We start from the raw sequence: 144,179 nt of genomic DNA, 5'->3' as shown, positions 1-144,179 counted from the left end.
CTTTTTTGAAGAAGCCAGAAGGAACTTCAGTCCAAGTGGAGAGGAAAGGAAAAGAGAAAAAAAAGGAAGGAAAAGAGAATATTTTGTCATGGTTTATCAGCTGTTCCCTCTTGGCTATCCTATTTATATTTTGTAAGAGATTTTAAAAGATCAGCAACAGTAGTCATCAATACTTAGTTTCAAATCATAATAGACATACTAATTATGTGCACTGAAGAATATTTGATTGTTTATTGTGAATTTAAAACAAAATTTCCCACATTTTCTGTGAAATATGTCCCAGTCTTACACCCCAAGTAGTAATTTTTAACAATTGTTTTTTATTTTTAACATTACATTTGTTGTTTAACTATTTGGAAAATGAGGAAACAATTTTTAAATGCCAGAGAAAACTTTAGGAACATAATTTGCTATTCCAGTCTAAAATGTGTGTAATATATCAAAAGACAGTAAAGTTTCATATGTTCATTTTACATTTTAAGAGCACAGTAAAGTACAATACCTAGCATTACTGAAGTGTCATTAATTGTCCCCCTTTTTAAGGGTAATGAACTATAGTTTTTTAAAGGTATTAGAATAGTAGACAGTTTTAGTTTCTAAAAATAAGATGTTTCCTAACAGATAGTCCCATTATGTTGCTTGAAGAATATATCTGTTCTTACCCCCTAAAGAAACAATAAGTCAGACACAGAGAAAATGACCAATCTTAGAGACCAAAGCCCAGATTCATCCAATTTTTGTTTTCAAATGCAGCATGCCCTTAAGCTCCATTGTGTCTCAAGTATTATTAACGTGAACCAGGGCTCTAAGTGGTGTTACACCAATACAGAGGTAAACAGATTTTAATAAAGGTATTTGATTACATCAGCCTCATGAACTGAATTCAGCTGGTAATAATGGATTTTTGAAATAGCTTGCTGAGAAATTTTAGGAATTTCTCTTGTATAGTTTCTTGAATAATAGTGAATTTTTCCCCAGTTCTGTAAAGAAATGTTGAACTTTAATTGTAGCGGAAAATGTGATGTTATGACTCGTGAAAGGGGGATAAAATGACTAAACAGTTAATTTTCTGAAAGAAATATGTTCAAATTCAGTAAATAAGCTATCAGGCTGACATATTCAACCTTTCAGCTTACTATGCTAATGAATTTTGGGGTCTGAGAGTATTTTATATGAAAAAATGCACTATTCAGAGCAGCAGTTTGCTATCAATATTTGATAATATGAGTAGGTTCTTAAGTACTAAATTTGCTCTAATAGCAAATACGAAATTGTGATTATTGTCATGATTGTTTAAAATGTCTGCTTTTAATGTGTCATTTGATTTTAATCCTTCTTTATTTCAGCTAAGACATGAATATATGATTGCCATATATATTTATACGTACAAGGTTGGTTTAATGACATAAATGTATGGATATGTTTTGGTATCAAATGAAAGCCAGTTAGCTTGGATTTTCAGGTCAAAGTGCTACAGATCACACCTTCTACTGGAAAAAAAGAAAAAAGTTCAACTGTAAAAGCTTCAACTTATGAGATGTATAAGAACCTGATCAAGCACAGTAGTTAATCAAATACCTAAGATTAAACTTACAGACAGCAACACTGCTGAAGTAAGAAAATAAGGGATAAAAAATTATAAATATTTAGCAAAAGGTAAGGTGACTTGTCAGATTTATTTTTTCACTCCAGGCTGGAATAAAAACACAGAAGGCTGTAAGAGTAATGTAATTAAATTTCTAAAACTCAAAACCCCATGGAAAAGTGATAGAATCACTTCTCTCCCTATGGCTTCAAAAGCTGTATTCTAATCCAGATATTTACTTACACTATTTATTGCTTTCTTTAAAAGCTAGTTTTCAGTAGGATGTGAATCACCAGTATTCCAGAATGAAAAAAGATGAGTTTACACTGAAAATTAATGCAATACAACGAAACTGAATCTTCTAAAAATGAAGTGTTGACATGGATGTAATGTGAGTAATATTTTATCATTTCAAAGGCAAGTGGCTATAGCTCACAGTCTATCCTAGGCGACATCATAGCGTTTTGTTTTGGGGAGGACTGAAAAATTCTGTCACTGAACATACCACTGGTTTGGCTCAATAACCTGATTCCCTCAGTGCTGGGATTTGGAAGTTCTTTGCACTGATCTCACTGGAAGGTGAATGTGCACAATCCTTAATTTCATTTTTCATTTCAGATCATGGGAGTTATACTGTGTAAGTCCTTAGGTCAAATCAGATTGGTTTCTTGGCAGCAAGTTCAGCTGATAAGTTCTTATAATAATAACAAGCAAGCAAAATAAGATACATGACTTGTTGCTACAAATATGGATTAGTGTATACACAGGAAAGTTTTGAAATATACACTGAGTTTTAACACTGTAAGTAATGTCTTTACCTCTCTAAGCACAGGATCCAGTCAGTATGGTTAATCTTCGGCTGAATTTCAAGGAGTACCAAAGTCTTTTGATGGAACTGGAAAGAGGGTTGTTCTCTTCGCAGAAACTCCACACAAAGCTTGTATACATTGCATTCAGGACACACTGCTAAAATTGTTTCAAGGATTAATGAAACAGGAGAGAAATCTAATCCAGAATTATGGAGAAGAATCATGACCAAATTCTAAAAAATATATATGATCCTAATGCCTCACTGACATCTTGAAGAGTGTGGGCTAAAACATAAGTGAGACAGCTGTTTTATGAAGATTTTAAGGTGATCTGCAGGTATCAAACCTTAATCAGTTCTGGATATAAAGAGCTTTGCTGACAGAAGACAAAATATTATCAGGCATGTCCAGCCCATGTGGTAAATGATGTGAAGCAATGGATGTAAAACATTTGTACTCCGTGCATACATGCATAAAGGCTGTCTACATAGACCTACATGCTTAGTTCACTCAAGATTGTTTCCAGTCCATATATGACATTCAGCGTTGTGAGGTCTGTTATTCTGCAGTGAGCTACTCTACAGGAACAGCTAGCATAAATAGACTCAAATAGCAAATCCCTGGGAAGGAGAATGAGTGAAATCAACTAATTATGGCAGGCTAAATTATATGGAATTAGACACATAGTAGAGAACAAGACATTATGCTTTGATACTGTTGGCAAAAGAAGATACTTGTACCAGAAAAGAGAACTAGAAGATAAGAAATCACACCAGTACTATTTTCTCAACAATTTTGTTTCAGACATTCAGTTTATTTTACTTGCCAACCCACAATAATCTTGCATATGCACTTGTCTCAAGTTAACTAGGCAGCCACTGAAGACAGAAAGTAATCACTATTTTTCTTTTGCAATGGCTTATTTTGGATGGTTTTAGGGTCTCTGTTGTGCACTGAGCTATCAATACTACTGCCTTTCTCAGTGTGAAAAATAAGACTTAAAGACTAACTGCAGACGCATTGCTACCCCACTAAATGTGAATAGATATCAGACAAAACTGGCAGCAGATCCTTTTAAAGCAGACTTTTCATGTCATTTCAGACACTCAGTGACCACAGCAGCTCTTGCTCAGTATGAGGTCCCCATTCCTTAGTGAATCCTGTTGACAGTTCCTTTGAATGCCTCTTTCCATATGAGACGGCTTTCCTCGCGATGACTGAGGCTAACGGGATGTGTGAGACATCCAGCAACATATTTGTCTTTTAAGGAACAGATGAAGTAAAAGCTGGACTGAGAAAGTAGGAATGTAGAGTTCATACAGGCTGAGCAAGACGCGGGAAATTGACACTACCGAGCACAGTAAACAACTATTTACTCTTTCTAGCTGCCCGTATTTTTTTCTCAAAATAGGTTTTAAAAAACACTAATTTTCTCCCATCTCTAATCAAGGAAGATTCAGTTAAACAACCAATGACTCTTCCTGATTATTGGAGAATGGGACTCCTGTTGCCCTTGGATTATCTTTTTCATTAGACAGAAAATAACTTTCGGGTACAGAGTGAAGTCTGTCAGTAAATTAATCATACTTCTTATCTAGATTCAGGAGTCTGTATTCTTCTTTCCTTTTTTGATTTTGAAGTCCTCATGCAGCAATACTCTCTGGACTTTAATCAAGAAAGACCTTAAGCACATGCAGGTGACCATAAGACTTAAAAATTTTAAGAACATCTTAAATGCTTTAATGCATTGGGGCTTTTATTGCCTTTAGGAATTGTTCAAAAGAGTGCAATCTACAGTCAACAGAGAGCAATTTGTGTGACTTCTTCTGCATCATGTGCATCCATCCAGTGAGTAGACTGACTATTCCACGCTGAATACTGTTTGGCTTGATTCTGGCTTAGTGTCTATACAATAAACCTTGGCCCTACTCTTCTGCTTCAGCAATACTATATGTGCCACCACCGCCTCATGCCACCCCCTCAGCACAGCACTCCAACCTACAGCCTGCCTGTGCTATGCAAGGTGACTGAACTTCCATGGGACATAAGGTGAGAGTAGCTGAGGCTTGCTGAGATAGTATTTTGAGGACTGTCCCAGGAAGAAAGCATAAAACCTGGTCATGTGTGGACCCTTTTAATCTGGACTGAGTGTGTCAGTCATAATGATATCTGATTTTCCTTTTGGAGGAAAGTATTTGGTTCAGTCTAGGTGAGACTGAATAATCATTGTGTGTGCAAAGGGGGAAAAAGGGGTGCCTTTGACCTATTTAAAACTAATGAAAACTGAAAGTTAATCAGATTTTGACCAATTCCTTGGTCAAAATTAGTACTTTGTTGAGAAGAGAGTCTAGGGGAAGTTGTATGTCTGCCAGCTGGTGGACTTTTTCATTAATTTTACTGACAGTTCTGTTTTTGCTTTTTGTTTGTTTTTAACAGAAGTGATTTTTAAATGTTAGAAATCAATCAATATGATTTATACAATATGATTTATAGCTATTTCAGCTTTATCTTTTACTCCTTGCTTGGACAAATCTTCCACCAGAGTTAGTAGATGATTTGGGAGATTCCTGTGCTAGTAACGAAGGACTGAGCCAATGGTGGAAGGGCTTGGGTAAAAAAACCTGTCTTATTCATGGATATTTCCCTTCTAATATTTGAATAACTAGCCAATTCTACCTTCAGACAACTGGTGTAAAATGCAGACTGCTTAGATATGTTCATAAGAGGAACAGAAATTCCAATAAATTGATTAAACAAACCATGCAGTATTAATTTTAATTCATGGCACAATTGCCACAGAATTATACAGATGATAAAACCATAGAGTTATGAGAAATAACTAGGCCTACAGACATCACCCTGCAGTTTTCATACTGGAATAAGTCAGTTCATTACTCTATTGCAAACCTAATTAATTGGTAATCTTCTATGTCACCACGGTCTCTACACAATTAACCGAAACCAATGGTCTTTGTGCAGTGAATAGTTCAGAGATTCACTTATGTGGGAGTTTAGACATCCAGTCGTGAGCCTTTCACCTTCAGGTTAACAGCCCGAATTATGGTACAAACCACTCTTTGGCAACCTCTAGTAGATAATTCAGTGGTCTCAGGTTTTTCATTCCTGCTTTCAGCCAAGGAGGCAAAGAACTGACCTGAGACTCACCCGACACCTTCTGTGTACCAGTCAGTACAAATGAAGTATTGATACATGAGGGAACTCTTCATTAACAATCCTAAGCAAATTATTAGTAGGAAAATAATTTAATCATTGCGAATTGGCAGCAAAAGCAATTGTTTGTTATTCTTTATTATTATTATTCTTTATTATTATTCTTTAGTCTGTTTGGATCCAGATACAGAGACATGCTTGATAGCAAAATTTGAAAGATATATGGTAAACCAACTCTTATATATATATATATAAAAAAAAAAATTTGGGATAAATTTCCTTTAGAACCTTGAAACAGTAAATAAACATTTTAGCAGTCACAAGGTGAAAAATGTTCCCATCAATCCTTCTCTTTATAATATGATAAGAAAAGCCAGTCTGATATATGTGGTTTCACAAATAAATTAACTGCAAAATCTACATTTTATTTGACACTTTGTAATGCACATATTACAAGAGCTGAGATTAAAAAGTTTGGAAAGTTAACTCCCTTGGTGCAATTTAATGTTTTAAAGATTCAGTGGATATACTGAAGAGAAGCAAGTAAGAAGCTTTTCAATCTGTACAAAATCCTAATGTGCCAAACTCTTTCCAGTGAATGAAAAAAACAATTAAATATACTGACTTTGTATTAGGATTTGCAAAATCTCTATTAACGCACTGTAATTTTGCACTATTTTGTAAGAAAAGGAAAAAAAAGGAAAAAGAAAAAAGAAACTGAAAAAGAAACAGAAAAAAAAGTCTAAAAATAGATGCCAAATGGATAGTTTGTAAAATACTATTTTTCTGATATAAGGTGTCATCACATTGTGAATCTCACTGTGTTATTGTAAACTGTGAAAAATTTGATGTTCCGTTGTGACACAGCCTACCAAGGGCCATTTCTAACACAGATTAGTCACCTGAACTTGTTTATATGAAGCATATTCATAAATCTGAGATCACTTTTATACTTATTTTTTGTAGACTATTTTTCCACATTTGCAACACAACTGTTATTTTATATCAAACATTGATTTTGCTTTAAAATATTATTTGAATAGGTGGGTGGGTGTCTTAAATGTGCCAGATATTCAAAACTGTAACAGATAATTCAGAAACTATTCTTTGCCAAACTGTAGTGCTACTACAATCAATGATGTTTTGTTGAAAAACAGACACACTGTCAATAACGATAGTTTCTACTCCATGATAATGATGAAAATGTTACATTTCTTAGGATAAATTCCTGGTAGTTATGAGCTGCATTTCCCTGCTGTCTTTGTGTATGTTGGGAAAACAAAACTGTGTGCCATAGCTGAACATCACAGATATTCAGCCACTCACATAGTGTGCCATGGATTTGACTTCTGAAACACATTGATGAGAATTAAGAGAAATACCCAAGCTGCTTGTCCTGATTGAAACTCACTTTCTGTGGTGAATCACATGAAAATGGGATGGTTGTCAATGTGAGACTCGTATGATCTCAGTAGAGATAGTAAGTTTTGTACATAGAAACATGGGGACTACAATTATTCTCTTAGTGCAAGATCAGGACCAAAGTCCCTTTCTTGTACATTTGAACTTACATAACATTCAGTGGGATCTGATATGAACCTTTTCTTCATGTTCTCAGCTAATGATATTCCGTATACTGACAACTTCATCTTTTATATGTTTTATATAGTACGTATAATGCATAAATTCATGTGTAAGAAATAGCAACCATGGAAAATTTAATTTTAATAAAAATAATGAAAACCATTCTTAACTGTAGGCACATTTTAAGATGCCATGTTAGAAGGAGATCTTGAAAAAAAATGTATTTTTTATTTATTAGTGACTGTATATTTTACCCATGATCTAGACATTTTATAACAGGCAGTCTACCAAAAAATGGTTATTTGTTCCCTTTGAACACTACCATCACCCTGAGGTGCATCCGAAAAATGTAGATGTCAGCCACTGATGTTTTTTGGTATTTTTTTTAATTTGATGTTGTTGTCGAACTTTCTTCTGATTATCTATAGCTATATTCAGAGTTTTCAACATAATTTAACTGCAGTTCGAAGATACCTACTGAATGGAACTACAGGTAACTGTAACTATTTCAAGGACTTTCACCATTTATGTGAAATTAATATTTCAGAACACTGATTCCAAGATGGTTAACAAGCAGCTCATTGACTCTTACTTATTGAGCACTGGAATTCTCCCCAAAGGATAAACACTGAATCATGTAAATAATAGTGCTCTATATAAGCCTAACAAATTACTGTAATAAGTATATTTAAAATAAAAAGAGAACATTCCAAGTGTACTATAGTCTTTGATCATTATTTTATCGGTCTGATGTCATCCTTTTTATTCTTGCAGTAGGTCTCATCAAGAGTCTCGTCTGAAGATTGTTGCTAGTCATAACCATGCCTTCTGGCAGAGATCTTATGAACAGAATTTTTATTCTTTTTAAGCTGTTACACATGAAATTTCTCTAAGTGTTCAGGTCAGACAGAATTCATGTGGACTGTCGTATGAATTTGCTATGTACAGGGGGTAGCACATCTGAAGCAGCATGGTCCTACAATTGATGTTACTTTGTCTTGGTTTTAGCAATATAATTATGTAGCACTCCTTGAGCAATCATTTGACTTTTTGAATTAATAAGATATTATTTCCTGGAAAGGGGGGCGTATTACGTTTATGTAATTTTACCAAAAAGAAATTATCTTAAAAAGTTTTCTGAACATGATCATTTATATGATCATGTCACTGCTTTATCTACTGTACAAATAATCTACATTTGCAGAGATTAACTGTATCTAAAATAGCAAATGATTAACACAATGGTGTCAGTCTTATTTTAAATACATATGCAAAAAATTGAAATTTCCAGCTGCAACGGAAACAAATGTAATAAATAATTCAGTATTCCAAGTAGAAAAGATCATTTGGTCCCAACAATTGCAGTTTATCCAAGACAGATAATTATGTCTGGCTACTGTGCAGCTTGAAAAATAGGCTATGGGTCTTAAAAAAATTTTTTCTATCAGGCAGGCAAATTTACATTCCTCCTGATCTAATAAACCTCTGCTAATTTGGATACATTCTTTAAAACATTATTTAATTTTTGCCATTTACTCAAAGCAAACTTATCACCTTGAACTCATCTTCAACAACTACAGAGACAGACCAGTTTTTCCATAGTATGTGCTGCTGAAGTCCCTTCCACATTTTGTTGACACACACTCCCCCCCTCCTTTTCTCATTCTTACATTCGAATTCCACATAAAAAATTCAGTCTAGGACAGAACACACAATTTTCTGTCTTTCAAACAGAACTTTTTTTCTTAAATTAACCATTTCTTCTTCTTCACAAACTTCCCCTGGATATGCCAACCTCCTGGACACAAAGCCTTGTGTGTTTGGAAAGCCAGGTCTCTGCCCTTGAATGTCAGAAGCAGGTAGCTTAATGATATGTTTCTGAGAGCAAGAACTGAAGTGAAACCTGGAGAAAAAAAGGGTCAGGCATAGAAGGTGTGCAGGTTTCTAACACTGACAGCAATAGGGTGCTATTACAGTTGCTGAAACTACATCTGTGGGTGATAAGGCTGCTGTTGGCACAACTTCCTCATGTCGTGAAACAAGCAATAAGCCCTTAAAGAAATAAGCTTTACACAGGCTGATCCTTCAGCATAAAACACTTCAGTGAACCAAATGTGCTGCCGGTGTGAGTCTGAGAGTAGGCTGGCACCTCTCAAAAAACAAAATACTCCATGTCAATTCTCACACTGATTAAAACAGAAGCCTGCTCAAGAAATATGTCATCTCAACATATGTTTTAATTCTAATAAAGTCTTCAGATAAGATAACAAGAGTTCGGGTGAAAGACCTAGCGGTAGCCTTACATATCTCAGAACAAGTTTCTGCATGTAGTTGTATTAGAGGTGCACTGAAAGAAAAAAAATAGCTTGTATTGAAATGTGAAAAAATACCAGGTTTCATTTTTTCAGTCAAAATTAGTTGTTTGTGATGTTCTAATTGATTCTTTATGAAAGATCAAAATCACTCAAAATTTTTGCCTTAAAAACTTAATATTTTAGTAATTGCTATATAATATTAATTTGATAAATTCCATGCTGATTTTAACTTTTTTTTCTGAAATGTTTCTTTTTTCTAAAGGAGTCTATTTTTCTATGACAGGATTCCTGAATGAGGAAAATGTCATCAACTCCATTCTTCTCTTGGCTTCTGTCATCTGAATTCTCTCATGTGTGAAGAACACATACTCAGAGGGATATAGTTAATCAAAATGGAAGAGTTGCAAAAGGTTTCAAAATAATTTCCATATAGTTACAGACTTGTTGCCATACCACAATCTTGTTATTCCTGCAATAGGAGCAATCATTTAATGGCTGATTGCCATCTTTCTGACACACAACCTCAAGTTATGAGCTTTTTAAGCTGCTCAGTCCTATTACTACAGGTTTGGGCATTTGTTGACATTGTGTCCACCTTATGTCTATTGGTTTCCTCAGCCATGTCATGTCCTGTCCTTCTACAGTGTCTATATGTTTACATTCTTTGTCAGCATTTTGACATTAAAAAAAATCTATTTCTGGCTAGAATGGACAAGCTTTCCAGAAATACTTAAGTGCAGACACACCTCCAAGCGTTCCCAAGAGCAGGATAACACTGCCTGGTGAGTTGGATTAAGCCTGCAGGCCACCCAGTAGCCATATGAGAGCCAGGTCATCAACAGAGTGTGTTCAAAAGTGCAGTTTTCTTTGTTTTCATCATTTTTTAGTCTTTCATGTTGAATGTCTGAAAAATTCTTTTATTTTCTATTTGTTTGATATTGAAAAGCTCTGTAAGCAATGGCACTTAATATGATCATTCAAAACCTCTTAAAATATTACAAAACCAAAACTTTAGTCTTTGTAATGATTTTACATGTCTGATGCATTACATTTTAGTTTGTGTTCAAGATGAATTCATTTTACAGATAAACATCTTGTATAGCAAGGCAGAGCTCGCTTACCTTTTTTTGTAAAGATCAAATATGCATTTGTAAATGAAAATATAGTTTATGAGCTCTATTTTATAAGCAAAAATATGCAGGAATGTGCACCATAATGATAATAATTCTCAGTGCCCCAAGTCCCATTCAAGCAAGAAGATCAAAGAGTCAGTGAAATAGATCTGACCCTTCAGCATCTATAAAAATGTTTTTCCTTGATATTGCAAATTGTAGGCTCAAATGGTTTTGAGACTCCTTCCACACTTATATAAAGCATCTGCACAAGTGTTTACAGAATTACAGCCTTTATTTTCCAAACAAACTGGTTCCTTGCATAAATATTTTATTTAAAAAATATATTTTATTTTTCCATTAAATGTATTGTCTAAATACAAGTGTCATGTTTTCATCTTTGCATTAAAGAGCTGAGGCAGAGTTGATGAATGACATACTACACTTTAGCTAGCTGGTTGGCTGCCCAGCTCAGTACAGTCATGAGCAGAATGAACTAGCTCAGCTGCTGTACAGAGTAGATCTGTAACAATACAACCCTCTGTCTGCACTGGTCCAGCAGCTGAGTAAGCTCACTTTGAGCCATTGCAGCTCTGCAAGGGATCTGCTAAACCTTTCCACTCAGGAAATCTATAGAATCCTCCACGAAAGTTAGTCAGAAAATAGGCCTTAGGCCATTTTCTAAATTTCTTAATCCGTAATGAAAGGTGTGACTAAATTACCTGGGAGCAGCTCCCTGTGGTGGATATTAATGTATACTTCCACAGTTAACCACAACATTAATAAAGATGTTTCAGAGATTCTTCTCCTAAACTCTCAGCACAATCATTTTAAGACAACTATAACTTTTCTTGAGTGAAACATTTAGAGGTTTTGGAAAACCCTTGCTGAAGAGATAGCTGTCTTCTACCCACCAATTATTTTTCTAGTAGTCTTGTGTCTTTTTTCTACGGTTGCTGCCAACATCATATAGAAGATTTAAGACTAGACTGGAAAGGACATGTTGTAGGTCAGGACATCCAGAACTACCAATTATCAGCAAATCTGAGTGTTCTATTCATACTTAAGCTTAAAATTACTTCTGAAGCTGTTTTCCTGCTCTGGACTCTGAGTGTTTCTTAAGTTAAAGCAATCCTTCTCATAAAAGTTCATTTTATCTTGTGAGAGGTCTTCATCTTAAGAGGGAAAATAGTCTTTTCTCTCTCCCTGAAGTTTATGCTCATGATGTGCTTCCACAGTGTTACATCTTGTCTCAATTTTTCGTTTGTTATTTCATTTGCTTTTCACATCATGGATTTGCCATGTCCTGGTATTCTTATCTGTCAAGAAGAAAGTGTCTTTCCTGAATCTGAGTGACTAGACACCTACACAGTACTTGAGAAGCTTGGTAATATCAGTTTCAAAATCTCAAAAATTATTGATACCTTTTCTGTCTTCCACTCCAAAGAGACATTTATTGGTGACGTCTCTGGTCTTATAGTGGTTTCTTATTGTTCTCCCAAGCGCTGATTGCTTAGTTTGAAGGCATTCTCCAATTACCCTCCTTTAGCAGTTTCTCAGTCACCTATTCCCACTAAAGTAGAATTTCCTTCATTCATTTACCAGCTCAACACCCTAATGTTATCTAAAAGCCTTACATAGCTTTTGTTTTCCCAATTTAACATATTAGCATAATATAATTGAAACTGCTTGTGCAGTCCAGAAACATTAATTTCAAGGCATTGTTGATTACATTGTTCTAATACTAGCAGTAATATCTTGATTGTATGATAATACACCCCCTGGACAGAAGAACACATGCTTAATAAGCTTTGTTATCTACTTTGAAGCTAATTACTTCTGTGGGTTTTGATTCACAATACGTTCTGGTTTTAAAATTTCTCAAAACATCCTGCTCCACCATCACTTTTTTAACCTCGCCAACATGTTGCTCTTTCTCACTCTGTTTGCCAAACATAACAATGCCTCTCCACAGTGGTCTTTCAACAAAATTTATCAACTGCCCCATGATCTTAACAAGCATATATTTCTTTTAAGACCTTCTAGTAAAGGAAGCAATGAAGCCTAGTTTATGAATTCAGGTCTTGTAGTTGGATTCTCTAGCATGTAATTAGGCATGATGTCTGATTAAAGCTTTTCTCACAATTAGGACACTCATAATAGTTGTCTGCTATGGATTCCCTCATGTCTCTAGGGGATTGTATTCATAAACCAGATTTTCTTTCACAAGGTGGACTTCAGAGGTCTGCTTGAACTATCTAGTTCCTCATTTTTATGAACATAATAAGAACATATTATCTTTGCAGCTACTAACACTGTGAAATCAGCTCATATGATGATAAGATAGGAAGCGAGAAAGAGAGCACAAAAAGGGAAACTCAGGTAGAGACAAGTAGAGAAGGAGAGGAAATAATCACTTAAACCTCATATCCTTAGGAAATATCTAAAATATCTAATTCTGATTCATATCTCCTTACAGCATACAGCAGTATGTGCCACTTGCACACACTTAGAGAAACACAAATGCAACTTTTCACCTTCCAAGGAGAAATATGAAAGACAAAGGCAGGCTCTGTGCTGAAACCACTGCCGCTTCACTTTTAACCCAATTTCAAACCTCTTCCTCCTTCCTCAGATTGTCTAGATTTTATAAGAATTGCATGAAACTCTTCTCACACAATATTTCTCTTCTTGTCTCACCTACAAACCTGTATTCCACAAATGTCCAGATAAAATGTTTTAAACATGAGAATAATGGCTAAGAGTTTTTGCTAAAGAACAACCATTCCCCAGCTGTTCACTCAAACAGAAGTTGCTCACAAATAAGCATTCAGCCAAACAGTCATTAAAAAAAATTCTTCAGCAGCCTACGATACTGCATGTTTAGGCATCTACTTGTCTCAGTTCTTGTAGGCAGACCACCATGCTAAATAGACTCCTAGTTTAACCCAGTTTCATCTTTTTTATGTCCTCAGACAAAAGTACCATGTTGAGCTTTCCATAACAGCATCTCAAAACTGACCCACAGGCGCCAGAGATTTTCATTCCTGAAGACCAATGGCAGGACCACATTCACCAGGCAACTTCTAAAATCCCTTTCTTAGACAGTGCACAACAGTCTTTTTGCACTCTTCAGGCAATCCCAGTGACATCTCTTTCAGTCAGCCTCAGATATTGCAGCAGGTGGCAGACTGTCTAAAGGCATTGTTTATGGCAAAGTCTCTTGAGTGAGTTAATTGAAATCCTACCTGATCATACCTGCACTGACTCACAGAAGTGCTAAACAACACGCTGTAGGGACATGCAAGTCAACTGCCCACCTTAGAAGCAGCAGTGTGTGGAGAGAGCTATCTCACTACTACTGTCAGCATCATGACATTATGAGTAGAATCACTAGTACATTTTTGGTACCATATTTCTCTGTAAAATATAGATATGTTTCTGTCAACTAATTCCAAAGCTAGCACTAGCCTCTTGGAGCCACAGATGAGTGAAAGATACAGACCCCTTAGTCTTCTCATAAGTGTCAGAAGACTCGTCCTTGCTTGGGTCTGTGGACTCCCACAGCTTTGCCCTCACAGACATTATTTCCTCGCCTGCCCCTAAAGTGACTGAGGAATGCTCAAATCTCTCTTAAATACACCTTTGCTGAAACCATGGGCCAAATCTTCAAAGGTGGATTCAGGCAGTAAGACTCAGATAAACAAAGTCACTTTTTCTATTATGTCCCAGGCTTTCTAATCAGATGTACTATATTACATTGTTAGAGTGATCAAGGTAACTATATTATTAGAGTGAACGCTGCTTCCACTTATGCTTCAGGCCAGCTGCTGCAGCCCCAGTACCTCTCTAGCCCATTTCAGGAGTCCTCTCATGCTGAGAGGCACTTAATATGTGACTATTCTGTTCTGCAGGATAGATTTGACTAGTGTGGACACTGGCTAGTCCCAGAGAATGGTCATGGACATATTTCGCCAGTAAAATGCATTTAAAGGTACGTACAGATTAAAGCATTTGATACTATGTACTTATTTAAATTCTTGAACCAGGTCTTTCTCATGAACTAAAACAGTATCCCATCCCATCATAACCTGCAAAAGGCATTGTCATATTCTCTCTGGATAATAATCATGTTATGCTGAGAGACCCATAAACTCATTTAGGAAAAATCTTTTTCTGTTACAGTTCAATCCATGATCAGTTTGGTAGTGTTCTGACAATTCACCCTCGTGTATTTAATGTGAATTTACCTCTTTTTTAGTGGTAATTTCTCCTGAATGAAAACAAAATTTTACAGCTGCTATTACATAAAATGTGGACCTAATTTATGTCTAAATTTTGTGCTATTTGATGACCTTCCTTCTATTGATTACTATGAAAGTCCTCCTGCAGAGTTCAACTGTGTAAGAGTGAACTCAATCTTCTTCAGTTATTTGTAGAATTGATAGCTCTTGATTAAACAGTTCAGTCATTATATCTATTCAGGCAAAAAGAATAGCTTCCATATAATTGAAATAGAAGGCAAGATTCTGTTCATATTTCAAAATGCAAGCTGTATAGAACAAGAACTGGTAGTCAAGAGAAATAACAAAGCAAGCAGAAGAAATTGTGCTCTTCTGACAAGCATCTGCTGATATTCGTTGAATCTGGGGACACATTTTTTAATGAATAATTTAATGAGGACCGAATATGTTTATAGAAACATAGGAGAAGTTCTAGGTTAGATATTAGAAAAAGGTTCTTCAGCCAGAGGGTGGTTGGGTACTGGAATGGGCTTCCCAGGGAAGTGGTCACAGCACCAAGCCTGACAGAGCTCAAGAAGCTTTTGGATGATACTCTCGGATAAATGGTGTGACTCTTGGGGATGGTCCCGTGCAGGGCTAAGAGTTGGACTCGATGATCCTTGTGGGTCCCTTCCAGCTCAGCGTGTTCTGTGATTCTGTGAGAAAGACACCATGACAGGTCAGAGGCCATACATGAAAGGATATTAATGAGTCAAATGAATGCTTGCATGCAAACCTAACTGAACGGAAGTTCAGAGTCCTTTCAAATTTACCTATTTTACACATATTGCATTTCACTTTTTTAAAGGAAGTTAGGAAATTAATTCATTAGCTAAGTAAACATGTTTCAAAAATGTCATACCTTTGAGATAAAAATCAAAAAATAGAATTATAATAATTTGCCATACATTGTTTTGGTTTGGGTTTTTTTGAGGTTTTGAGTGAGGAATGTGAAACGTAGTAGATCTAAAAGTCACCAGACAAGAAAATGCAGTGCTAGTGTATTTATGACCCCATTACTATTTCCTCATGTTCTAATTTAGACTACAGTACAAAAAAATAAGATTTTCCACCCAAAACTCTTGACTGGCACAACATTCTTCTCTAAAGTTGTAATGGGTTAAGCATTGTCAAAACTCAGTAAAAGAAATTTTCATAATAACACAGGCTCCATATAAATATGAGATTTGATTAGAGCTAGCTAGATGAACACCAGCTCTTATAAAAAAATCAGGTTATGATGAGCTGAATTTATGTCCAGTATCCCAAGCTTTTCTGAATCAACCTCACAGCAGCAAGGTGATACCATCTGATATCTTGCTTAGTGAGAATGAAAGGCATATGTTTTGAAATCTAATGTACTTTTTGTCTTTGCCTCAGATGCCATCTTTCTTCCTGTTTCTGGCAGAAACCTCAGTATGCTGATAAGGTCCTTCTATTTCATTCTTGGGGTGGCAACACTCAACTCCCACACTAGTCATAAAACTTGAGGTGATGCTGACTGTAGGGATATGTTCACTTACCTTTTTTCCTGAATGGACCTTATTCACTGCAACAGGATTATACCTCCAGACAGCATTAAACCCTCATGCAACTGCAAGCAAGACTGATTATCATAATTCAACTTGCTTACTTTTTAATTTCTATTGAATTCATCCAGGAAAATACTCTATTTGGTCCCTCTCTTGTATTTTGCCAAGTTCAGTTTCCAGGAGGAGTTTGCTTCTGAACCCACTGGTAATATCTACAAACAGAATTCTTTATCAAGATATTGTGGCCAAGCAGCCTCTTTTGGTGAATGCCTGGTTTATTTACTGAGGAACTAGTAGCTGCTAGGACTGTGTACAGTTATCACACACTAGATTATTCAGCAACAGCACACGATCCATGAGATTCAAAAAAGAGTCTGCTGGAGAAAAATCTGTTTTGCTTCCAAAATTATATAAAGCTAATTTCAGTGATTTTTTTTTCTAAAATTATGTCAGCATATTCTTTGGCTTTAGTCTTTGTTTTCTAAGTTATTTTGTGTTGATTTTCAATTCATGCTCACCTACTTATTCATTAAGCATATAATCTATTAGTAGAACTGCATCTGCACTTGTATGAGTTCCCTGTTGGACAAAGCACATGAGTCTGGTGGGCATAAATTATAATTTAATAGACACATAGCAAGAAAAAAATCCCTCCCCATCTGTTTCATCCTTTAACTAAATATTTTGGAAGGAAGTAATTCACCTTGGCAAGATTCCACAGTAAATTATGAATGGAATAAATAAGCTTCCATGTATTTCTGTTTGTACTTGCATTGTCTCTCAAGTTAGGACAATTTATATTCATCTCTTTTAAAACAATTAAACACTTTCACAGTAAATGAATAAAACACACATTGTTCTTAAAAACTGACTGTTTTCAGAGATTATGTTATAGAATCAAAAGCATTTTTGTCAGGGAGAAAACTTAAGAACTGAATGTGGTATCTGGAGGCAAACTGATTCTAACTAAAATATCTCTGGCCAATGGAATGCCAGAAACTACCAGGAAGGAGCTTCCCATAATCCAAAGGAGGAATAAAACTGTTTTTCCTCTGAGAATTTTCCTTGAATCTTCCTTGCTCCTAGGTAACTTTTCTCTTACCTCTGATAACTGTGGAGAATATCCTTATACTAACATCTTAGTAGCCACAGCCTGCTGTCATTTTCCCATCCGTTCTGTTTTCTAGATTAAACAAACATAACTGTTTCCCAAAGGCTTTTTCTTTTATTTAAGTGATCTTTCTCCATTTTTAATAGATTCTTCTTTAAATGTGTTGCCCAAGTTCCAGTTTCTCACCAGCCCCTAACAGAGGAAGTAATTTGTTCCTTTATACACTATTCTTGCTAATATATTATAGAATGAGAGATACCTTTTTTCATTATAACATCTCAGCAGCGATTCATGTTTCATTTGTGATCTGCTATGACTCTCACGGCCTTCACTGCAGTATTTTGACAACTCAGTTATTACTCATTTTGTACCTACACCTTTGATTTTGCCTTCCTGAATGTTGAATTATACACTTATGTTTAATGAATTTTGTCTTCTTGATTTTAAATTATTTTTTCAGTTTATAAAGAACCTTTGTGTTCTGATCTTTCTGATTCTTCCAAAGTGCTTTCAAATCATCCAGCTTGGCATTATCTAAAATTTCAGTAAGTTTATTCTTTATTCTGTTATCCAAAACATTATTGAGGATATCTTGGCTCGAAAATTATCAGCATCAGAAAAATGCTGGGGAACACAACCTGAACTGTCCTTCCAGCCTAAAAATCCCATTCCCTGTGTTGTTTCTGTATCACTTGATGTGGTGAAGATTTGACAGTTAAATATGCATTGCTTCACAGTGTGAAATCAATGGACTGCTCCAGAAAATTTAACAGCTAGCACAGACAGAAATTAATGTAATCTGGTCACCTTAGTTGATTGCATTATTATTTGTTTTTATGTTATTAAATTCAGCAGATTTTACTGACAAAAATCAAAACCAGTTAAAACTGAAAAACTACATCATGATTTTTCTTTAAAGTTATTTGGCTGATAATATGGTGTGCTGGACTGGGCTGCTGTGCATCATATACATTCATCAAGGGATCTATCCTATGAGGTGATCAATATTCTGGCCTTGATTCAACCCAGAAGATGAGGACATGAATTTAGTAACTCTGTGTGTTGGGAGGAGTGAAACAGAATTGTCACCCATCACTTGTCAGTTTGCAACAGGAAATGAAGATGAGGAAGCTCATGAGTCTAAACTCAAAGCCTAGGTAGTTTTCAAAAGTGTTCAGGTAGCAGAAGTGGGAATAAGGTTGAATGGCTGCAACATACATAGAATTCTGTCTACTAACATCCCATCATGTGGCAAGGGAACACTCCTACTTACCACATCCTTCCTCAAATATGTGAGGTTATGATGCACGCTGTAGCTAGAGAGTAGACACCTCTTCCTGCAGCACCACAGTTCATCACCAGCCCCTGCTACTTGCACAGAATAAAGTACCAGTTCAGACTGGAAAAAAAGAAATTTCAGTGTCATAGCAGCCAAGCAGGAAATGGAGCAGAATTTCATTGCTCTTCTGGAAGAACTATAAGCAGAAGGAAGCAACACTGGGAAATTGGGTTTTATTGAGTAAAAGATGAGACTGAAAATGATTGAAAGGTATAGAAGCCAGAGAGGTTCAGAGAAGCATCTTCCAGGGAATTGCAAAGCAACTAAGACCTTTCCTAGAAATTACAATTCAAAATCCACAAAATTTACTATATTCAACTTCTCAGTTCAGCTAGGAAAAAAAAAAAAAAAGAAATTAATTTAAAGAAAGGAATACTTCAAGAGATAAAAAAGACCAAAAAGAATACTTTTCCTGATTGGTATTGTGCTGTCCAAATAGGACTCTTGCATTTTTATTAATCTATTTCCATATATTTTCAAGGAATAAATAATAGAGGGCCAGTGCCTGTTATGATATTCCATGCATTTGTTCTGCACACAAGATTTCTAGGGATATTTAAACATTAACTGTTACTGAAATCAAAGATCTTAAAAAAAAAATCTAAATCATAAGCAATGTAAAACATCTGGGTAGCGCTAAGCAACCCTGAAGAGATTACTTTTTCTGAAATTTTTACTACTTTCTTATGTTATTCCACAGTAAAAAACTAACTATTCTAACACATCCTCAATTATATTAACTGATGTGAATTTGACTGCCTCTCATCTCAACAGCCAGCAAAAGATTGGCTGAAAATATGCGTACACAAACTGATTTGTCTTGGAAGAAAAGAAAAAATAAAAAGCAGGAAATAATTTCGAAATTTGAACAGTGGCCTCCCAGCTGGAATCAGCAATTAGGAACCAACTAGATTTTTAGTAAAATTGCTTTATATCACCTAACTTTAGTTGTCTTAAGGCTGGGCATATAATTTAACATCTAAGTCTTGTCACCTAAGCTTTCTCCTTTCAAATATCTCCATGGAATGACTGATATGTGTTTTAGATATATAGGACCAGTGTATACTTGAAGATGCCTGTCTCTCTCCACTAAATGGAAATGAAGTTTAGGTGAATGGCTGAAAGTCTAAATATATAAAACCTGGGAAGTTAAATTAGATGAAGCATATCCTACCTTAGAAAGTCCAGCATGAAATAACATCATTTTGATTTGCACAGACTTTTCAGTCTTGAATGATCAAAGAACTGTTGTAGTGTGCAGAGAGGACTAATGAGTGTAAGGGGAAGGGAAGGCATTATGATGTGAGTAAAACAGAGTATACTGGAGAGGAGGATTTTCTGTGGGAATGTTAATTTTCTGGAGCAAGGGGTAGAATCAAGATGCAAACAGCTTTCTGCTTGTTAGTTTTGAAAGGTAGACATGAAATGGCTAGTTATACCTGAGGGCTATTTGGAAACTAGAAGAATCCACAACTGCTGTTATAAAGTTTAATACAAGGCTGAAATCTGAGAAGATATTACAAAATTAAGCATTTAGGTGTGTTTCACCTTGACACTGTATCACATATTCTAAAGAAAATGGGGTTGGGGTTTCCCTTTGTGTCTCAGACAGACAAATGCAGCATGGGATTTGAAAGTCAAGGATTACTATTACTGGATATAGGAAAATAGCTGCAGGAAAATAGCTGCAGGAAGGCAGTGTGCTCACTGAAATACACTCCTTCTGGTGGCTGAAACCAGTTAAGTAGCACTTTCAGGACCTGCACTGAGTTTTAGAGAACTGACTTCTGTCTTTCCTCTATCATCAGTGATAAAGATCACCTGATGTTATTATCCAGTTTCTGTGTTTAAATTCTTGCCAATAACCACTAAGTTTTCAGAACTGACATTCAGATAAATTAACGGTGATGAAAAGGAAACCTAGCTGTCTTGCTGTACCATTTCTGTGAGGCAAAGTCAAGTCTATCCAAGTTTGTTCTTCCTTGTCAATTTTTTTTAATATCTTTGAGATACAAAGATGAATGAGAGCAAATCTATCCATAATTTGTGCATTTCCTCCAGACTTATAAAACTGCAAACAGCTGCAAGTCATACAGAAGAAGGCCATTTTGAAGAGCTATTTAAAAAGTTTGAGTGGCACCATCCTTTGTATGGCATATGAAGCAATAAACATATGAGGCAATAGCAATTGATTTTTGTGTACTTCACTTTTAAATTATGAAGCCCTCTTCCTGCAAAGATGGTTTCTATTTCATTCTCTGTGCTCTAAAGTGTGTGCAAAGCTAAGCTGTCTGCTGGACACTTGACTTTTATTTTTTCTTAAAATAAAGGTAATGTGGAAAGCCTGTATGTGGGAAGGATAATTCTGACTAAATTAAAATAAATAATACTATAATCTCTATCTAATTCTTTTGGTTGAAGGGAAGCAATTATAGCTGCTTCCAACTTGAATGATTTTTGCTTTAGCAGCATTCAAAATTTATTGTTATTTTAAAGGTGCATTTATGAATAAAACATTGTAGTTCTAAAAATAGCCTGGTTTTGCAGCATCATGAATTGAGAAAAAAATAACAATTAATTGGTATGTGTAGAACTTCACCTGATATTTTATGGGCAGAGGCATTACAGCTAATTTAATACCCAAATCATCTTAACTGTAAGGGTAGACTTAAGAATTCCATCAGTAATTTTTAATTGGCCTGATTTAATTCCTAGATTTCAGTTTAAAGTAGAGAGATTTTTCATGGTCCCACTTCATTCAAAATTCTATACTGTTAGTAAGAGTACTTACAAATGGATTGTTGGCAGGGCAAGAGATATTTAAGTTACTGTAAATTAGATATTACAAAACACAGCACCAAGGTTCTTTTGAAAGAATAACTAACTCTAGAAACAAGCAGGATTAGGGTTAATATGGAGTATTTTCTTTTCCCTTCCTGTAAGACATTATGATTTCTCTTTATTTGATCTTGGAGAAGCTTGAGTGCCTTCAGCTTTGATTGACTTTGAGATGAGATATAGACATCCAACGTCACAAGATGAACTCCTTGCTAGCGTATGGAATTAATCTCTCCCTCACTGTGCTACATGTGTGCTTGTGGGTTCAGTAAAAGGTGCATGTTGGAATCAGCTTTACTGAAGGCTCAGGATTTCTGAACTCTGCAGAAAAAAATATGGAATTATTATGAGATACAAAATTCCACTTCATAGGGCTCCCTTGTATGGTCGTGCAGAGACCGTCAGGTCTGCACCAACACCATGAAAACCCATGGCAAGGTCCAAACAGTGAAAAGGAGAGGCTAATTCAAACAGCAAACTTATTTGGTCTTATTTGATATTATTTTCTGGTCACACATATGCAACCTAAGTAGCTGCTTCCTGCTTGCAAAAACAGAGCCTGTAACTAATCCTATCCACATTCAAGCACCTGATAATATTGGATTAACAATGCATATATCACAAGTGAACATATGATCTAAACAACAACCCATGACACAGTTCCTCAGCTTACATATATTACAGTGTTATAAACATGGTGGATAATTCTAAACAGATCTTAACAGAGATTAATTCCTGCACATTGGAGTCTGTACTGAGAGTCAAGCCACACAAAATATTCAGTTTTTCTTTGCAAGTGTTCCTTTTAAGAACTGGCATGAAATTCCAGGGAGACAAAGAGTGAAGTAGCTCCCAGTTCTGAAAACACCAGCACAGCTAATTGGAAAGTTGTGTATTGGAACAATCCAGGGGTTGACCAACAGCAGAAATTAATTTCTGTCTAATGCAGAAGTTTTCTCTTCAGGTGAAGTCACCAAAGAGGCATACACACCTACCAAAGCTGTGCTAAGGCACCTCCTCTGCAGCAGCCAGAGTGGATAGTACAATCAGCAGCAGGAGGGGCACTGGACAGGCTCTGCTCTGACTTAGAGCCAGGGTGAGATTTCACCTCCAAGTTTCCAGGTTTGAGATCCAGGTGTGCTGTTACATATTGTGCCTGGAAACGATGGGCACAGAGGTGAGGTAGAATCCTACTCCTAAAGTTCATATTCTTACATAACCTTTCTGCTAACTAAAAAACAAGTCATGCACAGACTCCTGTTGCCCACTCATCCCACCCCATCAATTAATGTCTCCATTCCCTGACAATAGCACGTCTCTTTGTCCTCAGTAACCCCATTTTGTTCTTTTCTGAAATGGCGTGTGTTTTGATCTGTGTGGGAGGGGTTTCTATCTGATTTTCATACACTCTTTTGTTCTGTGAGATACTTCTGGGAAAGAGAATATCAAGACCCAACATCAGGAAGGAGAAGGAAAAGGAGAAGGAACTGCTAGGCAGCAAAAGAGTTCACCACTCAAATATGAGTTTCTTCCTCACATATACACTCCCACCCCAGTTCATCACAGTGAAGAGATCAAGCATGAAAACATAAACAACAGAAGATGACTCTATTCAGTAAAAAGAATACATCCACACAGAGCTGAGCTAGTACCTGGTACTTAATTCTTACCAGACATTTCCACTGATCTGGTTTTGTTAAATATGACCCAAGTAGAAAAATAAGTCTCTCATTTGGCATCAAACGCAAACTTTGTATTGGTTTTTTTTTTTAGTGAGAACATCAAAATAAGCTTATTTCAGTTATATTCACATGCACCTCCTAACTTTGAATTTTTCAGTTTGACTGCTAAACCAAAATATCAGTTATTCACACAGCCCAAACAGACAGTTCAGTAGTTGTAATTAATAGAAGTTACAGTTCATTTGAACATATCCAAATTCTTCACCCACATTTCCAAAATGCCTGATCTTTCTTTGTGGAATGTGTGTATCATGCAAATCAATATTTAACAGATTCTATACTATGCAAGCATATATACAGGTGTCTCTTGAAAAGTACAAAATTTGAGAGTCACCCAAACCCATCTCAGTCCAAAAATCCTTATATACATCTAATTGCTATTTATCATTACAATAAACTTCTAACACAATGACTAGGAAACATTCCATGGTTCCACAAAGTCAAGGGACTGTGAAAGCAAGAGGCCAGTAAGGGTAAGCACACTCCACTTATTTCAAGCCACAGTTTTACTTACTGCGTTGTTGATTGTCAGTGTCAAACTGTTAAGCAAGGAACCCCTGGCTCCTTTCTTTTTTCATTCTCTGTGATGCTTTAATATAGGAACATTATTGTGGAGCTTCTGCACCCGGACTTCTGCTTTTCCAGGCTCAAATCACAGAATCACAGAATATACTGAACTGGAAGGGACCCATATGAGGATCATCAAGTACAATGGTAAGGTCTCTTCAAGAATTAAATGCCCTGTTACACAGAGGTATTATAGGATGCCCTAATCTCCTTATCTTCCAGTTATGTAGATGCAGATGTGGCATTTTCTCCAAGATATGGTCCCATGTGAAGGAATACAAATGAATAGGAGAAGTTTCACTTAATCATATAAGCAAAAGTTATAGTCAAAAGTAGCTGTCTATATTCACCACTGTGGTGGTGGTTTTGTAAAGGTTTTAAGCTCACTGTTGAATATGCAAGCAGTTAATTCATTTAATTTGGGACTATTTAATGTTTCAAAGTCAAGCAGATGTCTAACTGCAATGTTCACAGAGCAGTAACAATGTCTAAAGTTAATGGTCCCTGACAGTTCATGTTTGAATTCTTATTTTATATAAGTTTTTCTTTCTCATACATGATTTGTAGTTGGTGGTTTCTTACAAAACCAACAATTTATAGATTACAAAGTCAAATTGTTCTATCTTACTTCTTCAATTAATGAGTAGACCAGGTCAAGCAAGTGTTAGGTACCTACAGCAAAGAATTCAATTGGAGTTATCAAGTTCTTTGTCTCCCTGACCGCTTAGCTCACAGTCTAGATATGTTTTGTGGCCCCTTTCTCAGCCCTGATCCCTCAAGTACAAACTGGAAAATGTGAGAAAGTATATCATGGGTTTTCCACTCAGTGGTACAAACTTTCTTTTAATAGAAACCAGGGCCAAGCAGACGTATGAGAGTAGTGCATGTCTGTCTCTGTCAATGGTGAGTGAGGTTGTGGTTTGGATATGCCTCTGCTCTGAGAAGCTGTGAACCTGTCCCAGATCCCACAATATTCATATAATAAAGTGTGAATTATTTTGATGAGAGCAGTGAAGATTCTCTGGCACAGACTCTCTCTTCTCCCCAAACCACATTTCATGCCATCTTGGTTTTTAAAAGGTTCTGTGAAACCTCAGTGTATTGCATAATTGTGTTAATGATAATGCAAAAATTAAACCACATCAATTCCAAATTCAGAATCAAAGCAGCCTAATACTTAATGACTTACAAGCTTTGACATTCCATGGGTCTTCTGGGACACTTATGAAATACCCATCTTCATTTCTGAAACTCAGCTGAATATTTTACCACTATTCTGTATGAACATTTGGTACTATTTGACGATTTCCTCAAAGGATTTCAAAGGATTTCTGGTATGCTGCACATATAATTCTTCCTCCCCCATCCTTGTGTTTCTTAGCTATCGTATAGATAGGCTGCTTACAAGCAATGAAAGGTTTACACTAAAGGACACAGTCATCATAAAAAGCAATGAGTTAAAATTCAGAATTCCTTACTACATAAAATCAAGTGCCTGTAGCCACTAAGTAATTATTACAATGCAAGACATTAAGTCAAACCTTCTAAGAGCTCTTTCTTGTAGCAGCTGCTAAATGATTAATATCACGTTGGTAGATTTCACAGGAAAATCTGTTAAATAAAGGAAGGTTCAGTGTATTTGCAAAGTTTAAATTCCACACAATTTGTTTTAGAGTCAGCATACAGTTTTGCATATTTCATGGTTCCAAGAGGAGTGCAGCATTCATTAAGAAAATACAGATGATCTTCAGATAGCTAACAAGATTCCACAGTCATTTCATTTTTCCCTTTTGTGAAACCCGGAGAGAAAATAACAGTAACAATGAACTCACTGTGGTTGAACCTCAAGGCTCATTTCTGCCAAAACATTATCAAAATCCTGAACTGATGTGAGCAGTCAAATTCCGCCGAGTTTATCATAGCTAAGCTATTTACAAGACTTTGAAACGTGCCCCTCTTCTCTCCAAGAATATTTTTCTCACCTAAAGAAAATCCAGTATTTTTTAAGGGCGAGACTGTAAATTTATTATGAGCCCTGAATAACTAGCAGAATGTAGTTGTACTGCCCCGGTAGCACAGCAGTCTGAATCTTCAGACTCAGGGAATGAGAACTCAATCCTTGGTATCTGACTTGCTTTGGGAGAAAACAACCAAATCAGCAGGTTAGTCACAGAGACTCTCCCTTCCCCTTCCATCAACTGCCTTACACTAATGCAGTGTGGAGAGGAGGGAGGTGTGAAGAGATGAGACCTTCGGCATCAAAGAGTCTAACCCCCTCTGCTGCACTTCTCTGCACAGCAGGACCTAATTATACCTGAAATCTGCATGTAGCATTCTGATATCCTATGGAATTCATGGAAAACAACAGATAACAAACAAGATTTGCTGGTCTGAATCCACTCAGGAATCATTGATTTCTCTCACAGTTTTTTTAGCTAGACCATAAGGATTTCAGGATTTCTTCCCACATGATTTCTGCCTGCTGTAAGAGAATATTTGATGAATGATGCAAGGACAAACACTGAAAAACAAACAACAGACTATTGGAATTTAGATCAGCAAGTTACCTTTACTTTCACCTGATACTCTTAAAAAAATTCTACCTTCTGCCTCCAGTGTCTAACTTCCCCTCTGTTATTCTAATGCATTCACTATTTTTCTCCTGGAGCATCTAAGAATAAGAACAAATATATGCACTGAGAAGTAGAAATACACAGATGCATTTCACATGTGCACAAAGACAGATATATACTGATACCATATTTCTGCCCCAAAAGACTTTCCACGCCTAAAAAAAAATAGAGATGTCTAAAAAACTGAAAAATAACTAAAAAATATACTTGTTGAACCATAGGGTGTTCACCACTGTGCTGGCTTTGGCTGGAATGGAGTTAATTTTCCTCATAGCAGCTAGTATGGGTCTATATTCTGGATTTGGATTGGAAACAGTGTTGATAACACAGGGATGTTTTTGTTATTGCGGAGCAGTGCTTGCAATAAGGTGTTTCACCCCACCCCAGCAGCGAGGAGGCTGTGACTGCACAAGAAGTTGGGAAGGGACACAGCCAGGACAGGTGACCCGAACTGACCACAGGAATATCCAGTATCATAAATCCAAGGGAAGAAGGAAGGGTGGAGGACATTCTAAGTGATGGCCTTTGTCTTTCCAAGACACTGATATGTGTGATGGAGCCCTGCTTCCCTGGGGATGGCTGAACACCTGCCTGTCAATGGGAAGTGGTGAATTAATTCCTTGTTTTGCTTTGCTTTTGCACACAGCTTTTGCTTAAACTGTCTTTATCTCAACTCGTGAGTATTCTCACTTTTACCCTTCCAATTCTCTCCTTCATCCCATCCAGAGGGAAGTGAGTGAGTGGCTATGTGGGGCTGAGTTGGCAGCTGGGATTAAACCATGACAATCACCCTCAAATATATCTATGCTGTATTCACACCATAGGATGCAGTATTAGGCCTACATAGGAGCATTCCACAATTAAGTGAAAATACTAGCTTAAGGCTACTGTTGCTCAAATGCAGTTTGGCCTTACCCTTGCTCTCAGAATTGAGGAGCATTATTTATTGAGGAGCCATTATTTAAGCTCTCAGTGAGGAGCTTGTAATTTACCTCATTTCAGGATCTGCCAGATCTTTTGCAGACAGCCCTGACCTTGTTCTGCTTGTACTCAGAGCTGGCTGAATGCAAGCAAGGTGTGATCCAGAATTCAAATATCTTCGTTAGGCCTCACATTGGTCTGTGCAAGGCTTACTGTATTGCTCCAAGCATGGTGCTTTCTGTTTAACTTAAGCTTTCAGGCTTGTACATTGTTGGCTTAAAGTACAGGTGGAACAACTGCCTGTAAAAGTATGAAAATATATCTGCAAAAGTGTATGTATAAATATTTATAGTCTAACACTGTAAGCCAGGATGTCAGGCTGCAGCCTTTTACTGATATTTTAAAATTCTACTTGGAGCTCAAGCTTGGGGCTATAACTGTCATACGGAACCTTACACATGTAAATGCAGAACTTGTACTACAGACAAGTTCCACCATAAAAACAAAATAAAAATCACTGTCTACTTTGCATGTATTCTGAGTACTCTACAACACCAGACTGATGTCCACTTCTGAATTCATCCATATTTCTTACACTCAGGAGCATTCTTGCAGTGGTTCTGCAGGAGGTATCTCAGGAAGCAGGATAATTATCAAAACATGGCACAGATTTATTTAGTGTCTGCATGGACCTTGCAGCTCTAGACCCCACTGACTTAGGTCAGTGGGTCCCGTGGAGAGATTACTGATCTGGTCAGCCATGTCAGCCTCTATGTTCTACCATAGGCTAATATGTAAATCCTATATTTTTACCAGGTATTTTACTATGATATATCTAGACTGAAGGGCTACTGCAGACTTTCTTGTTATACTTGCTATACCATCTGCTGCAGTATTAATGGAATATTTTATATAAAATATTAATGGAATATTTTATATTTAGCATATATATAGCATATATTTGCAATATTGTTCAAAAAATTATTGGAATTTTATCATATATGTTTACCTTTAAAGCTTTCTACTCAAATGAGAGCAACTATATTAGACTGTCAGGGAAAAACAAACTTACTATAATCTTTAGATCTAAATATTCAAGAATTCTTCATTGGTTATAGTAAATCACATTTCCTAGCTCTTTTGCTTACTCTTGCTCTCTAATATACATGCACAAGACTACTTTGGCTAAAACTTCATTGATGAAATATGCAAGGTTATTATATATCTAAAAGTATGGCTTTTAGGTGATTTTCCTCTTTTTGTCTTTTTGCAGTTTCTTTTTGAATTATTAGTCTGGATGGCTTGAATGTGAAGATAGATGTACAGGTGTTACCCATGAGCCTTCTTAGAACTCCTAAAATCTTTAAAGTTTTCTTTTCTTTGTCTGGTGTATTTTAACTCACTGTGATCTGAGTAATTGATTTTAGTCTGATTGCTAACGTGGGACTCAAACATTAATGTTGCTAAAACTTTAAGACCTCATCATGCTACACTGTCGTCTCCTTATACACTTTGTTTTGATCTAGATGTAAGAAAAATCCTTTCAAAGAATAAAAATGCCATTGTTTGTAGCCATGTCAAGCAGTCATGTTGTTAAAACTTTTTCTTTCCTCATCAAGTCATGACAGGAATTGTGCCTTTGTAAAAAGGGGTTGGCGACTCGGAATAAAACAGAACTGCCAATGGAGATCTGGTTTTTTAAAGTGAACCTGTCATGAATTCTAACTGTGCTGAATGAAATCACCCTCAGCCTCTCTTGCTTATGAGGCACTCCACTTACCTAGAAAAATACTTAACTTTGCTCAACATGTGTGACAGGCTTTTTTATCTATGTCTTTCCACTCAAAATACACAAGTCATCATGTTATTGCAGTAAATATTCTTCTCAAATGAGCCAAAATTCTTTAAAAAATAAAAAAGGAGTTTGATCTTATTAAGTCTGGATAAGGTGGAATATCCCCACTTTCAACCCAGCCTTAGGTCAATAAATAATGCCATAGAAGTGGCCTGGAATAAAGCAAGTAAAGTCAACAAAGTTTTCAAGAGGAATTTTGTGTTAGTGTAATTTCCACTGATCTGGAAAAAAAACCCAAAACATAAGAACTGTATTGAAGTGAAGGACACATTGACCGTGTTCTGGAAAGACAATGATGTCAAAGAACCTGCATATATGTGTCAGTAAATAATAAAGCAAACTATTAAACTCTTCTATAGGAGTCAGTTTTTCTGTGATGTCATATGTACATTTTTATTAGGGCAGTTATCATGTTATTGGCACTAGATTTTAAATCCTGTATGTCTCATATCTTTAATTCTTTTTAATTATAATCAAATAAATATATATGAAGTTAAAATTACCAGTTTGTACAACCATAACACTAAACATCCAGATTAAATAATTAACATTGTGAGTGTGGGATTTTAAGCTTCCAATAAAGGACAAATAATTTACATCTCTAATTCATTCTCCCTCAGTTTTACATGTGCTATATACCACATAATACATGTGCTGTCCTACCTTCACAGGTTTTTTGTATACACATGAATTATCTGATGTAAACAGACTGTATCTTGAAATAATCTGTAGCTTGAAATAATTATGTTTGAGAGGCTGCAATAGTAGTATCTTATTTTTGTCAAGAGCAAAGAAATTGAAAGTGAGCAGTCCTGAAATTGCTCAGAATGATTCATGACAGTGTGAAACTAAATTATATTCTCCTCATCTATAGAAAGAGAAGTAGTGATATTTACAGTATCTGGTTTTGTTTATTAAGTGTTTTGGAGATGAAAGGTGCAGTTTCATGCTGAGTCCTTATGCTGCACCATAAAAGTGTTTTACATTTCCTTTCTGTGGAGCAGTATGTCCCACAAGGACAAAGCTTTGAGTATCAAAGTGCTCTGCAGATACAGCCCTTAATATGATTATTAGGTTAATAACTGTGGGAAGCTTCTATTACAGATGAGAGCACAATCTTTGGTGACACTGTCATCCTGAGTGTCACTGCATATACAGTTTTCCCTAGTATTAATATTACCTTCACGTCTGATTTAATTCTGTTGCTGTGCTTTTGTTTAAAGTTTTAAGAAGCATCAGTACTGGCAGTAGCTGTGCCACCTTCTCGCAAATTATGTAGACTTTGTCTCAGCAGACGGTATTTTTATGACCTGCAGTTCCTATGCTCAGAAAGTCTAGATGAGAAAATATAGTAACCAAGCAAAACTGGGAACATAATCCTCGATTTTCATTCCAAGAGACAGTAACCAAAGTTTTTCAATCCTAATATTAGCCTTAACATTAAGAATTATGGGACTATCTAAATGTCCTGGTTTCAGATACTCAGCAACAGTAGCTGCCCTTAAAGTCTAGCTCTGTCTGGAAAGCCTGTCAGTTTGTGTAGGTGCCTTAGCAAGTATTAGAGAACACAGGCAAAAAAACTTCAATGGAAAAATGTTGTGTGTTACTGTAAAACAAAAGCCTGTATAAGATCTTGAAAAAGCACACCACTTTCTGTTGTTCACTTTTTATAAGGGTTTCATCAAGCATCCTATATCAATTCCGTATAGTATGGTCATTTTAATGCATGAATAATAGATTATATCAGATTGTTTCACTTTCACAAGTATGGATTTAATCAACCAAGAATACCAAAATATATACCTGTCTTCATTTCTAACTTGTCCCTACCTATATGCTTAATCAAATTTCATTTTTTGCTTGTTTTGGCTGGAATGGGGTCAACTTTTTTCGTAGCAGCTAGCATAGGGTACCATAAGGAGTCATGCACAGCATATAAAGCTGGGGGAAGGAGGAAGAAGTAGGAGACCTCCAGAGTGATGGAGTTTTTCTTCCCAAGCAGCTGTTACAAGTGATGGAGCCCTGCTTTCCTGGGGATGTCTGAACAGCTACCTGCCCATGGAAAGTGACAAATGAATTCCCCATTGTGATTTGTTTGAATGTGCAGCTTTTGCTTTCCCTGTCAAACAGGTTTTACCTCATCCCACAAGTTCTCTTGCTTTTACTCTTCTGATTTTTTCCTCCATCCCACTATGAGTGAGTGAGTAAGCAGCTGTGTGGGACTTGGTTGCTGGCTGCAGTTAAATCCCAACACATTTGAACTGATAATTTGAAAATGGGATATATGCCTCAAAATTATTCAATATTATTCTAATATTAAAGATAAGCAACCGAGTTGAGCTCTGATAAACAGCAAAATACTTAAAAGTAGCAAGAGTTCCGCATCTTTTAGCTCATTATCAGTATGTGAATGTTCTGGTTCGTACTGCACGTCATTTGATAAATGCCTTCCCCTAGACATACAAATACAGAAGCACCATCTGACTTTCAGTTCTGCTCTTTGTACTGCTGTAAATCTACAGTAACTTCTCAATAAACAATCTCTCTGGATTTCTATCAGTACAACTAGAGGACAAATATGACTATCCTAACTGAATATTTTATATGGTCTTCTAAAACTTCATTCAGAAAACAAAACTGTGGACAGCTTCTAACCCTTGATCAGCTTGTGATAAGTAGAACAAAGCAAACAAATAATTTCCCAAGTGTAAGAACTTTTAAAGAAACTGTCATTCTGATAAATGCAAAAGTATTTTTTGAGTAAACAAGTGTTTATATTTAAAAACCACAATGTAATTTTAAATAGCTCATTCTATCCCACTCACTGCTCATGGTTAGAGCTAATTGAAGCCATTTTCTCATTCTGTTGATGATTAATGATTGGCATTTTGTTTTTTTAAACATAACATTCTTTTGGTCAATGTAGAAAGGCAGAAGAAATTAGTGGCTTGGTAACTTAGAATTTCAGAGCAGAGAATGATTAAAATGGTGAAAGGCAACGGAGAGGACACACAACAAGCCTTATTTAAACAAATCCCCCACTGAGAGCTAGGAGAGTTTGTGACCACAAGCAGTAAGCAAAATCAATTAATTTTGGTCTAACTTAAGCAAAATTATTGCTTTATATCAGGATTTGATCCACCATGCTTGTTAGTTATAACCATGAAAAATTAATCTCATTTGACAGGAGAACATTGAATGTGGAGATTTCAAGACTCTGAGTTGAAAAATAAAGGGTAAAATACATTCTGTATTTATACATTCAAAATTGCTTGGGGGGGATGTCTTTCATTCTTTCTTTTCTAAAAAAATATGAAACCTTGAATATCCATACAAAGTTTAGCTTTTTTGCCCAGCACTGTACCTCCTTTCATGCTGTCAGCACAAAAATGATGGACCTACCCATGTACTTGCATAGATGTCTTCATAAACTAATCAAAGGATGATGAGTAATACCATTCAAATAGCTACTTCTATAATCTACAATCAAACTGTAAAAAATGCTCAAAAAACGTGTCCAAGAAAAAGAGACAATAAAGAAAAGTACAAGTTAAAAACAGCTAAATATTCAGTGACCTATGTTAAGGTGGAGCTTCAGGGATTATGCTACTTCTAGTTGGCTCTGGAAAATGGCAGTCCTCTAGCCTTTGATTTTGCAGTTATTGAAAGTAGAAGATTTCAGATCAAGACCTGGAATTTCAGCTCCCAAATATCAAGAGGGTTTAGGAATAGCCAGCCATATCACACAGATCTTGGTTTGTATTTTCTGTACATCTTACACTTGCCCTCCAGGATCTCTGGATGATGGAGATTTCGAACAGAGGTCAGCAAAGATACGTTGCCTTAAAGGAATAATCAGTGATGAACATTTGCATTTGTGCTTCAGGATTCTGGAAAAGCACCCTCCTCATTCTCTGCTGCCTTGCGTTGTGTGCAATCATCAAAATTTCATCTGTGTGGAGCGTTATGCAAGTGTTCATAAATGCCAAGCACTGATGGAATATGCCGCTTGTAACTAGGTATGAAAACAGTCAGTGATCAGGAGGTAGCCATATAAAGTTTCAGAGATAATATGTTACAGGCTTTTCCACTGAAGTTCATTAGCTTTTATTTGATCCAAGTCAATTATTTGCTCTGTGCTGCTATTGTATTAACTTTCAAGGTTTTCTACAGGGCAGGCAAAGTCTTTCTGTCCTATGACCCAAAGTGTCGATGAAAGATTGGATATTATCAACTTGCAAATATCAGTGATAGCTGATGGCCTCAGATAAATTAGTGTAGGCCAGATATTGTTATCATAAACAAATTCCCACAGCAATTAGATTTCAATGACAACTGAAAATAACAGAGCCTAATTTTAACTCTCAACCCCAAAAGCAATCTCTGCTTTCCAATGCTGAGACAGTGTAACAGGCTACCACCCAGGATCTCATGTACAAAGCAACTGTACTGTTCCAATGTGAGGCAAAAATATCCCTCATTTCAAGTAAACAGAGCACACTCAAGACCCAAAGCAGGCAGATGCCCCAGGCAGCACACTGCTGAGGAGAATGAGCTGGATATGGCTCACTGTCCATGATAACTATTTCAGACCCCTGAGAAAATCATCTTTCTTTGCTGTTGCCACCTAGGACAGGCTGAAAGGTGAAGGCCACTGCTTGGTGCTCCAATCCCCATAAAAGCTTTGAACCCTGTGCTCTGCCATTGCCATTCCTCTTGTCACAACTGAAATAGCAAGCCGGTTTCCTCAGGATTCCTCCCTTGGCTCCTTGTCCATCTCTGTCTCCTTTCTTCTGTTTCTCTTGTTCCTCTGGCAGGAGTAACCCAAGGTTGGTCAAAACATGAACTGCCTTTTTAGAGCAGCATATTAAATTTTGCTAACACTGCTGAAAATCACTGCCCTACCTCTGAAAGAACATAAGCTCAGAGCCATGACTTATTTCTGTGCAACACAGCACTGAATCCTGCCCTAACCTTAAAGTATGATCTAAAACTCCTGTCTTCAACCAGATCAGCTGGGTTTGAGAATGTGCTAAAATGCTGTCTTGAACTAGGCTAGATTAAACTTCTAGGTCTGTTAAAACAGAAATATTTTAAAGAGCTCTGTCAAAACAGAAATTTTATAAAGAGCACATGAAAAAATAATCCAAAAGAGGGACACTGTGAAATTCCATCAGCCAGAATTAATTTTTTTCCTAGCGCATGTAAAAAGTGAACTGGGTCATTCAGCATTCAGTGACTTTTTTTCTTACATGCTTTACCACACACAGAGATTACTACTCTAGATTTAAATCACAGTCACAGGAGGTTTAGTAATTTAATATTTTAAAATAAAGTGGCACTTCAAATTAAAGGGGCACAAATACTGTTTGAACATGGTAAATACTGATCATATAATTATGTGGTAATTAATTTTCATGTGGTATCTGTGTGATTATGAGATGAATATATGGCTTTTTTGTCTTCTAAACAGCACTGCAGTTACCAATTAATTACTTTTAGATCTGCTTAGTGTAATTACACTGTAATCCACAAAAGTCTGTACATATTCTGTCATTACTTCATGTTTACTAATGACAGTACAGATTTGCCTTAGGTCAGATCTTGTCCTTTCCTCTTCAGCATGCTGACACCTTGGCAAGGGTGCACTTCTACAGAGGAAAAGGAATGCAAGAATTTATGAGGATTTCTTGAGTTCTCCACATCTTATACACAATGTACAATGTACTCCAATTCTACTGGGATTTCTTGCTCTGCAATTTAATGAGATCTCTTAGCTCTTTGTTAGAATTTGAATTTTCTTACTTTGGATGTGGGATGAAGAGAGAGGTTGAATAGTTTTACATTCATGCAAATACATTTTTTTTTCTGAGTTGCTTTATTTAAATATAACAATACTTAACATCCTCTGTGCTTCTTCCAGTCTTCACATATCACCATTTCACTAAAGTATCTCAGTGTCTCATACAAAGAAGCAGTTTCAGTTGAAGAAAAAGAATCCAAATCTCATCAAGCAACTTCTCTGTATCCAAGAAAAAGATCCTCCCACCTGCAGCTGGAAAAGAAGCGAAGGAAGGGCAAGAATGTGCATTTAGTTGTTCTCTGTTCTCACTGATGTTCAAATTTAGCAGGCTGCTGTTTCAGTGTGAGAGATGACAATGATGAGCACTATCCCACATATGATATAAATGGAGAAAAGACACAAAAACCCCGTAGTAGCTATATATAACACTTGTGCCCTATGGTTTGAATAGCTGCTTAGGGTTCAGTCTGTGTGTATTGTTCTTATTGTGCAAAGGCAACTTTCTTTCAGAGGGAGAGAAAATGCTGCAAGGCATTTACATTTACATTTACATTTATATTTACATTTGTTTACTGGATCCTCTACTTCACAGTCATGCTTAGATATGTAACTTAAGCTCCCCCTAATTATCGACATTTCTTCTAGGGCATTGAGTGTTACCATATTTTGGTAATATTGCTTAAACACGACATGAAAAAAAATAGGCTGAAAGATAGTGTAAGTAACCCCTTTATGTCCAAATTAATGGGAAAATTTATTTTTTTATTAAATCAAAGATGTGGGATTTAGGAGGTTCTAGATCAAAATTTTGAGGCTAGAAGATACCCTTCCTGATGAAAACAAATGCCAAGAGAACTGACTTCCAACAAGCTGTGTGAGAGAAATTATTTCCTCTAGAGTCAGGATTCATAAATAATCTTTAAGGCAAACCATTGTAACTTCTCTGCGATGGCAGTTTCAACATCATAAACTGTACATCATTCTAAAACAAATGACAGCTTGCAATGTCCTTGTTACTGGCACTATAATACTAGATTTTTCCTCAGATAATGAATTTTCAATGTATCCAAACTTACAGCATCAGACTTCAGCAAATCCTTGTTATTATGTTTCACTTGCTAAAGTCAACAGTGTTTTAAAAAGCCTTTTAAAATGTTAATTTATGCACTGGAAGTAAGACATGATTCACCATCTGTCACAGAAGGTCACTGCTTATATTTGGATAATTAATAAATTCATAGGTTGCAAATAAGGAAAGGTGAGCCACTGCCTGCAGTAGAAAAAGCTGGCCCAAATCTTTGCCTTGTTTCCGGGCCAAACTCATGAAGTTCATTCTGACTCAGATAAATTACAGAGAGATTGAAAAGATAAGTTAGTTAGTCTGCCTGCAAAACAACCCACCCAGATGGATCACTGTCAGATTGCAGGTCTGGCAGAGACATGCCAAGTAAACAGGATAACGCCTTACCTCAGCCTTTGAAGTTCAACATAAACTTCAGGAGACTCACAGAATTTAAAACCCTCAGAGGCCCATTGTGCATGACTCTTTTCTTTTTTAAGCTTGAAGTCTGAGCTAAAAGGTTCAAAGGTGGCAGCCTTTCTGACCTTTAGCAAAGAATAGACATCATTTGTGTCTCTCCTGACTTTGCCTGATTTCATCATTGTTAAGCACTTCCGCTTCCCTCTGTTTCCAAATTGGTTTGTCTGATGGACATATTTATACCAAAGGGAATTACTTTTCAGCCTAACATTGTCTGAGCAGCACCAGAGGTCTCAGAGATTGCATTAGTGTTTTCTGGGTGCTTTTCTATGGTATTTCTGAAGTTTGAATGAGAGGTAATGTGGAGATAAGAGAAGCTGGAGAAAATGCTCAAACCTTATCGGTTCTCCTTCGTGAGGAAATTGGCAGAGATAAAACTCTGTAGGATAAAGCTGAAGAAGGATTTGAGTGGTCTGCTTTAGCATTTTAGTTTAAATCAAGAGTGTATTTTTTAAGCAAATCTCCAGATTGTACCCACTTACCATACTTCAGTTCACAAAGCAAAGTAGACTCAAAACACAGAAACAGGACATCTTTCAAGTGATATTAAAATGGGAGATGAGCTCCACAAGTGCAGAACCTGTGCTCTAGCTACTAAAGCATGAGCAGTTCACACATAGAAACTACTCCTTGTCTGATGTGAAATCCCCTCATACATCAACAGTTTGGATATCAGGTTCTGGGCACCAGCTCTACAGATCTGATCCCAGTAGGCTTTACAGTCTCCTAACATAGATCAAGGGCAGGTTTATTCTCTGCCCACAGGCCCAGGAGTTCCATTTCTGCTCAGCCTGGAGTCATCAGCACCTGACCCAGCAATATGGCAGGAATACAAGTATCCTGTGTCTGTCCCAGCATGCTGGATGAGCCCAGCTCCCATGATGTAGGTAACTTCTTTCTGAGTTAGACCCTCAGCTGTGTGTAATAGCTGTGTCAGCTGTCCTGATTCTGGCCCTGCCTCCTTCTATTCCTAATCTGACATCCTTTCTAGATCCTGGACCTGGCCCACTACTTGCCACATCTGGATGGACCTTGTAACCAGCACCCAGCCCTGTCCCACCATTCTCAGACCCTGTCAGATAGATCCATCAGTGAAGACATTGCCTGGGTTGGTGTCCCCCTCAACTCCCTGTTCTTTAGGGAGCAGCTGTCCCTCATTACACTCTGACTTTGACAAGACAAAACAGAAGTTTATGTATGCAATCCGTTCTTTCTATATAAATATTTACTTTGTATTTATTCACTGTATGTCAGACAGAGGAACTACTGAGTTTAAAGGCACAAGCTAATGTCAGTCTAAGAAGGACTAAATACACTTAACAGAGCATAACCAAAAAAAAAAAGGGATTTAGATGTATTTTAAATTATTCCTTTTTTCCCTCGTAGAAAAGAAAGTTCACAATTTTCTGGAAGCGGGAATAGATCCTCAGCTTCCAGTAGTCCATTGTTTTGGACTACTTTTTTACTACTACTGTTTTTGTGCTCCAAAGTGAAGGCAAAGCTGGAGTCCATCAGAAAAATAAACTGGTAAAAGCTCTGGCAAATTTCCAGTAGATGGCTATCTGTCAAGAATGGCTCATTAGGTCTATCCTACAATTTCATTACAACTTCAATAAAAACAATTAATTTTTAGAAACATCCAGGTATCACCAAACCAGCATGGAATGTCAAAAAAATTCCATCTGCTCCTTTTCTTGAATTGGTTCTTTTTGCAAAATTTACTGCAATTAAAAGAGACCAAAATCATACTAATAATCTGGTAATAAAATGTAGTTTCTGGGTCAGAATTGGAAATAAGAGAGACTGAATTAGATACCAGGGAGTAATGACCTTGTTGTCTGAGGAAAAAAGAACAAAAGAAAACAGAAAGCAGTCTCCCAGTAGTACTGATGATTCTATATGAAGAACAATGTCTGGTAACATTGTATGGAAAAAGTTAGGTGTATCTTTCTCTTTTATATTAAACTATTACATTATGAAGATTTAAAATTTGACTTTTCTCTCCCAGGACTTACAGGTCTGGAGACCTTTTTTTAAGAAAACTTAAACAGAATCCAGATGAAGGCAATTTGAGATGAATTTATTAGGGATAAGAGTTCATCTTCAGCTTCCTCCGATCATGAACAACAAATCAAATTTGGTTCTTAGGTGCTAATTTCACATGATTGAACATGTTTTAAAAAATAAGGTTCTTTAGTTCCATACTATGCCTGACACTATAGTGAGAATATCACAAGGATATCTTATTAAATATATACCTGAAAACTGTGTTGAATTCAGCATTATTAGTAATGAAAAAAATCAATAAAAATACAAACTGAAAATCTGCAAAACATCAAACACTTTAGCTTAAAAGAGAATGAGTCAGCATATTCCTTGCTGCTGTTCATCATCATTTTGCTTTGTCAGTCTTTAATGGCAATCTGTCAGTGACAATATTTGGCATAGAAAAACATACCTCACGCCTGCATGTAAGTCTGACTGTGCATATGCATATATCCGTGTGTGTGGGCAGGTATCACTTACCCCAAAAGCCACACACACACAGATATATAGGTAATCTGAAGTGATTTGAGAAGACTAAATGGAGAAAGTGTCATTTTCACTTTCTTTATAAGAAAGAAAGAGTGGGAGAGATCCAGTCTCAAAAGAATCTCTCTCACTATGTTTAGTCTTTTTGTGAAAGTCTACCAAAGAATGAAGGAAATTATACTATCATCCACTTATCATTTGCCTTTCTCTCACAGCATGCTTTGCACCATGGACTAGCCCTCAGATTTCTCCTCTTTAGATAGTCAGTTCCTTCCTCTCAGTGCTTTCATAATAATCACCACATTGCCATTAGGATTATTCCAGTCTTAAGGATCAGTATCTAAAAGTGGGCTTTTCCTTTGCATCAAGATTCATCCATTTCTCAGCTTCATTTTCAGAGGAAGAGGCTTATGTGATCTTGTTTCTTTGTGTTCATCTATGTATCTATCCTTCAAAGTATTTGAACACAGAGACCAATTTCTACCAAACTTAAAAAAAGACAAAAGTTCAAAGATGCTCACTTCTGACATGCTCAGAGATCAGGATGAGGACAAGCCAAGTAGAGGAGACGTCTTCCATTTGTGTTTCCACTGCAATGAAATTCACCCCTTATTAGATGTCAAAACAAAGAAACAAATCCATAGGAAATCTTGAATCTGTTCTTATGAGGAAAACTGTCACCAGCAAGAGATAACTAATTTTCCTCACTGTGGAGCAGGGACTGTAACAATTTAACTCTGAGTAGATAACAAGAGACATGAGAGATTATAGCCTCTCTCTTCACAGTAATAAAACCTTTGTTTATATTGGACTGCTTCTGCAACAGGAATCTCAGAGCATAAATTCTACAAAAACCAAGAACCCTTCAGTAAAATTCAAGTTCAGTCTGCTCTAGAGAAAGTGGGATTTCGTTTTATGAAGATACAGAAGATACAAAACAAAAACGTGGCTCACCTCTTACTTCTTTGAGAGTTAACATTTCCTGATTCATACTAATCAAACAGTGCAAAAAACCCTCCATATTTGTGAGTAATTTATTTTAGAAAATAGCAATAAAATTGTATATTGCATTGCACTACAGTTCATTTTTATATATAAGCAAGCTTGGTTTAGCTATGAAGAATACAAGTGCTGTGAGAGTACTGTGGACTGAAAAAGCCTTGACAGAAAGGCAGGGAGAGGTCGGAGGCAGCTGAAGGAAACCAAGATTTGGTTCATTCCTCATACTAGCATGCAATGACAGGTTATAAGAAGGAATGTGACTGGCTTCACATCACATGTCAACTTTCCTGCCTGCTCAGTCATTATTGGTGTCAAATTTTATTGTTCAGACTGACATACAACTGAACATGACTTTAAAGGGTTAGGGCATCATATCCAAGTGCAGTTGCAGTTGGTTTAAACCAAGGAGTTGCAGCACCTCTTATTCCCCAGCCTGTTATCTCCCCAACTCTTACAGCTTCCCAAGCAGCAGTGGTACCAGAGGCGAATGTGGGAACTACATGACTGGAGGCAGAAGATGGGACCTTGACACCCCTACTATGGGCAGTTTAAATTCTGGTGAAAACACTTCCTGAGAGCATGTTCCAACACAGCTAAATGAAAGAGATACAAAGAATATACAACATGCAAGAGCACTCACTATTAGGTACACAAGCAATTATGCTGAGTAGTGTTCATGTCCACTGATTATGCTTGGAAAAATAATTGCTTTCTATCACAGATTTTTTTTCAAGAATGTCTTACTCCTTTCCTGCCATACCAGTACTCCTGGTTACACAACTGAGATCTTTCTCTAAGAAACCCTTGTAATAATTAATAGTTCCTTTACGCTCTATCTGCATAGTCACAAGGTCTGGATAAAAGACTGGTATGCTTTGATTGCCGGTCACACTCATAGGTCCAGTAAAAAAGATTTTTCCTACATTTAAATAGAACTTCCTGTGCTTCAGTTTGTGCCCATCACCTCTGCTTCTGTCACTGAGCACCACTGAGAAGAGTCTGGCTTTGCCTTCTTACACTGTCCCATCAGGTATTTACAAACATTGACCCTGAGCCTTCCCTTCCTCAGGCTGAACAACCCCCACCCTCAGCCTCCTTCCATTGGAAAGATGCTTCAATCTCTTAATCTTCTTTGCTGCCTTTTGCTGCACTCTCTCCCATCTGTCCCTTTTATTGGGGAGGCACACCTGGACACAGCTTTCCAGATGTGTTTCACTGGTGCTAAGCAGATGGGAAGACTTGCCTCCCTCATCCTGCTGGCAGTGTAGGGGCTGTTGGCCTTCCTTGCCACAAGGGCACATTGCTGTCTCATGTTCAAACTGTTGTGCACCAGGATCCCCATCCCTTCCCTGCAGACCTGATTTCCAGCTGATTTGCCTCCAAAGTATACTGGAGCATGGGGTTATTCCTCCTCAGGTGCAGGACTTGGCATATCTCGTCAAAGTATTGGCATGTAACAGAGTATTAGACACAAAAATCATTCATAAGGCTGCATTATATATCTCAGAGTATTATGTACTTGAGAGGGCAGATAATGTCTGACTATGTGCCAGTAATTTTTATACTGTTAAGCAAGTATAAAGTCTCTTCATGTGTCAGAATTTCTCACCTCTTATAGAAAACTCAGAAATCAGAAGAAAAGCAAAATATGATCTGTCCAGTCTGAGCTCTACTGACTCCTTAATGTAAACCTGAAGTGGGAATAGAACAAAAAGAAAAAAAAAAAAGGTGGTACTGTGTGACAAAATCCCAGTATAGTTACACAGGTGAAAAATGTGAGGATAGGTGCAAATTTAATAAAAATTCAGATTCTATTTCTTGATAACTTCAACTTTCAAGACTCCCATTTTAACAGACCTAGAAGAACAGATTATTAAACAATTTTCCTCTTGCACTTTCCCAGACTAAAAGGTAGAATAAGAACCAAAGACCTGATTCACTGAGATCATGAATGTGCTCAACCCACACTAAAGTGAGCTTCTTACTAGATGGAGTCCCAAATGCTTTACATAAAATACCAGCGAGGGAAGCCTAACTCAACTTGCTTTCTATGTGGGAAGACACAGACCCAAGACTGGTGGAAAAATGCAATATGTGGGAATTCATATGTTGGTTTCTTTTTTTGAAAATGAGGATATGGGCTCCCACTGCCCAAGGATATCTGCATGCAGCAGAGCTTTTTTTTTTTTTTTTTGGTGGAGTTTGCTTTTGCTTGTTGGTGTTGGTGTTTTTTGGGTTTGTTTTTTCATTTCAACTCTATTTTCATCCGCAGTGTTTGATTTATATCCACAGCCATAGAGATGTGTAGTGTGCAAAGATAATAGATAATATAGATGGGATAAAACACTTTGAAAGCTTTTCACTTTTACGTTGATGCTTTTACAATGAGCATCATTGGAAACTCAACTCTTGGTGCCTGAGACAGAGAAGCTGCTGAGCAACTGTCATCCTCTCAGGCAGCTGGTGTGAAATGTCTCAGATTTAATCAGCCCTTTAAAGTGATAGGCATGAGAAAGTTGCTCGTAACCATGGGGACCTCTTGCAGAGTGGTGCTTTTGCCATGCAGACCCCCTGCTCCTTCCCTTCTTCCTGCCCCCCATAATACCCAGACACTGACCAGGACACACTACACTTCTTGGCCTTGGAGAATTGTGAAACTAACTGGGACGACTTCATACAGAAAATTTCTAAGTGTTGTCCCAGAAGCCTGAATAAAATTTTTCCATGTCTTCTGATGTCAGGACAAACCTGAAGCTGTAACAGGTTTCCCGTGGGTCTACGGCCTGTCCTTGGATGAGCCAATGTGTACTGAAAACATGAATTTTGAGAAAAGCTTTTCCTGCAGTCCATTCCTACCTATTTCTTCCATGTAGATCTTTTGGTGCCTTTAATAAATTTCATCTGTGGCTTTGCCCTTTCCTTTACTGAAGAAATACTCTGGTTCACTTTCTTTTTATCTTTCTATTTCATGACAACTATAACATATACCTTTCATATCTTTATCTGTCTGTCAAATGTAGCTAAAATTGGCCACAGTTTATATTTTCTTTTTTGTGGGGGAAGCCAAGAGCAGCTGACAACCAAGCATTTTGTGTGTAGAATCTGTATAGAAATATCTAAAAATATATAATACTCCTGGGAACTATAAAGCTTTACATATGCTAGATGATGGAATTAATTAATTCCTTTTTTTAAAAAAGTAACATTAGAAAAAAACCAAATGCTCCAATTTCCATATGAAAATAAAATTTCTTTTACTTAATGCCTGAAATTTTTGAGTGAAGCCACAATGGCAGGTTCATTTTAAAGGAATGTTTTTTCCTTTCTTATATCAAACCATATAAAGCTACTGTTGTCAGAAAACTTTGTCCCTTTAACTTATGAACTGATCCAGCAGTCAAAACTGCAAATTGCAGTCAAACTCCAAAAACAAGAGCTGTAGATCGTGCAAGTGTTGAGCTTTTTAATCCCTGCAGTGTCACACTGTAGTTCAAGTTACTATTCATTAAATAGGAATTGTTAATGTTATTTGTTGACACCCAGAGTTATCTCTATTTGACAGTCATTATCCTGCAGCAAGGCTCTTTAGACTTCTTTGGACCCTTTCTCTGTGATCAAGCTGTACTAATTTTTTTCTGTGAATAGTAGCTCATTTATCATTTAAATTGGGAATGACCACAGAAGCCCAATTTCCCACTAAGAGTTACTAGTTAGGAAGCAAAAGGGATGTAGTGGTTTTGAATTAAGTTCAGACCATCTTATCTTTAGAGGAAAAAAATTGAAATATAAAAAATTTATATTCTCCACCTACGATAGTTTCCCTTACAGTGTTTCAAATGTGGTTGTGTTACTATCACTGACCAAAGATGTTTTTTATAAAGATTGCAAAATTCATCCCTTAAGTAGTAGGAGGAAGACAATATTAAAAAAACATTCCGTGGGATGATAGAGAAGAAAGGAATAAGATGATCTAAGGTAGTCTGTGAGTCAGATTGCCTTTTCAGTAGGGTTCTGTAGCCTTTGCAGTATCACATTATACTGCAAAAATAATATAAGCAAAAGTTTGAATTTCTAATCCTTTGAAAAAGCAACTTCCCGTTCCAAATGAATGTCAAAATATTGAGGGTTTTTTCTCATCAAAAAGTTCAGAAAAACTCTGATTCAAAAATAGCTAAATATTGTGTTATAAGTCAGTTTGACATTAAATTGGATTATCTGTCATCCCACATGGTCTCACAGGAGCTGTACCATCAGCAGCTCATAATCTACTTCATAAGCAGTGCTCAGTGTCAGGACTTCATCTTTCACAATGTACTGACACTCATACTTCACATATTCAGTCAAAAGGCTACTACATGGAATCATGGGAGTTATGATCCATCTGGGGAACATAGATTACCAGAAAGCCTGGAGGCAGGACTCCAAGCACCTAATGGACAGATGTTATGAAATTTCACTGACAGGAGGAGATCTAGATAAATGCTGAATTGAAGCTAGTATTTCAAATTTGGCAAAAAGGAGTGTTTAAGTATTCCTAATGGACTTTTTTTAAAATCATCAACATAAACCCGTGGTTTTGTAGAAAATTTATGTTGTGTAGAAGTTGGTCTCCTTTAGCTAAAAGAAACAAAACAAAATTTTCCTGTCCATCTCTTGGTGTGATGCAAGTTGATGATTTCAGACTATTGCAGGAAAATGTGAGATAGTTATAAAAAATGACAAACTTTTTCACTTTGATTCTTTGATTGTGTAGAGACTTTACACAAGGCACTGCTTCAGAAAGGCAGGATGAGCATTAATAGTTGGACTATTTAAAAAAGTCAGATGGCAGGATGTCAGGCAATGTGGCTGGAGTATTCTGATGTTTGATAACTCTGTAACTGGAACAATCTATTTCAGGCTAAATTACTAACTGATTTAAAGCAGTTAATTCATCTGAGCAACCCATTTATGTGAACTCTACAGAAATATATCAGCAAAAAACTATTACATATCACAGCATAATAAAATTGAGGGCATGTTGAGAACCAAGGGTCACTGAGGTATTGCTTTATGCTTTATCTCCACTTAACAAAAAAGGCAAAGAAAGATAATCTTCTAATCAGTCCAATATGAAAACTGGAGATGAGAGGTCTTTTTATGCTCTTTGTTACATGTCCTGTACTATTGCTTTCTGAACATCAAATTTCTTTCCCAAAAATGAACAGGATATTTTTCTTGCTTGTGATGGGTTTTTTGGTTTTATTTTATCGTTTGTGTTTGAAAATGTAGTTGAGATCGTGAATGAGTCATGTCTCTTTCATTACACTACATTCTTTTATAAGCAATTTCACCCTCTATTGCATCATGTTTCCCATTTGATGTAATAAAGTAATTCATCATTTCTTAATCACGCCCCTTGCCTTTGCTGTTTTGAAAAGGTTGGAACAAGATGCAGATAAGAGAGAATTAAATTATAAGAGTACATTTAATGTCACTTGGTGTGGCTAGAATGAAAATAGGTCTTGTCAAACAAATAAGATTCCCTTTTGGTTGAAATTACAGGTTGGATGATAAAGATAACTGCAGAAGTATAATTGAATAATTAAGTATTGACATATAACATTCCAATTTAAAAATTAGCCATCTGTATGAGCAATGAACTAATCATCCAACTGATAAACCTCCAAGAGTCAGTAGATATCATCGCCTAGTGCTTCTTCAGAAACAGAGTAGAGAAGATTTTCCTGTCTCTGACATATGCAATGCAATGCAAAAGCATCAGCATTTTGTGGTAAAAACTGTTACAAAATTAAAGCTTTGCACCAGAGAGGACATTGTTCCTCTCACTCAGTGATTATTTAGCTCTATATATAAAATAAAAAGCAGTTATCAAGACCCTTTTAAGAATGACTACGGTGTAATAAGAGATTTCATTTGGGATATGGATAATCTGGGTTGAAATCCAATTCTTAAAATGAATTAAAAAAAAAAAAGAGAGAGAAATCTGAACTTAGACTCTCCAAATTCCTAAGAGGTGTGTTTCTCAATATTCTGGAAAGGAATTCTGTTATTTTTAGTTTTCATTACACATTCCTGAATCTGAGAAGCCTCTCTGCAAAATTCTCATCAAAACCAGCACAATCTATGAAGGATTATTAATTCCAATATATCAATATAATCCAGTGCAAAAGACCTTTAAATATACCAGCCAATGTCTACTTTCTATGGAAATTCTGTGTAATCTGACAATATAGCTGACACTAATCAGTATCTTTTTCAGTGGTATGGAAATAACATAAAACTCCCGCTGATAAAATCATATCTATAGATACAAAAATAAGTGGAATGCTAAATAATGATGATGAAACACCATCACACTTGGTAAATTGCTCAGTAAACTGAGTCCATTCAGGCAGGATACATTACACTAAAATATGTGTGAAGCGCCATATATATAGGAGAGACTGTTTTGTGGACATAGAAGCCATGAACAGGGCTTAGGATTCCCACTGTCTGAGTCAACTACTGCAGTAGAGGGTGGATGCAGCCCCTGTTCAGACGGAAGATGACTGGTTCAGGCTGTACGTGTGTTACTGAATAACAATGATTACTAAAGGTGTCTCAAATCTAACAGAAAAATTAAGTCGCATTCAAACTGGAAAAAGTCTTACATTTGTAACAATCTAAACACTGGGGAAAAGGTGAATTCATCTTCCCTCGCTGTCTCTAAGTGGAGATTTGATGGCTTCAAGAGAAATAATGTTTCAGTCCAACAATTTTCAAAGTTAGATAACATTACTTCTGTGTTCACGATCTCAGATTGCAATCCTGTAGCCTTGGAAGAAGTTATTAGCTTTCAACATTTCCAGTAAAATTAAATGTATTAGTTTGTAAAATACAGAGTTTTAGCTTTTTTAATTATATCAGACATTTCAAGTGTATCACGTGTTTCATCAGTTAGTTCTAGTGACAAACATAGCACCTCAAGTTGCTCCACAGAATAGGCACTTTCCCATTACTGATGTGTAATTCTGCCATACTCAATTGTTAGTGTCAACTACTCTGTGGATCAACCTTATGACAAACAAGTGTGTACTTTCACAGGCTCCAGCAGTGAGGAAGCCTGGCTTCCCATGAACTTTAACCTACATCATAGACTTTTTGTGTGAAAAAAGAAATTATAGATCCAACTTGAAAGTCAATCTATTTCCCATAGAGATTGTCCAGTGGCTCCACTGGATGAGCTTCCAGAGGTGATTTTGCTTCAGGTATTACACATGAAAACTACTTTTCCTACATTTATCTATCTATTTTCATTAAACTAGAGAACTAGCCTGCAGTCTAATCAAGCAAATTCAAGTCTGTCATTTCAACCTCAGTTTTAGGTGCCTAGTGATGCTGTTTAAGTGCTTGAGCATAATAATCATTGAATGGAAAGGAGTGGGTGTTTCTGAAGGCCTTCAGAAGTTATTGTCCAGCTTACCTTCATGCCTAACCTATGATCATGAAGATCTCTCTTCAGAGAGATCTATAGACCATCTGCTCCACTGCCTTAACTATACAGGGAATTTAACCAGACGCTTTAAGAGTACTTCTTTGCTAGGAGTGAAGAGATAAATACATTATGAGTCTTCAGTTGAGGAGACTTGACTCTAAATAGTAGTCATCATCAACTGTAGAAAATATACCAGAGAAGAGTAGAACTCCAAAAGCTGTATTAATATGTGTTGTAGGATCCCAAGCACTTTTCCCATAGAAATCAAAATGAACATAAAATATTTTATTGTTAATTAGTTTTATTTTTATGTCTAAAATAAAAGCTTAAGGTAGCTGACAACCAAATTTTTGAAAAAAATTTCTGTAGTAAGGAAAATTGTGTAAGAAGGTTTTCCCAAAGTTTAGTAATTTTTTTAAATTATTATATGAGATTCTTATCAATATGTCTATTTGTCTAGAGAGCAATGCTTTAAAAGTATCAACACCATTCCATCACATTTTTCTAAGCTAACATAACCACTTACCACCTCGGCTGAGCTTTATGAACTCTCCAGCAAGAATCTAACTGATCAGCAAACTGTCAGTGGAATTGCTGGCAGCAAAGTCTGTGCCCTGAGAACATATAGATTTGCTAGACATGTGTTTCTGTGCAATATATAGCTCCATATTTTCATTTAGGATACATAGAGAATTTCTTATCCTTAGGCTACCTGCAATTTGGGATTTTACTTGGATTTGTTTCCCTCCCTCTTCTGTGTGCTTTTTCTTCCTGAATTTTTTGATGGTCTTTCCAGCATGTTAGCCTATGAGGGTTATTTTCTCTGTTATTCTATCTTTGTCTTATTTCTTGCCTTCCTTTAGCTTAATACTCTTGTTCCAAACTGATGCTGTTTTACTTTAGTGCTCACATTGAAATTCAATTGGAGATATCTTTACAGAGATAAAGGTTCTCCTCTCATAAATCTCCCTAGTAAGCTGGATTCACAAGCTCCACAAGAGATTCAGCCTTTGATTAGGGATTTATTTCTCTGAAATCATATAGGGCTAGTAAAGTTCTTAACCATGCATGTTTTTTGAACATTTTTTGATCCACAGTTTTTGTCGCAGAAATCATCAAATTGCTCTCTACTGTGTTCAGGCACCATTTCTAAAAATGATGTTCCACTTATTTGCTTTATTTTTTCTCTCATTAAAATATATAAAAGGTATACCTCAATTTTTAAAAATCTTTATCACAGGGAGCTCTGTATACACACACAACTCTTGCATCCATTGCTTTTATGCATAGATATTTAAATCTATGGTTCAGCTGAAGCTGCGTGATTTTTTTCTTCCTCAGGACTGTAATGTTCAGTTGTTTATCACAGTCTCTTCCTAAGCATGAATATTACACAACTGAATATTGCCACATTCTTACATGACATGTTAAGTAATACATAAGAAGATCTTTTTTTCTGATGGCCCATTGCCTCTTTATTAAGACTTAGATATATTCTGCAACTGTAGCCAGCACATGTTGGCTTCTCAGTCCCCCTTTCAACAGCTTGCTTCTGCAAGCTGATGGTTTCTTTCTCTAACACTTTTCCAGAATTTGTAATTATTGCAAAGTTTACTAGAGGGTAAACAAGCAAGCAGTAGTGTTGTCAATTTTCAGTATCTTTGGTTCTCTAAGTTGTTCACCAAACTTTGAAAACGGCAATGCAGCACATCAGCTCCTCAGCTGGGATAAGCCACTGATGGTCCTTCTCTGAGGTCCTGTTTCCAAACTAGTGCCTGGAAGTCCTGTAACACTTTCATGTTGGGAAGTTAAAAAATATTAGGTTTCTTTTCCAGCTTTACACACTTCCCTGTTTGAAGATGGAGAGTGCAGAGGCAAAGGCAAAAAAATCTCCCTTCTATATCTGCTCTCTTTAGGTTTGCTCAATGATTCCATAAGTGAGCAATGAACCTTTGTTCAGCAAGGACCAGCAAAATTATTAGCCCTGATGACAGAGAAATAGAGCCTGAGATTTAGGTTTTTAAAAAAATCAAAATGTATTGTTTGTTCAGTTTCTCTTTATTCCATTTTTTTATCATAGAATTGTCACATCATGTGTCTTTCCTTGTAAACATTGGGTTTTACCTCCAGCAAACCACAAATCACAAACACAGATTGCTAAAGATGTTTCTATCTTCCTTTTTTCTCCGTAAAATAAACTTTTTGTCTGACATTTTCTCTCCAAGAGAAATGATCCTCTAGTAAGTATGGTATGTATTTATTCTGAGTTAATGTGATGCTATCATGCACCTCTTCCATGACTGATTTTCTCCTTTTTTGACTTGGGGGTTTATATCTTTTTAGGACTTTTGAAGCATTAGGACTTTTACATGAGCACAGATTCTGGTGGTGTACATTACACTGCAATTCTCCTGCACAGTATTTTCTGTTTCCCACTGGTAGGTCCTCAGAGATGAGTAGATAATAGGAAGCCATAAAATGAGCCTGAAATGGAATTCAGGTTGTCAGAACCTGCATCTTTACCCTTACAAACCTGAAGTCTCCAGGAGTATGTTCCTTCTGTCTGAATTGAAAGGTCTAGGTACTTAAATACAATAGGTAGCACCCTTCAGTTAGAATCAGCTCTATGTGTCTTAGTAACCTTTATCAAATTCTATGCCTTTTCAAGTTTCTCAGGGCAGATTAGCAAGGAGTAGTAGACAGTTGAGTCTCTCCTGTAGTGTCATATGCTACTGGATAGCAGGAACAGGACTCCAGCCAGCAGGTCCTTTGTTTTGGCCATTCTGTGCTTCCTTATTGTGAGCCACCTCTATACTTGGGCATCCTTTTAGCTTCTTAAAGCTTTCAGCACACGAACAATGACAAAGGTATTCTGATATGAACTGGTTTAGTCTGGCTACTGACTATGATGTTCTGGGCAGGATTTGCTAAGGAAGAGAATCAAGAGGCAAGTCTCCATAGAAGAGTGCTACTTCTATCGGCTGTAAACAGTGGTTGATCAATTCTATTTTTTATATAAATTCAGTAACCTCTTGTTGGGATTTTTCACGTTTCATTCATTGGTTTGTGGAACAGAAGGAAGTAACCGGAAGAGTTTAAATTAATGAGAAGACACAGGATAAATGAATACTTGTGATAATAGTCATTAAATTAGTAGGATCTGTAAGACTTTTTACACATACTGGAAATTCCTTATTTCTTGCCACACCAAACTTTTCATTTTTGAAGTATTTGTGGATTTCTTTTTCAGAGGTGCAAAAGTCATATACCATGTCCCATTAGAGTAATTTCAGCATTTGTTTATCATCTCTGGGTAGAAGTCTGTTGTAACTCTCCCAAAATCCCATCCTCACCCATACCACTCTAGCTTAACCACAGGATCACAGAGTAGCTGAGGTTAGAAGGGACCTCCAGAGGTCAACTTGTCAAAACCCCCTGTTCAAGCAGGGCCACCTAAAGGTGGTTGCCCAATATCATGTTCAGATGGGTTCTGTGCATCCATCTCTATAATGGAAACTCCACAGTCTTTCTGGGCAACCTTTGCCAGCATTTGGTCATCCTCACAGTGGCAAAAAGTGTTTGCTGATGTTCAGAGGGAGCATCCCGTGTTTCAGATTGCGCCCATTGCTTTTGGTCCTTCACTGGGCACCACTGATAACAGCCTGACTCTATCCTCTTTGCACCCTCCCATCAGATAGTTCTATACATTGACAGGATCCCCTTGAGCATTCCTTCTTCAGACTAAACAGTCCCCACTCTCTCAGGCTTTCCTCATAGGAGAGGTCCTATATGGTCCCATAATCATCTTTGTAGCCCATCAGGAGACTCTCCAGTATGCCCTTTCTCTTTTCTGGTGGGGGAAGCCCAGAACTGGACACAGTACTACAGATGTAGCCCCACCAGTGCTGAGCAGAGCGGAAGGATCACCTCCCTTGACCTGCTGGCAATACTCAGTCTATTGCAGCACGAGATGCCATCAGCCTTCTTTCATGCCCATATTAAATAACAGAAGAAGGGAGTAAAGTCCTTGTGTTTTCTCCATGGAATAAAAAGTGCTAGGTACTTAAATCTTCTTATAAAAAATGAAGCATTAAGGAAAAACAGCTCATCAGTGGTCATTACAAGTTAATTAATCTTCTTTATAGCATCCATAAGTATAGTTAATGCATTAGTATTTCACACATTCAACTCAGAGATGAGAAAATATAAATCATTAATATATCCGCTATTTTCCAGTAACCTCATAAAAAAAAAAAAAGCCTGACATACCTGGCAAAAATTGTGAGGCACTCCATATCTTACAGAGTTGAGAGACCTATGTAAGGTTATTTGCAGCAGGTAGCAGGTTATAGGAGGAATTTTAGGAAATTCAGTCCCCAAAAGACAGATTCTTAACCGTTCATAAGCCACCTCTCATCAAAAGCAGATTAGTTTGCTCCTCCACACAAGGTATGAACTGGAGGAGTATTCTCAGGTATGGTACCACACAGGTGAGAAGAGTACACTTGTACCGTGCTTAAGGGGAACACGTCTCAATCCTACAGCAACACCATATAGCTACCCATCTTTTACTTCATCCAAGGTCTCACTCTGCTTCTGTCTATTACACACCCTTGATTATCTTCCTATTCCTTTCATATTTCCATAACATATCCTAATTGAGAATTCCTCTCTCCTTGGGAATTATCAGCTACTCATTTTCAGTGTCCTTTTATTGGCTTTGTGCAGCTGCTGAATGAGGCTGATGCAGCAATCAAAGACCTGTTTGGCTATAAGCAACATACCTAAGGTCTGGAATTAATAAGAAATGAAGCTTAACTAGGAACTCCTGCATGTCTTTTATATATATACATAGTAACAGAGCTCACAGCAGACTTTTTCACTTGGTCAGCCATCCTGACAGTGGTTGCTATGAATGTTTTGATGGTTTCTTGGCAATTAAAAGGTTTTGTAGAAACTGATGTTTCTGACAGTACATTGTTTCTGTGAGGTGAATTTCACGTTTGACCACGTGCTATTCTGCCATTCTATAAATATACACATACATAGGCACAAATTAAACAGCAGAAGATGCTTATTCGATTCAGGGTATTTCCAGCATGCAGATAATGAAAACACTCCACATGCAGATAATAACCAAAAATGAGTATGGACAGTCTAGTTCAATGTAATTGCAACCCATTTTCACTATAATCACTATTGCTTTACAACAAGGCATCACACAACCTTGCAGCAGATCAGAACCTAAACCATGACTTTGAAGATGATAAGGAAACAAAAAAAAAATATAATTGTTTATAGCATCTGATATAATTTTCACATTATAATATAGCACAATGAGACATTTTGTGGCTTTTCATTCCAGTGCGGGAATTAAAATAGAGAATGCTAGATCCAAGTGATGTGTTTCAAATTTGAAGCACTTACAGATGAAAACCAGCCTATATGGCTTTTGGATAAAATTAGTAACTCCAAAGCTGCAGAATACAATCATTAAAAGGCTGGTTCACTAACAGATTAAATAAAATTTGACTTTACAGGACAGATGCCTTTTATTAGTTCAAATCTCACTTGATTTTATTCACCCCTTTCTATGTAGCCATTTAAAATTTCATGCGCAATTAATATTAATCAGATAAAAGATTTGAATTATTCAATCAAACAAATCTTCCACATTTTTCTGTCTTTTAATAAGTTCTTTATATTGCAAGTGTTACAGCTGAAGAGCACAAAAGTCACTTGGAATTCAAGCTTTGTCTCACTTAAATGTCAGGAAAAACTTATTTTTTAATAATAAATAAATAAATATTACCATTCACAGATATGCAAAAATAAACAATCACTCATTCAGATTATTATGCAAATCAGATTATTTCCTCCCCATTTGTAGTTTAATCATCCAGGAATAACTAGAAATATATAATGGATATTTTGGACATAGAAGACATTTTTCTACTGCAAAATCCAGCAATTTCATCATCCCTTGCAGTCATAGACTGATAATGAAGATAATAAATTTATGTTCCAATACCTAGATGGAAACAAGGAATGGAGGCCAAGGCACATGTAAAATTCTCAGTGATGAAACTGAAATGTGCTCTATACCACCCACAGCCCATTTTGGAAGACGGACTAAGAGGAATGCTGCCAATTTCAGCAGACAGGTATGGAATGACTTCATTTATACCTGGAAATGAGAAATAATATGGGGAAAAAATTGCTTTGAGGAATCATCCAAATGGGGTAGTAAAAGTGATTATCATGTGGTTAACAAATCCCAAATAGGAGTGAAAGTTAACAGCCTACTGATTGGCTTTGGAGATCAGTTAGTGCTGGTTCCAGTTAGCTCTCTGGGGATGACTGGGTAGCTACAGTGAACAGAACAGTAATTTGAAAACACTCTTTAATGAAGCTGTGAAAAGCAATGAGTTAAATGAGATGACACAAAGAGACCTGGAAAGACTAGAAATCTGTGCAAAAGCTGCAAAATGAGCTGCTTCTTCCAAAAAGAAAAGAAAATCATCCTAATACACCTGGGGGAATCCAATTAAAAACAGATACAGAAATACTCAGTCTGGTGGAGAGGTCTAGGTAAGATTAATGATAGAGAAGTCCCAAGGGTGAAATCTAAAAGTGAATGACACAGAGGTTGGCAACGTGATATGGTTGCAAAACTGATTTGTAAAATTCAGGTTTGTATTCCCAAATGCAGCACATTATGGAAGAAGGCATGGCATTTTGATAGCACATACTCATCTCCCAGGATCACTAAAAGAGATCCCTATGAATTTGAAGGAGTTCATAGAAAAGCAAGAGCATTTGAAATTAAATTACAGATTTAATAAGGTATGTTGCTGCGGAAACAGAAAACTGTAAAGACCCATTGTTGGGGTTGACAGGACAGCAGTGGCCATTCTTTCATATTTGAGGAGAGGTAACAACCTAGGAGATTTATGTGCAGAACTTAACACCATTAGGAAACACTTGGCCTGTTCATCCTGGAGAAGAGGAGACTGAGGGGAGACCTCATTGCAGTTACAACTTCCTCATGAGGGGAAAAGGAGGGACAGGTACTTATCTCTTCTTGGTGGTGACCAGTGACAGGACACAAGGGAATGGCATGAAGTTGTGTCAGGGGAGGTTTAGGCTGGATATTAGAAAAAGGTTTTTCACCCAGAGGGTGATTGGGTACTGGAACAGGCTCCCCAGGGAAGTGGTCACAACACCAAGCCTGATAGAGTTCAAGAAGCATTTGGACGATACTCTCAGGCTCATGGTGTGATGCCTGGGGATGATTCTGCAGCAGAGACAGGAATTAGACTTTGATGATTCTAATGGTTCCCTTCCAACTCAGAATATTCTGTAATCTATTATCTGAAATCACTTAAGAATTGGAGTCATCATTTATATGGACTGTAATTCTACAAATATGATCTAATTAATATTTCACGTCATGAAAAATTAATAGCATGGTATATATTGCTATATGAACACAGTGCAGTGACAATTCTCCATATTTTGATAGAAATTAAGAATTTACACCAATTTTGATAACTAATAATTTTGCATTACCAGAAGTGACAGAATATAAGTAATTGAAATGTATAAAGTTGCACTGATCTTTGCAAAAAGTTGAGGATCAAAATCAAATATAGAGAAGGCTAATTCCGCTTTTGCCACTTTACTTAAAATTACAATAGTAATGTGTGTAAAAAGCATTTCACTAATACTCTCTAATAAGTTAAAATAAAGAATCAAGCTTTCCTGAGTGAAACAACTGCTAATAAAAAGCAGCCTAAGTTTTCATCTCCAGGTACTGCATGAAATTCATAGTGTAAATCTTTGATATGAAGTGAATGAATGTGCCATGATGAAATGGAACTTTCATTAAAATCTTGAAACATTTTATAACGGGAAACAACATACAGTTGTAGTTTGCTTCCCTGAGCAATGATTCAATACACAGCAAGTTTTCTTTGAGTTATATCTATTTTCCAATGAAATCACAACTAATATTAAAAGTATCACAGCAAATATTCTCTCGATGAAAGCTTCAGATTGTCCTACTTGTTTCTCAAGTGCTCAATTCAGCTTATAAATAACCTTTGAGACAATAAAGGACATAGATGTATGTGTTTTATGTTATATTTTATTTTCACTTGAGAATCCTTAGATAAGAAGGTTTCAAGATCTAATATAGCAGAAAGATACACAACGTTCCCAGTTTCCAATGCCAAAAATCCAGGCTTCTCTTGTATTCCTTGAACTAACTTTCTGCTAGTTTTCCATATTTTCCTGTACCTGTCAATAAGGAAAAATCAATTCTGCCTCATCATAGTTTAGAAATTGCACAGTGTATAGCCCTTGCAAGGACCTACATAATTCAGAAAAAAACACCTGCTTGCCCAAAACAATCACCTCTGTCAGGAAGCTTACACCACCTGGGAGGAATAACGTGTGAAAATATGCAGGTATATGAACAAGTTATGCAAGCTTAGGCATGGGTTAAATGACAACTAATTACTAAGTCACCTCACAGTTGCTGAAATGCTGACTTCCTTATTACTGTGGCAGCAAACTACTGCACTTTCAGTCAGGAAGATTGTATTTTGAAGGAATCTGAAGAGATAGGGAAGAGACAGGGAAGGGGGCACGGAAAGGTGAAAAATTCTTTATTTTAACTAGCTATATTCTTTTAAGAATTTTGAGCAAAAGAAAACATAGATAAAACAGGACTCTTCCTTCAGTAAACTCTTAACAGAATTTTATTCCTGCCACCATCTGTATCTAGTGATTAAAAGGAAAGTTTCTTCAAATATATCATCTAACACGGCCAACAGCCACATCCCAACCCATAATTCTCTCTCCTAAGCTTGAAAATAGTCAAGCCATTTAAATAAAATACGATAGTCTAGTTCATTATGCAGCTAAAGAATAAAAATAAAATTCAAACACTATCAACGAGGTTCCTAAACAGAGAAAACTGATTTGTTTGTCATTATTTCTATGGAATTCAGAAGGGAAAAAATATTTGTGTGCTTATTTACTCCATCAAAAACTCATTCTCTTAAGTCAAATTGAAAATATCATAGATTCAAATTCTGGATACTTAATTCGATTCTGTAGTGACAGCCCTACAGGTCTGGACTTTTCTATGGATATCCATGTAACTTGCTGAGAGTTAAATGAAAAGTGGCATTAACCAATAATTTAGCAATAGGAAACTACTCATAAACAGATAACAAAACTAGCAAGAACTGTTTCCTTATTGTAAGGAAAAATATTTTGCGTATTGCTCTATCCATATATAAAGGCAGCAAGTAGTGTTAATATTCTTTAAAAAGCAGCATCACTTAACTCAAGGATGGTCCTTATAACTGAGTACTGCAGCATGTTGGCCTCACAACTGACTGTTTTAAGTACCTCCTGGCTGGAGTTGTTGAGGATTCCCAAAACTCACACAGGTATGATTGTCTTTTTCTATAGGGTGAAGCCCATTGTGGAATTCAAAGACAGTTTTGCCTTAAGGGCAAACATACCAAACCTAGGCAGAAACCCATTGTTCTCCCTCAAATGTTCCTTTATCAGTCAAGTTTTTTAATGACACACAATGCTGTCATAGTATAACAGAAGTAACATTTAAAATGGAAGTAACAGCTTCAAAGAAAGAAAAAACACCTGAAGATAATACTGTAGGGTGGTCTGCAACAGAGCTGGAAAAAGAAATTATGAACACATGTAAAATTCACACTTAAAGACACTGCACACTGGGACAGAGCACACACACTGGCTAGCTGGTAGGGTAGATTAACAACTTGGTCCACATAAAAAAAAAAGAAAAACAAAATACAGAGTTCTAGGTGGAAAGGGGCTGACAAAGAAAAGTGTGACCTGTAGAAAGATCTCTGTACTGAGAAAATTCTATCTGGGCAAGGGTTGAATTTCCTTGCCTATAAACTTCCTCTATTCTGAATTATGGTCAGAGTTGAGACAAAAAGAAAACTCAAAGTTTCCTGGTCAAGAAAAAGATCCTATAATTAAAAGTAAGAGCTGAGACTGGATGGATGGAATGGTCCTCAAATATTAGCACCCATGAAGTGTGACAGTGTCTTTGTCCATAAGAATAACGAAAGAGAGAAAGGGAAATCCCAGAGATACAGCCTTGAAGGCTCTGGAAAAGCTCCAACAAACCAAGAAGGATTAGATGATGCAGCAATTCTCATATGGAAATAGTCAAATGGGAGTGGAAACAGTGGCAAAAAGGTCAGAACATGGTAAGGTTTTAACTTGTGAGAAGGCTGATAGCACATCAGGGTCAATGGTTAGGGTTTAGATCTAAGAAAGAGAGAAAAGCTAGAGCTCTGGTAACTGAAACAGGGTTACAAAGGGAAAGCTAAAACAAAGGGGGTGGAGGGGAGGGGTGGGTGGTAAAAGAATTAGTAAATTCCCTGAAAATTTTGTCAGCTTGGTCTTGTCTGGGAATAGGGATATAAAGCACAACATGTTTCTAGGTTAGGATTTGGATTACGATTCCCTTAGTGTTAGGGGAAAGAGCTCCTGTCGGACTGGGAGTGCAAACAGGCCGAAAAAGGGAGGGCAAAGCTGTAAAAAGAATTGTCCCCTGAGAACTTTTTCATCTGGGCCAGGGCACTGGGTCTTGAACAAAGGCTCAGCTAAGGCCAGGAACCATATTAAGAGTTAGAGTATTGGTTGGGAAAGAGACAAAGCCTACAACAGTGCTTAGACAGAGGCTGCAAAGAGGCTGACAAAACAAGGCTGTCAAAAGACTTGTTCCCTCAAGGCTTGCTCATTCCTGCTGTGGTATTGGGCATTGAGCTAAGGTTCAGCAAAGGAGAAGGCCTCAGCCAAGGAAGAGGGGTAGGGTCAGGAAAGAGAGAAAACCTACAGCTGGAACTGGGGTGGGGTTACAAAGGGGCTTCCTGAAAAGGTGTAGGTTTCAGAAGGAATTGTCCCCTTAGAACTTGATGTGGAGGTGGGGCCAAAACCTAAGGTAGGGTTAAGGTTCAAGCCAGAAAAGAAACCAAGCCTTCGGCTGCACTTACAGTGGGTCTACAGAGACACTGCCAATGAGGGATGTATGCTGCACAAAACATTCTCTTTAGAGAAGTTGTTCATCTGGGTCATGGCATCGGTCTTGGCATAGGATTCATCTTAATTTGGATGGTTTATTTTTAAGGTTTGTCTCCTCCCTACCCCTAATCCTAGCACCATCTGAGGCTTTTTCAAAGACAACCCATATTAAAAAATGCTCTGGAACAACATTTTTGCTGGTCCACACCTCCCTTTGGCATCCCTGCTGCATCACTCCAACCACAGCACAAGGCTTTTTCTTTTTTGTAACCACAACCATAAGGTTAGGTCTTGCCTGGATTCTGTTGCAACCGATTGAGCCAGAGTCCAGGTGAATAGATTCCCATAGGACAATCCTTTTTGCAGCCTACCCCTTCCTTGGGCACAGCTGCACTTTGTGGTTTTCTCCCTTTCCAAACCTTTGATCTTGACCAACTTTGTCTTGGCTAAGCTGCACCCCAAGAACCAATGTCACAGCCCAGATGAAAAAGTTTTCCAGGGGACAATTCTGTCTGCAGCCTATATCTTTCTTGTAGCAGTCCCTTTGAAGCTACCCTTCAACAAGATTTCTGTGGATATTTTTTCATGATCCCTAGGAATACCAAGTGATAAGCAGACTGCCCTTGCCCTGGTTCCTGCTCCTACCAAAGGCTCCACATTCCTGAGAAGAAAATTCAAGTATCAGAAGTTCCTTTTCTTAGAGGATTTTTCACTGTCCTAAACACAGCTATCCTACAGTTTCTCTTTTTACTAACTGCAATTTTATTCCTAAGTATAATCCCAAACATAATATAAGTTTAGGGACTTCCCTTCTTCATTTTACCCAGAAAAGGATTTACTTCAGGGGAAAATCTAGCCCACAGGGTGATTTTTTTTTTTGAGAGCCCTTCTTCTGCACCACTCAAGCTGTAGCTCTAGGCTTTTTCTCTCAATCACTAGAGTTGAAAAAGAAAGTAAGTGGTGCAAAAATAATTGTTTCCTTAGGAATTTTTCATCTTCACTGGCATTTTTTTTCTAAGGTTCATTTCAGGCTTTGGGTTAAAGTTATTTTTGACTGAAAGTCCACAGCTGAGTTTGATTCCATCTGGACAGCAGCTGACAAAGAAACCCATGGGTAGACTCTAATATTCTCCTTGGAAGAACACTGAATCTTTGCATGGAGTACTGTTTTTGGTTTATGTATCAGCCAAGCATTTAGGTTAGCGTCAGAAGAGGCAGAGGAGGTTTAGAGACAAAGAGAAATCAGAGATGTAGTTGTAGTGTGCATGTATGTGCATCTCATGTGCGTGTATGAGATGCAGTTGTAGCGCAATGTACCTTCTACTGTTAAGTAAGAGCTGATGCTACAACTGGAGAATTGCATCATATTTGTCTAAGCATTTGTCTGAATGGTGAGGGTTTCCTCTCCTATGGTCCAGGCTAGTCTTAGGATACTCAGTAAATATTAGGTTGTTGAGGAAAATAATTAGTCCAGAACTTCAGGAAGACTAAGTCTGGAAAGGGACTGCCAAAGGGAACTGTGAGTTCCAAAAAAAATATTCTTTTGGACAGTTTTCAGTATGGACAAAGTCTATCTGGTCTTTTGTGACACTTAACTGAGGTGTAGGATTTGGTGTTACGGCTTTTGTTACAGTTGTGAGACAGAGAAATAATAAAATGATACTTTGAAGACATCTTTTACAGTTAAGTAAAGACTTATGTGAAAATTAGTTTCTTAGGAATATTGATTCCTAGCCCTGTCCTTGGTCAAACTGCAGTTGTTGCCTAAGGCTAGAGCTGCACGAAAGAAATTTCAGAACTGGCCTTGCAGGGGGCTGGTAATGGACTGCCAAAAGAAGCTGAAATTCTCCCACAAGGAAATTTTTGTCATGACTGGGCTGGCAAGCTTTTTTTCTGAGGGTCACCTTGCATTAGAGTTTGTGTTGAAAGAAATACAGTAATTTGTTTGAACATGTAAGACGTTTCCACTTTTACTAGCCTTAAGTAACCGTCAGAGTAATAGTGGATTCATGTGCTTGGCATGGTACCATTAGTAAGGAGTCCTTACACTAGCCTTAACAAGGTGCCTTGTAAAGGAATGGCCTTCTTTTTCCCCATTATACAGCAGCAAATACCGTAATCTTGTTAACATTATTTTGACATTGAAAAACCTACATGTTCTTGTTTTGTGTGACATTATTTTATGGAGTCTCTGTTGCATTATATGCATGCTTGCACACAAGTCTGCTCCAGTATTTTCTATAACAACTGAAAAGCCTTAGAACCATCAGTGTTTACAGTGACTTTCAAGGAAATAAATAAATTCTATATAATTATTTCTTCTACATAATTATTTAATTGTATAATTTCATTTATACTCATCACCACAGTATCTGTGTTTATGTTTGCTGTGTGCTGCAGCAAAAGCATCAAAACAACAGTTTTAGGACTGTAAATCTAGACACATGACATGGATTATATTTGAGAGAACATAAATATAACTTTTCTGTTGCTTCTGACTGTTTGGACAATCTTCCATAAACAAACTGCGGATGACTGAACAGCGCTAGTCTGAACATGCCTGTTTAGGAGACTTTTGTAATAAACCCCTCTTTTCTCAGGGAGATGCTTATGCCTTAGGCTCTCTGCAGTAAGAAGCAGAATCTAATTTTCATAACTTGAGGGAGCTCAGATTCTGTTTTTCAGTTTAGCTCATTAAGAGCAAGAGAGATCCAACTCTAAATATAACCAAACAGGGTAGTGCATTCATACTGGGACTTGATTAAAACCTACCTCACTTTCTTGTCTAGGTATGAGCAAACCAATATAAGTGAAATAGGGAGCCTCTCTGAAAGGCTCTGACATAAATAAGGATGGTTATGGCAGCAATGGTTCTGGGAATAGTACTAATAGTATTGCACTGACAGCTCATATTTAGTTTGCTCCTTTGGACTACTTTCTATGAAGCTGACCCAGTTTATACCTATGTTGCTTCTGCTTTTCTGAGCATAGCATCCATTTATCAAGTCAGAATTCAGACCACTGTTTTGCATTCTGCATCAAGCATTACTTTGAAATCCTCTTTCAAATTCTGCATTATCATCTTTAGACTTTTAAAGCCATATTCTGAGTAAATTATAAGATCTTGTATATTAAATGACTGGTTTTAACTTTTCCATTTAACCTATTTTTATTATTATTTAAATCTCATGTTCAGTAATGATTTTATTCAAAGGACAGCATAATGTATATGCACTGTGCTCTGTGTAAAAAATAAATCCTATAAAACTGCACAGTATCACTGGGCATATCACTAATTATTACAATGAAAATATTAAAGAACAAGAAAATGTGATAGTTTTCAGCTAGATGATATTGAAAAGTTCTTCAGGTTGTTTGTCACTTAGAGCATAATACTGAGTCAAAAGTAGGTATGTGGTATATTTTGTTGTTCTACCCGCACAGGAATTCTGAGTATTCTAGTCTGTAAATCTATGCCTGCCCAGCCATGAGCTAATCACAGAGGCAGGAGTATCACAATGGAAAGTCTAAACACATGTTAGCAGCTGGAAAAAAGTATCAGCTCCATTTTCAAGTCCTTACCTGTTGGTATTAATGAGAAGTTTAGATACCTTCGGAGACAAATTACATTTTTAAGGATAAATATGAATTGCAGCAGCTGCTATATTTCATCTTTTATAGGTTACAGAGAGAAACTTTCTATTTACATAGGTGTGGAGACAGGTGAGCAGGAGTCTTAGCTGAGGGTAAACAAAGGTTAACTGATTTTGCTCACCTATTAAGCTCACTCCCTTCTCTCTGGAACACCTAGCAAGTAAGTTTCATCCTCTGTTTTAATTTATGTGGCTCTATGTGCATATGTACATGTGCAGATATGGGTTTGGACTGATGTCCTATCTTTTCAATTGTTTCTCTTTTTCTTTTTTCCACCTGAGTGACAGTAGTTCTGCGTAACATTGTAACACCAGATCATTACAAGAAACCTATTTTGGGGCTGTGTTCATTGCAGTCCGGGATCCAATTGTCCAGGCCTAAGGCAGTATCTGTACAAATGCTCTAAAGAAGTATCACTGGAAACAGCCCAAAAGAGATTTACCCAGGTAGTGAGTGGTCATGTTCATACTACATCAGGGCATAGGCTTGTCAGTGTACTTGCCCTATGGCAACAGGGTTATACTTAGAGCTGGATTGAGACGTTGTTACACTCAAACTCCTGTTATGGGCAAAAGGGAACATAACATATAAATGAAGCTAAGAATGTATTTTTATTTGAATTAAAGTTTTAGTGGTATAACAGCCTGAATTAGACAATTAATTGTCATGGTCCTCAGTGCATCAGTAGGTTTTAACTGCTTTGACCTCCACCCATGTCCAGGAGCTGCAGTTGAGCTCCTTGCCTGAATTATGCTGTAGATGTGTTTGTGCTCAGCTCTATACCTAGCTTGGTTTTGCTTGTTGCTTTGTGTATCTCAAATCATCACTAGACTGCAATCATAATCATCCTCCCTAATTTTCTCAGGTCTGTGTTTTTGTTGGAATGAATTCTGTCCCTCTGCGCATTGTTGTTCCCATATTGTTCTCTACTGTGGAGCAGCCAATAATCCTAACCCTTTACATATTCCCTAAGGTTCTTTCTTAGAGGAGATCAATAGTCACTTGCCCAATCTGATGTCAGGATATGACTGTGACTTACATTGTGCAAGAAACAGTCCACGGACATCCTCTAACCCTCCTTCACTTTCTGTACACTTAAACAGGCACTTAAAACATCCAGAAATCCCTTGAGCAATAGTTTTTGCTGTGAAAAATAGTTGAATAGATATGCCCCCAGCCTGGGCTTTTATAACCCTGATAAGGCATCAACTGCTACAGCACAGGCAGCTGATGAAGAATCAAGGCATAGAGATGCACCTTACCTTTTATAACAGCAGCAAAATTGCATATTTTCTACCCAAGATTTATCCATCCTCCTTCAGACTGGAATGGCTCAGCAATCTGTGCTGCTCTCCATCTGTGCCTCAAGATACAACAAAGAACAGAACTATCATGAAGACTCTGTTAACATGCTGATATGAATTTTTTCAGCGCTTGCATGTTAAGTATATTACTAGGTTTTATAGGATGAAAATAAAGAGCAGGAAGAGAAAAAGTAAATGCTTTAAGGAAGACTAATCTACAATGGTTACTGAGTGAGACATGTTTGAAATCAGCAGTTCAGTAAAACATCTAATATTCACTCCCAGATGCTGCCACCTAGAGTCTAACATTATGACATTGTAAACACAAGAATAATAGAGTAACTTTCAAGCAAAAATATTGTATTTGTCTGGAGGTGGAGGTATTGGTATTCAGGGGAGTATGTGACATGAAGAAGTGAAAGAGCAGACAAGCAGGCGGAAGGCAATCTTAAACTTGAATTTTGTAAGTGTCTTCCTTCTGTACTGGTCAAAATCAGATCTTACACTGAAAGGCAGAACAGGGGAACTTAGCATGAGAAAGCAAATTGGAGCTGCTATTCTGTACATTTATCAGAATATATTTATTTCCATTTCAATTTCCATGTCTGAAAAATAATGGTCAGCAGAATAAAAGATATTCTAGTTGAGCAGCCTTGCCTTCAATTTTGTTGAAAAAGACTGCCAGTTCTCAAATAAAGTCTTAAAGGAAGCATATTTAAGCTTCTCTCTCTCCATCAGTAGAATATTGCAGAAGACAAAATATCCCCATAAGGCAGCCTAACTGGAAATCCAAGGCAGCCTGGAAAATGAGTTATACTGCTATGCTTTAGAAATTGCAAACAGCAGCAACCTAGTTTCTCAGCTAACCTGAAGGACCTGGCAGCATTTGCTACAAGATGCCTAATTCAGTGCCTGGACTCTCACACTGCGTGTAATTTGTTTAGAAATGAGCTATGAAACTAAGTCTCAATTTACTCAACAAGATATGGTTTGATTAAATGTGTCCAGATGCATTTGTAAAGGGATTATAGATTTCAATTAGGAGTAAGTAACAACCATTAGAAGATCATACTTTTTCATGCATACTTTAACAAGCGGAATTGGGGCAAGAAATAAGAGTATGATAGAAAAGTCTCTCACTTCTTTCTTCCCTCCACTGCATAGTTACTGCTTCTTCACACTCAAGTGCTGTTTTCTTTCAAGTTCATCTTATTGCTCTTTCCTTTCTCTTTGTTGGCCTGTTGTCAAATCAATGGTTTCTAGTTCCACTGAGCTCTAAACATGGTTGTGGTCCCAGTAACAGGCTGATCTGCAACTCTTTTGCTTGCTAGTGAATGACAGCAAATAGATCCTTACTATATTTCATTGATCCAGAAGGGTTAAGCCAATTATTGCCATGCTGTTGGTTGGGGTACTGCTTGACTGAACTAACCACCACTCCCTTACCTTGTTTTGTGTCTATGCTGCATGGTGGAGAACAGGCTTGAGAAGACAAGTGTCTGCTCAGTGTCTGATCAGTGAGCCCCACCATCCTCACAGATGGTGGCAGCTGAAAAAGCCAACTCCCAATACCTCCTGCTCAATAGGTTAATAAGCCTCACTTGCACCTACTTTGTCAAACTGCATCTGAAAGAGTCATATTGCAGAACCATGCACAGGAGGATTCTCTGAGCACTAAAGACTGGTTAGACCTCTCTGTGTAAAACTAAAGGGATTATTTACTGCACAGGCTGCGATCTGTTCCCTTCTAATGAATGGACTCATACCTCTGCTGCCTGCAGCAGAGACTATCGTCATAGAGACGTGCCAAAGTGCAACTTGAAGCTGTGCTGCTTAATTTTCTTTCCACCACACAGGATTACCTCCTTCAAAATGGAAATGCTCCCTGGCCTATACTGCTCTCCAGACTATGTCCGGGAAGTCTGAAATGCTGTCACCTGACATGGGCCAAATCATGCTAGAATGAGTGTTAATTGTGCTGGACCTTACTTGGATCTGTGCCCTGGTCCTGAGTAGTTTTGTGTCCTCAGAGAGCAGGAACTCCAAACAGTGATGGAAATAGGTATGAAACTGATTCTGAGTAGGATGCTGGTTCTTTGGTTAGAAATATTATTTTAAGTACCCTAATTCCTCCTGTGAGAAAATAAGAATCCTGAATGAGAGGTGAGAGGTGTACTCACAAAGGTGAAAACAAGATAAATCAGCTTATTCTACCTGTTTCTTTCTAGGGGTGCTATAAATAACCATTACTGAAATTAATAATAATCATTTGTGACACTCAAGAGGGTAAGGTTCTAACACATGTTTTACAGGTATGCTCTCAGAACGTCCATTCAGTCCCATACGATATCTCCCAGGGATTGCAAGGAATGGGACAGGGAAGGTAGCTCTTTATGTTAATAAACTGCCAACAAATCACCTCATACTTTCCTTGTCAGAACTGGCTGAAAATGGGATGTCAGAGAGAGCAGCTTTCCTTTCATCTTTCTCAATTCCTCCTAATCTCTTGAAAAGTAGCTCCTTAAGAGTACTAAATGTAATAAACCATGTGAGCTATATAAGAATGTATATATATATACACACTTATATTCCTGACAAAAACAATATTGCCACTCCCATTTCAGACAGTCACATCCCACTTTGAGGGCTATATATACCCTGAAGCACAACAGATATGTCTGCTTGGTTATGCCACTTACCTGAAGCACTCTTCTCCTCACTGTCTCTTGGTGATCAGCTAGCTGTATAATGTGCATCCTTACAAAGTGTATAAATGCCCACAAGGAAATTTAAAGGACATGGCTCTTCATTCTAAATAACAGGCACACCTAAGAATGGAGAGGAGGCAAACTGAATAAAAAGAAGTTAGAGTGGACAATGATTGATGCACATATCTGGGTAGAGTTACCTTTTCTCCTCATCTATCATTGTGGTGGTTCGTGATGTCTATTATTATATAGACATCTGGCCTGTTAATGTTATGGTCAGTCAATGCACATGCTCAGATTCTATTCCAATCTACAAAGCCATTCTGCATAAGTTTGCACTGTATTGGAAAACTCTGTCTGCACACATCACCAAAGCACTGGCCAAACAGTACAGAAATGACTCACAGGCAATAACTACTTAAAATTTTGCCAAATGGGGCAAGGATTGGAAATTTTGTTGCATCTGCCATAATATTTAGGCCAACTTTCTCTTCTGCTAGGGAAAGCAAACAGTCTTCCAGACCAGATGAATTTAAAAGGAAATCTCACAAATTCTGCCCATTCATTCCATTCACATATTTCTATTCACTAGTTACAGTTCCTCACTATTTTATTTATATCCTTTAGTGTAAGAGTTAGGTTATTGGTTATTGGAAACACTTTGCACCAGTGTTTCCAATAGTTATTACCAACCCATGTCATTGAGTAGACTGCTAAGATCAAACCCCTTTTCTACAAGAACAGCACAAAAATACGGAGTTTCTTATCCTGCACTGATCACCTAGTCTCTTGCTAATCCTTTATTTGATTGAGCCCTAGACTGAGTGCACATTTAATTCTTTTAAATGTAAAGAAAAATATTAGTAAAAAAAAAAAAGTTGGAGTTTACAGTATAGATAGAGAAATGAAAAACCAACTGAGGAAAGGACAAGAGAAAGTGAGAAACACAGGTAACAATTCCAAAGCCTCACAGCGGACTCACATGAGGAACTGACATCAACTGTAGCAGGAAGGAGCTGACTATATCCCAGAGACATCTCTGATTACATCAGCAAATGAGAGAATGAGAGGACAAAGGGCTGATGGGTTGGAATGACCTGAGATAAATTTATCCTGAAAATCAGTTCATACGGGAAATAAATTTTAAAGATATAGGTATGTTTCTGAAAAGCACCCACCTCTGTGCCATTTTTCAGGATCACAAAACACATGATGTTAACGGCACATTAGGCACAATTGTCACAGGTAATAAGCAAAACAAGATTTAGTTAAATATAAAATTATTAGACGAGACAATATCACTGAAAATATTTCCTTCAGAGGGTATTTATTAAGTTTTTAATTTAAATTGCAATACTGTTTATAATAGGTGCTCCATATTCAGTCCTTTTCTCCAGAGTTAAAACTAAGAAACAGGGAAGTTTGATATGATTCAGACAGTGATAGGATTAAAATGTAAAATCCAGAAGGTAGCTGCCTGGGAGAATTAAATGTCAGCAGTCATGAGCAGTGGTAAAGTCTTTTTACAACACAGACAAGTTTTAATGCTTTAAAATGGAATACATTCAAGTGTTAGGTGAGGGGTTTGGAAGGTCTTTGTGGGTTTGGTTTTTTACAATGTTTTTTTGAGAAAATAGAAAGTATTTCTAAGACTGCATCCTGGAGGAAATATTCATTTCCCTGCATCTCAGAGGATCAGAGAAAGGAGTATCAGGACTGTGTTCTCAGAAACTCATTTGCTTCCACTGAGCAATGCCAGTGCTACTGTATTCCATGTGCTAGTTCTTTAGTAACTCAGACGACCCATATTTATTTCAGCACATCATTTTTTAGTGCTGCTCTAGGTAACAGTTTTGAGCTATAATTCCATGTGTGGTTAAAAGCTATTGATGTTATCATATTTTTCATATTTCAGTTGAAATCTACTAAACCAATAGCCACTGTGGTGTGTTTGCTGGATGCACAGCTGAGGTTTTTCAGCAGTTAGCCTTTGCAACTTACCCTTGACTCAATGAAGCTGAAAGACATCTGACTTTCAGTTAATAGTGAGGTAGAGAGCATTTTTCAAGGTATTGGAAGGCAATCTCAGCAAGACTATAGGCATACAAAAGAAAACATTGCTGTGCTTTCTTCAGAGAGACAATTAATACCTTATGTAGTGAGGACATTTCACGGACCTACACTCCTCCACCCTACCCCCAAGGAAAGGGTTTAACTGCCTAAGTGGTTAGAAAGGCAGAGACAAATCCTAGTCTGGGTTTACAAAGCCATTAGCCTCTCGGTAAGTCTACACCTGTAATACTGTGCTTAATGTGGGCCCACGTGTTCCTATTTAAACTAGCTACATAAAGGACTGTTTTCTTAACATGTCCCTATTAAAGCATTTTAATTGTTCTTTACCTCACATGCCAGCTACTTGCAAAGATTACAATATCTTAGCACAGTTATTCTTTTCTTATATTCATACTTGCTTTGATTCTTTATTCAGCAGAGGACTGAAGAACAGGAGAACAATGTTAGTGCCTTCTGGGCTTGCCATAAGGGAAACTGAGATGATAAGTGTAATATTCCCAAGAAGCATTCTGTCAAGAACTGAAATATATAAAAAAGGGTGACCAAATTTCTGCTCTAGGCCAGCTGTGCCTCTTCAACACTCACAGCTTTACTACTGCTGACAATGCAGTACAAACAGGGAACAAACAGCACTTGCATGCGGAGCATCTCTTGTACATCTTGTGTAACTATACACTGCATGATCCATAACAATTCGGTCCCGCTGGGAAGCATGGACAAAACACACCATTTCAGAAATTACAAATTCCGCCTTTTGATCCAAAGGAACTTCTGTTACAGATCTTGCATTTTAAATGATCTGTTTTCTGGAGTTGTAAATCTTTTCATCATAGTAATACAAAATTTTGCCCAACACATGTGGTCTCAGATTTCCCTTCCTATTCCTCTTATACAATATCAGTCCATTTGATTTGGTGGCCATACTAGTCACCTCTGAAGTTACTCTTCTCAGGCAGCTGATTAGCTATGGAGAACACAAGAAAAATTAAAACAGCAAACAAAATCCCGAAAGGGAATAGGTTCACTCTGGGATCTTTTATTTTATTTAAATAAACAATGCAATTTAGATTATAGAATGGGAGAATCCAAGCTTTGGCTCCAATTTCCAGATGTTACTTCAAGCAGCAAAGCAAATGTGTTTAAGTGGATAACTCCTCTGATTTAAGAATTAACTTATAAATTTATAAATGGTGTTCTTTTTCCTCTACTTTCAATCAGTCTTCACTATTGTGAATTTATTTTCTATAAAACAGATCTGTGAGTTTCTGAAATGTCTTGGAATGAAAAGCTGTACTATCAGTGTTATGCTGCAGCTACTCTAATTCATTGGCATTTATTTTACACCATTCTTCTGCACAAAATCCAGGAGTAAAGTAATGGAACTTATTTATAAACCATCCATGATGCTATCGGTTCAACAGTTATAAAACGTGACTTTTATTTCTGTGCATTCTGCTTTCCAATCTTTTAAAAGATTATTGCCTCAGCAACCTGAAAGCTGCATTCTTGTCATGTAACATACACACCTCATAGCCCATTGCAGAATAATCAGAGTTTTATACAAGCATATTTAATTCATTGGTACACATATTTTCCCTCATTGGGTATTTCATACTTCATTTCATAAGGTTTTTTACTACATGGAACTAGAATGCCTGGCTTTAAAAATCTAGATTCCTGATTTCATTAAATAAAATTTGTTGCAAGGAGAGGAAGAAAGGTTTAAAGAAGTCATAGCTGATTTCTGAGATTTGAAATCTGCAGCAAACAGATCTGAGTTTATTATACAGCACTTGAATTGAAATATCAAATTTTGACTATATAATTAGGATTTTGTGAACTCCATTTTTTCTCCATTTTTTAAAACTCCATTCCCTAAGACTTCTCCCACAACATGATTTTTACCTCCACATTATGGTGGGTTGACCTTGGCTGCATACCAGGTGCCCACTGAGCCACTCTATCACTCCCTTCTGCAGCTGGACAGGGGAGAGGAAATATAACAAAAGGCTCAGGGGTCAAGATAAGGACAGGGAGAGATCACTCAGCAGTTACCATCATGGGAAAACCAGATGTGACTTGAGGCAATTAGTTTAATTTATTACCAATCAAATCAGAGTAGGATAATGAGAAATAAAAACAAATCTTAAAACCCTTCCTGACCTCCCCACCCCCCCCGTCCCTTCTTTCTCAACTTGACTTTAGTCCTAAATTCTCTACTTCCTCCCTGTCAGTGGCTCGGGGCAGGGGAAATGTGGGCTGTGGTCAGTTCATCACATGTTGTCTCCGCTGCTCCTTCTTCCTCCAGGGAGGATTCTTCACACTCTTCCCCTGCTCCAGTGTAGGGCCCCTCCCACGAGAGACATGAACTCTGTGAACTTCTCCAATGTAAGTCCTTCCCACAGGCTACAGTTCTTCACAAACTGCCCTAGTGTGGGTCCTTCCCATGGGGTGCAGTCCTTCAGGAACAGACTGTGACAGTGTGGGTCCTCCATGGGGTCACAAGTCCTGCCAGCAAACCTGCTCCAGCGTGGGCTCTTCTTTTCATGGGTCCACAGGTCCTGACAGGAGCCTGCTCCACCTTGGGCTTCCCATGGGGTCACAGCCTCCTTCAGGAGGATCTAATCAGTGTATATAAATATCTGAAGGGAAGGAATGAAGAAAAGGGAGTCAGGCTGTTCTCAGTGGTGCCCACTCTTAGGATAAACTGTAATACAAGGGATTCCATCCAAAGAGAAGAAAAAATCTTTTTATTCTAAGAATGGTCAAACCAGATGACCTCAAGAGGTTTCTTCCAATCTTAACAATCCTGTGACAACACCTGCCACCGAGATGGAGGAAAATGTCTTCAAAAAGCAGCCTTTAAAAAGCAGTCTGGAGTTCCTCTGCTGTTTTTATTTTTACAGTCCAGAACCATGAATTACATGAAATCTGGTATATTACTTAGACCTTAATTCCATGTGTTTCATTTTTTATTCTTGGAATAATATCAACCTCCATAACTCCAATTTCATGGTTTCTGAGTAAACATAAGGAGTGAACCAAAAAGGCTGTAAAACAAAAAGGCAAATAAAGAACTCAAAACATATTTCTTCAATAAAAAACAAAAATATAGATAGAAAGCAAAAACTCATAATTCTGGAGCTAAGCTCAGGTTTTGCTGAACATTAGGGACAACTATTGCTCACTCGATTGCCACGGAAGTTAACTGCCAAGCCTCTGTTTGTGGCTCTTGTTTGCAGCACTCCAGTCACTGCACTCCTGAAATGCCAGTTAAAAAGCAAGCAGGAGCCAGGCACAATCATCTCCCACTCTTGTGCAAGACCTTCCACCAGCAGGTTCGTTCTTGTAAAATGAAACATGACCACAAGCGCCTCATGGCCACAGCTCACTTAGCTCATTAACACCATTACCACCACATGCTCCTTCTGCCCATGCTGACCTCACAGCAAACTCAAGTAAAATCACATGGAGATACTGGTTACAAATTAAATAGACACTTCCCAATTTCACCTGGGGTGACAGTCTCCATGAGTGATGAATAATTAAACTCAACACATATCTTCTTTCTCCAAAATGCATTTAAGCTGTTCTAAGTAGTTTTATTGTGTAGTCTCATGGCTGAGTAATGGACAAACTTGAATCATTTCCTGTGATACTGCTTTGGAGGGAATACCAAACGACCAGCAGAAACATCTACCATCTGTAAGCTAAATCTGAGTGTTCAGTGTCATTGCAGGTTTGATGAAAAGCTCAAGAGCCTGTTAGCACATCTGCAGAAGTCCACATTCCAATTACAAAAGGGAAGATTAATATCACCAACTCCAGTCAGCTGGAAGTTAGCTGACTACTTCAAAACAAGTAATCTTAAGCCCTATATGTATGAAGAGAACAAATGAGCACCTTCAGAAGATAATTCATCTCATCCTAAATCTGGTGTTTTAGACAAGATGAATCACTCTCTGCTGACACTTGAGTCACTTCGCTGACTATAAAACTCAGTGTTTAAACTTAGACAACTTCTCAGATTTTAAGTCAGATAGGATGAAGGTTGCATAAAACATCTATTTTCTGAACTCTGTTATCTATATAGCCATTTTCATTGGGAATATATGTTCAGAGACACCAAGAAAGCAAGTTTCATATGTTAATATGTTGAGCTAAAATAGAACAGTTGTTCTGCTTGAGTATGCCTATAATTTCAGAGGCTTGATGCTGCTCTAAGTTGAAACAAACAAAAAAATAATACAAAATTCACTCTTTGAAGGCTTTCTCCAAAAATACTTTTATTTGAGTCTGTTTAATTAGTTTTCTAGAAAGATGTTAAAATTCACTTTTTCAAATAATTTTATTGTTCAGTTCACAAAAGAAAAGCCAAAGTGGTTATTTAACTTACACATGTAAACAGATTTTGGTAAAAGCAGTCAGGAAATGGATTAGCAAATAGTATGCAAGAACACAAGCAGAAACATTTGGGCTACTGCGACTTGGCAGGTTACCACGCAGGACACATCTCCTGTGGTGATCCTGACCCTGGATAGTTTAGACAACTGAGTTTCATTTCCCCTAGAAAATTCCAGTTGAAAACCAGTTCAGTTGTTTGCCTCATCATTCACATCTTGAGGTAGTTACAGAACCTCGCTATTCTGGTTGTTTGGGGATTTTTTTTGCCAAATTTGTCTCCAACTTAATTATACCTTTTTTTTATATGTCATATTTTTAATTTCTGATTAAAGGCTCAATAATATTTCAGACTTTTAAAAGCAAAGACAGATCCTTTTTGTAAAACAGACCCTCCATTCCCTTGTCCTCATAACATGTACCTACAGGTCTTACAGGATATTTTTCCTTTTTTTTTTTTAAGCTTGGACAGTTAGAATTGTGCATGATTCTGATAACCATTGTCTTTCATTAACCATTTTCTGCAGCATCAACACTCCCATCTTTACCAGAAATATCTTATCTGAAGCATCCTTGCGTCATACTAACACTTTTCACAAATATTACATATTTTTAGGCCACACTGATTCTGTAGTAGACTAATTCAACTAAAGTGTTACGGTGACACAAACACTAATGCTCATTAATTAAGTCAGTCTGTAAATCAGATGAAATAATCTAGATAGACTGACTCCAAAACAGCTTTGCAGATGGATGAGAGAACAACCCAATTACTATTTGTATTTCGAAATAAGGAACATGTGGTCACCTGTGAAGCGATGTGAGAGAAGGCAAACCAGTGATCCAAAGTTTCTATTCTCATTCAGGGCTGAAAGCAGCCCAAGGAGGATGGGAGAGAAACTACAGTCAAAAGCCTCTTCCCCTTTAAAGTGATGGAAACCACATGGATCAAAGGGGCAATTTCAGGGGTGAAGAGATGACAGAGAGGCAGGCAGGCAGGCTTGAAACCTGGTTCCTTCATTTCCATTAAAATTCCCCCTCCTATGTGAAATACAGAATGCTGTATTTGTATGAAGTACTCTTCCATTTTATGGCAATAGACTTTCAGCACCTTTAGTACCTGAATCTACCCTGTGCCCTGAGCTGGCACTTCTGCTGATGTTTCAGTGCCTGCCAAGAATATGCAGAATCTCAGTTCCCTATTTCAGGATGGGATCAATGACAGCTCAACTACAACATAGGCCTAATAAAGATCACATCGAACTATGAAAATATACTACTGTGAAGTTTTCTGGGGACGAAAATGTCTGGTGTTCTTTTTATTTGCATATTTGTCAATACTGCATTTTGAAATTATATTCAAAATAAATCTGTACTTCCTTTCTATCTTTATGGGCTTTTATTTTCTTTCTCTGATCTTAAATGCTACTGAAGTCTTTGCTTGGCATTGGATTTTGACCTTAAAAGTTTCTCTGTTGCATTTGATCACATAAATGCTTGTTTATTTATGCAATAGCATATATTTTATATTGTTTGCAAAATTTTACAAGGACTTCTGGCTCACTACAAACAAAAATTTTATATACTACTTCAATGCTCTGTTCCATGACAGCTCAGTATATCAGAGTAAGATATACTTAATGCTTGCAGTGTCTCAGCATGACATGCTATGTTCTTACTGACAAATTGGTCTTCTATTTAGCATTAATCAAAATATTCAGTGGAATGACAAAATATGGGTATTTACAGTGGCTTTTGTTCTTTTCAATTTGTTCTACAAATACAGATACAAACATCTGATTTTTCACTGGTCATATGACTGAAACCTGCAGGAATACATGCCTCTTCCCCTGAATTATGTTCAAAGATCAGGTCAAACAAATGGTCACTTTAAATTCTGTATACTATGTTTAACCTCAGAAAAGATTAAAAGGGATTTGGTCAAAAACAATGTGGGAATTGGCTCATTTAAACATTTCACTACATTTAGTCTTTTAAGCTGTCTTTGCCAAGAAAGAATATAAACTGAACTTAATACTTTAAGCTTAGAAAAATTCATTACCACTAAAAGTGTATTAGCGAAAAAAAGTTACTTAAAACAGTAAAAAAACTGATACTGAATATAATTTTATAAATACCTGTCTGAACCAGGTGCATAAAGCATACGATCAAGGCAGCTGCTGATGCATTTAGGATTTGTTTGTGGGACTTTCCATATACATGTGCTGTTTCATACCCTGTGTCTATAAATATTTGGCTCAGAGAAGACTCTATTATTGATATGAATATTCACTGCCAAGAAAGAACCAAATGAATACCAAATCTCTCCTATCTACAGTTAGGTAGGTAATCACACTAACTAATTGAAAGTATGCTGTTTCCTAACTGAACCAATTATGCAGAAAAGGCTATGTAAGGTTGAGCTAAGCACCCTCCCACTAGCACAGCCACCATGCAACATGACAGGAACAAAGAAAAGAGTACAGTGAAAAGTGAACCATTCTGTTATTTATACTGTGTATTAAAAAGGGACAGTGAAAAGGAAAAAAGCCAAAGCTGCCCATGGCACACACAGCCAGGGTGAAAATCCTTCCAGTGTAAGTCCAATAATCAGTTATCATTTAGAAAAAGCTTGGGCTTTATCCTGCCAGCTTTCTCTGATAAAGGAAGGGGTTATTAGACACCTGTTCCTTCATCAGAGTAATCCTTCTGAATTGCCAAATCAAAATTGTTACTTAAATTTTGAATATCAGCACAATAAAAAGCAAATGAGATGTGAAGAAACCTTTTTGATTGCTAAAATCAAAGTAAGCACATTAATGAGCAAAACCTGACAGCTAAACCTTTTAAATTCACAAACTCATCTGGTAGGAAAAGGTGACCAGCAAGTTATGAAGATAATATGACAAATATGGAATGAAAGAACCACTTAAAAATGTAATTTATACGCCATTTCATTCAGTTTACAAACTATTTTCAGACATCCTATTACACAATTATTTACTCATTTCCACCTGCATCATTTCTACTTTTTCATCATAACAGTGGTTACACCACTATTTCCTGCCTTTATGTTAATAAATTCCCTATATCAAAAACATATAGTCTGCACACAGTCCAACTGCCCTCTAAATATCAGCTAGATTCAATTCACAGATTAAAAAGGTGTGGCACTGCTCTTTCTGAGTGAATGGAAAATATACTATGCACATCAGAATTCCTCTAATTCACTTTTTATGCCAAAGGAAAAGTTTTCTGATAAACCAAGCCTCTTGCGAACTTTGTTCTTCTCTATTTTTCCTTACTCATTCTTTCTATGAATTTTCTATGAACTGTTAAAAATACTTGACGTGGTCAAAAAAATCCACATACTATAACTATAATATTATTACATTAATATTAGAATACAAAATTTCATAATGTACTTTATGTCATGCAGACAGCATTGATTCATTTTGACAGGATTAATAACCTCATCATTTGCTTTTATTGTCCCCAGTAAAGACAGGGTAACTAATATTCCCAGAGGGAATCGATGCAATTCTGTGCATGGCCTTCATAAGAAAGGCTTATTTGCTTTGCTTTGTATCAATGAAATATAGCCATAAATCCATATTATAATAATTACGAAAAGGTTTATTTAAACTTTCACTATCATTAAAGCTACAAAAAGCTTCACACCTTTTTTATATACCTGCAACAATGAAACAAAAGCATTTCTGTTACTGTGGTGGATCTGAAATCAGTGAACTCAGGAGTACTGCAGTAAAATAAGTGCTATCAACTTTATTTTTCAGCATCATCCCTATTGCATAAAACAGATGCTAATAACATTAGCGCTCAGTTAACTGCAAGAGGTTTGTGCATGTATGGTAAAACGAATCAGCTACTATATTTTTACAAGAAGATTTAACTTAATCTATTAGCTGTCTAAAGAAAATTGATTTCTGCAGAAAAAAATAAATCTGAATTGTTACTTCAATAGCAATTAGGTATAGAAAATATTAATGCACATGTTGTGCATGTGTACATACATCTCCAAAGAAAAGGGTCCTTATAAAATTTCTTTTACTGAAGACTCAAAACAGAGCCCGCAATCTGGAAATATCTATATGCTTACAACTGTTCTGTATTTATATGGATATCTGGCAACTGTGGCTTGAACTCAAGTCATACACAGAAGCGAAGGTCCATCATTATATTTCACTTTTGGATCTTAACTACAATGCCCAATTTGGCCAGTCCAAAGACAGATTCAGACTTTAGCTGAAAGGGAATCTCCGTAGCCTGCAGACTATATACATAATTAAAGCACTTCAGATACATTCAAGGTTAGGTAGGAGGAATCCAGTTTTAAGTTCTCAGTTCTTTTTCTTGATGGCCCATATGGTAGCCTATTTCTATATAATTTTCATAAAAATAGCCCCCACAATTGCTATCACGTTTTTCCCTATCCTTCCAATACACTATTCATTCCACAGAAATATGTCTAAATCGAGGATATGGCTAAGCAATTTTCCTTGCTGTCTTCTTTGGCTGTGGAGGAAGACAGGCATCTCCCTCCTGTGAGTAATGAGCGAACTCGGTTTAGATGTATGTTTTAGGAAGAGCTTCACAACAATTTGAGGAGTGCGTCTTGCTGCCTATGAAGGCTCCAAGGCCAGACTTCAACAGCGAACCTCAGACGTCTAAGCAAAATGAATCCTGCGCCTAGTTTCTCATCTCAGACAAAAGGACCAGTAAAACTGAAGCCACGGACTTATCCCTCCATAAACGTGCTGTTACAACTTACTATGCCAGTACCTTGCAAAATATTTGTTCACACTATTTAAACTGCACCCGGCATGACACCAACTGTGCCAGCAAGATTTTCCCGTGACTTCTGGCAGGCAGAGTCACAGCGAGATAGTCGGTGTCAGTGAAAATAGTGGTTACGCAAGAAATATGGAAGGACAATGACACAGCCTGAGCAGCATGGAAGCCTTTCCCGGTGCTGGGCAGCTCGCAGTCTCCTGCTGCTGTCCCGCGGGGACAGTGCCGTGCACTGACGGCTGAGACTGCCTCTCCTTGCCCTGGGGCGGGAGCACTCCCTGTGCAGTGCTCTCGGCCATCGCCACAGACAAGCCAACTGCATGGAACAGCCGAAAAGGCCTTTAACTCTGTGCAGCTCTGGTCTCACGTACATAGAGATTTGTTTTGCTCCTCGCCGTGTAACAGCGGTGCTGCTAAATGGAGACACTAGTGACCTCATAACTCACTTGCACTTTAAATTTCATTTCGGTTTCCCGCAACGGCGGCTCCAAAGGCAGCTCGCATTTCCACAAACACGCTGAAAGCCCCGCTCACATCTCAGGCCCACCCTAAGCAGTCCCCGCCCCGCCGGACAAGCCGCTCTCAGCCGGCGCTGCTGACAACACCGTATGTCTGCTCCCGTGGCCACCTCCGCTAGGCTCCCGCTCCTGGAGTTAGGCCCGCGTGGAGAAACCACTTTTTCCCCCCCTTTTTCCGTGGTTTGCTGTTTGTTTATTTGTTTGTGTTCAGTACGGCGGCCGTGAGGAGGCGCGGGCGGCTCCGGCCCGCCAGGCGGCGCTGCGGGAGCAGTGCCCGCCCGGTGCCCGCCCGCCGCCCGGCCGGGTGAACGGTGTCGGCGCGGCGCTGGCGCCGCCGGGCAGGAAGATCCGGCGGCTGGCGGCCGATTTTCCAGCGGGCGCAGTTCGCCGAGGTGGCCCACAGGTGTAGCAGGGCGGCGCCGGCACCGCCGCCGAGCCGCGGCCGTCGCTGCGGCCAGTTTGCGCCGCCCCTCCCCGCGCCGGCCGCGCTCCCTTTCCGCGCGCCGCACGGCCCCGGCCCGGACACACCCGGGGGACTCAGCCGGGCACGGCTCCTCCGTAGTTCCCCTTGTGCTGGTGCTCGTGAGCCCCGAGGGGCAACTGGGACCCCGCAAGGTACGTGCGGGCCCAGGAAAGCGACTGGGTGTGTTCAAGCTGCTCGACATGAGCACATCTCCAGTGCTTTGTTTCTTCTTTGCGTCCGGCTGACCAGTCGAGGTTGCCCAGAACTTTGTTTTTGTTAAAGAGAAAAAAAAATAAATCCCGAACGCGCAAAATAAAATAGAAAGGGACAGAAGGATGAAAGACACGAATTGTTTAAGCACAACCATTCCAAAATTCACCAGCAGGTGCATTCTGTCAGCTGGCGGGGCTGACAGCTGTTCAGGAGGAGACTAAAAGTTGTTTTGGAGAGATGACCTGAGTAAGTGAAGCCACATGGATGATTTGGTGCGTGATAAAACGGATTCAGGCAGTAGGGGTTTTTGTCTGAAAAAGTATATTCGCACAGAACAGCAAGTAATCTTCATTGTACTTCCTGTACTTAGTATTTTGGGAACATCAATTTAAAGATAATTTTAGCAAGTACTTACTTAGAATAACTGCTTATTCTTTGTGCTGTTGATAGATTGTCAGAACGGAACTGTATAGAAATTGTCACTAAACTGATTGCAGAGAAGCAGTTGGAAGTAGTGCACACACTTGATGGCAAGGAGTATGTCACTCCAGCACAGATTAGTAAGGAGATCCGGGATGAGCTTCATGTTTGTGGTGGTAAGTGTGGCATTTGGTTTCTTACTTTGGATTTGGAAGTTAATTTTGAAGACTACAGAAAGAGCTTGAAAGTTTTCAGTAGCCTTAATATTTCAGGAAAAGTCAGCTCGTTTCCATTTGCTTTACCTACACATTATTTCACCTGCTGTTACTTTATTTTCACTTCAGATCTGTGTCAAGCTTCTAGGTAAGCATATCAAGATATGTTACTTGGTTTATTTTCACCCATGCAGAATTTCTGAGGTAACGTTGTCTAAGAACCCTTTCGAAGGAAATTTGGTATTTTTAATATGGTTAAGTATCTGGCCCAGATGTTTGGCCTTGATTTGGAATTTCAAAATCATTCTCCTTTTGTGCCATAGTAATCATGATATTTGTAACTTGTCATTAACAGATCTTTTATTTTACCAGTGTGAAGAGCCATCTGCCTTGTAAGATCTGACTTAAATATATAAGAAAGCAAATACTCTTCAGGCTGCTTTTCGTCAGTGGTTTTAATGAATAGGCAGTGTATTGTACTTTAACTTATAATTAAGGGTGAATTTCATGCATCACGTTTTTGGAAAACTAAATTCTTACTATGTTTATACAGATTAGTTATTTTGTTACTATTACCACAGGAATGCCTGTTTGTGTTATGCCATTTTGTATCATATCAGTGTGATAGCTTGGATTGAATTCAAAATTGCTGGTCTTTTGTTAGCAGCATCATGCAAAGGTAGAAAGTTTCGACGAAAGTTTTTGGTACTCATGGACTAGTTTCATTGGTCTACAAAAAAAAGTAAAATACTGTGTGCACAGTGGACTATGCAGTATTCTAAATTTTGTTCAAATATATTTTATGTACTAAAAGTGTATTTGTACTTTTCTTAAAGGTCGAGTTAACATTGTCGACTTACAACAGGTAACTCTACTAATAAAACTATGTGCTTGTTTCTTTTTTCACCATATATATTGTAAATGTGACATTCATTAGTTATACTCCAGCTAAGTTATTTTTTTAAAGCAGAACAAACTTTATGAAGAACTGGTAGCTCATGTCAGAGTTCTGCAGATTACTTAATCCATCCATTTATTGCTTTATTGAAAGCTCCTCTCTGCTTAATGCTAATCTAGGACTTCTGAAATCACCGCTGAAATACACAGATTTTCTTTATGAATTCTTTTCTTTGTAAACTGTGGAGGGCAAACAGAAAAGAAATAGGTTTCCCATTTAAATTGAAAGCTGCAGGAGCATGCATAATTAACTTTGCATGCCTCTTTGGATCTTTCCTCTTCATTAATCTCTTGTGTCCTCTAATCTTTATCCTCCAGTAGTCTTCCTCTGTGACTAATTTTCCCTTCTAGCTTAAGCAAAATTACTTGGAATCAGAAAACCTCTCTGAAAGACAATTTACTATTTTCTGACATTGCTTTCTGGTATTTGTTTATTATATAGGTTTCTTTTAACCTTATAGGGTTAAAAGAAACAGTTGAAAAGAGTGTTTTTTTCCCCTAAAGCACTGCTGCTTTATTTCAAAACACAGATTAAGTCTGTATGTATGCAATAGTAGAAAAAAATAAAAGCACCTTTCCTCAAGACATAGAAGTGTGTAAGTAGTATCTCAATGTTTGAGAATTATTTTCTATTTAAAGTTCTGATAAGAGGTTTTGTTGTTGGTTTTGGCGTTTTTTTTAGGTAATAAATGTGGACCTTCTACACATTGAAAACAGAGCTAATGACATCGTTAAATCTGAAAAAACTATTCAGCTTGTATTGGGACAGCTTATAAATGAGTGAGTACTTTCAGGAGTAGTGTGTATAATTCACATCTTTTTTGTTTTTTAAAACACAGACTAAAAATAACGTCCAGCCTTTGTTGCTTCTGAAGTGAAATAAATTTTTCTTGGCTGGTGCTGGGGCTGCTTGGTGGTGATCAATGCTACTTTTCCAAACAGCAAGTGAGGCCTATCTCAGCAAAGCATCCAGTGAATCCATGGAGCAAGGGCCTTATGGAATGTCTGTGTCCAGTGTCCTGCACTTAAGAGAGTTCATTTCTTGCCCAGTGTGGTGTCTGTGTACAGCAGCCACACCTCATTTGCTCTATGGCTGTGCTAAATACCTCAGCTGTTGACAAACCTTCTCATTTTTTCCCACCTCTTAGCCTAAGATATTTGAGCTAAATATTGCATGGCTTTCAGCACACTAACAACCACTGAAATAGTACTCTTATGGATGGTTCTTATTATTTATCAAGCTGCAGGATCTATTTATATCCAAGAATATTAAGTTCCTGGCTCTCTTGAAATAAGACCTGTCTTGCTCACTAGCCTTTTTCTAAGTTTCATTGACATGTTTTCCTCGTTCTGTTTTTTGACATTTTCATACAAGCAGATAAATGACCCATCTTAATACCTGGTTAGCAGGCTTTTTAAGAAACCACACCTTTTCACTTACATTGTTCTCCATTATTCATTTAAAATAACTTTCAGTTTATTTTTGTAAACGTGCAGCAGAAAGAGGTATATTAGAAGAGGTCAATAACTAATTCAGCATGTCACCTCGAGGCTGATCTTGAATTTCACACTTAATGTGTTGTGTTTGTTTTTTTTTTCTTGTTTTTAAATAAGGACTTACCTGGATCAATTAGCGGAAGAAATAAATGATAAACTTCAGGAAACTGGCCAGGTGACAATATCAGAACTTTGTAAGGCATACGACCTTCCAGGAGACTTCCTGATACAGGTGATGCAAGCCACCAACCTAGCAAATGCAGAATTGATTGTGTTAATCTTCTTTTGTTATCTTTGCGTTATCCATTGCTTGCTTTAATTGTGATGAACTGCTTGTCATTTTAAGCAGAAAAGTATCAGGTACATAAAGGTTGCAATTTAACAGCTGTTCACAGGTCGGGGTTGATGTTTGCTTTTTCACTACTGGCAACATTTTTTCTGAATCTTTGTGACTGTTAGGAACAGATTAGGATCAGTAGTGTTAGGAACACCTTAGATTAGCATAAGATCTGAAAATTTTTTGGAAACACTTAAGATGTAGGGGTAATTTCACCAGCCTAATTAGCTACCCAGGAAGCAGAAATACGATGGTAGAATCCTTTTAGTTTATTCAAAAAAGATAAAATAAATATTAATTCTTAGGAACTGAAGCCAGGCATTCAAACTAGAACCAGAAGTACTATTTACATTTAGTTAGTGAGTGCAGAGTGTTTAAAAGGGTAGGGAGAATTCTGTTTTGTTGACTTTCAGTCAAGGTTGAATTTTATTTGGAAGATGCTTTATTCAAAGGATAATCCCGTGACATGTGTCAAGTGAGCAGTCGTATTAGGTACCACAGCCAACCATCTTGACTCTCAATATGTGAACAAATTCCCTCTAATGTTTGTCGCATGATCAGTTTCTACAAAAAGATTTCTAACATACAGAAAGTTTTACGTGATTTCTCTTTGTTTCTTGGGTAGTATCTCCTGGCTTTAGTTCACTTTGCAAGGATGCACATTTATAAACTGTTTGCACCTTTTCGTGTTTATTGTTGTTAATTTTTATCTTGAATTTTTGAAAAAGTGGCCAGTGAATTCATCAGTCACTGGTTCGTACAAAACTAAGACAAAGATTAAATCTTAGTTTTCATTGTGCATCTCCAAACCACACTTATTTCTTCTGCAGAGTTTTCTGTCGTCATTAGATACAAGTATATCTGATAGAAGAGGACATTCTAAGAGAAGCTAAATTCGTCTATTTACAGGCATTATCCAGGCGTTTGGGCAGAATTATTCATGGGCAACTAGACCAGGAAAACCGTGGGGTGATTTTTACAGAAGCCTTTGTGTCCCGCCATCGAGCACGCATCCGTGGTCTCTTCACTGCGATTACTCGGTAAATTACAATGCCTGCAACCACGTGTTAAAAGATTTTTACCATAGGTCTTTATGGACCAAATCCAGTTGTGATTGAAAAAGAAAAGAAAATATAAAGACCTATGTATAGATTCCCTTAAGTTCAGTTCCTAAGTGAAATATTCAGTTACTTTAGACTCACTTGTTAGAAACAGGAACCTCCTTTTGAAACGAGAACAAGGGAAGTATAACAATATACAATATATAACATACTTTGGGTTTTTGGCTGAAGAAAATATTAATCCATAGTTCTTTTATTTGCTTGTAGAATATCTGTCCTCATTATCACTCTTAATTATCATTATGGCTTCCTAGTCAGTTACATATTGATGTGATCACTACATGTGATTATATATAAGTTTTTCTTATTAAAGCAATAAGCTTCTGTGGCAATTTGTAGGAAGAGAAAAACTTGGGAGAGCAAAAGTTTCCTTACAATAATTATAGTAGCTTTGTAAGATATAACTTCACAGTAATTCAAAATTAAAACCTTATAGACTATTTCAAACATCAGTGTAGCACCCTGAGGCTAAGACACTTTGTAGTTTTGTCCATCTGGAGTAACCTTTCTTACTTATGGATTCTCCACATCAATTTCCTGTCATTAACTTATATTGTTTTGTTGTTTGTTTTTTTTTTCCAAGGCCTACACCTGTAAGTAACTTGATCACTCGGTATGGATTTCAAGAACATTTACTTTACTGTGAGTTTCATTCAGAATATTTTGTGTCTGTTAGGTAATTAATTCTTCATTACTGTAAGTGTGCTTTCAGAGAAGCATTTTAGTATATAACCTTAATTCTGGAATAAAGAACAATGGTGGTTCTCTTGACTGTAGAAAGTATTAAACCTTTTGTGCTATCCATAACTGAAGGGATGTTCTCTGTGTCTAAAGCAGTGAAAGCATATGTTGATGAAATGCCTCTGGGGGCAGAATGATGCAAGAATTACAGTACTTATTTAGTCATCTCTTTCGTTATTCGCCCTTAGCTACTGGCAGTTTTATCAGTGAAGCACACAAAAGGGGACAGATTTTATGTACTCAAATAGCATTAACTGCTCAGGATTTTATTTACTAACTTTTCTTTGATAACGGAGGCAGTGCTTTTGTTATACTCTTAGTTAAATGACTTTATGTGCTGAGAGATAAAGCATATCCTTAAACTGTTTGGTTTTATTTTCTGCAGTTCCTTTTTTAAATAGAAATGCATAAAGATTCTCTATCCAACTGCTGAAATCTTTAGGCACTACTTAATTGTTTGTCACTTCTGGTGTTGCAGTTTTTCTCTGTGTACCCGCTCCTGTCTCTCCAAAATGCTGCTTCAAGTGTTGTTAGTCTTGTATGACTGGCTGACCAGGTGCTGCTGGTCTTTAAAATCCTTTAATGGTTTTCTGTCTCTTCTCGGGAAAGTTAATACTTCTCTTTTGTTTCACTGGGTCTTTTTGCCTTCAGGGTATTGCTCACTTTAGCTCCACTGTGGTATGTCTCTACTTACCTTCTTGCTCTTTGCAACAAGCTTATTCAATAAAAAATAAAATCTTAGCACTTAAATAAAACCACATAAACACTCTACTTTCACATAATCAATTTAAAATTTCCACTTCTTCTTTAATGTACCATCCAGGTATTCATAGATCAAAAGGAAAATCTGTTTAATTACAGTATAGTAATATTTCGATACCCAGCAAATTTCAGTATTTTGTTACAGTCTATTTCAAACAAGTCCTTCAAGTACGTCATTGTGCTTTGCTCGTGGACAATGTTAATGTGAATTGAAGTTCTAGTGTTTTCTTGTCACCAGTAATCATCACAATATGTATTTCTAGTGTTTTCCTGGGGTTTTTATTTATTGAAATTGTTTTTCTTTAGTTTTTCTTACTGTCTTTCATTACTTCTGCAGTTTCATAAGTTTCAAAGGGCTTTTTATCTTTTTACTCAGTGCCAGAGTACATGTGAGTTTATTGTGTCCATTTGCTGAGATATGATTTCAATTTCACGAATGCTGAAAACCTGAAAAATACCTTGTAATGTTACTTTTCACCTTTTGTGTTTCTCACTATTTACAATGTGTTTTAAAGTGGTCTTTGTCAGTTTTCTGTCTCTTCCAGAATAAAAACGTAAGCTCATTGTAATGTTTGTATAACTTACAAAGAGCTAATTATTTAATCAACACTTGGGTTTAGACAGGATAAACATTATTCTTTGGTTCTGTCGCATAGCTGTGCTGCTATTCATCTTAAGCTGGCATGAAGTTATGATAGGAAATAGTTCCAGAAATGAGAAACTCTTTAGGTTAAAAAGCATAATGAAATCACAGATGTGCTTAATTTCTGAATATTATGTTACTGATGTGGGACAGACATGTAGGGATACTTACTGTCTTTACCAGACTTTGACAGAGACCTAATAGAACACAGCAAACTACTTGGTCACCCTTAAAAAAAAGTGTGAAATTATGGTAGTTCTGCAGAGGTCCTGTTGGTTTAAAACAAAATAGTGTCCAGGCATAATTGTAGCAGGGTCTGTGAAAACTCTGAGAGCACCTCCTTTGCCTTGGAGTTTTAGAACTGGTACTTCATATAATACAGAAATTAATTGACGACTTCTTTTCTTCTGTTGTCTTCTTTCTCTAAAGACTCTAGTTCATTACTAGTGCTTCACAAAATTGGTTGAAAATCCCTTAAAGTCTAATTTTTTTTCCTAAAAAACTTCGAGTAAGAAGAAGTTGAATTGGAAACAGAGGACCAAGAGAACGAGAGAACTGTATTGTCTTACAGTCGCTTAAGTGGAATAGGCACATTGACTCTATTTTCTAAGTGTAACTAAAATATTAGGAAGTATAGAAATCTAATTTTATTTCCAGAATTGGTCTTATAAGCTCCATTTTATACAGTGTAACTGAACCGTGGCAGAACATCATTTCTAGCTCTTGTCTTAGATTACATAAAACTATACCTTGCTTAAATCGGTTTCTCTTTCTTCTGTATTTTTTCAGTGTAAGTACTGTTCAGCTGTGCTAGTGGAAGTTGTGTTCAATAGCTGCTAGCTTATAGAGGCTCATCTACACTATAGGCATATTTGACCAAAAATATCATGATTTAATATGCAGTATTTCTTCTGGAACCATGTTTTCCGGTAAATTTTCCTGCTAAACCTCTGTATGCTGTAGTAAGCATGTTGTAATGTTGACTGCTGCTTGTATTTAATGAGGAAGAAGCCATACCATGTGATACCATTTAGTGTTTTTTTCCAGAGTAAAACCTGTCTGTTAATGAAATAGAAATTAACTCAAAGTGAGGATAAAAAAAATCCATCCAATAAAGCTCTGGAAATTAGCAGAGCTTAGCAGTTGATGTCACTGATTTTTTTAAATGTATCTATTGTATTACGCAAAGGGAAAAGCAGAACATAAGAAGCAAATCAGATATTCCTATACACCTTTGAAGGATTGAAAAAAATCTTATTTAGCATCAAGAAATGCTTAGTACTTTGGTACTGCCAGTTACCAGTATGCTCTTTGTCCAGCAGTATTTGTTCATTCTCAAGAGGTTATTATTGGCAACTGTTACGCAGTTTAGGTAGCAGTTTTTCAAGACTTTTTCATGTCATATTAGTGTGTTTAGATCTCTTTTTTTCCATCTTGGTTAACATGCAAGCAATAAATTCAAAGAGAACATTTTTAATAAAATGCTCATATATTTTACTGTCTGACCAGAGAAAGATTCTCTTACGTCTGCATTTTCTAAATTAAAAGCTTGAATTGCCTACATATAAAAAATGTTTTGATCCTGCCATTGTGGCTCACTGTTTTGAAATGTATGATTTCCAGAGCTCTTAAGAAGACATTCTCATAAGTGTTAAAAATAATATATAGAGCTTGGAAAAGTTTCACTAGAACAAGCACAAACAACTAATTGGTGGGAAGAAAGGAAAAGCAAACTAGGGAAAATAATTGCTATCTTTTGATTAATGGATATGTTGGCATGGAAACTGTCGCTTAATTTATTTTCTTCTTGTAGCTTTACTAGAAGAACTTGTTAACATTGGTCGTCTAAAAGGCACCGTGGTTGGTGGGAGACAGGATAAGGCTGTGTTTGTTCCAGATATCTATGCCAGAACACAGAGCAACTGGGTGGATTCTTTTTTCAAGCAGAACGGTTACTTAGGTAATTAATCTATATTCTCACAGATAAAATATCTTTCTAAAACTAGTTTAGGTAATTGATCTTACCCTAATATAGCTAGTGCCTAGAGTGAAGCCTCACAAGAATAAATAAAAATCAATACAGTAGTTGATACTCCTTTGTTAAAAGACCATCTTGTTTATAATGATGTGTGTTACTTTATGACAACTATTTCAGCAGATTGAACCATATTGCTAAACAGTATATATCTCACAGACAGAGCTACAAATGCTACTTTTATTACTGCTTCGAAAACATTTCTTAGACTGCTCATTGTAGACTTTTCAGATGATCATGGCAGGGGTCCAGATTACAACCAAACTTTGACTGTTAATAGTCTGAATTTGCAGTGCACAGGAAGAATTTTTTTTCCAAAATAATATCTGTGGAACTGGGGTGAGTAGCAGTAGTGTCCTAATTTAAATCCAGACAATTCTGTGTAATTTAAAGCTGAGTGATGCTGGATGATGATATTTTAAAACACCTATGTGTATGGGAAAATGTGGACCTGAATAAATAGAGGAATGTCCCAAAGGGCCTTGTCCCTAAGTAACAGTCTTGCAGATTGAAAAGATTCACCATAATTTACAGTGGTAGTAGTGTTTCTGTAATGTTCTTTGACTGATAGAGTATCTGTCAAAGTCTTTAAATGTTTTCTGAACATCTTAAGTATAAACTGCCAAATAGTTGAAATGCTTTGCTTGTGAAGCATTGTATGATTCTATGAGTATATTGGAGTAACTTTTGAAAACAAAACACTTAGGCATTGTATATATTGTAAATATTGTTCATGTTATATTAGAATACTTTGGAAATATTTAATTACATAATTAAAATATAATTAAGATATATACTTAATCGAATAAGAATCTGAGAAAAAAACCATTTTTTTTCTGAACTCAGCCCGAAGTCATGTCCATGATTTAATCTTCATATTTCTATTAACAGTGTTCAGGTGTAGTTTGTATTGAACTAAGTTTTAGGTCAGCATTAGCTTAAGGCTGCATTTACTTGTATAAAACTATATGTAATTCTTCATTTCCTGCTTTCAGAATAAAATCATCCCCTAAGATCTTGTATGTATATGAAGGAACTTAATTGTAACAGACATCTAACTATTTTATAGAATTTGATGCATTGTACAGACTTGGTATCCCTGACCCAGCAAGCTACATTAAAAAAAGATACAAGTCAACACAGCTCTTATTTCTGAGAGCAGCTTGTGTTGGTCAAGAAATTGTGGATCAAGTTGAAGCCTCTGTAGAGGAAGCCATCAGCTCTGGAAACTGGATAGACGTAGCAGTAAGCAATCCTTTCAGTTACTGTTGTTGGATTTATTTCTTTTGTTTTATTTTTGTGTCAAATGATATCTTATTGAAACTGCACATATGTGTAATGAAATTCCATGTTGTCAAAGAGGAAAATTCAGTTTAAAATGACAAGTAAAAGGGCGTTATTTGCCTTTGATTTGATCTGAAAAAAACGGGGAAAGGTGTAGCCGTAAAACCTGTATTATATAGATTTTAAGGCGTCAAGGACATACTAATATTCAGTTAATAAATATGTAAGACTAACTTTATTTAAAAATTAGTGCTAAAGTATTCTGCTAGAGAGCAATATATTTCTGTTGGGCTTTTTTTTTTAAAAAGTCTGAGCTGAAGTCTTAAAAAACTTTCAGTAAGCAAAGGGGTCTTAGTCATTTTGTCCTCACTAAACCCTAATTTTAGGTCTTACAGCACTACCCTGTCATTTTTAAGTCTCGCTGTTGTTTTGTGTTTGGCATTGCTCTGTATCTGTTGAGCTTTATTTTCAAGAAGTTGCCATGCATTTGCACAGGTAACACATATTTTTAGGGCAATGCTTATTTAGGATGTTAGAAGATTTCAAATAGTGTGTACTCTTAAATTACTAGTTTAATTTTAAAAGTGCAGTGTTTTCTAAATAGATAACAGATGTCAAATGGCACGTCTCTGGATTCTGTTTATCCACATGTGAGGTTATTGTATTTTGATTTTCTTTACCCTAGACTCTTCTGCCCAGTTCATTGTCAGTAGAAGATGCCGGGATTTTGCTTCAGCAAGTGATGAGATCTTTAAACAAAAACTCTTCAGGTTTAGTCTTCAGTGACACCATTGCAGTCAGTGAGAAATTTCTAAGCAGCTGTGCTGACCTCTTTTCTGATATGATGCAACAGAAAGCTGAAAAGGTACAGTTTTTTTAGTGGTCAGGATACAGTGCGCGTTGAATGTTGGAGGATAACTTATGTAACTTTCTATTTGCTGTTATCATTTCTTTACATCTCTTATGAAAATAAATGAAGAAAATGTATGTATATGTAATCAGTGTAATTTAATGTATATTCAGGTGCACTCAGGGAACACACACAGAATGATCAGATGCCAAATTTTGAAGAGAATAAATATCTCTTCGTGTGTTACAGTTGGAAGACATGGTCTTTGGTTAGTGTACTTGAAAATGGTCAAACAGCTTAAATGTTTCCTTGTGTATCTTTTGATCCTGTATGTATCTTTTTGCTATTAAATGCATGTTCTTCACTTTAGGAAATGAAAAACAACCCTGTTAATTTAATCACTGAAGAAGATTTAAAACAGGCTTCCGGTTTAGAGAATTCATATGCTAATAGAAAAGACAAAAAGGATGAAAGAAGAAAGAAAGCAACAGGTAAAAAAAAATCAATATTAGCTAAAGCCAAAAAAAAAAAACCTTGTTTTTCCTTGGAAATACTCAAATATAAAGTTTGTGTATTTTGTACTCTCCAGTCCATTGCTGAAGATATTTGAGAAATAACCCAACCACTTATCATTATACTGTGGATGTAGATATATCTGAGCTATGTCTATGAGAACTAATTTCCGATTTAGAAGTGCAGAGGAACTACCATAAGCATCTCTTGAGTGAGTCCAACACAAGACAGCTGGTTTTAAAAGCAAGGAATCCATTGTATACAGTATGGCCACATAAATCTGAGCAAAACCAGTATTAGCTCAGGGACCTATACCATTTTTTATTACACAGTGCAGATACACTTTTAGTCTCCACTTTTCAGGAATCCAGGAAAATTAAAATATTTCTTTCTAGGCTTGAGATATTAATTCTAAAATAACTTCGTGTAAATTGAGAATAAGTTTCTTAGTGGTTTTTTGGAGAATATTTGACATCTTTTCTGAGAAACCCATGCCAGAGAATTTTCTGTTGTTTGCTCATGTAACAGTTACTTGGGGATTAAGAGAGTTTACTTTGAGGTATATCCTGGATTAAATTAATCCCAAACTTTACTCCATGTGTGTGGTGGCTGTTTGGATGGATTTTAATCTAAGAAGAAAAAATGTGTGGGTTTAACCCATTGAAATCTTTCTGGTTTTTAAAATGTTATTCAGATTGGAGACTGTACTTTCAGTGCCAAAAACTGTATGTGGCTCTTGTGTTGCTACAACACAGTTGAGCAATCTATATTGAACTCACATGCAGAGTGTTATGTGCTGCTGCAAGTAAGAGAATTAGAGCACTGATGCATTTAACTTAATTGAATATACTCATCTACAAAGTAAAACAGTATATTCTATCTTAACAAGCAATAGATTTTTCTAGGCCATAACTTAGGCAGAGAAGCTTGAAACTTAATTATCTGTCATATCAGAATGGCTTCAGTTTTCAGCACTCTGAGGAGTGAGACTCTACTGAGCCTGTACTAGGTGACTAGATAAATTCATATCCACAGGTAACATATGCTGCACCATCAGCAAGCACTACCCTGAATGTTTTTTTTATGGACTGTTAGGTGTATTACCTAAAAAAACCTAACATAACAGTTTATGTAATGTAATGACTGTAATGCAATTATGTTTCAAATAAGCTTGTGAAAAGCACTAATTATTTTTTTTGTTGTTCCTGCAAAGTGATGCTTAAAAATCCATGTATAGCATGTAACAGATGCAGTTAGCTTTATAAGTAGTAGCATCTTGTCTTTTCTTAAATAATAGTACTGTTACATAATGCAGTTATTTGGAATCTTGGACCATATATTTAAATGGAAAAAATACCTACTTTCTTAAGGCATAGGACATGCATAGAACAGTTATTCTGGAGTTTAAATTTCTGTCAAGTGAAAAGATAACAACAAACTATGAAAAAGGGAACAAACAGCAGAACAGCTTACTTTGTGGAGAGGGACTGTATAACAAATTGAAATTCTGTCTGCAGTTGAATACATTGATTACAGGACTTCCGAACAAAGTAATTCGTTACATGTGGCAGAACTGGAACATCTCACTGCTTTATAGTCATCTAGGAAAAGTCAAAAAAAATTGAGTGCTCTAGTTAATTGAGTGTGTGCTTCCAGGAATATTTTGGATAACTACTATTCATGTAGCATTCTTCCTCTGAAAATTAACAAAGTTACATTATCTGAAGTATTTTTTAAAAGCTCAGTTATTCAGCATCACTGGATAAAGATGCTAAGTGCTTACTAAGGTGCTATTTTCAGCCAACAGAAAATCTCCCATTGCATTATGGACACTGGTATTTCATCTGTTTTCATCTGGAGGAAAGATATTGCTCTTTTTTTTCTTTTTAATCATATGTGCATTTGATATTAGTATTTGAGTTTATTAATGACATTGGCTTAAACAAAGCTTCGACTCAGTTACTTTGTTTTCTTAAGGATGAAACTAATGGTCCTGATATTCTGGAATATGTCTTCTACTTTGTGTTGAGAATCAGGTTGTGACTTTTTATTCAGCATTAACAAATAACACAGATAGTTATGATACTATTGTAAAAGTTTCAAACGCTACCACTTTCCTGTGTACTAAACAAGTAATTCCCCACCAGAGGGCAGTGGAAGCGTGAGAGCAGGAGGCGGTGGCAATGCCAGAGAGATCAAGGTTAAGAAAACCAAGAAGAAAGGAAGAAAGGATGCTGACAGCGATGAAGAGTCACAGGGGACTGTCACAGGTTTGTAGTTCTATTTTAGGTGCTATCTATTCATGTCTATTCAACGCATTTTTATCACTTACTTTTCCTCGTGTCTGTTCTCCTACTGTGTAGGTAAGGTCAGGTAAAATGTCAAAGAAGATGAGAATACCATTTAGTTAGAATTGTATCAGTGGATATATGATGTTGCTATTTAAATGAAATGGGCATACCATGTTCACTGAAGAGTATAGCTTAGTCTTTAAAAAAGAAATTTAAGTAAAGGAAATTAGACCATTTTATATTTATTTATTTATTTATTTATTTAAAGTAGGAAATACCTTAAATTTTGGGATGAAAGTTATACTTGATTTTGTAGCAGCTGTGTACGGTAAATGAATGGCCTAAATTAACAAATCATAGCAATCAAACAGTTTTCCTCGATAGGGATAAAATATAAAGTCAAAACTAAGTTTTAATATTTTAAAAAATATTCATATTGTTTAGCTGAGACTTTTACATCTGAGCTAGCTACCTTTATAACTGCTGACTCTTTAAAGGAATTTGAATCACTCCCTATTGGCACCCATTTCTCTGCCTTCTCAGTTAGGAGAAGGAACATGGATGGCTTCCTAAGAAGTAAAAACCAGCATTGTTAGAGCAAACAGTGGTTGCAAATGAAACAGTGGTGTTCTTTCTTTTATTCAATGGAACACTAGAAATGTGTGCTTCTATTTTATATATAGTACCTGGACTTTCAATACTGACTGAAAAATACTTTTAAACATGATATTTGAAGTTATGAAGTACAGCATATTAATTTTGTTTGATATTGCTCTCACTGATTGCTGTAATTCATATATAAATGAAGTTATTTTTCAGGACTTCTCAATTACTGAGTAAAACAATGTTAAATCACTTTTTTTTTGGTGTAACCTTTCATGTGTTACCACTGTTGCTTCTTGTAATTGTATAGTAATATATAGATTGAATCACAATCTCAAGATAAATTCAGATGAAACCATTCAAATGTAAATAAGACCCTTTAAAAACCTGACTTAAGCTCCTTTTTCACTTGTTTATATAACTTTGTATGCTTATTGCTACTGTGGCACAACTAGGAGCATCATTGATCTCCGTACATGCAGTTACTTTATGTGCAGAATAAACCTGTTTTAAGCCACAACTTGAACATGGAATGCCTGTCCTTTTATGGTTCTATGTCATCACCCTTATCTCATTCTTATATGTAAAAACTAAATTCTGCAGCATGCAGGCAAACTTCATGTTTTGTGCAAAATCAAAACACAGCTGCACTAATTTGTATTTACAAGCAGCATGTAAGTGGGTTTTATTACTGGAACATCTCGTCTGGTTTAATATTATTGTTTTGTCACGTCTCAAATTTTATACTGTAACCTCAAGTTTATGATACTGTGTTACAGGATTGTGTACCTTACTAAATGGAGTTTAAAAAAACAAAAGGCTTGTGAAATCCTTCAAATAGGAACACTCTGTTCAGTTTTGGCACTTTAAAATCTGCCTGGTCTTGGAGAGATTATGGTTTCTAAACTTATAGGTGGGCCGAGCAGCCTGAAATGTCTTGTCAAAAATACCTGTCCTTGTACACTACTTCAGAAGCTTCTAAGTAATGGAAAGAGAAATTTTGTTAGTTTTTCAGATGTGTAAAATTTAACTGTCATGTATAGTCATCCCTTTTTTTCCACTGTTGATAATGCATTTCTTCTGTGGATGTTTGGATTTTCAGTGTCTCATGCCAGAGTAGTTGCAGCAATACTAAATGGAATGTTTTCTCACTGAATGTTGTTCATGGCAACTACAGGTAGGAATAAGCAGCCAGAGTTCCCTTTCATGTCTCAAGAGGAAATTGAGGATGTCTTAAAGACCCGCCTGCAGGATTGCCCTGAAGAGCTTATTACGGAAATTGCTGAACATCTAAGAAGGTAATTTCTGTAATTCATCTGGAGTTACAAAATTCTTAATTCACTTCAGATGAATCTTCAGTCTGTTTTCTCGCTTAGAAAAAAGTGATTTGTTGATAGAAGTGAATCATAATATTCTTTTTCTATACAGCTTCATGTTACATACTCCTTAGGTGTCTGAAAGCTGTGCTGACACAATAATGAGAAATAATGCTTAGCAGTATGTGGTTCTGTATCTTTCTCAGCAAGCTTATTTTCAGCTCTATGAGTGTGTTTCCACCCCCTTACACATGTTGGGATTTCACTAGTCCCATCTTCTGTACAGCCTTTGGTATATGTCCATGTTTCCTGCCTTCCGTGACTTCACTGCTGCCTGTGTGAACTGGGTAGTACCTACGTCATCAAACTGATCTATGCAAAGATAATCCATGCCTTTTTTTAAAAGATGTTTCATACAAGAGATGATGTGAATATGTGTGTTTAGAGCAAAAGGCACATAGTGAGACTGTAACAGCCAAGCTTGAATAAACTTGGAGTGCAATAGTAATAGTAACTGCATCTTTAGAAGGACCTGAAATCTGTCCACAGACCCCTGAAAGTTTGTGAATAGTGTTGCTTCTGGAAATCCTTCTATCTTTCACCTTGTTTCCGTTTAGGAGTTTTTATAAGTTAAAACCATGGCAAGCATTTACATACCATGCATACTGTAAGAGTAGTACATTTGCAATTGCAAAAGTACATTTTAATTTCCCAGTGTTTTTTCCTGATTTCTATTATTTGCTTTTTATTTATCTCATGTGTGACATTCATATCTCATTCCTTTTTACTATTTAATGAAATAGTTTTCTCTATTGCTGGTATATTTGGGAAAACCTACAGTTTTACTTTTTGCTTAATGTTTTCTTCTTTCCCGTTCTAAGACCTTTAACAAAAACTTATCAGGAAGTTGTGCGTTCTGTTTTTACGTCTTCAACATCTTCCTCTGGAGCTAACAGAAAACAGACTATGAAGGACTTGCAGGAGGAATTCTCAAACTTGTACAACAACATTCGGTTATTTGAAAAAGGAACAAAGCATTTCACAGGTAAAAATTGTTAAAATTCTTTCAGAATCTACATTCAAGGTCAAAGAGGAGCAACAGTTTAAAAAGGAAAATCTAAAAAGAAAGAACTTGAGATGTGTTTACTCTGCCAAACCCTCCCCTTATGCTGAAGTGCATCCCTTTGCACACTTATTGTAATACATTCTCTTTATTTCATATCCATATTCTTTTATATCTTATGTCAAGATAATTATGTGTTCTTGTCCTTCCTTCCCAAGTGTTTGCATTCCTTCCAAGTTTTTATTGTCTAGGGAAAAAAAAATTTAGTAAGCTCACTTTATTCTGTCACCTGTGCCACTATTGAAAGAATTGAATACTACTTGATTCTGAAAAGCTGCTGTTTAAACCTCTTAGTTTGATACTGGAAGTAGCTGCTCCTTGAAGATAGTCTGTCAAAAAGTTGTAGATTCAAATGACAGAAAAGTTAGCATTAGGAAAATATTGTAGACATTTCCAAGATTCTCTGCTGTATTCAGCTTTCTTCTAGAATTTTCCTAGTGGAAAACTTCTAAGAAAAGGAAACACGAGCAAAAAAACCCTGATATTCCTATGCTTTGGAATACATGGAATTATTTCTCATGAACCTTTGTTCTTGGACATGTATTCTGTAGCCTTTTTTTTTTAAAATTCTACTATTTCAGTCTTAAAGTCTGCTCTTTTGTTTGACTGCTTATCCTGCAGAATTTTCCTTTACATACTTATTACTTGATGGATAACAGTGGTGGTTCATTACTGGTTTAGGAGGATTATAGAAGGACTAGTTTACTGCTTATACAGATACACCTTTGAAATACTAACAATGCATTACAATGTTCTTACAGACCCGAAAGCTCACGTTTTTTACTGAAGAATGTTCCTTTAGAACCAGCAAATGAGGGATGTTAGCTTCATCTATCCAGATAGCTTTCTCATACTGCTCATGGTTGATTCCATGTTTTAGGAAGTGCTGTGATAATGTCATAGGAATCAGATAACAATACTAAGTGAATTTAATCACTTATTTCTTTTAACAGATGAGACTCAGACTAACCTTGCCAAACACTTGTTGAAGACTGTGTGTACAGACATTACAAATCTTATTTTCAACTTCTTAGCATCTGATTCAATGATGACAACAGAAAACTACTCTACAATCACAAGTGAGGTACACAGATAACAGTTGCATTTTAACAGTCTCAAGCAGATCAGTGATGTTCATTTGGTATTTAATTGCTTCTGTTTAGATATACCTACACCTAAAATTATAATTAATATTACAGATTATTTCCATTCTGATCCCATACAGGGCAGGACCAAGATTTTAGGTAAACTGCCAGAAGACACCAAAGGTCCTTTAACTAAACTGCATACTTCTCTGAATGGCAAGGTAAAGTTCAGATTTTCTGTTCTGCTGATACAGTTCTAACAAATAGCTGACATACATAGTGTAGTACACAAGCCCTGCTGCTGTGAAGAATAAAGGCAAAATAATCTTTTGAATTTGTGTAAGGCAGTGAGAGTGTGTTGAATTTTCAGAAGTGAAAAGGTGATCTTACGTTTTGATACTGATGGTCACCTAGCTCTTTGCTGCCAGATGGAATCCTATATGTACCATCTTTTATGGGCAGCTGAGAAAAGTAAGAACTGAATCTCCTGTGTTAAGTGGTTAATATTTCTTGTATTTTGTTCCCAAAGTTCCTGATTGTTCTCCCATGTTTTTTTTTAACTTGTAAAATAATGGATATTTTTTAAGAAAACAAACATTCAGATTATAACAGTGTAGGTACAAAGGAGAGTTATTTATTAATTCTTTTATACAGATGACAATATGTTTCTTAAGAAAAAATATATCTGTAAATAATTCTAGAACATATATCCATTTTTAAGACTAATGAATTACAGTTTGGGTTAGTATTTAAGTGTGCGAACTATTGTAAAGTGAACAAAGTTAATTTCTACTAAATTAAGTTAATTTCTACTTGTTACTTTCTCTTTTTTTCTGTAGTTCATTTCAAGTGTATTCACAGTCATCTCTTCGTGTGATTAATTGTGAACAGTGCCTAAACTTTTTTATAATCTGCTGACAGAGATTAAATATTTATATCATTTTTTTAATAGAGTGTAGAAGATTTTCTTTCATGCCTTGATTCTGCAGTGGATATTTGTGGTATTATGGTGAAAAAAGGAGACAAAAAGAAGGAAAGGTACCTTAATTTTATTTATTCTATGAAATGTAGCTATATTGCTGCACAAATGCTAGATAGTTTGGTAGCAACCACACAGAATGTATAAAAGTCCTTCTTTCCAAACTGTTTAATGGAAAAATACGAAGTCAAGCAGTCCTAAATCCATGGAAAACAGAGGAGGGGAGCATTCACATTTAGCTAGTTTTCTTGACTCGCTGCTTGCTACAACATAGTGTATAAATTCTCTAGGGGTCTTTAAAAATCTGAGCTACACCAGTGCTAGCTTTTTTTTGATTATTATTATTCTGGAATTTCACATAAATAAATGGTCGGTCAGAGGAGAAAATTAAAATAATTGATGTTAGATATGGCTTAGAGTCTATGATCAACTACTATATGATAGAATCATAGAATCATATTTTTGTTTAATGCATTCTTGTTCCTTAGGCAAGTCCTGTTTCAGCATAGGCAAGCTTTGATTGAACAGCTGAAAGTCACAGAAGATCCAGCTCTTGTTCTGCACCTGACATCAGTACTGTTATTTCAGTTTTCAACTCACTGTATGCTTCATGCACCAGGAAGATCAGTACCACAGATCATTAATTTCCTAAGTGGCAAGATCCCAGAGGTATTCTTTTCTAGCTTTTTAAGGGGAAATTACCTTTTATCTATGACAGAACATAAAAGTTGTGCCTGACACTATTTATTTCTGCTGCATAAATCTGGCACCATTGCATTTCATATCTGATCATTACTTTATGTACAGAATGTCCAATCCCTCTGACCTGTACTGTATTTCAAACCTTTCCTTTCATGGATCTGTCATCAATATTTTTTTAATAAAATTAAAAATCAATCTGTTATTAGTACTTTGCTGTTACTCATAGAGGCAGCTCTGCATTGGGGGAAGTTACAGTTCTTATAACTGAACATTTTTACACTCTCTTTTTTCTCAGCTATAGCATGGTTCCTTTTTAAAATTTTCTAATTCAGTTTTAAAGAAAGATACACTTCTTCCGAAGCAAAAATACTGAAATTCTGTATTTTATGCTGCCAAAACTGGTGATGTTTACTAACTGCATTGCTTTCCTGCTTCAGTTGTTAAATGTCCTGTTTTTGCAGCATGGACGCACTTTCATTTTTCTGCCTCTTTGAATGTCTGTCAGAATTTAGGTTGTCAAATACCTTGATGAAAATATGTATCACTTACCCTCTTTGGGCAAGAATGGGGAAATGCTTTTTAAAAAATTTAATCTTTAATTGTAGGCCTGTCTACCTGCTCTGTAACATTGACATCCCTTTGCTTTGTTCTCTTCTTTTGCCCTCAGGATCAACATTCTCTGTTAGTCAAATACCAGGGATTAGTGGTGAAACAATTGATCAGTCAGACTAAGAAAACTGAACATGGAGAGAGTGACACAACAGATAACAGGGAAGAGGAAGAAGGAGCAGATACCATTCGAAAAGAGCTCCAGGAAATCACTACCTCTATCAAAGATGTTGTTCTCAGACCTAGGAAATTTTCTGTAACAGAGGAATAAAATTATTATTCGGTGCATCTACTTCCATGATATAGTCAGATTTTATTTTCTTTATTCCGTAGAAAAGAACAACAAAAAATGCTTCACAGACTTTAAAATTTGGCTTCTAACAATTGCAAATCACAGCCAGGGAACACAGTTGCTGGGTGATGGTGGCAAACAGTTTTATTATACGCTACTACAGTGTACATTTAACACACATTAAATGTAGATGTGGCAGAGCACAGTTGTGGACACGTTGGGTATTAAATTAGTGGGTTCTAGTTGGTATCTTCACGTGAGGCCTCAAGAGATGTTTATTCTTCAAATAACAGTGTGTTTTGTTCCATACACACACACAGGCTAATAGTTTCACTTCTCTGATTTGGATTTATAGTGAGATAAGGCCTGTCTATCTTAATTTCAAACACTAGTTTTTAAACATATACTGATACCTAGTACTATACCAATGAAGGCCACCTTTACTCTCATACATTAGTGGGTGTTTTCGGCTTCTGTTCACTGGACCGCAGCATTAAAAACATTTGTGTGCAAGTGTTTATTGGTAAACTTAAAAGAAAGTGAACCAGTACTAATGTGAGTTTCTAAATGTACTGAAAACTTAGGAAAATCAGTACACTTATGCTATTAATGTATTCTGCTAATGTCCAAAATAGATGTTCATTTAAAACTTGTGATTCAGACAGAGGAGGTGATTTTGCATTGGTATTTTGGGAGCAGATAAATACTGTTACACCTGCCGTACTGAACATGCTAGATGTTCATTTGGAAGGCTTGTTGAGTGCTTATCCAGTTCCCATAGCAGTTAGAAGCATTTGTTTGCATTTTCCAGCTCCTGAGAGAACTTGTTCTGTTTATCCCAAATTTCTTGAAAAGAATTTAGTTTATGATCTTTCTACGTAAACTTCACAGACTGAAAGATTGGCTACAGTGTTTCCCTCAAGTTTTTTACCAGCCTTAATTTTACATTAGCAGTACTTTATATCTTCAGGAAGTGCGAAAATGTGTAGAATAGAGTTCTGCCACTATTAATGACATAATTCTTCTATGGCAAATATACTTCTACCTTATTTGTAAGAGAAGATAATTTTCAAATGGGAAATACTTAAGTTGTATGACTTCAGTAATGCCCATTGATTTCATGTGTGTAATTACAGGGAGTTGCATAAAATCAAGCTTGAATAATAAGAAAGAGTTCTTTTCACTAAAAATGTCATTCATCCATTCTTGCCAAAGTTGATGCTGAGAGCAAATTCTGTGCAAGCCCTACTCTGTTCAAATATTTCTGTTTTCCAACAATTCATGTGTTCTGTGAGCTTAATCATAAATGTACCCAAGCCTGAAATTGCAACAAATGGCAATTGAAGAGGCCAAGTGTGAAAGCTCAGTAACAGAGTAACCAAGGTTAAGGTTATTTTGGTAAGGTAAACAACAAAATTTTATACATATTTAAAAGGTGTTAATGTTTAACAATGTTCATGTCAATGTTGATCTTTTACCAACTGCAAGGCAAAACAGGTTGCCAGTTGTAAGGCAGAAGTAAAGGTAGTTTTTCCTCTTTCTTTGGCTGGGGGTTATCTTAGCTGACAGTAAAAGACAAGGAGGAGTATAAGATGAAAAATATTCAGGTTGTTTAACTTCGTTTAAGAAATAGTTTGCATACAGGGAATAGGTTTGATTTCTTGTTGTTTAGCCAGAATAATTATTAAGTTCCTATAATGAATGTAAACAATTTTATATTTCATTGAAATATTTTTTAAATAATATGCCATATGAAATTCTGTATCCAAATATGAAATTATTTTAATAACATTAAATGATGAAGTATTTAAAGAGCATTCTGTTGACTTCAGCAATGGTTGATCATCTTGCAACTTGCGGCTTTCAGACAGCAATTGGTAATATGCACCAATTGATTTAACACCCCATTCTGAGTGTCCCTCTGTTTCTGTTTGATATTTTTATGGCGAAATAATAATGAACTTACTACAGAATTTACTTTATCGTAAGTTTGACTTGCTATATTGTAGCCAAGGCTATAAGAATTAAGAAAAAAAATAGATTCTTTGAAGTAGATACAAGGGAAGCACTAAAATTTAGAGAATTTCTTCTGGCTACTAACAGAATTCAAGGAGACATAGGTTGGAAAACTTTCACAGGTATTTTTGTTGTCTCTTAAATTTGGAAATTCAGTCTTTAGTTTATGATATAAAAGTATTTTGAAAGAGAAAGAAAAGGAATGTTCACAAAGTCCTGAATATTTTGCTAATTCATGGGGGTTTTTTCTCTGTAGGAGAAATGTATGCAGGAGCAAGACTAATATTGTCTTATTAATCAGAGGTGCAATTCACAAAACAAAACTGCCCTTTGGAATATCTGGGAAATGAAAGGCACTACAAAGTATACAAATTAACACTTCTTTGGTTTCAAGTATTTAGTGTCAGCCTCTCATGCTCTTCACCTATGGTATTTAAACATCCCCATTATATTTTTAGACTCATAAACCAATGTGTATAAGATGCACGTGTGTATTTATACACGACTTCTTACAAACATTCATCTCACAGCCTTGTATGCTGCTACTCTCAGCAGATTGGAATGGGTGCATTAGCCACAGGTAGAGTAACACCTTTCTCAGCAACAGCCTCGCCTTCCCTTCTTTTTAAGTGGCAAAATGGGGCTTTTATAGTTGATTACTTGCAGGTCTGCTGGAAATAAGCACATTGTTGCTCTGTTAGAACTTTCAGCCTTCTCTCCAACTCGCTTGTTTCACAGCTTCCTAAAAAAAACTTGGCACAAGTTTCTAAATAATGTCACTGAGTTTTGTTGTCAGCACGAACCCATCTTGCAGCTTGTTCAGATAAAACTGCAGTAGTTCTGTTCTCTGTGTAGGGTCATAAGGCTACTCAAGAAGTGGTTGCTCCTTGAACTTTTTTTTGTATTAAGTAACAGTAGGCCAAGAAAATGGAAATTTCTACAAAACTGGGTAGATATGGGTTTTCTCATTTAATAGGAAGTCTAGTACTCCTGCAGATGACACTAGAGTGACTGTAGGGGGTCATATTGAAAGTCAGTGTAACCCAGTATTGTATCTCCAGCAGAAGGCCCAAAGTGGACGCTTGGGGAGGAATATAAGAATGAGGCATGTAATGATTTTTCCTTTGTGTAGCATGGATTTGGAGGCTCAAAAAGCACTCAAACTTTTTGGAAAACAATTGTACTTTATAGGTACTTTGAGACCAGAGTCCATTCTCTACTAGCCCAAATAACAGAACATATTTGGTAAATACCAAAGATATTTTCTCGGGAAAACAAGTTCATTATTTTTTTTATTATTTTCTTTAGGAGTTGTTAAGGAATGCCATCTATTTGCATTTTTCTTTTTAAATAGTTAATATTCTAAATTGGGAAGAGTAACTTCAGTAGTTTAAAGAGAACCACCATTTGTTTGATGAATTTCCCAAATCCTTAACATGAAGAGGAACGTGGGTCAAGATGGGTCGTGTCAGAAAACAGACAAAATAAACTGCTTTCTATTTCAGGAAGTTCCGGAAGAGATGCGAGAGCTGCGGGAAACATCTAACTGATACTCTGAAGAAACAGCAGACTTTTGTTGGCTTCCACAGTTATGCTTAATTTGCACTGTTGGCAAAAACTCTGATTGTGTTTTAAATGATTCTCTTGGCCTGTCTTCTGTTAATGCAGTTATTATCTCTGTCTACTGTTAGCCAAATTTGAGGGTAGTCTTTGAAGCATGAGGAAAGTGATGTGCTGGAGGAGGTGTCTGAAGTTCTCATCCTTTATGGAAAGAATATATTGTGTTACAAGTGTCATTAGCTCTTTCAAGAGATCTGTCTGGGATAGTACTTTTGTCTTGATCTGCTTTATGAACTAGAAAAGGTACTTGATTAAGAATTGTACTTTCAGTTTTCTTTTTCTGGAAGCAAAGGCAAGAGAAAACTATTCTTGATTCTCATTCTGGACTCAAATTCACACCTAACTTGTCCTGTCATCAATCTGCAAAAATCACAGGCTTGAAATAAAAGATGCTTGGTATAAATAAAGCTTACAGCACATATAAAAATAGGAGAAAAGAGTTCAATCTAGTTTAAGTAATGATAAAATAAGTGTCTGCAGAGGTTTAACTAGACAGTCATACACAAGCAGAGATCATCAATTCTTGGCAAAAATATTCAGAGGATCAGTCTTAACTGCAAGACACTACCTAGACACAGATAACCTCCAGAACATGTCCAGATTTGGCAATTTTACTGAAGTACTCAGATAACGTAATACATATTTCAACATTTAAACATTTCCTTCTTTTGTCTATCTGTGATATAAAGCAGCTCCCACCCACTTGACGTTATAGACTAAGTGATTCAGATCTATTGGCTCTTGGTTGTGGAAAAATCTGCCTGGAGGTCAGTCGTGGTTCATACCACAAGCAGCCATCCTTTTTTTGCTCTGCTTAACTTCAGCTGGCATTTTTAAATGGGCACATGTATCCTTATTTTCAGCTGTGTTTGATTAAAGGTCTGCATGGAGTGTTATGCCAAGTGTAAGGACCTCTGTGTGCTCTGTGCATGTGGGAGCCTGTCTGTGAAAGTTAGCTGGCCCCTGCTCTGTCCGAGCACAAAGTAAAGGAGGTGACTGCAATTCAAAGGCCAGAACTGAGAGAGAGCCTAAAGGAGGCCATTGCTGCCACTCTGGTGGTATCGCTGTATGAGCACCTCAGCAAATTGATCCAGCCCAGAAACTGCTTTAATAGTCTCAGAGAAGTTCTGCTGTGTCCCTGAATGTCTTCTCTGAAACTAAAGGAGGCTTCTACTTGGCCCTCATTTCCTGTACACAACAATCAGACTTTAGTAATTGGGACTTTTCTGATTTACGAACCCACATGAGACTTTTTGGATTCATTATGCGTGAAGCAAAGTGTATTTGGGGATGAATAATGTTCCTTCTTTTTTTCTTTTCACTGAATAGTTTGGGGGCTAGGGGTTTTGATTCCTTAGGTATTTTAACAGAAATGCATTTTTTCTTTTGACAACTCTCAGAAATATGCTCCTTTAAGAACCTCCTACATGGTATGTATTTGCAATTTGTAAACACAGTATGTCAAAGAATGATTTGATTCAGTGGCAAAGCAGCCAGCTATTTGCATGTCATGAGGTCTAAGGGAAACAAACTGACCCTCAGCCTTCCCCCATCCAGCCAAATTCTGATGGGACCCTCAAATAGCTCTGGCAAAGTGTTCTGTTTCTTTTGGACTTGATGAATGCTTGTTTCTGTGAAGGCGTGTAATTATTTCTTCCTTTATTTTGCTGCACAAGTTACCAAGAGAAGCAGCTTAAAACAAAATGTGAGTATTGAGACTCTTTTCTGTTATTACTTTATCTGATAATCTTTGAACGTGGTAGTATACAAGGTACCTAATTTAATATTTTGAGCAAGTAAGCAGGAACTTTTTTCTCATGCACAAAACTGCTAATTAAATTAGATGTAGAATCCTACACATATAACAATATTTTTTTGTGTGTGTGTACCAAAAGAAATACCATGCCTTTCCTTTGGATGCAATTCTTTACGTTGTATTAATTGGCTCACTCACTAATTTACAGAAAGATTATTTGAGGTTTGCTTTGTAATGGGATGAGGATGAATTTTGTTTACTCCAAAGAACAAGTCAACAATGTGTATGCTGTCTCCTGTGACATTTTAAACCCCATTTTTATCTCCTTTCAAGCTTTCATAGCTATTTGCTTTTGCAAGAAAAATTTCTAGATATCTATCAAGTTAAGTCACTTCTTTCTAGCGTAACTAATATTAACACCGAATGTGGATTGTTCTTGTTTTTTGTGGTTTTTTTCTTTGGAAGTAAAACCAGTTTCCAAACTGATTTTTTTACAAGTCAAAATATTGCTGGAAACAAGAAGTATCATCTCCCAGTTCTCCCCCCATCAGATACTTTAGCTTTCAGCTATCATATTTTTATGATCAAAATTATGTTTGGAATTTGAAGGGAAAGAGTAATATTGAAAGGCTATATCACTGTTTACTGCAATGGTGCTAGAAATATGTGTCTCTATTAGAGAATTAAAAAATTATGGGTAACAGTGGCAATAGTCCTTAAATTACAGTCTATGTATATTAACTGTACTGCTACATGATTTCATAATGGCAGTCTTTTTGATAACGAGATTTAAAATTAAACTTGGAGAAAACTATCAAATGTAATTTTCACTTCAATAATAAAAATGCTTAAAAATATATTTCTTTAACCATCCCTGTTTTCAAAAACAGGATGATTGTATATCTGGAGCTGGGCACAAAATCTCTTACATTTAGAAAGCAAGTTTCAGATGCCTTTGTTTTATTTTTGTTCATATTTTTCTTCTTATTCATGTAACAAGTTGGCATTTCTTGAGCAACTGAACAGACTGTAGTGGATTTAATATATTAACATTATAACAGGTTGCTGATGGTCTTCCCATGTAATTTCATTACACTATTAGGAAAGTCACTTTGATTCAAAGGTGTTTAATTGGTAGAAACTTTCGATGACTTACTAACCAACTTGTAGGATTAGAGGATAATGAAATCAAGAGCTGCTTGAAAAAGCTTCTGATCAGCTGAGGCCTACGGTGTATTGAGGTTATTTGCAGGCAATCATAATTTACAAAACATGTATTTTTGGTTGACTTGCTAAGACGTGTTCTGTGGGCTCTATACCAACAATCCCAGCTTTCTTCCTTTATTTTCCATACCTGAGTTTTATTTCTCAAAAGAATAGTTTCAAACTTTTAGTATTACCTCACCATGGACAGATAGGAAGAAATGTAAAAGTCTAAACCAACATGCTTCCAAATGTCAAGCCCAAAATAAGAAGGTGAAATTCTGAACCTGTTTGAACGAACAGCCCTCCTGTCAACTCAAGATCTAGATACTGTAAAGGCTTTTAGATCACCTGGGGAGGAAAACCGAGCTGAGTTTTACTGCACACTTCCCTGCCAGTTTAGGGTAAAATGATATCTTATTGCCTAATTCTTAGGCACTCATAAAATTAATTATTTCCAGTTAAACTGTTCTATTAAAATTTCTAAAGCCCTAATTTTGAAAGTTGGTGTGGCAAAATGCTACTGATGCTCCACTTGGGCTCCTGCAGCTGAGTTCATTCTTCTGGGAACAAGGCACACACACAGCTCTTATGAGAACATTTTTTCTCATACTTGTTTTTTCCTGTAAAATTTCAGTGGGATGAAATAAGGAGAGTTTTGTGGAAATATGTAAACATTACTCAAAAAAACCCGAGTTAATAAAACCCCGTGGCATAAAATTCTGTAGCAGAGATACAGTGAAGGACAAGACTGTTGCAAAGGCTAACTAAGTTGCCTCAGTTGCCTTCATAATGATGGCTAAACTTAATTTCTGCTAGAAATCACCCCGGAGAGAAATCCTTTAAGTACAAAACATGCCTTGCTCATTAGCCTCAGGAAGGTTTAGGTTAGTTTCTGTGAATATCCGCGTTCTCTGATGCTGTGCAGCATACATTAGCTATTGTCCCTTCTTGTTTGCCCTTCTTTGACTAAGAGTTTTCTTTGATTCTACTTCATCCATACTAGTATGTTAGTTTTCTTCTCAACCATGGTTGCCTTTGAGTTTGAATTTGTTCTAGATCCATATATAAGGACTGGTAAGTTCTTGCACATCTCAGGATACTGTGGATAATGGATCTGAACACACTGCCCTAACTTGCTGGCCTCACACCTAGAGGCTTTATTGCTCAGAAAAATATTCATCTTCCTGTAAAATGTCTTTGTACATAGGTAGCAGAATGGATAACAAGAATGAGCAAGTGCCAGAGCGTAGTGTAGTTGTTGACAGAACATTTTGTGTAAGAATATTAATCACAACCTCAGAATCATTAAGGACACTTGCAAAGTTCACAACTGGAACATTTTATTGTCTCAGCTAATTTTGGAAGTTCTTTCTACCTCTGGCACCAGAAGTTGACCACCTTTGTACAGTGCTTTTAACCACCCCGGGCCAGTGCCATGGATACAGCCTGATGAGCAGACCCATCTGGTGAGAGGTGAACTGACTGGCTTCTTTTGTTCCCACTCTACAGGTTTGCTCTCTGACCTTGAGGAAGTCAATTTATTAACCTTTTCTGTAGACAAGTGTGTTTTAAGATTTCTTTATTGTTGTTAGAAAAACATTCTGAAACCTATGAAAGGAAGCCTGTAAAATACTTCAGAGGATTAGGTTATAATTCTATTTATCAGAAGCCCAGAACAGTATTAGGCTTTAAATGTACTTATCAGGAGCTCAGTCTTTCTCAAGTGAACTCTTCAAGTTTCAAATTCAACCATATCATGATTCATTTTTGTATTAAAACATGCAAAATTGTGGCATAACTATAATTCTGTGGGTCTGGTTTGCATTAAAAAAAACTATAGAGAAAAAACTATTTCATGCTGATCTTCTGATTGTCAATCTTTGTTTAGTTTGGTGCTTGAAAACAGAGGAACCCTGAGAAACATTTCAAATTAAAAGTTAAAAACTGTTTGGGTTAGTTGGATTTTTTAAAATACAGTAGCAGAATTCTTAATTTGTTTAATCACTTGCTTAGACTTTTTACTGAAGACATTAACCAGTTTTTACAGAAATTAGCAAAAAGATCTTGGATTGTATTTGTTCCTTAATACAATTTCTGCTGCTGTATTCCACTCTCCTCCTCCTCAGACCAACATTTTTCCCCACAGCAGGTCAGAGTTATGGTCTCTGAGCATCATCCTGTACTGAAACCAGTCAATTCCATTCGACGTGGTTGCTACATTCTTCACATCATCACTTGAATAGACTTTACTGGTTTCACAATATCTTTGAGTTAAATAACTTGTTCTTAAAATGTTCCTAAGTGTTAGAAAGGAATTTCTTCATTCTTATCAAATTCCCTCCAGCATTCTAAGATTTTAGTGATGATTTTTATTTGTCTGAATCAAATGTTGACTGTCTTAGGTGTTCAGACAAACTTTAGTCTTAATTTTCCTTCAATCAGAAAAGGACAATCCTACATTGGAACCAACTTTTAGTTTGTGTGTATTTATAATCATAGAAATAAATCCCCTCTGAAAATCATAGTGCCAAAAGCAAAACCAAGTACAACAGTGGCTTCACAAACTATGATTTCTGTTGGTGTAGTAAGCAGCCCATGGCTTGTCTGCAGAACCATATCATCTGTTTTCAGTGCAAAGCTTGATAAGAAGGTAGCAGCCAAGCCTGATGGAGCACTGTAAGCAGCAAAATTGGCCATTCATTTGGCCTACAAATCAAAATACAGCAATAATTGAAGTAGGGATCTTACATGCCAATACTATTAATAGTAGCCTTTGCATTTCCTAAGCTGTAATACCACCTCACTTACCACAATCTTTTAACAGGACTGAGATCAGAAAACTACTGTCGGTTCATTTTGATAAGGTGTCATATTTTTCTTAAAAGAATGCTGTGGCTAGGTTTATTTCTTTTCTCAAAAAACCAGGTCAGGTTGGTATAGCACAGTTGTGAGAGAAAAGGAAAAGCCTGTGCCACTGCAGCAGATGCTTTATTATCACTTGGGGGATTTATGTTTGGGCTGGGAGGAAGCAGGTATTTTTTTTTTAAATAGGGTAATGAAAATTCTTTCCAATTTTAGCTTGTTGCTAACATTGCTGCTGCTGCTGATCTTTTTCTTTTTGCTCATTTTATTTCTTCAAGCAGTTCTAACTAGGTCACAGGGTTTTAAATAACCCAGCTAGAAAAAGTTGTACTGCATAGTCAGTTGTATTTATTATTGTCACATCTTAACTAGTTCAGCTCCAAATACTTAATGTTTCTTTTTCTCTTGTAGTACTTGTACATTGATAGAATGGAAATGCATTAATATTTCCACATAAGTACAATATGTTATTCTCTACGTTCCCACCATTTTAATTAAGAAAGAGTAACCCAACACAAATGTCCTTTTGTTACCAAATTTCTTCTCTCAAAATTAAATCAACGTCTGTTCCTAGAATTAAACACAATTAGCTTCAAAATTGCTTCTTCAAATAAAATTTTTAAATTTGTATAAAAAATGAAATTTAAAATTTTACTAGAAATTTTTCTGTTGAGAATTTAAAATACATTTTAGATCAATATTGTTAAATCAAGTTTCACTTTTCTGAGTCCTACATTTCTGAAACAAACTGTCATTTTCCATGAAGTGTGTGTGTGTGTGTGGGGGGGGTGTTTCATAAATATATTCTATTTAAATTCAGCAAAAATTTAAGAATAATAGAGTATTTTAGATTAAGCTTAGTGCAAAACTCTGTTTTTCTCCAAAAATACCCAGGTGCAATAACTTTTTATTTATATTAGTTTTGTAAGCTTACAAATGTTTCAAGTTTCAGAGCATGAATTTAATCCTCTAAAAGGGATTAGGAAACTTTCCTCATGAGCAGGTTGTTGCCTAGACATCTCTTGTAGAGTTTCTTGCATCTTCCTTAGGATGGCTTTGACTGATGAACTGAAAAAAAAATTATACATATATATTTATATATACATATATGTACGGTGATAGATATTTTCCTTCATACAGTTTTTGTCAGCACAAAATAATTTTTAGATCTTGTTTCCCTGCTGAGTCCTGGTGAGGACTATGTTTAGTGTAGATGTCCATATCCCAAGCTCTCTTTTACTCCTCTGTATAGGGCAGAAGAGCAGAGTACTGCCTACATTTCTTTCTGACAGAGCCAAGATTACTGAAGGCATCCAGACCTTTGCATCTCTTCTGTAAACTGCTCTGTAACAATTAATACCAGCTTAAAATTTAAAATTATTAGTGAGGAAAAGGAGTTTTGACATGCATGACCCTGCAACAATAAAAATAATAAAATCTTTCCTGTGGTGAACCAGATACCACAAATAAGCTGGTAACTCCTTTCCATCTAAAAGGACACAGCTTTTGGGGACTCATCTCTAAGTATACCTTTTAAAACCTGTTCTCCAAGGATATAGGCAGCACATATGCATTCAGCATGCATTCAGCTTCAAACATGTAATTGTTTCAGCTGACAGCAGTAGCATTTCTCATGTGTTTAGACTATGTGCACATCTAGCTTTGATAGGGACTCACAATAAGGCATCCACAAAATCTGTTTTGTTGTTATGGGAATGACCTGACTCCTGCTCAAACACCCATAAGGGAATACTGAGGGGTTTTTTTCATCCTCTCTCTTTTGTCATTCAGCAGTGATACACATTTCTGTGGTCCATTACAGAGTCATCTTGCATCTCCCCTTGCAAGGTGAGACTCCTCTCACCCCACTTCTCTGGTCTGGTAAGGTCCCTCTGGAAGACAGCATACCCATATAGTATATCAGCCACTCCTCTCAGTTTGGTGTCATCTGCCAATTTGCAGTTGTGGCCTGACTCTGTGGCATGGCTCTGTCCCATCTCCAAGTCATTAATGAAGATGCTGAACAGTATTGGTCCCAGTGTCAGCCCCTGGGTTCATCACTAACAACATTATTTTAAATTGTCTCTTATAATATTGTACCCGGGATTCACTAATGACTTCTCATCCACATCTTGGGCTTATGGTTGCTTTGCTTTTGGAACTCAGGCAGTTGAAGCTAATCAATGTTAAACTGTCTAAATATCTTCTAAGTATCTAACTCATCAGTTAGTTTGGATAGACTTTATCACATGGCCCTTTTGTACCAGATGCAATCCTTAAGCCTGTTTTATGGTTTAATATGGGAAGTATGACTGAGAATACTGACAGGATTTTACATTACAAGGTACACCAATGCACAGCTGAAGTATTTCATCACTTCATTTTATTCCATAAATCTGACAGCAGTCAGAAAGAAATGAGTTCCATAATGAGCACAGGAGAAAACTGGCTTTACCACACTATGTGAAAACCTGCAAAAAATGTGGGTAAGAATTATATCAGAAAAAAAGTAAAAGAAATTATTTAGATGACTACACCAACATTTGAGTTTGCATGGTGTAAACAAAGCAGAAGGCAATACCAATTAAGGAGAAAATTATGGAATTCCTGAGATGCTTGATCCCCTAGCTAAGCCACAACTCTTGTCCTTTTCGCTTGTAGTCATGGGGTGTGTAAACAGAGTACAATTCAGTACAAATTACCAGATCAACCTCTAAATTACCTGCTTTCCCTAGACAGCCAACCAAAATGGTCTCACTTGTGAACCTTGAAGCAATATAGTCAGATTGTTACAGCAGCATCCTGGTTGGCATCCATCTTGGCTGCTTCAAGGAGAATGTCATCAGTGAGAGCTCTGCACTCACTCAGAAGCTTCCAGAACCTGTGCCGTGCCACAGAGATAAAACAGCTTGTTCAAAGTTAGCATCTGTCTCTGCTTTCCTGTAGATAATTGTCTTGATTTGTAATATATGCCCCTAGTTCCTATTGCTACTCTAGCCAGTTTTAGAAACATATAAATTATAGCATCCCTAATGTCTGCAAAGGTATGTGACGATTGTTCAGCAGTTCTCACAAAAAAAAAGGTGCGAAAATGAAGTTAGCAAGTTCATGCAAATAATCAAAATCATGTTAGAAGGTAGAAACCTGTACTTACCTGAAAATGAACAAGTACCTCCGGTGGCTCGCAGGATTGTCCTCCTCATGATAGATCAAATTGGTTTTTTTATATCCTTCAGTCTTGTTCCAAGGATTTATTTTGCCATCATTTTTCTTTCTTTCTGCCTCTCTAATAAGGAGCCTTATTCCAATTATTATATGTTCTTAAAGAAAAAGATGGTGAAGTTCAATGGCAGGTATATTTAGTTTGGGAAATAATCCATTAGAATTGTCATGAAGTGAAAGATGTAATATTTTACCTGTATGTATATATCTGCAAGCAGATGTATATATTAAGTCCCATCTAAGTAGTATTAATGTTTCTGGGCTTTTTATACCTATATAACATAAGGGGGATCAACATGTATTTCTAGAAAACATCAAGATAAATTATTGAGATATATTAATATTGTGGCTGTGCTTTTTAGCTCCAGTGATAAAACAAGCATTCTTTTCTTGATGACTCTACATTTATCAGGATTCACAACTTCACAGCCATTTTCTTATGGCTTTCTTCACTGGAAGTCTTCTAGTGCTCTGCATTTTATAGGAAATAATTTGACTCTACAGAAAGTCCCTGTTCTATTTGTTGTAGCTAGAGTCTATATTAATCTGCTATAACAGCAGGCTGACTAGCCAGCTCTGTTGTTTTATTTTCATCTGGTTTATCATTCGTACCATGAGACTGCTGCATTCTCTGAATTTGACCCCAGGGACCCCAGTTACAATATCCTCATGTCCTTGACAACATCCCTCTGCGCCTCCTTGGAATATTCTAACACTAGAAATGATATCATGTATCCATGCCTACTAGGTACATAAAAATCAACAGTATTTAGCTTTGTTCCAATTTAAATAACAAAATCATCTTTTCCCAAGGAATGAAGACACACAAGAATCTTTCCTTGTGCCTAGGACACGAGTTAGCAGCTGGAATGCTGGAGTCAGCGTTTCATTCCATGAGAGTGAATAGCATCAGATCTCCAGAGATTTCTTAACTGACCTTCAAAACACAGAGTCTAGCTTCCAGCAAACTTAAAGTAAACATATTTCTCTAGAGATTAGGATCAAAGCACAAGAAAAACATTCTACTCAACTACGTGGTGCTCGTACCATTACTTGTTTATTGGAGCAAGGCTAAGTGGTGCTGGGAGAGATGAGATTTGCTTTTTTTATTGCATTAACTAATGGTAAAAGCACTTCTCAAAGGCTACCTAGACCTTTGCTAAAAGATTTGCAAAAATCTTCCTTCTTTTTCATACCGTCACTGCTTCATTCCCAAACATGATCTTATATCATCATGATCAAACTTTGAAGACTTTTTCTGAAGTGAAGCCTTGGGCAACTCTAACATTTTACTAGAGGACATTTTACCCAAGGACACCCTCAGGCTTTGCCTCTGGTCTTGGGGGTACTTTTTTAAAATTCTCAAGCAACCACTGTCATCTGTATAACAGAAGTAATAGCACCTTGCTCCCATATCCATATAGGGTTTTAGGAGGGTAATTATATTACAAATTCAGAAGTTCCTGAGGTATTACAGTACTGGGTCTTGTTTGTGCATACGACCTGGGCTTACTGGAACAGATTGAGTTCCTGGAGGGGGGTGGGGTGGAAGTGAGGGATGGGGGGGAAGTAATCAAGAGAATCACTTTCTAAAGAAAATTATTTTGTATGCAGACTCTTTGATAACTTTAAAACATGATTGACATTCATTAGAACGAAAAAACAGAGATGTTTCTGCAGATAAGTGAAGTTATTTGTTGGTAAGCTTTGTGCAACAAAAGGCACTATAAGTGACATAAATTCTTTATCTCCGCCCTGCTAGGATTTTGCTTTTGCAACTTTTAGGCTGATTTGAAACTCTATTAGGAAGCTGGAGTACTGATTCAGGAGGAGATCAGGAAGGTGTACTCAGGGTTATCCTCTGAGGCAGTTGGTAACTCTAATTTCCACAGAAAAAGGAATGAAAATTCCTCTGAAACCTAGTTTCAAGCTTGTCATATGACCTTGAATATGGAGCACAGTTAACCCCAAACATTCCTTGATTGTCTCCTTAGACACCAATTTATACTCCTTCCCTGATATAAAAAAAATCTTAACCTTGATTTTGATGATGACTGTAATTGTGCACTAGATGCACTGAGCTCTGTCTGGGTTTTATATGTCATGTTGTGTAAATGTACAAGCCAATGGAAGTAATTTTCTCATATAAGTGGGTTCATTTGTTTCACACTCGAATTACTGTTTGATCTTCAGGAAATGGAAGTCCAGATTCAAACTCTATTATACTATTATTCAAAGGATATCACATAAAACACATCTGAAATATTTTTAAACAAGCATGTTTCCCACTAATCTGAGTTACAGATTATTTCCTTACTATACCCTATCTTGGTTGGCAAAAATATTAAGGGCAATAAGAAATACAGTAAATTAATTCAATGTTAAAAATTTTCAATTTACAGGAGCAACAAGTTTTCCATACCTTGTGCCAAACAATCAAGTCATTACTTTTGGTCTAAAACAAGTATAATAGCCTCCCTCCCTGCCCCTTTCCACCATTTTACCACTACATCTCCCAGAATAGGTCAGTCAATGCCTGACCTTATGCATCAGTGCTGGTGGAGACCTGCAGTAGTTGTTCTTTTCTCACAGTTTGGACAACCATTTCAATTTAGATCTTATGAAACAGAAACCCATAAAATGCCTTTTTAAAATTCAACTGTGGGTATAAGCCAGGCAGCGAGTGTGTGAAAAGTAGGAGGGCATAACTCTTAAGTGGACTAGAGGTAAGCTCTGTCATAGCTAAGCACTCCCTCAAATCTTGTCCTCCACATGCTTCTCTTCCTTACTCTTAGGCTTTGCATCTGGTTAAAACAAACAAATTAGCACTGTTATTCAAAGTGCAAAAATTTCAGCTGCCCAAAGTCACTGATATGTAAATACTTCAGGAGATCTTCCCCAGTTGTTTTCAACTCCTCTAAAATTTGTGGTTGCTGGTGCTGCCTGCAACCAGCTACATCCAGTGATTTTAACAAAGAGTGCAATCCAACGAGTCCAGCAGATGTTTTTGGGTTTGCTTCACTGTGAACTTTCTGGTTTCTTCTTCCTTCATTTCCAGGAATCAAGACCCAATTTTAGCAAAGTGCTGATGATCCAATCAGCAACAAGAAGACTGAAATAAGTCTTCATCTCCACAATCCTTAAAACATTCAGCATTGCAGATCTATAAGCAGCTGAGGTTTGGATACTTATCCAAGCCTCTTTAGCCTGAAAAACTGAAGGATGGGAAATTTGTACAACTGGCTCTCAATAGATTTGTGGTATTTCCTGCACTTGTTTGGCACAGAAATATAAACTAACTCACATTATTTTGGTACTGCCAACATGGAACCCAGCAATAAAGAAATATGTAAGAAAAAAACAATCTTTTCCAATAACAACAAGGGAAATTTTCTCTGAGTTATGATTTTGTTTGACTTATGATTTAGTTTATTTCTCTTTATATTTTACTCTTTTGCTGTCCACGGGTATTTGTGTGACCTTACATTGCCACCAAATATTAGCAGCACAGTTGGGATAATGCGAAAAACAGGCATATATCCTGGAGTCCCTTGTCTTCCTTCTGTTCAGTTAGGTAGATGTGGGGATACTTTGAAAAGGAAGGAATGAACAGAAGACAGGAATATCAAGAGAAAGTCAGGAAAACACCATAAAGTGCTTGCCCCTTCTCTTTGGCCTTTTTATAACTCCACAGTTGGTTTCATTTTGGGATCATTGCTTCTATGTCCATTACCTGATTTCTGGATAAACCATGTCTTAAAATCCAATTGATAATGCTCATAATACCAGTAGCTGTACACAGAGAATGTGAAGATGGCTTCATTTACAGGTGTCTGACCTGAAATAGTGTTAGCATGATTAGAATAAGCTGAAGCAGTCCTCTTGTTCCCCATCATGTTGGTAATACAATACAATACATTGTTAAAGGCTACCATTTTATTATAGAATGACCCAGCATTAAGAAATCTAGGGTACTGCAAATGACCAAAAAATGCCTGTCTAACTTTCACAGGTAATGCAGCATTACTTATTATTTGACCAAGTAAATGGCCATCCACTGAATTACATGATTTGTCCATCTTTCCAGATCACGTGGAGAACCCCAACAGAATGACCAGCAGTCACACAGACTGCCATTACTGCCTGCAGTCTCTTCGTGGAAGGAAATATGCATTGAGAGATGAATACGCTTATTGTGTTGCATGTTATGACAGCCTGTATGCCAACCCCTGTGAAGAGTGTAAGCAACCTATTGAGTGCAATTCCAAGGTAAACATCTAGCTTTCGATTCTTCTTCTTTGTTAAATTACATACAAATCCAATTTCTTTAATGGCAGATTCTATATCCAATACTCTGCATACCCCTGTGTTGCTGAGGAGACCTAAGCACGGCGGCTGTACATCCACACACAGGAGCAGTGCTATTTTCCCAGAATAGGAAAGCTCTGGGACCAGAGATGAGGAAATCTGCCATATATATATCTCAAGCATACGGCAAGGCTGTGTGTGTGGACCACAACTAGACTTCACCTCCAGTCACACACTGGCTGCAGAAGCTGCACAGTACCAGAGAGATGATACGGTGCTGATGTAATTCAGTGTATCAGGTTGAATGAAACTTTGGAATTTCTGAGAAATGTCCATTGAAAAAATATTTTGTATATTGAATAAATTACTTTTACTGTAGATTTTGACATGCAGGTGCCAAGTTGAAAAGACAACAGGTTTATAATTTACTTATCATTCCATGTGGTTTTGGAAATTAAGTATTTTTTAATTTTTGCTTAATTCCATGCTTACTTTGCTCATCTCACAGATGGCATGTTAGTGGCAATGTTTCCGACCTTGGCTTTCCTTTCAACTTTCCTTTTCCTTACAATATTAATTAATAATACAAATTCCTCTGCGGTCTTTGACAGGGTTTCCAGTACCACATATTTCAATTTAAAGCACATATACTTGACTTTAAGTTCAGATGAAACCTAGCAAAAAGCCTTTGCCTTGCCAGTTTCAGTGTGCAGTGTTCACCTTCTCTCCATGCTCGCTTTGCCTCCATTCTTTTGAAATAAACGGTGAAAGTTACTAAAATAAGTCTCTTGGAAGGTTTCCCCAGCCAAAGCACTTCAGAGCACATTGTCTGAGTACAGGAATCATGCAAGGAAAATGCTGGCTTGGATTTAGACACTCCTCAAACTCTCATCAGCATTTTTGCAAGAGCAAAACTGAACACGTAGCACCAGTCGGGTTCACCTGGAAAACATATGCTTTCAACTCAATAATTTCACTTTTAAAATTGAAAATTAATGACAGGATTACTATTATCAAAGATCATACGCAAAAAGTTGTGTATTTGGACTGAGTGGAAGGAAAAAAATGTGAGAAAAAAGCAGGGGTGACAAGAAAGGAGTGCAACAGGTTAGAGTAATCTAGAAAAACGGCCCCCAGAAATCTACAGCTAATGTCCCACCTCTGCCAAGGTGTTAGAGCTTGGCTTTCTTCCCCTCCTTCCTACACAGTCTTTGCCTCAGGCTGGTCTGGGCTGACAGCCTTCTTCCAGCAAGGTTCAGAGTGCTAACTAAAACAAATTAAAATGTTAAGTGCTCAGCACCTCCTGAAATGAAGCATGGTATTTCTTTCATTTTTAGCACTTTAAAAGGTGGGCACTTGACAAAGGAGAACAATGACATTGGATTTGTGCCCTTTTGTGCTTCTTACTTATAAAGGAGATCTGGAAGAGGCTGGTTTATGTTTGGGGGAGGAGGGCTGAGGTTTGTTTTTGCCTTGTTTTTTTAACCTTGGAAAAATTATATATGCTGTTTGGTCTTTTTTTGAATTCTTAGTCAAGGTCTCATACATACACTGTTAGCTCTTTCATTTCCTAAGCCTGCTGAGCCTTAAACAAACATTTTTCTGCTCAGTTTTCAGGAGGATTTATATCAGATGTAAACAAAAGCAGTGATTTTTTTAAATCTTCCTAATGATCACTTTGTTCTCAATGAGATTTTAATTATTTGTTTTCTGCAATAATGTGATCTTTCTTTTAGTGTTATGCAGTGTCAGCTGGAAAAAAAAAGAAGTAACATTGAAAATACATGAGGTTCATTTCAAATTCTATAGAGAATGGACTTCTTGTCAGGTGGTCTGTGCATATTAAAAATGTTTATAACTTGTTTCCCCTTGAAGGCCAACTGTAAGATATAAAATGATTCTTCCCATAAAAATGTCTCTCTGATGTTACATAAGGAAGGAAGGACCATTGTATCTGCTAGAGCAGCTCCTAATGGCCTCTGCAAGAGATCTACAAAACAGCATGACATTGAGTACTTACATCATTCCTGAGCACACCCCTGGCTGGATTCACCTATCATCTTGTCAAGTCACCACTGCAGTGCTCTCCATTTTTTATTTTAATTCTGTGAGGAGCTGAAGGATAAAAACACTGTGAAGAAATGTTTTCATTAACATGAACTTACTTTCTCCAAGGATCTGGCCTACAAAGGCCGCCACTGGCATGAGAGGTGCTTCAAGTGTGCCAAGTGCAGTCGCTCACTGGTGGAGAAACCATTTGCTGCCAAGGACGAGGTCTTGCTGTGTACAGAATGCTACTCTGATGAGTATTCATCTAAGTGTTTCCACTGCCAGAAGACTATTATGCCTGGTAAGACAACAGGGACCCTTGTGTGAAAAATAGAGCTGCATTTTTAATTTTGAGCACTTTCTTGGAAAAGCAAGCTACAAGGTCCTTGATTTTCAGTACAGCTTTGAGATGACTACTCCTCCTTTCTGTGTAGTACGCTCGTGGTAGTGAGGAGAGGGCAGGTAGATACCTCTGATCTAGCACTAACAGATCTTATGAATCCTTATAAAAAATATCAAGAGTTCAAGACTGGGTAAAACAAGTTCGTGTTATGTCCTTGATTCTGTTGTAGTTCTTAGGAAGCATATCCCTCTGTGAGAGTAGGTAGATAAACTGAGCTATTGTGAGCAGGAGTGACTGATGAGACAGGACATCTGCATGTTTGTCTATCACATTAACCAGACCTTGAGCTTATGTTCTTTATACCATTCCTTTCATTCAGAAATATTTTTGTTTAAACTGTCAAAACATGACAATCTGCCTTCAAATCATTATCAGCATTTTTGCTAAAAAGAATACATTTGTGTTTACAGTAAGTTTACTTCCTGCCATCAGCAAACTTGAAAATTCTACACTTTCCACTAAACTGCCTCTCAGTTTGTGATCACGTTTGTTCAGGACATCCTCTAGGCCTTTCATTGCTACCACACCAGTAAAGCTCATACAGCAGAGAGATTGCCCAAAAGACACATCTTCAGAGGCATCTAGGAGAAGCCATAGCACTGAATGTGGAAAAATGAAGCTGCTTGCTTAGGCAAGCAAGTACTCAACTTTCAGAACAGATAACTACCCTCAGTGGTCAAAACATTTTACAGATCCTGCATATAACTCTAAATACCAGCTGCAAATTATCTGCTATGGCCTCATGACTACTAGCTTGGGAATTTTTGGTGAAGGATGTCAGTAAATTTTGCAGTGACAAAGGAATTTTCTCTTTCAGTAGATCTAATACCAAACAATAAGGTACAGGCTGTGCAGAATTATTGTCTTAGTATAAATACTAGGTTACTGATGTCATGTTCAACCTGTAACACTGATTTGTAATTTTACAGTTTATTTCCTCTTCATGACAGGTAAAAGCTGTATTAGAGGAAATAAATGTTGTAGCAATATAGTTGTGTTCAGTTTAAAGACTATATACTGTATAAATGGTATATAGTTTACAAAAATGTTGTCAAATAGGCACACCTTACTAGATGTGATGAGAATAGTACCAGAATTTACTCAGGTTTGCATAATTGTCTTCTGGTGTATATTCATGTCTCAGGTATTGCCCCAGAGTCTAGGAGTATAAATCCTTGCAGCAAGTGCCTGAAGGTAACAGTGCAAACAGAGAACCGAAGGGGCATGGGAACACCAGCCCTTCTCTGTATCATTAACTTCCTTCTCATCAGCTCGCTAGCTCTGAGTTGAAAAGACCTAGTAGGCAAAGACAGTAAAGTTAGCCTTCTGATCACTGGAACCACTGGGATGAAGCTGCAAACCTTTTCTGTTTGAATACAACCAGTAGTTTCTCCACTAGCCCCACAGTCCAGGAAATAGGTAATGTGGGATTAATCTGTTATACTGGCAATTCTCTTCTTCATGTGGACAAGATGGTAAATTACCTTGCACCTGTCTTAGCAATCTAATGCTACCTACAGGGAAGGAAGTTATGATGGAGATTCACTGGAAAATTCTGTGCGTATCTTAGACTTATGCTTCTACCTCAAGGTGTACAGGACACCTGTACACAGAGATAAAATCTCTGAAACTCCTCTGACAGGTATTTAACTGAACTACTTTCTGTCCTTGAGCTATATCAAAAGCATCTAATTAAACATGATACAAAAACTGTTGATCTAGGATGAAATTATGAGCTATAAGAAGAGGCAGTGTAATACACTGCATCACAGAAAAAATATTTACTTTTAAAAACTTGCCAGTTTAAGCTAATTAAGATAAATAATGCATTTGTAATTGAAGGAGCCTTAGTTAAGGAAGACAAAAGACAAGACAATAATAGATGTAGTAAGCATCCAAGAAATTAATTTCTAATTTATAAAAGTGCTGTGAATCTGAACATTATCACTGGGTTGGCTGGCTTGAGAGAAAATCTGAGTAACTGAAGCATAATCACAAAGAAAAAACCCCAAAAGATTCTATAAGGACGGACTTGAAATCACAGCTTAGGCATTGTAGCACATCTTTTGCCAGGTGATTGTATGGATCTGAATATGTTCTTGAAATTTCAAGTACATTCTTAGAAGCTCTATTAAATTTAAGATAAGTGCTTTCTTGGGTAACCTGCTACTAAGATCGAAGGTTGAAAACAAGAGTATTCTCAACATTTAAAACTTATACTACAAGGCTGTATCGGGGGGGATTGTTCACTTTGGGTTTTTTCAGGTTCCCGTAAAATGGAATTTAAGGGGAGTTCCTGGCATGAATCCTGTTTTGTTTGCCGGTATTGTCAGCAACCATTGGGAACAAAACCATTAATCACCAAAGACAATGAGAATTACTGCGTGCCCTGCTTTGAGAAGCAATTTGCTCACCATTGTTACTCTTGCAAAAAGGTAATTAAACATGTAATGTAAAAACTGTCCTAATGAGACATGGTGGAATGGGCTGGGTCATATAAAACATCTGGTGAACTAAGAATAAGAGCAGAGTCTTCCTTTTGACATTGGGCACTGAAAGCCAACTGCAACAGTGTCAGCTGTTATTAATATTAACTCTGGTTAATATTAATCTAAGACTGATTATCTTTGAAATACACTTATTGACCAAAACAAATGCTTTGGGCTTCTTTAGTTACTGATTGTGATTTTTAGCAAAGGTTAAACAGAAGGTTATGTAAAAGCCTTCTTTCCTTTTGCCTTGGCAAACTTGCCTCTCTTTCCATCATTTTTATGCATATGTTCACATGTACAAGTCACCTAAGCTGAGCAAGGCATCCACAGTCTTGTCTTTTTTTTCCTTGAAATGTATCAGGCAATTATCAGCTCAAGTAACATTCAACTGTTATAACAGTAGTCAAGAGTCCCACTGCTTCAATACATGACACTTTCCCTGTTGCTACCAGAAAGCTTGATTTCAAATGAGTTTTTCTTTTTTCCCCCAAGTACAAATAAATCAGTTCTTCCCTCCCTTGATTTCGCATGTTTTAAAATTGTCTCTACTTGATAAAAAAACTCAGAGTATCATACTATTCATCATACTAGCTATTCATCATACTATTCATCATAACTAACGTGATACTGTTTTCTAGGGAACTGTTTTAAGCTGTTTTTTATGGCAGAATTTAACTTATTCTTTAGTACCTCTATCACTCTGGAAGCAAAACAGATTTTTTTTTTCCACTTCATCAAATAACTTATAATTTATGCAGTTATTTAATGTTTACCTGTAAACTTGTTTTTTTTTCTTCAGTAGTTAAACTTTTGAAAGTACTTTTATATATTTTCATGTCTCTACATCTAGCCTTTAATTTGTATTAAATGATCACATGGCAATTATAGTAATTATGTTTGATGTTTATTAGAGGCATTGAGGTTAGCAGCACCAATGTGAAATAATCAAGATTTGCTTCTTAAAAATTCTAGGAATGCAAAGTGTCCCCCTGTATAATAGCTGAAACAATTGTACTTCTTAAACTTGCATCAGTTCCCATAAATGCGAATTGAGCCCAAAGTGATTAAATTGCCAAACTGAAACCTTGAATTTTGTGCCAGTGATTTTTAGATTTTAATGGAAAAGCAAACGTGACTTTGGAATAGCCCAAAACTGGAATATTAAAGGGATCAGGAACTATTTAAGTCTTTTTATTGTTTGACATGATGCAGTATTATTCTTTATTTCCCTGAAACTCTATTCCCCAGGGAAATTTGATGATAGCACTATTTCTCCTTAAGTTTCTCCAACTTTTTCTCCTCCTATTCCAACTGTATTCATTCATTCATTCATTCATTCATTCATTCGCTGTCATGCATGTGATTTGACAGTAGAAACACTACCTTACAACTCATCTTTATAGAATTTCTTCTGTACAGTCTCTCACAACTTCTGTGAAATCAGCTCTTTACCACACATATGGGAGCCATAAAAAACTGAAAATTTCCCTCTTCAGAACTAACCAGTGCAGAGCTGTGAGTGAGTGGCTGGGAATGAAAGTTGATGACACTGCTAAACACCATTTTTTCTTCTTCTAACAGTGTAAATCTCTGTTTTGCTTATACTTCTTTACTGTCTTTCTTCCTATTTAAAATACTGTTTCAATTGTGAGACAGCAAAATACCAGTTCCAATTGGAGATGATTAACCGTTACCTCAGCATCAGTTCTCTCACCCACTGACCATCACTGAGAATTTCTCTTCTGAGAGCATCCCTGATTTTAAACCTTTATCTACAATAAAACAGAAAAATTTCATTAGAAGACAACATGATTATTACAAATTTGGAGGCTATATTGTGATAGAAAATTGAAAAACAAACCACTAGCTCATTGAGCTCAACTGCAGTTAGTCAAATTGAAAATACAGATGAAAAACAGTTGATGTGACCACAGTCTCACCTCTTGTGCATATGGGAAGAGAGAAAACAAGTGGAATTACTTTTGAAGGATGGGACAATCCTTCCTGATTCACACCTTTGTTTCATTGCTCTATCCTTTTTTGTCAATACATTAGGTAATAACTTCTGGAGGCGTGACCTGCCATGACCAGCCTTGGCATAAAGAATGTTTTGTTTGTGCTGGGTGTAAAACCCAGCTGTATGGACAAAGGTTTATTTCCAAAGATGAATACCCATACTGTGTGGACTGTTTCAGCAAATTGTATGCAAAGAAGTGTGCTGCTTGCAAGAAACCTGTTACAGGTGAGTCTCATCTTTTAAAGGGGACTAGACAGCGATGAATCATCAGTCTCTTCCAAAAGCTTTACTTTAGAAAACACCATTAAAAAATAGTCTCATCACAATGAAAGACTGAAGGAGTTCACTACTAGAGAGACACACTCTGTATCACATGTAATATACCTTGCTAGGACATGCTGATTACACATGTTCCCTAACTGCTGAGGAGTCGTTTTATGTGCCGAAAGGAGTTCCTCCATCATTTGATTTGATTCTGCACTAAAATTCCTCCTTAAAAATATAAGAAAAGGCTTTTTTTTTGCTCTTCCCAGGACAGTACGCACAAGTCCCTCATGTCTGTAATTTCTTCAGTTTTGTTTTTAAATGCAAATGTGATCAAGCTGAACACAGATTAATTGCCTGCTGGTAAGGCACACCTGTCAAATTAGAAAGCTTGCCAAATGCAACAAAGCTCTATCACATGCATCCTTTTGTACTTAGATGATTTATAATTAGACATATATGTCACTAGTCTATGACAGCTGAAGTTTTCTGAGAGCATTTGCTGGTGTTCTGCATTGTAATTCTATTATGTGTGGACTAAACTTTTGAAAAAAATACTGCCTGATTCTTACAGGTGCATGCTGCATATGTCAGTGGACAAAGAAAACGATGATTACCCAATCAAATGTGCATGATTTTACAAAAAAAATCCAAACAAACACAAAACAACAACAACTAACAAATCAAAAACATTCAAATCCCCACAAACCTTGAGATTTTATTTCAGATACTTGTGTTAGGAATTCCATGATCTGGTAATTTCCAAAAGATTCCATCTTGAAGAAACTTAGGTGGAAATTATAAATTTCATTAAATCTTGTATAGAAACTATATGTATAAGCATATTGCAAATAATTTTCATAAGAGTTTGTTGGGAAGATCAGCAAATCTGAGCGAACATTCTGATAAAACCATTGTGTTCAGAGCTCATAATGGAATATGCAAGCAAGCAAGTGACTTGTGGCTTTACTTACAATACTTCTCACTGTATTTAAAGTTATGGGTTTTTTTTCAATTCAGTCAACAAAGAATATTTCAGACTATGGATTTTTTGTTCATTTGTTTGTTCACTGTATGCATGACAACCTGATCACACATCAGAAAGCAATCTGTTACATTTCTGAACCATGTTCAGAAATACTGGATTCATATCTTTTTCATAATCTATTTCAGCTCTCGGAAGTGCCAAATATATCTCATTTGAAGAGCGTCAGTGGCACGGGGAATGCTTTAACTGTGCAAAATGCTCTGTCTCACTGGTGAGCAGGGAATTCCTCACTCGGCAGGATGACATCCTTTGCCATGAATGTGCCTCTGCTTCGTAGTTCTGTGGAAAGCTGTACAGCTGCATTATTCTCACTCTGTAACAACACAGTTCATTACTCTGCTGTAAGAAAACCACATAAAAGTTGTAACAGTTATTTAGTCATTCAAGTAACTTTCCCTCAGCAGTTTAATTTTATAATATCTATAACTGCTTATAAAAAAATATAAACAGCCCCATACTGGTTAAGAAAATTATGCAGAAAAGATTCACATATATTTTAAATCTAACTACATTATGTTTTCCTTGTAACACACTGCACTCTGCTGTTAGAAGCTTAAAAATTTACCTTTCATCTCCCATGAAACCAAGGAGGATTGTGAAAAGTCTGTATGGTATATGAATATTGATGAGGCATTAACATTGTTTTACAGACGCAGACTTGGGCATGGAGAGCTAGGCATGTACATTTTTCTATTGGATCATAAAATCAATGAGAACAACTCATAAATATTATATTCGTCCACACTTTAGGCCAAAAAGGTGCTGACAAAGCAGGCAGAAACTGTGAGGAGGAGATGCTTCCACAGAGAGGGCCACTGAGTCAGAGATGCTCCTTCCAGGGCTAGATAAAGGGGAAAAAAGGTCATTTTCCTCCTCTTACTGGGATTGCGATTGCTCCTCAAAAACATAGTCCTCAGGCATTCAAAACACTACAACACAGTTCCTTTCCCAAAATTGGGTAACTGTGCTTAATTTTTCAGACATAGTTGCTCTAGAACATAAATAAACTCATATTTTGAAAAAAGAGGTGAGGATTGCCCAAGACTGAATAGTGCTAATGTACATTTTCCCATAGCTAATATACCTTAGGACTCTTTCTCCATTGTCTTCACTAGGCCTTCAAATACATGCATAAAGTGTACATTTTAATTAGCAGACACAAGAGCACACTCACATTTGTCCCTTTAACCTTGTCCCTTCAAAGCTTCTTTGACAGCGATCAAAGCCCTGTTAATGGCCTTACCATTTCAATTCTGCTAGGTCTTTGATTCATAGTCCATCTTTTTTCTTGAAATGCCTGGTTCTCCAGAACCAATACTCAATTCATGTTACCATGTGCCACATGTAGTTGCCAATAGTGTGTCAAGAATTAGTAATGTTGTCATTGCAAGTTAGGCAGTTCTTGCTTGCAGTACAAGGTCCTGGTTTCTAGGTAGTTGGCTTCAAGAAGGTTCTATCTGCTTGCTAAGCTTCAACACTCAATTGTCTATTATTAAAGGTCATCTAGAGCTGTGTTACAAACATATATCTTCTTCCTTTTTCCATACTATATGTTACAGTGGCCTGGTTCATGTACTGGGCCATTGTGAATGGAGCAGTGATGTTAAGAATAGTAGGTTCTGCACTGCTCAGCACTGTTTGAGTCTTCATCTAGCATGTCTTTAAGTCACTCTTCTTTAGACTCCGACCTTAAGTGCATAGAATTTTTTGGCTGACTTGAGTGGCCTTTATTCATAGTGAAGACAGCCATTACTTTAGATAGGAGACTGAAAAAAAAGACTTAAAAAAAAGAATATGTGTGCATAGCTAAGCCAAGGCTGAACTGCAGTGGCATAAGATCGGTACAGATAATGACTGACCAACAAGTACATAGCAATCTGTTTTCCAGTCAATAAAATATTATCTTTTGCTCTACGTGGTGTTCATTTTTGGTTTTCAGTTTCCTCTTCCATGCTTTTTATTGCATTCTAGATTTTGATGAGTTTATGCCTTTTCATTTTATCCCAACTGCTTTCTTTTCTATTTACTAATCTCACATGGCTAATACAAGTTCTTGGTAAGGCTTAGACTCCCATAAATAGAAATATGTTTTATTGCATTATGTATATAGACAGATATATACATATACATATACATATACATATACACACACTTATTGGTTCATGGTTATGTATGATGTTCTAAAAGTTTGCGCTGAGTTATCAGAGATTAGCCTATTAGTAAATGTTAATGGTCTTCAATTTTTTAATTAAAATGATGAATCACCATATTCAGGCTTGTCTGTGGGGTGTACCTTTTGTTTGTTTGTGTGAAATAACATTCAGTACATTGCAAGAATGTGGTTTGGGCCCTTTATTCTGTCTTGTCCGAACAATATTCCAGCTTAAGTACAAACTGACGCAAGAATTACCAGGCAGACTCCTAAGACATGACGCAGTCACAGGTCAGACACGCTGATCGTGATAAACCCAGTCTTCCAGCCCTAACATTTATGAAAATGAAATTCTTCTCTGACTCATCAACTAATTATATTTTTAGAAATACCAACTGAATTACTTATTTCTTCTGCAGTAAATACACTACAGTCAAATCTGAAATGGAGCATTTTCACTTCAGAATAATAGTAAGAAATAAATGTTATTGCTATAAATATTTTGAATAAAAGTTATATTAGATAGCAAATTGCTATTTCTTAGTCTCTGTCACCAGCTACCAATGCCTAAATATAAATAGTGATACTCTTGTGGTGGGCTGACCCTGGCTGGATATCAGGTGCCCACCAAAGTCGCTCTGTCACTCCCCTCCTCAGCTGGACGGGGAGAAGAAATATTACAAAAGGCTCATGGGTCTAGATAAGGAGAAAGAGACATCATTCAGCATTTACTGTGACAGGGAAAACAGTCTTGACTTGGGGAAAAATAATTTATTACCAATCAAATCAGAGTGAATAATGAGAAATAAAGCAAAATTTTAAAATTGCCTTCCCCCCAGCCCAGGCTTAACTTTATCCCTGAATTCGCTATCTGCTTGCCCCATAGTGGTGCAGGGCGATGGGAAATAGGGACTGCAGTCAGTTAATCACAGGTTGTCTCTGCTGCTCCTTCCTTCTCAGGGGAAGGACTTCTCACACTCTTCCCCTGCTCCAGTGTGGGGTCTCTTCCATGAGGTGCTGTCCTTCAGGAACAGATTGCTCCAGTGTGGTCCTGTATGGGGTCACAAGTCCTGTCAGCAAACCTGCTCCAGAATGGGCTCTTCTCTCTGTTGGGCCATGGGTCCTGCCAGGAGCCTTCTTCAGCACAGGTTTCACACAGATCACAGTCTCCTTTGGGCACTCACCTGCTCTGGCATGGGGTTCTCTAGGGGCAGCAGGCAGATAGCTCCACCATGGACCTCCATGTGTTGGAGGGGAATCTCTGCTCTGGCATCTAGAGAATCTCCTCCTGCTCCATTTTCACTGACCTTTGTGTCTGCAGGGCTGTTTCTCTCACATGTTCTCACTCTTCTCTTTGGCTGCTGTTTCCACAGCAGTTCCCCACCCTCCCCAACCCCTCCTTTTTAAATCCATTATCCCAGAGGCACTACCACTGTCACTAAGGGGCTCAGCCGTGGCCAGTGATGGGTCCATCCTGGAGTCGTCTGGCATTGGCTGTGTTGGAGACAAGGGAAGCTTCTGGTAATCTCTCACAGAAGGCCCTCCTGTAGCTCCTCACTACTGAAACCTGGTCATGCAAACCCAATACAACTCTGCACAATTTGGGTCAACTACTCTTATGCAGATGAAGCCAATTGAAATAGGTGCAGAGAAGGGCTACAAGAAGGAACAGTGTGTCTCTGTGGAGGACTGCAGATTGTGGAAGGGATTACATGGCTACCATAAGCAAAGAGGATACATTTGATTCGAGAACAAAGGCAAGTAAACTCCTCAGGACTGAAAACTGGAAATTAGAAGGTGACAGCTGCTGCTAAGCAGTAATGCTCCAGGAGAGCCTTTTTCCAGAACCAAGAGGTAAGATCTATGTGGTCAGTTTTAAAGTGATGCTTGATGTCTGTGTTAAATGCTATATAGAACATGACTGTCCAGTACAGAAAAGCATGGGGCAAAATGAACCAGTTGATTAGCTTCAGTCTTTGTTGCTAACATTGAATTGATGTTAGCAACAGGATGACCAGGATACAGACTCCAGAGTAATTCAATTTTCTTTAATAAATTTCAGAGAGTGGAATTTTGAGAGATTTATTTTTAAGTCAATTTTTAATGTCATGTTTTTCTTTAATATTGTATTATTTTATTTTAAAATATATCTAATTCTTCCCTGCACATGTAGCAGCCCAGCTCTAAGATAATCACATTGCTTTTGTTACAATCAAGCTAAATTTCCCTAAGGTGTAGTGATCTCCACTGTACTCACAGTTATTGCAGTAGACTGGCAGAGAGGCTGTCCTTCGGGACTAAGGGTGAGGTAGGTGCCCTATTACCTCCCTCAGCACCTCCATCTATAGTTTAAGTTCCTCAACCACTACCTAATTCTCAGAGAACTCCCAGAAATAACATGTTTAAAATATTAAGATAAGCCCTGGGGTATTGTTGTCTAATGACCCTTCTTTACCCATGTTTCTGAATGTCACATTTTTCACTCTGAGGCAAGTTCATGTTGTGAGAGCAAGATATCAGCCTTTTCCTGGACTATTACTTTTAAAATCCAGGCAAATTATTAGTAGATGCTATAACAGGCAACACAGAGCAACAGTAATGTCAGAACCTAGTGCCGTGGTCTAGTAACCACAGCAGTAGTGGATCAAGGGTTGGACTTGATGATCTCAGAGGTCTCTTCCCAGCTGATTCTATGATTCTGTAACTTGGGACCACTTCTACACTTCACAGGCTCCAGACTCGTGGTTTCTGTCTATGGTTAAACCCAGACATTGTTCATTGTCCCTCCTTCTGAGCCTAGACTGGGGAAGAGATAGGTATAGCCTGGCCCTGTCAGTGAAGAGGGTGTCATACCACAATGTAGCTCTTCTGCAGTATCTCAGCACATGCAAGTTCAACTGATGCTTGTACTCTACCAGTGGATACACAGCAAGTTTTCCTCATGCTAACAAGTGGCTCAGTGCAATCAGAGGAGCATTAAAAAGGGAGTAGTAAGGTTTTGCAAGGCCTTCTGAACCTGTGGTTTCAAATGCTTCATGGGCCAGGCCCATCACAAGAGGGGGGGAGGATGTATGTATGTGTATGTGTTTATACCCTACTGAACTGACCGTCAATGTCAGCACCTGGTCAAAGGTTTTATGAATCTCACTTGATTCAATATAGAATGGATGTAGAGCAGGTTATTGTATTTTAGGAAGACAAGTAAAAACAGTGATTTTTATACAATGATAGATATCAATAGCTGAAGGAAAGTAATGTTAAATTACTGCCTAAGTGGAAGCTGAGAGATCATTTCTGTAAACAAAAAAAGTTGGATGAGATTCAAAACTATAGCCTGAACAAACTTGTTTACCAATCAAGCAGGCATGCTGCAATAAATCCTCTAAATTCTTGTTAATAATATCTCAAAGAAGACCTGTGTGTGTGCATGCAGGTTTGTTCACCTGGAATTGCCAAAACTTGAATGGACTGAGTCACGGGAAACCTGGCAATTTAAACCAAAGTACAAAACACCTAGCATGGTTATAGACTACTATAACCACAATGTTTCAGGTCATCATATTTGAAAGTACAGTCATGTTATTCAGAAGCACCAGGTACAAGTAGTTCAATACCAGAGATAAGTGCTTTGAAGGACAGACATGGCTGCACTCAGAGGTGTAACACAGGGATGTTATCCAATTGGCAATACACAGCTGCAGTGGAGCATCTAGAGATACCAGCTTTGGCCTGAATCATTAAACTTTTCCTAGTTTTTTAGCAAGAACATTTGTCCAATAGTGTCCATTTTTGTAGATGCTCATCCTGCATTTTCCACTCAAATCCTTACTGGGGGTCCTTGAAGATGAGGCCAGAGAGAAACAATGCCCATAAGAACCCAAATTTATTCAGTGAAAACTAATTCAGTGTCAGAAGAACAACCATTTCACAGCATTATATCCAAGCTAATAAACCTTATCTCTGTCTTGGAAATAATTCAATATCTGGTTTTATTAACTTGTGCCTCTGCTGTGCAGTTTTTACTGTCCTCTCCAGTCAGATATTGAAGACTGTAGACACTCACCTGATTTACTGCTGGTTTTCCACAGCATGAACTGAATTTTAAGTTTTTGAATACAAGAAGCTGCACTACCACCACGTGTCTGAAAAACAGGAGCCATGAGTCCCTTTCATGCATAGCCTATGTGAGGCTTTGGGAACAAATCACATTACAACAACAAAGAAACACACGGCTCCTGTCTGTAGCCTGGGCACAGATATGAATGTGACCACCAAAATACTCAGATAAAATCACTTACAGAGCAATGAAAGGAGCATGGCCTCAGATGTTTAAGGAACTGAGTCAGGCAGAAGACTACCTAGCAAAATAAAGAAACAACTGAGCAAGTTTTTGGGTTTTCAGATGTTTCACTCCAGTATCTCAGCACTTTCTTAAGTCACTTGTTAGCTCGCATCCAACACCTCATATTCTAAATGTTCTCAAGTACATTCTCATAATTTCTGTTTGTGGCCAGGAGAACAGACTGCTTTAAAAGGATCTCAGTCTGGCATAATGAACCAACTTCAGGAATCTCCTGGGTGGCTTACTAAATAGAGGATTGGCTCAGCTGGAAGTAACAAAAATCCAAACAGCCTTAGATAGATGCTCATGTTTGAACCACAGTGCTCAGCTTAGAGTACTTTTATAGCAAAGACATACTCCAGGTAGCCATTGTTTCTGGATGAAAATCCTCATTTAACCATCTCTGTCTTCACCTTAGATTTTTGATTAGCTTTTGCTAGACTAATTATCAAATAAATAAATAAATCAATAAAATCTCTTCCATTCAAGCACATCTTCCCTGGATTAAAAAAAAATAAAAATACAGTGCAAAATGATGTAAACAGTTTATCAAGTTCTGCTAAATTACATTTTTTGCTATTTTTGTTTCCCAAAGGAAAAAAATGGACTACTTATTTCTTGAGAAAAAGCTTTTTACTTATAACAAAAAGCAAATCAAGCCCTTAGTCAAACATTTTCATTGGAAGGACAGCAATCTGAGCAGAAATTTATGGCTATGAATGCAGATGGCCACAAAAGGCTACTAATATGAAGAATAGGATTTACGTCAAATTATGAAAAAAAATTGATAACAAATCTGTAGCAGAAATGGTAGCCTGCAATGTAGTTTATGAGCCTGTGACAAAGGACCAAACACAGGACACTAAATTTCCTTTTGAGGGCCAGATTGCTCTCATATGGCCTTGGAGAAGCGAGAAGTTGGAGAAACAACAACTTGGGTGACCCTAACATCACATTCCAATGTTTTTAAACATTTAGAATTCTTCAGCCTTTAACTCTTCAATTTCCTGGCTTTCTCACAATAGCTATCTTATTCCCTGTTAGCTTGATTCTTTTTTAATTGCTAAAAAATTGTTATTGTCATCTTAAGTCTTAACTCACTGGAACGTAAATCCACCCTGACTGATTGGAGGGTAATGTCTATTATTGGTCACCAAGATCTTTGGTTTAAGGTATGTTTTCACAGTCAAAGTTAAATGTTTTGTGCTACACTCTGTGACAGACTTTCTCAGGCCAGTTCCTGCTTTCTTCTTCACCTTTTTCCTTTTATTCTCAGAAGATTTCAGTCAAAACCACCTTACACTTCAGAAAACAAAGCACAGGAAAAAATATAACATTTTCCCTACACTTAAAAACTTCGAATCTTTTTCTTTGAAGAATTCAGGTGCTTTGCTTGATTTTGGCTTTGGAATTGACATCAAAAAGGAAAAATTTCTTTCGTGGAGATGTCTCCTGCCATCCCTACAATAATCCAGTTGTCCCAATCACATCTCTTCTGCATTAAGGAACTGCAGACACATTTCCCACAGGGTAAATATGTGGTCAAGATACTATGCGCTCAGTGACAATCACTTGTAAGCATTTTAGGTTGGGTACATGTTTCAGTTCCTCAGCTGTAAAAGGGATATACGTCCCCACCTTGAAGAAATCAATTTAGATAATTGTGAGAACTGATCCCTCTAAAGCCCTGTCACAGCAGGCTGCTGGAGACCGATCTGACAAGGTCAGCCTCTGAGTTGAGCTCCCAGTCCTGTCTTCAGGATAGTCTTCAGTATGGAGTCTGTGTTGAAAGCTGAGAGTCCCAAATGCAGGCTGGTGTTCATTGTGAGAGCATGATCTACTCTGCATGGACAGTGGGAAACGGTTCCCTATTAATCACTTTGTGCCATTTTGCTTAAAGTTTGTGCAATGCAGGAGAGGTAAGGATGCCACAGAGGCAGCTCTAATTTCAGTGCTCCTTCATCTGGATCAGAAAGAAGCTCTGAAAAGTCTAATCCAAATTTGCCAGGATTAGTCACTTTTACTTTTTTTTAATATTTTTGGTAACCTACCAAAGCCCATACGGCTTTTCAAAAGAGGGTTTTAGGAGGATTTCTACCATGTGCCTGTGCCAAGAACAGAACATAGGATTAGCTACAGCACCAGGCAGGCCTTCACCTTAACCCCCACTACACAGCACGGCATGTTGGCCTCCTGGACTGCAGCTATTCCAATGCAAACCTGCCACCAACCCAAAACTTCATAAATCCTTGAAGTTACATGAACCCAATAAAGTTTCCCTCACTTCTGAGGCAGAGGCATGCCTTTGGACTCAGGCTCATGAGTTCACTGCCTTGAAAATGCAGTGATATTTATTTTTTGGATTTATTAATGCTCTCTGCTCCTTCTGCTGATGTGCTGTCAGGCACCGAGATGTGAGGCACACTGGACTCAGCTGCCTCTCTTTCCACTTGTCTTCTGATTTCCACAGAGCTATGTCTGGAAGATGGAGATATCCCATCAGAAACAATAAATGTCTGTTAACTACAGAGGAAAGACTCAGGCTATGATACTGTTCTTTATGGGCATCTTATTGATTCTCAGTACTAAAATTAAAGTCAGTCTGTGGGACAAAAAGCAATGGTGAAGGGTGGAGATTCAGCTGCAATTATAGTCTGTTAGTTAAAGAAGAGTAGCTTAGACCTGCCAGAATTCTTGAAGAGAAATGTAGGCTTAACAGGATTCCTACCTCTTGCCCAGAGGCTTAGGTAGTCTGCTGCATTCATGGTACAGAAACAACTGCTGTTATTTCATCATGGGAGGGAAGCAAGGTCATATCCCTGTTCTACCCTTCACACTTAACTCCTGCTTACAGCAGGAGTCCTCAGCAAGCTGCGATTTGCACTCTGTACCAAACAGAGCACTTGCACCAAGGGAAGGTAGCTGGTAGACACCTTACTGTCTTACATCTCTTTTTTTGCTGCCTGAAACAAGAACAGCAAGAACACCATATTCTTTCCTTTCAAGCATGATAACCATCTGAAGTTAGTGTAATGGAAAAGACTGCTAAATACTCTGCCATCTGCAATGGTTGTGGTGAAAAAACATACCCTGAATACCAATGTTTGTTTGCAGACATCTTATCTAGTTTTACAAAGTCTGTGTTGTACTACCTAGATTACAAGGACATCACTGTCCTGAGGAATCACGAGGGGCTTCCTTTTAAGAGGCACAGAGTGGCTGCATGATCAAAATCAGAATTTACAACACCCATGGTGGAGTGCCTTAATTATCCAAAATTAAGTAAATTGGAAAGGTTACAGGCTAAGTCATTTCCAATTCATTAAGGACAGGAAAGCAGCACATGTCTTCCTTTGGGATTCAAAGCCATGAAAGCTCTACCAAGATATTCAAGGACTATCAAGTTTTTCAAGGATCTTGACAGGACATTTGTGCATTACCATTTCTTTAAGTGTGAGTGTTTAGCAGTGAGCATGGTCACCAGAAATGTGAAAAACTCTCTTCTTTGTCCAATTTTAATTAAGGATTTAAATTTCCTCAAGAAAGTGTTCTGTCCTGAGCACTGGTTATCTGTGCATTCTGGAATCAAGACATTTCTTGCTGAAGAAAATTTTGTATTATGTAGACTAATTAAACATTCATTGGTTCAAACATGTAAGAAGACCTCTACTTTACATAATCATGTTGCTCTCCAAGAAATCTGGAGTATCCAATTCTAGCTTCAGCAGATGACAAGTCTCAATGTGACTGTATCAACCAGCCCCAAGAATCACACATGCAGTTTTCCAGCAGAAAGACTACCTCTGTGAACACTCATACAATAGGGTGAGGGCATTTTTAGCTTCTCACCTCTTGAAGCTGCACTATGGATGTCATGGTATGGATTTAGCTGAGACACTCTCCAAAAACAACATAGAACCAGTTTCAGCATGGTGGTTCACAGCTATGGTTATTAATCAGTAGTACTTGCTACAGTATTCTGAAAAATTAACTTTATTTCCTCAAAACAGTAAACATGGGAAGTAAGAAATTTAGCTCATTCAGCAATACTATCAATAATATTATGACTTCAAATACTGGCCGTGACAGGAACTGCCTCTCTTCCTGAACAGCATTGGAGAAATGGGTTTGCAGAGATGCTGCTGGACTTCCAGAGGCTGGGACAATGACAAGACAAGGGGTGGTGGATCCTTTGACAGTGGTGGAAGTTTGTCATGATCTGCCTATGATCAAACAACCTGAGAGCTCCTCTTAAACCACATTCCTATAGGCAGTCTGGAGGTGGAAAATCCTACATTTTATCAGGCAACTGGGAAACCTTTTAAACATGTCTACTTTCTGCTTCTCATTCCATGTGGCCAGATGGGAATTTTAAAATTATATAGAATGGAAACTGTCAAGAATACCTCTCAGTTGGAGGAATTGCTAAGTTAAAAAGGCTTATTTTCACTCTTCTTTATGATTTGATAAAATTGACTGCTTTTAGTAAAATCTCTGATGGGTACTAAAGGGGATACAACTAGTACCAGCTGGATGAGAATTTCCCAAATATAAGGGTATGGTGTAAGCAACAAAAGAATGGCATTAATGAAAAAGTAAATACAGTAATAGCTAACAAAATGAGACAGAAAACAAATAAATAGGTCTGTTGTAGCTACCTCCAGATTTATTTATAAGAATAATCCTTTTAAGTACTGAACCAAAAGCATATGTGTAATTCTTCTGAATATCAAATATTACACATGCAGAACATGTTCCAAGAGTGACAAGCATAGTAAAAGGAAAGTGAAAGGAAGCAAATGAAATATAGGAAAATAACAGTAATGCATCAATCAGTATTGAAAGCAGAACTTTCTTATTTTAAAATGATGTAGCAATTTAGTCATGGAAAGGTGATGTCAAATCTGAATACTTGCCACATGAATCAGTAATCTTTGGAGGAAAAAAAAGAAAATAAAAAGGAAATATCTAACTAAAAGCCAAAGTCTATTGTATTGTCACAACAGTCCCTGCCTGGGTGAGAAGTTAATGCAACAAAGTGCCTTGACAAATTTAAATATATTTCTCCCTATAAATGATTTATATATTTTCAGCATACTTAGTATTTGCATCATTTAAGCCATAGTAGAGTGTGTGTAGAAGTCTATCATTATAATCCACACTAGCTAAGATTACTTTCACTTGATGAAAACATTTTGTGTTACCACACAGATTTCCTTATCTTGTTAACTGGAGAAACAGGTAAATGTGTGTACATATTTATTTCTCACTTGTCCCATAGCCTTCATACACAAAGAATGGTGTTCTCTTTGTTCAAGTGGGTGTATGAAAAGCAAATCCTTCAATGTTTTTTAGTCCTGCCTAACACAAATAGGACAAAATTTTGAAGAGGTTTTGGCTATCCTACCTTGTGGCCACACTAGCAGTTACAAATTCAGTTCTCAGTGACCTGGAAAAAGTCAGGAAAGTTGATTTTGCACAATTTAGAAGAAGTGGTTTCTTCATTCACATATGGAAGATTTCAGTCAGATAGCCATAAGCCTGCCTTACCTCACTGCATGCAAGTATGGCCCATCAGGGTGCAAGCAGCTTGCACAGCTTCTCTGTTGTTATACAGCACGCAGAGAAGCATGAAAGTTAGCTGGATAGCTAAGCAAGGCCACTTTTAATCCACCTTTGCAATCCATCCTCTACTCTGTTCAAATGAGTCTATGATAAATTATTTACCACTGCAGTGACAGATGTATTCTGTCACACAGCATGTGCCAGCCACTTGAGATGGCTCAGAGACAAGCACACCCAATCCTGACCTGGTCACATGAAGCTCGCTCAGCAGCCCCCTGCTGTCCTACACATCAAACTGGTGCTGAACAAGCCTTCCAGAGTGCATTCTTCAGTGAACTCAAAAGCCTGTTTTGTCAGGTCATGAAAGAGAGATGGCAGTTCTGACAAGTGTAATGAAAAACCAGAGCAAGCGCCTTTTACGCTCAGCCCTCTGGAGTGACTGGAAACTCAACTTTCAGCATGAAGAAGCAGAAATGCAGCTAATTTGCCATTATCCTGTAGAAATGCAAAACTTTCTAAGGAAAGCTGTTGAAAGGATGGTCTATTAGAATTGGTTAAGCATCACCTGCAGTGCAGTACTTTTCTCTCCCACCACAGGAATCTGTTCATGTGTCAGTCAGGTCAGCTACTGTACCTCTCTCAAAAGGCTCTTCCACAGATTCCATCATTTAAAGCCAGATGACTGTAACTAACTCTCACTGAGTTCATCATTAAGTTCATCATAAAACACTTGTCACTTCTTTGGAAACAAGAAGTTCAATATGACACACTTTTGCCACTTCTACAGTCGGTTGAAAGTCATCTCCCTTGAAACATAGTTGCTTGGTGTTGCTACATGTTACTTGGCAAAAAGCCTGCCAGGGAAAAGTCCATCACCCCAAACCCATCTGTAAACTCAGCACACTGCCAGTTACCTGCATGACAGGTTTACTGCATGACAGTGTGAAGAAGAAAAACTACAATATTTTTCACTTCCCTATCAATTGTCAATCAAACCAGTAGTTCATCATAGATATCAATACTACTTGGTAACTAACATTAGCCATCTTTAATGCCAAAATCAAAGATAAAACTATCCTGAGTCAGGAGCTCGAGCTTTGCCCGGAGATAAGGTCCTGCTAATACTGACAAGAAGTGCATTGCCTCTTTGAGGATGAACTCTTACTGACAGTCTGTCAGCAAACCTAAGATCTAGTTGTGTATTCTGCTTGGAAAGGGAAAAATACAGTTTGAGGCTGTCCTCAAAAGCTGCAGACTTGTGGCCATGTCATGAGGACTAATCAATGTCAAGGAAAATTCTGCATTCAGCCTGTCGGTACTGGCTAGCTGGTCTGGGTTTGTTTTTGAAGCTCATCAGGAGTAAGTGCTCATGAATCAGTTTAACACTTGGGATAGGAGAGAAAATGCTTTATCAGGACCATCATAAGACAGAAGATGGAGGCTTCTCTGACATTGATGCATTTAGAATTGGAATTACATTCATAAACACAGTTCTTCAACTGTGATTTTCCTTTTTTATATCTAAGACATTAAGCTTTTATTTTTAAATTCCAGAAGCACAAATCTTTATTTAATGGTATTAGGCAGTTTTTCAGTATAGCACTTCACAGTGCTTTAAAAACCTTAACCACATTTTCAAGGTACAGAATAGCAGCTAAATAAATTGATTGATGTATTTATAGAGTCATGGGCAGTTGGGAAGCAGGGGAAAATGGACACATAACTGCAATTCTTTATTCTGTGGTGAAACAGAAGTCTCACCTTCATAAAAACCTCAGCAAGCAACATAAACAAAATCAAAATCTTTAGAAACACAGAGGGAATAAAGCAACACATAAAAATACAGTTCTTTTAATGATGTAGACACATTTTGAAACACTATAACTGGTATTGCTCAACTTTGCTAATGACCCAAGTAACAGGAGAGAATGTACCCCAAGAAGCTGTGGATCACATCAAATTGAAGGTAATAGTTCACATGCTAGAGGGCTGAATTGCCATTCAGAGAGCCTATATGAGCTGGGGAAATGGGCCAACAGGAACCTTATGAAATTCAATGGCAGGAACACAGAATAGACCAGAATAGCCACGTGCACCAGTACAGGCTGGAGTCCAGACTGTGGCTTTGTAGAAAAAGATCTGAGGGTCCTGGTGGACATCAAGCTGAACATGAACCAGCAATATACCCTTGCACAATAGAAGGTCAAGCACATCTTGGCCTAGTGCTAGCAGGTCAATGTTTGCCCTCTCTTCAGCACTGGTGATACTGCACCCAGAGTCCTGTGACCAGTTCTGGGGTTCCCAGTACAAGAGAGACTATGCTAGTGTGGAATGAATGGGTCTCTATCCCATTCTTATTTCTGAAACAGACACTAGAAAGGAAGATACTTGAAAGAGCATGGAAAAACTTTCACTCCTTCCCTCTACATAAAGAAAAAATGGTTGTGTGGAATTAAGAATCTAAGGGAGAAAGCATAAAAGAAAATGTTTAAGAGAAAAGAATGGGATAGAGACCTGCAACCCAAGCCGAAAAGGTTAACTGAAAAAGACATTTCCCAGGTACATAACAAATAATAATTTCATGTGATTTTCTCATTCTTTCAAAAGGAAAAGAAAAAAACCCACAAAATTCATCTCTACTTCCTACTAACACTCCTTCATATCCATCTAAAAGGAAAAAATAACTTAAGTCCCCCAACAACAGAGTTTGCTGTGGGAGAGGAGAAAAGAGCAGAGCCCACTCCCAACAGAAGCAGTCAGTGACGCTCGACTACACCCACATCCACAGATGGCTTGCCAGAGGATGCTGCTGAACTGCATCATCAGCTACTTCAAGACCAATTAAAGGGCACCTGTTTTATTTTCCTACTACTACTAGAGAAGTTCTCTTTTCTGAAAAGTCACAATAGCCACATAAGTAGTAAAACAGTTCAACTACAAAGGACTTCAGACGCCTAAAACTGGCAGCACAGGGTGGTCAGAGCTTAGAATGCTTCATGCCAGGGTTTCCATAATCTTAATAGCTACTGAGACTCAGAAAAGAATCAGATAAATTAGATGTCCACGGCTCTTCTCTTCTTCTTCATTTGTAGATTTAGAATTTACCAGGATAGAAGGTGAAGGGGAATGGAAGAATTACTTGACTTCTTTTGGTCAGACAGACCAAGCCAAACATGCTGCCACAGCACTGATGGTGGTCGTGCACCACTAATCAAACCCTTGAGAAGCTTCAAAAGTTGTTAGTAAATCTTTTACTTAAAAATAAAAAAAAGGGCTACTTATATGTTCCTAAAATGAAAGCACAAGAACTAGAATTATTTTCTCTAAAAAGTATTAATCCAAGCGACAACAAGAATTAATCAAATTAATTGCAATATCCTGGTAATACTTATTTTCATTTCAAAATAGGGAGAAAATGTTTAGCTTGCCTTTCATTTGTCTCAGACTAGAACAAATGGTTTTTATGCAGTTGTTCTGTGCGAGAGCAATGACAGTTGAGGTTTTGGGTTTAAAGCTATTATTATCCTCCCATTTGAATGTCCATCTTTCTTCTTGTGGTTACCACAGCTAAACTGAAAGCATCCTCTGTGGAGCAGAGAGATTTGTTCTAAGGGACTGTGCCGTGATCTGGAAACACCAGTGGTTTTGCTGGTAGAAGCTCAAACACTGATCATAGCCACCATAACCACTCAGACAGCAACCTTCCTTTTATGTCCTCTGCTGTGTCCCAAACTCAACTTGCTATAGGAAAGCTTTGACAAATCAATGAATGCCACAAAACATTCTGCTTACAGACAGGATTAATAATTTCCTCCAATAGCTCATTCCAGATACATCTCAGGCATCAGCCTCCCACTTTTGACATTTAATTAGGTCAGTTTGAGCTGATTCTTTCATGAGAATCCATTGAGAGAGGCAGGAGGAGTACATAGCCCTCAGTGAACTGTGCACAAATCCCAGGTTTTGAGAAATGGCTTTTATGTGGTCAGCCCAGCTGCATTTAGTTTACTGCCAGCCAGCCTGACTCTGACCAAGATAAATCATTGTACATACGCATTTGATCATGTACAGCAAGTGTGAACATGCCAGCAGCTGTTTTATGGCCCTCTTTTGTAGATGGTATTAGACCTCACAGGCTGATGCATTACTTTTCCATATTTTTTTAAATATATTGCTCCTAGAGACATTTGTGAAGCTTGTCAGGTGCCATTCAGTACAGACATACATTTAAACTCACATGATTAAAAATTCTTGCATAACTCTGAGCGCTAAACAAAACCATGAAAACTGCTTTTGTGTTGAACATAATCTCATCTCAAAAATACTTGCATGCATAGATATTTACATATGCATAATGTAGAGTTCCTGTGTTTTCAAGAGCCACTGTTACAAGGCTACCTCAGCCAATATCATCTAAACCCATACTTGCACCCTTTGATAATAAAAATTTCTTAACATCATTGATAAAGCTGAAGCTATGCCATTTGGAGCCCATCAATATGGACATTTCTTTCTTCTATGTTTAAACTTTTCTAGTTAATTTCTACTGATATATAAGGGTTATCCTTGCCTTTCCCCCATACAGTAAAAACCTTACCCTCAAGCTTGTATTCCAACATCTTTAAAATAACCTTTCAGACAGTGATTCAGCAAGGCAATGGAACTTTTTGGATTTATTTGATCCGTATCTTTGGAGCAAACAGTTAAGCTGCCTGTCTCAGAAAGAAAATAAAGCACTTGAACTCTTGCCTTGGTCCTAATTTAGAGTTCTGTTTGCATGTTTGTTTTAGCATCTTCTGGGAACATTCTGTCTCCTCAAGAGCTATTCTACCAACATAGAAACACAATTTCATAGAGTATTTTTTTTTCCATAGGCTTTGTCAACTTGATTTTCTCTTAAATATGCAAAATGCAAGGACATAAATTATGCCTGGTATGATAAACATATATGCCCATAAATAGAAAATCTCAGCAACCATTAAGCTGCCACTATATGTGAATACACATTTGGCTGCTAAATAGGTGGTCAGACAGAGGTTTTTTCAGAAAAGCTGAAAGATATCCAGTTTCTCTCTCCCCAGTAATTTTCTCCAAACCACCTAAATACCTGTGAGACATAATAACTAAGTGCAAGATCACATCTTTATGGGCTTCTCACTTCCGTGTGTTTGAGTATTAATCACGCCTCATTGAACTTAATGGTGTTTTGCCTTCTTAAATTACTGCTACAGAAAAGCAAAGAGAACAGTTCTTTGGGCTTTGATAGTCTGATCAGTAGGCAGAGAGTCAATTTAAAGCAAATTCAGTGAGCTGTAGCATTATAGTCATATTGGAGTACTTTATAGCACAAAAAAAAAATTCATCTTTATTGATGGTATGAGCACGGCAAATGTCTGCCAGAACTGGAAGCATTGTTCTGCATACATTAACATATTTGTCACACTGCAGAATCATGTAAAACCTCACTGTAGAGTGAGTCAGTTGCACAAACACATGGGAGAAATCAATTCATTACCAAAGGCTTAAACTTTGGTCAAGAGGCTGCTTGTGAGGACCAAACTGAGATGGAAGTACAATAGGATTGACTGAAGAATGGGACAAGCTACAAAGTAAACAACTTTGGACCACTGTAGCATGTTTATATTGGATATTCTCAGATGGCATCATCGGGGGAATGTCAGTGACAGCCAGTCTGTCCATAAGAGACATTTGCTTTGCAGCCATGCCAGCCTCAGAGGCTGATCTTCTGCACCAGCCCAGAGCATCAATTCTGTACTTACACTGTCATGTCATGTAATGTCATGTCATGTCTATGGCACCAGAAATTATGTAGTTTTAACCAATTGTTTTCTCATTGCTGAACAGTACTTACTGGTCTCTTAAATTCAATGCTAATTCTGGAATAATTCTCAGCTGGTGATCCTCTGGCTTACAAACCTGATCAGGTACAACATACTAAGAACCAAATGACAGCCTTCCACGCAGGGGATGGCAGCAATAATGTGTACTCATGGAAAAAAGCAAGTATACGTAGCAGCTGTCATTGTAAGTGTTGGGGGAGAGGAGGAAAGGGACATTTGCAACATTAACAGCTTTTTCAAACAGTCATCAAGATTGAAATGTAGTAAAATATGTAAAGTAGAAGTATCAAGACTTGAGTACCTCCGAATACAATGCATCTTAGGACTGTATGAACAACAACAAAAAAAATCCAACCAACCAACCAAAAAACAACAAACACAATAAAAAACTATTCATCTATTGATATAATAAAACTGCAAGGAATTTAGACCCAGCACATGAATTTTAATATGACTTACCACCAAATGGACTTGTCCTCTCTCCTGTTTTACTAGATTAGATAACCTGAATGAAAGATGCATGCTTGTGTACCCATTTACAACCTTGGTGGAAACAAGCCAGTCATACTTCTCTTACCTTTGTATGTCTGAGGACTGCAAAAGCTGACAGAAACAGCTGTTCTCCAGTCCTCTCTTCTCTTAGTTTTTTTCTGGCAGAGCATCTAATTAAGTTTTGTTTGGACGCAGTTTATATGGTATTGAGTAAATAAACCCATGTATTTACTAAAGCAAAAGAAAACTCATTGTCTAGTTGGATCATTCTGCTTAACACAGCTTGGAGCCATCGCTATATACCACGTAAAATTGCAGAGAAATAAACATCTGAGGCCTGGTGGATGGTGGAACTAACACTAAGAAGTACCTAAATTTAGTCAAGAAAAAGCAATGTAGTGGAAAAGTAGATGAGAAAAATGAATTCTCAGTGGATGTAAGTGTTCACTAAAGGGATCTACATCATCACCAAAACACTTTTTTAAAAATCTCCTGTGGTTAATCCTGTGTTTATTAGGACAGTGAAGTCCAAAGTCTCTCTCATTAAAACAATAGCCTAGATGTCTGGAAAGGAAAGCAGAAGAGTTCTAAGGCAGGCAATTGAACGTGCTCTAGCTGAAAGCTGCCAGTTTATTTCTAATATAGTGGCAAAGGCCTTTTCTAGAGCCAATAGGACCATCTCACTATTTGGCATCTAGAAGTCTGGCATTCTCATCAAGAAGAAGGAGGAGGAAGTGAAGAAAAAAACCTGTTGCAATGCAATAATATATTTGTCATAAAATCTGAGGCTTATATTTTCCCCCTTCAAAGTCTAATGCAATTTAGTCTTTTCTGGCATACATGGAAACAACAACAACAACAAAGAAACAAGATATCAGATAATGGTTACAATAGGAAAATAACATCAATTGAAAAATTGTGATTATTGTCTGAAAATTGTAGAATAAATTTAATATAATGAAGGAGAAAATGTGTTAGACAAGAATAACCAAGCTTCAGGCAAGACTCACAGAGGCAATTGGTGTTCAGTTCACATTAAAATTAATGAAAACCCATTTCAAGCCACTTATTCAGAGAATTGTACCTTTTAACCTACAATGACATTTCTCCTAATTTAAGTAAAGGAGTTCTATTCTAAAGT

At 37.1% G+C, this 144,179-nt stretch overlaps 3 protein-coding genes across 3 annotated transcripts in view; all 3 read left to right on the top strand.

Moving 5' to 3' along the window:
* The window catches only part of FUT9 (fucosyltransferase 9), a 1,995-nt gene extending 1,124 nt beyond the window's left edge, over nucleotides 1-871 (top strand). Inside the window, exon 1 of the mRNA XM_008931992.4 lies at nucleotides 1-871. This exon is cut by the window's left edge and continues 1,124 nt beyond it. The gene's annotated coding sequence lies outside the window, so the exon portion shown is untranslated.
* Nucleotides 872-78,637: 77,766 nt separating this feature from the next.
* Nucleotides 78,638-99,369, top strand: UFL1 (UFM1 specific ligase 1). The gene is made up of 19 exons (XM_018077781.2): nucleotides 78,638-78,715; nucleotides 79,439-79,584; nucleotides 80,460-80,488; nucleotides 81,263-81,360; nucleotides 82,195-82,309; nucleotides 83,324-83,454; nucleotides 84,119-84,177; nucleotides 87,495-87,641; nucleotides 88,786-88,961; nucleotides 89,686-89,865; nucleotides 90,221-90,341; nucleotides 92,511-92,633; nucleotides 94,435-94,555; nucleotides 95,455-95,618; nucleotides 96,650-96,780; nucleotides 96,922-97,002; nucleotides 97,734-97,819; nucleotides 98,249-98,429; nucleotides 99,130-99,369. The coding sequence occupies exons 10-19, from the start codon at nucleotides 89,743-89,745 to the stop codon at nucleotides 99,340-99,342; spliced, it is 1,344 nt and encodes a 447-aa protein (XP_017933270.2). The 5' UTR covers nucleotides 78,638-78,715; nucleotides 79,439-79,584; nucleotides 80,460-80,488; nucleotides 81,263-81,360; nucleotides 82,195-82,309; nucleotides 83,324-83,454; nucleotides 84,119-84,177; nucleotides 87,495-87,641; nucleotides 88,786-88,961; nucleotides 89,686-89,742; the 3' UTR covers nucleotides 99,343-99,369.
* A 5,128-nt stretch (nucleotides 99,370-104,497) lies between these two features.
* On the top strand, nucleotides 104,498-126,689 carry FHL5 (four and a half LIM domains 5). Its single transcript, XM_008931994.3, has 6 exons — nucleotides 104,498-104,704; nucleotides 116,133-116,314; nucleotides 118,529-118,703; nucleotides 121,071-121,240; nucleotides 123,353-123,539; nucleotides 124,752-126,689. The coding sequence occupies exons 2-6, from the start codon at nucleotides 116,156-116,158 to the stop codon at nucleotides 124,901-124,903; spliced, it is 843 nt and encodes a 280-aa protein (XP_008930242.2). The 5' UTR covers nucleotides 104,498-104,704; nucleotides 116,133-116,155; the 3' UTR covers nucleotides 124,904-126,689.
* Nucleotides 126,690-144,179: the final 17,490 nt, after the last annotated feature.

The sequence above is a fragment of the Manacus vitellinus genome, unplaced genomic scaffold (assembly GCF_001715985.3).
Source record: "Manacus vitellinus isolate BGI_N305 unplaced genomic scaffold, ASM171598v3 scaffold_4_pilon, whole genome shotgun sequence".
NCBI lineage: Eukaryota > Metazoa > Chordata > Aves > Passeriformes > Pipridae > Manacus > Manacus vitellinus.
The sequence above is the reverse complement of the archived record's forward strand: the minus strand, read 5'-3'. Positions and strand labels throughout refer to the sequence as shown.

Bases quoted from the DNA above. Each gene is read 5' to 3' on its own strand.
- UFL1 (XM_018077781.2), top strand. From the start codon at position 89,743: ATGAGATCTTTAAACAAAAACTCTTCAGGTTTAGTCTTCAGTGACACC. The intron at 92,634-94,434 runs GTTTGTAGTTCT...TGGCAACTACAG, and splicing joins GTCACAGGGGACTGTCACAG to GTAGGAATAAGCAGCCAGAG. The intron at 97,003-97,733 runs GTAAAGTTCAGA...TTTTTTTAATAG, and splicing joins ATACTTCTCTGAATGGCAAG to AGTGTAGAAGATTTTCTTTC.
- FHL5 (XM_008931994.3), top strand. From the start codon at position 116,156: ATGACCAGCAGTCACACAGACTGCCATTACTGCCTGCAGTCTCTTCGT. The intron at 118,704-121,070 runs GTAAGACAACAG...GGGTTTTTTCAG, and splicing joins CCAGAAGACTATTATGCCTG to GTTCCCGTAAAATGGAATTT. The intron at 123,540-124,751 runs GTGAGTCTCATC...AATCTATTTCAG, and splicing joins TTGCAAGAAACCTGTTACAG to CTCTCGGAAGTGCCAAATAT.